The sequence below is a fragment of the Dromiciops gliroides genome, chromosome 1 (assembly GCF_019393635.1).
Source record: "Dromiciops gliroides isolate mDroGli1 chromosome 1, mDroGli1.pri, whole genome shotgun sequence".
NCBI classification, from domain to species: Eukaryota; Metazoa; Chordata; class Mammalia; order Microbiotheria; family Microbiotheriidae; genus Dromiciops; species Dromiciops gliroides.
In genome coordinates, this window is record NC_057861.1 from 317,854,278 (window position 1) to 317,998,456 (window position 144,179).

A 144,179-nucleotide genomic window follows, 5' to 3' on the forward strand; every position below is an offset into this window, starting at 1 on the left:
AAGAAAACTTCAAAATGGGGTCGAGAAGAATCAGACATGTCTGAAATGACCCAACAAAAACAACAAGGCAAAAGAAAGAACAATACATACAATACAAACAAGCATAAATAATAACATTCATCACAATCCACACAGAAACCTTAGTCACACTTTCCCACTGCTACACTTAGCAGCTATGGGGGAGAATGGATGTATGTTGACAGAAACTTGCCAAGAAGACAGACACATGAGTGAAGAGAACCTGTGCGTTCCAGGCAACTTATAACTGTGGAATTATAAATGTTAGTGTCTTCTTTCTGTCTCAGAAGCTGATTATAAATTTCCTTGATGAATTTAGCTTCTCTAAATTAAACAGATGTTTCCACTGCTAAGCTGAATCGATCCATATTGTGCTTGACTCACATCTCTCTAGGTATGAGATCACCAAACTTGTTGATTTGCTAGGTGAGTTCTCTGATTCCCTGCTTTCAACCTGTTACTCTGTCCAGCTAGACTTCCTACTAAACATCAACTATAGTATGAATCACTTCCAGTTTCAAATTTAGCTGGTGCACTTCTGAAATTTGTCCTTTCCTTTTCCTCTCTCTCTCTCTCTCTCTCTCTCTCTCTCTCTCTCTCTCTCTCTCTCTCTCTCTCTCTCTCTCTCTCTCTCTCTCCTCTCTCCCCTCTCTCTCCTCTCTCCTCTCCTCTCTCTCCCCTCTCTCCTCTCCTCTCTCTCCCCTCTCTCCTCTCCTCTCTCTCCCCTCTCTCCTCTCCTCTCTCCTCTCCTCTCTCTCCCTCTCTCTCTCTCTTTCTCTCTCTCCTCTCTCCCCTCTCTCTCCTCTCTCATCTCCTCTCTCTCCCCTTTCTCCTCTCCTCTCTTTCCCCTCTCTCCTCTCCTCTCCTCTCCTCTCCTCTCCTCTCCTCTCCTCTCCTCTCCTCTCCTCTCCTCTCCTCTCCTCTCCTCTCCTCTCCTCTCCTCTCCTCTCCTCTCCTCTCCTCTCCTCTCCTCTCCTCTCCTCTCCTCTCCTCTCCTCTCCTCTCCTCTCCTCTCCTCTCCTCTCCTCTCCTCTCCTCTCTCTCCCCTCTCTCCCCTCTCTCCTCTCTCTCTTTATCTTTCTGGGTTTAGATTCTGGATCCTCTCTGCAATTGACCCTACCTTAGCTTCTGTTTAGTAACAAAATCTTATCCTCTGTCTATAATTAGATAGATTACATTTGTTCCTGAATTATAAAACAGTTCTACTATTCGTGTCTCTCCAGTATACTATAGCTTGTCACTTGGAAGAAAATGAACAACTGTCTCAGAACTCTGAGTCAGAGTAGGTTTTTCTTTTGGAACTCTGAGCAAAGCAGACAACTTAGCAACAGACTGCTGAAAGGGCATTATTTCAAAGGACCCACATCTTACATATGGGCAGCTAGGTGGTGCAGTAGATAGAATGCAGGCTTGAATTCAGGAAGACTCATCGTTTTGAGTTCAAATCTAACCTCAGACACTTACTAGCTATATGAACCTGGGTAAGTCATCCAGCCTGTTGTCCTCAGTTTCCTCATCTGTAGAATCAACTGGGGAAGAAAATGACAAACCACTCCAGTATCTTTAGCAAGAAAACTTCAAATGCGGTCATGGAGAGTTGGACTTGACTAACTGACTAAAGAACAATAATAAAGAATCAGGCAGGAGACTAGAACCCAGATTTAAATTTAGTGGCCTTTAAACGATACAACAAATCTTACATATGATTTGTATTTACTTATCTGTGCACATGTTGTGTGTTTCCAGTAGAATGGAAGCTTCTGAGGGCAATCTGTATTATTTTTGCCATTATGTCTCCAATATTTATCGCAATGCTTTGTAAATGAAATTGATTCGAGGCATAGAAAACAAGCATGAGCAAAGGCATAATACTAGAGAGAAGATGTCTTATAGGTTTATAATCCATTACCTTAGATTTAGGTGTCATTTGCATTAAGTCAAAGTCATGAATGTGATGATCAGGGAGACAGTATAGAGAGAATGGAGGAGAAAGCCAAGAGCAAAACCTTGGGAAACACAGTTGGGAAGAGCAACAACCATTAAAGGAAAGGAACAAGAAATTGGTAGAGATCTCATCATTTCTGAAACCAAGGGAGGAAAGAGTTTCTAGAAGGAAGAAGGGGACATGGTATCAAAAATTATACAGAAGTTAAAGATGATGAAGACCAAAGAAAATGCCTTGACTTTGAAAACCAGGAACTTTTGAGAAGTCAGCCTTAGCAGATTTGTGTGGGCAGAAAGAAGCCAGACAGCAAAGGAGAAAGTAAATAGTTGAGTAAATGGAACCTGGGGAAGGGGAGGATGGGAAGATTATTTTTTTCCAAGAAGTTTTGCAGTAAGGGGAGGGTTGGATGGCAGCTAGATGGTGTAGAAGGGTCAAAGGTAGGCATATTTGTGTTTGGGCCAGAGCATGTTTGTAGACAAATTAGAAAGAACAAATGAAGAGAGTCAGTACCCAAGATAGAAGAGATAATTGCTTGATAGAGAGATAATTGCTTAAAGGGAGAAGAGGAAAGGAGGAGCCTATTTTTTAAAAAAACATGGACTGAAGGGGGCAGCTAGGTGGCTCAGTGGATAAAGCACCAGCCTTGGATTTAGTAGGACCTGAGTTCAAATCCAGCCTCAGACACTTAACACTTACTAGCTGTGTGACCCTGGGCAAGTCACTTAACCCTCATTGCCCTCCCCCCCAAAAATGGACTGGAGAGAATTTATTTTATTATTTAGTTCTTTCTTGAGAATTATAATTATTTAATTTTCTTGTGTTTCTCTTGTTTGGAGTTTTTGCAAGAAGAATGAACTATTTCCATCTCTTTGTTAAAGAATGTAGTTAATGTCTCTTGTCAAAGGTGCATCTTTTTTCATTGATCATCAGATTTAGCTTTACATGGTATATCATTTGAATGGATTCCTTCTCTTCTGCTTCTTGGAATCCCTAGTTTGATGTAAAGTTCAGTTCAAACACAATAGGAGGGCCTTTCCTAGTCTCTCCAGCTACTACTGCCTGCCCAGAAATGACTTTATATTTATTTTGTAAATTTTTTGTATATACTTACATGTGTAAGAATAGTCTCCTGAAATAAAATAAGCTCCTTGAGGAGCCTGTTTGATTTTTGCCTTTGTACCCACTACATCAGTGCAGTTCAGGGCACAGAACAGGCCCTTAAATCTGTTGGTTGATCATACCTTGAGTGCCTTTATTTTTGCAATTTCCTGCCACATTCTTTTCTCTCTCTCCTTCTTTTTATTTTTATTTATTTATTTATTTTTGCAGGGCAGTGACAGTTAAGTGACTTGCCCAGAGTCATACAGCTAGTGTCAAGTGTCTGAGACCGAATTTGAATTCAGGTCCTCCCAAATCCAGGGCTAGTGCTTTATCCACTGCACCACCTAACTGCCCCTACATTCTTTTTTCTGATTTCTTCTGGATTCTCAAAATCTGATATAGTCCTGGCTTATTAGAATTGAAGTTCTTCCATTGCTGAAGACCTTTTTCTTGGCTGTTTACTACATTTGTTGTTTCAAATTAGAGTTCTAAACTTGAGCCACTGTGTCCTTTGAAATTTCATTTGTTTTTCCTATGATGATCAGCGGATTCAATTATTCAGTGCTATGTCATCATTATTAAAAAACTCTGGACAATTTTTTAATATTATTTCTTATAGTATGGTTGATATTCAGGCTTTTAATTTGTCAATTGCTTTGGATAGTTTTAAATTCATGTGTTCTTTTAAAGACATTGTTTACTTCTCTTCTGCCAATTTTTTTTCTACTTCCATATTTTTTAATTCCAGAGCTGTCATTCTTTTTTTTTTTTCAGATTCTCTAGAACCTTGAATCTCAATCATGTATTCTAAGATGTATAATTTGGGCATTTGTTTTTGTTAATTCTTCTTTGAAAGCTATGCTAATTATATCCAATTTCCATCCTATTTTCTTCTTTTAAAAGTTTTATTTCTCCTTTGAGTCATTTTGGAGTTTTTTCCCCCTCATACCATGATCTCTAGAGAATATACAGAAGTTTTTTTTTTTTTTCCACTCGGATTTTGGATCATTTTATTTCATGGTAATAATACTTATTCAATGTTAAGAAGTTTACAAAATTTATTCATTTTTTCTTCTGTCTTTATGAGTTTCACTATTGATTTATCTGACTTGGAACTAGATTTAATTATACCCAGACCTTCCTCACATGCTTTTTGTCCCTTAGTCTTTTCTTTATTATTATTATTATTATTTTGTTTAAGCAGAAATTAGCTTTCTCATGTAATAGATTCTTCTTCCATGGTAGACCTAGAGAAAGAGAAGGTAATAGCCAGTGGTTCTGAGGAAGCTTCCAAGAGAAGTGTGTAATCCTGTGCATGTAAGGTGGGTAGGGGAGAATGTAGATGGAAGCTTGTGAATAGAAACTTTTATACAGTTACTTTGGGGAATGAGAGAGAGCTGATGGAAAGCCTGTGATTTTTTTTTCTTCCTTTCTCCCTTTCTGTGGCTTTTTCTCACCTTTCAGTGCTCTCCTACCCAGTCACCCACCCCTACAGGTATTCAAGGATGAGAAGGATCCTGCCTAGAGCATTAAGAGTGGTTCCTTTTCAGTTATGTGGCATATCAGCCTTCAGATAGACAAGACATAGTATGGGAGCCCCTGAGATAATTCTTGGGTTTTTTTCTTCAAATCAAAAGATCTGAGTTTGAATCTGGCTCTGCCACTTAGTATCTATGTGGCCTTGGGTAAGTCTTTTAATCTCTCTGGGCCTCAGTTTCTAGTTCCCAAAAGAGTGGGATTGGAGCCAAAACTCTCTAAGAAGCTTTTCAGCTCCAAATTTATGGTCTTGGAAATTACTGGTTAGATTTCTCTCTTTTTTTTTTTAACAGAAAAAAATTTATTGGAAATTTCTTGAGAATATATTTGAAAGTACAGCTCAATGTTTTCAAACCAGATAAGGGGTGAAGATGCTCTTCTCCAGGCTGAGCATCTGAATGGCTAGTCACCCGGCAGGTCGGCCCCGATAGGCTGACACCAGCTTGACTGACCTCAGGAAGACATACAGAGCCCAGGAACCAGTCCAGGGCCCAAATCCCCTGGCATTGAGCAAGGCTCATGGTCGAGGTTTGGAATATACTGCCCGCCACGGGCTTCGCTTGAAGCTAGTGCTCAACTCCAGTAGTAGAGGTCCGGCTACTCCCAGCTCCCTCCACCACTGGGGAGTCCAGAGCAAACTGGCAACGGAGAAGGGCGACTTATTGCCTGCAGAGGGCAGCACTTGGACTAACAGGGTTCCTGGCTAGGATAGATTTCTCTCTTGGTGGCCTTAGTCTTCACCAGAGCCCAGCTCATCAAGAAGCTAATGGTCTTTAGATAAGACCTATGATATCCAGGGAGCTGATTTCCTATGAAGGTGGAAAAGCAGGGGAAGTGGAATAATCTCTGTCAATAGGAATATATTAGAAATATTATATTATATTATATTATGTTATGTTATATTACGTTATATTATATTATATTATATTTTATAGAAATATATATAATTAGAAATGCCAGGGGGAAGAGACTTGAGATCCTGTAGTTTTTGTGAATGTTGTTGCCCCCCTGTAGAATGTAAGCTTTTTGAGGGCAGGAACAGTTTCATTTTTGTCATTTGTAAATTTTTTTTTTAAATGAATACTGAGTAATTTTGGAGGATGGGGACACTAACAACTGGGAGAAGTGGGAAAGACCTCTTGTAGGAGGTGGAACTACAGTAGAATCTGGAAAAGAACTTAAGATTCCAAGAGATAGAGGCAGAGAAGGAGGGAATCCCAGGTGCTGGGCACAGCCTGTGCAAAAGCCCTGAGAGGGAAGATGGTAAATAGTGTTCCAGGTACAATAATGTCCAGTGTTGCTGGAATGTGTGTGTGTATATGTGTGTGGGGGTGTGTGTGAAGGGGGATAATGAGAAATAAGTATGGAAAGATGTTAATGCCTAACTGTGAAGGGCTTTAATCGCCAGACTGAAGAGTTTGTGCTTTATCCTAGAGGCAATAAGGAATCACTGAAGTTTCTTGAGCAGGGAAGTGATGTGGTCACACTTGTGCTTTTGGCAGCTTTGGGGAGGATGGATTGGAGAAAGGAGAAACTGGAGTCAGGGAGACTAATCAAAAGGCTGTTTTCCAGTCTAGACAAGAGATGATAGGGAAATGAACTGGGGTGGTAGACATGAAAGTGAAGAGGAGATGAAGATGATAGAAGTAGTTGAGCCAGACCAACTGCTTCTCTGTCAAACTCACATAGTGAGTCTGACCTTTCACTGAAGACAAAGGGAGAATCCTAGATTTGAAAGCTCAGGACCTGAGAATTCTATAACCGACTGTGCCATTGGCTCATTTTCCTTGGGAATGAGCAGTGTTTCAGGGAGCCCAGGACCAAGGCTAGAGCTTAGACCTGGCTTCTCACCTCTATCACTTAATTACCAGTAGGACCATGTGCAAGTTTGCTTAATATCTCTGGGTTTGGACCATTAGGTCCCTTGCAGACCTTTCTCTATGATCTGTGGTGTGCACCATGCTTTCCTGATCCAGGAATCTATGGTCTTTTTTCATGCCCTCATCTTAGGAATAAAAAACCCAATGGGTTTCCTGGCCCTGTTCTTTTGACTCTGCATTCTTGTTTAACCACAGTGGCCTCTTTAACCCATTTTTTGATTTATAAACCAAAGGAATCCAGGCTACAGAGTTTCTCCCAACTGTTTCTTATTTCCCATTTTCTAACACTCAGCTTTTCCCACCCCTTAGAAAACACATTCCTTGGGGAGTATTCTCAAATTCCCTCCACACTAGCTCGCCAAAGAGCAAATCACCCTTTGTAGGGAGGGATAATTCTCTAAGAACACAGGGCTGTCTTCTACAATGGCTGGCTCCATACAAACCACTTCTGCTCCATTCAGAGGCATGGCAAGAGACCTGGGTACCTATAGTTTTGACTCTGACAATAATTCCCTTTGTCACCGGAAGCAAATCACTTCTCTCTAGAGTTTGGATTCTTCATTCATTCATTCAACCAACAAACATTTAGTAGGTGTGTTTATTAAGTGCAGAACACTATGCTTCCTTCGGAGCTATGGAAGCCTAATGGTCTTAAGGTTGAAGGCAGGAACCCAGTAGGCCCCCTATCTTCCCTCTTCTGATCTCTGGGCTTTTTGAGTTTGCTTATTGTTTTCTCTCTTGGCTTCATTCAAGGTACTGATATTTGGGATGCCCCATTAGTTTCAAGATTCTCAGTGGGATAGGACAATATTCAGAATCCCAAGCTTCACAGCTAATGGGGGAAAAGGTTCAGTTTACCATAATAAGGCCAAATGAGAAAATGTATGTAAAGTGTTTTTTAATCCTTAAAACAATAAACACGAATCTTGTCATAATATGCAAAATTACCTTCATGTATTTTTGTTGTTCCTGTTCTAGACCTGGGATTACCAAAGTGTGGGGAATTCCCCTTGTGCAATTCTCCCACCTCTACTGATGACAACCAATATATCATCTATAATTTAGTCTTAGAGAGAGGCCTATTGGGTCAGGGCTGGATTTGAACCCGCATCTTCCTCACTTGAAGGTGAGTTTCTCTATCCATTGTCCCACAATGCATCTCAATAAGTACAAAATGAGGTACAATGAAAGGTCTGCAGAATGAATGGGTTAGCCTCTGAAGGCACCTTTGAACTCTAATATTCTGTAGTTCTATACCCTGCCTCCAGCCCTACCCATCAATGCACTGTTGTCATAACAGTGGCTAAGAAATCAGGCCAGACCTAGACACTGTTGCAAAATAGGCAAAGTTTGTCTTTGATGCCTCCCACTCTGTCACAGAACCTCCCCAATGGGGCCACCACTCCCTCCTCCATATCAAAACTCCCTTTGTCACAGTGCCCAATCTCAGTCATCTGGGAGGAAATAATTCACACTAAAGTGTTAACCACTGATAACACTTTTAAGATTACCCCTCCCAGAGAAATTTGCATTTTGGTCCAGTAGCTTAGGGAGGCAAAGACTCTATTAATGGGTTTTCTAGCAGATGGAAGGAATTTTTTTGTATGTATGAAGGAATGAATGAATGTATGTATGTGTATATGTATATGTTTGTGTGTATGTATGCATGTAAGTGTGTATGTGTGATATATGTGTAAATTATATATATATGTATGTATATGTATGTATATGTAATTGGGCCCTTCAAATCAAGCTCCCTAGGTGATTTGCATGTTTGTAAAGCCATATGTACTAAATATATGAAAACTTTGTATTAAACATATTATATATAAATATAAAAATAAATCTACACAAAACATATAAATATATTAGCCATATTTACTAAATATATATGAATTCTATATGTACATGTGTATAAATATATATATATATAAAAGGGAAGGTAAAGGGAGAGAAAGCAATGTATAGTTTTGCAGATTGAGTTCAAGGCTGCTTACTACACTTCACCAGGCAACTCTGTAACAAGGGAGATTAGATCAGAGATTAGATTTTGGGAGACTGGCCAAGAACTAGATAGTAGATATGAAAGCGGTAGAGAGATAGTCTGACTTCCAAAGATGGCTTCAGGCTCTTTTCTTATATGCAAATAACTCCCGGAATATTTCTCCCTCCCTCCTAGTTCCCACCTTTGTCCCAAACAGCCTAGTCCTCTCAGGCTACAAGTGAGCAGCTCAACCCACCCCCCACCTCTGTCCCCTTCCAACCCCTTGGCTCTTTGAGTTTGCCTATCATTTTCTCCCTGGGCTTCATTCCAAACGATCTATGCTTTGGGTGTCACGCTGGCTTCTGGTTTCTGTATGGGACGGATTTGGGAGTGGGCTCTAGGAGAGTTGCCTACGTGGCATAGTAGATGCCCCTGCCCAGGACGCGTTCATAGCCGAAACGATCAGGATCTCCCAAAGCGTCGCAGTGTCTCCCAAAGGCCAGTCCAGCCTGCTCCCAGTCTTGAAGGAGGCGCTATAGCAGCCGCTGTTATCTTCAGAAACATTTCTCGAGCTCTTTTTTCACTCAGTGCCAGAGAGGTGCAGGGCAACCTCCAGGAATCTTCTGACTAAGCTCATTGTGCTGAAATCCTTCCCAAGCTCTCCCTGCTGTGTCAGCTAGTTTCTCTGTATCCTCCCTCACCCCCTCTTTTCTCTTCCTTCTCCTCCTCTCCATCCTTCCCCTCCTCCCTCATCTCCCCCACATCTGCTCCTCCTCCCTCCACCCAGTTCTCTTCCCACCCTCTTCCTCCCTTCCACACACTCCTCCCCCATCTGTCCCCTTCTCCTCCCTCTTCCTCCCCCTTCCTGCCTGTCTTCTCATCCCCTTGGTAAACTTTGCATTCTGATATTTTAAATCTCCACTCATTTCCTGGTTCAGCTGGGTCTCTGATTCCAATAATATCATCCTTTCCTTCACAAACGTATAATCCCAGCACCAGAAGGCCTCTGGCAGCTAAATGGGCCTTATATAATATAATCATTTCCTACTCTCCTCAGACTCACCCCGTTCCCTTTGGCCTGCAGTTCAATCAGAATGCTAGGCTGGAAGTTAGAGGGGTTTCCCTGAGAATTCCAGCCCTCCCCCCCATTCTCTCCTGAACTCTTGTTAGTTCTAATGGGCTGATAATTTTCCCTAAGGGCTAACTCAGCTAAAGGGCAAGGTGAGCAAGGCAAAACACCACGATCTTACCTTGGAACTATTTTTTCCTAGCATTTCCAATTTGAGGGTTTTAGCTTCTTCCCTAGACCTTTCTAGTAAGTGTCAAGTGTCTGAGGCTGGATTTGAACTCAGGTCCTCCTGACTTCAGGGCCGGTGCTTTATCCACTGAGCCACCTAACTGCACCCCCAATAAACATTTTTAACAGGCCTCCAAATCCCATAAAAAGAGGGCAACCTGATAACCTGCTACAGGAAAAGAGTTAAGAAACCTGGGTTCCAGTTCTGGTTCTTAAGTGTGTGACTGTGGACAAGTCCCATCACCTTTGTGAGTCTTTGTAAATTCAATTTAAAAAAATAATAAAACTAACTGCTTATTTGCAGAGCACTGTTCTAAGTACTAGGGGAAAATACAAAGTTTCAAGGTCCATCATGGACCTTAGTAAAGTAAAGCATTGTGTTAGATGATCCTAGGGAATCTTCTATCTCTATCATTCTGTGAGTCTGTAAGTCCATTCCTTTCAGTACTTTGATGGAGCTATGATAATACAAATCTTGTACTTTGAGGTTTCTAGGAAGACCCTCAAAACATCTCCTTCCTCTGGCTATCACATCGCCTGAAATTCCACCATTAGAATGCATTCCTTTGGTCAATTTCCCATACTATTGTAGCACTTTTTGGTTGATAAATAAATCACTTTGCTCACAATATTCTTATGGGGAAGGTAGTACAGGTATAATTCTTTCCCTTTTGATAATGAGAAAACCGAAGTTAGAAGTTCCATGACTTGTCTGTGTGGGATCCTGGACTCCACCCTCCAAAGCCAGTGCCTTTTCTGTCCTAAGCTGGGTTAAGCACTGCTACCTTCAGAGTCCTCTTTCTTAAACACAGTCACCCTGACTGATGGGAATCTAGTCATACATTGTGTCCCTAACACCTCAGTGTGAATGAGTTTATTTGAAATTTTTTCTGGGAAAAGGCAACTTGAAGGTACTAAAGTGGGGGCTGGGTGAGGAGGAGGGGAAGGGGGATAAAAAACAGGGACTGGGAATTCAGATGAGTGAAAGGAAGAGACAAGAAGAGTCCTGGGTTACTAAAGACAAATGCCCTTCTTTCACTGGTTTCCTGAGACTCCCAATTGCTGTGAGAGTGGAGGAAGAAAAAGAGAGAGAGCTTCATTCTTTTGTGTCTCCAAATTCTGAATTCCTTCTCTTCGTGAGCATGCCTGCTTGGACTCTCCATAAATCACTTCTCATTTTTCTTTTGGCCAATTGTTTAGGTCAGGTTTTTTTTTTCTTTATATTGGTGTTTCTGTCCCTTTGTTCCAAGGTACAAGATGATGAAAGCCCTTAGGGAATCCCATTTTCAAAGGGCCTTTTTGTCTTCAGTCAGATAATTTCAGAAATGGTAGAGACCTGGAGTGGTCATCTGATCCAATTCCCTCATTTTGCTGATGAGGAAACTGAGTCTCCGAGAGAGGGGAGTGACTGTCCAAGGTGAAGGACTAGCTACTTAGTGGAAGATCTCAGACTGAAAACTTTCCTTGTTCAGTGTTCTTCCCACCACAGTGCAATCTTTCTGTTCAGGTCTGTTCTCTCCCACATACAGTGAGGCAACGAGGCAAATCACTTCACTCTTGTGAGCCTCAGTTTCTTCATCTATAAAATGGGCATGATAATAATTTACTTCCTTGCCAGGGTTGTTGTAAGGATGTCCCTTTGGAAACCTCAGTCCATTATGAGCCATGATGATTGTTGTCATTCCAGTTCGAGAATAAATATAAAATCAGGTTTTCCCCCACTTAGGAGGAAAGAAGAGTCTGAAATGTTAGGGGAATAGGGAGAGGTTAGTGTTCCTTTGAGAAGAATTTTGATGATCTTTAGCCTTGAGGAGAGCTAGAGTTCCCCCGTGAGATGCACAGTTCTAGAGACGTTTATAAATTCATGTCCAGTCTTAAGCACTATTCCTAATTTTTTTTTTCCTTTTCCATAGAGGTCAGAACTTAATTATGTTAAGACAGCCTGGGTGTGTGCTCTGTGTTATATAATCACCACACCCTCTTGGTGGCTTAAAGGCCTTACCTGAGCTCTGGGCCCAAGGAGGCATTTCAGGTGTACTGCTGGTTTGCACAATGCATCCCCACCCTGTCTCATTGATTTCTGTGTAGCTTCCTATTTTATTGTTATTGCTGACTACCCAGGGAAACCTCTAGCATTTCATTTCCTAGTTAATGGAGAGTGCTCCGGATTGTGGAGCACTAGGGTTCCTAAGATCATGGGTCCAGAGCCATCAGGGACCTCAGAGGTCATTCAGTCTGATTTCTTTTAACAGCTGAGGAAACTGAGGCCCAGTGAAGGTGGCTTGTCCAAGGCCCACAAATAGTAAGTAGCAGAGGCTGGGTTTGAAACCAGAGCCAGTAATTACTCTTTCCTCTGTTCCTATTACATTTCTATTTATTAATCTATTAATTAATCAATCAATTAATTAATTTATCTATCTATCTGTTTATTTTTTGGGTAAGGCAATTGGGGTTAAGTGACTTGCCCAGGGTCACACAGCTAGTGTCAAGGGTCTGAGGTCAGATTTGAACTCAGGTCCTCCTGAATCCAGGGCCGATTCTTTTTTTTTTTTTTGTGAGGCAATTGGGGTTGAGTGACTTGCCCAGAGTCACACAGCTAGTAAGTGTTAAGTGTCTGAGGCCAGATTTGAACTCAGGTACTCCTGACTCCAGGGCTGGTGGTCTATCCACTGCACCACCTAGCTGCCCTGACGATTCTTTATCCACTGAGCCACCTAGCTGCCCCTCTATTACATTTTTAAAGACCTCCAGGGGACAGGATTCCAGCCATTCCAGTACATACACACTTCTTAATTCCAAGAAAGACGTCCAAAACAGAATTCATCTTTGCCCTTCCTCTAATATCCTTATTTCTGCTCCTGGTTCTACCATCCTCCCAGATTCCTTAGCTCTTTAATCAGAAATCTTCTTTGGTTCTTCCTTCTCCCTCAATCAAGAGACATTTATTAAGCACCTACCATGGGCCAGGTATAATATATGCTTGGCATTAGAGATAAAAAGACAGAAATTAAATAACCCTTGACCCCAAGGGAATAAAATACATTGTATTGGGAGATTCTATGTGCACGAATAGTATTTCAACCAATGGAAATGTGTAGCACATGCATTACAGGAAGAGAGGGGAAGGGAACAAACATTTATTAAGCACCTACTATATGTTCAGCACTGTGCTAAGAATTTTACAAATAACCTTAGTAAACACAAGAGATGGAAGAGAATAGGATGAGACTGTGGAACAGCTAATGGTCTAATTTACCTGGTACACAAAGTATATGAAAGTAGCATGAAAAGGCAACCTGAAAGGGGAGCAGCTAGATAGTACAGTGGTTAGAGCATTTGACCTGGAATCAGAAATACATGAGTTCAAATCCAGCCTCAGACACTTACAAGTTGTGTGATGCTGGGCAAGTCACATCACTTCTATTTGCCTCAATTTCCTCATCTGTAAAATGGGGGATAATAGTGCCTACTTCCCAGAGTTGTTGTGAGGATCAAGTAAGATAATAATTGTGTTAGCTCTTGTTAATAAGGTGAGGCTGGAGCTAGACTGCGGAGGGCCTTAAGTGGCACAGTAAAAAGTTTGCATTTTCTCGTATGGTCAATGGGAAACCAAGGAAGGTTTTTGAGTGCGCACATGACGTGATTGGGCATAGAAGATTATTTTGGGTGTTATATGAGTGGAGGAAGGAAGGAAGATAGAAGAGATACTGTGGAGGCAGATTAACAGATGTGGGCCCTCCCTCTTGACCTCTGCCTCATAGAATCTCTAGTTTCTTTCAAAGTTTGGCTCACGGCCACTACCCACAGGAGGCCTTTCCTGATTTCCCAATGCTCCCAATGCTATTACCATGTATTTATCATACATTTTATCTACCTATAGGTACACATATAGTGTCTCCCAGTAAAACTTACATTCTTCCTTTGAGGGTTAAGACTGTTTAATTTCTGTCTATAAGCTCAATGCCCAGAATCGAGCCTGGCCTGTGGTACAAGAAATGTTTAATACACGGTTGTTAATTGATTGAAGGAGTAGGAGAAACTGAAGGACTTAGGTTCCAACTTTTCATGCCATTCATCAGAACTTTGTCCTCTTTATTCTTTATAGTTGTGGATCCTGAAAGCAAGCACAAACTCAGTAGTCTTTGAGGATGACCTTGTACTTCCAAGCACCTTAGAGGAGTTTCCTCTCATCTGATTATTTCTTATCAGAACCCCCAGCATTATGAGGTTCTGTTTGGTTTTGCCCTGAACCTCTTATTTGGCCTAAACCTTGATGTAGAGCAAAGCTTCTTAAACTATGGGTAGTGCACATAACTGAAGGTGGGGGTCGAGAAAAATTTGGCAGTAAATATTTGATCTGTATATCTATTTTATATACCTATATACCTGGGGTCATGTAAAAATTTCTCAGGTGAAAAGAAGCCCTGGTGTAAAGAATTTTCAGCGAGGAAACTCCCTTTATCAATGCAAATCAATAGCCATTCTAGAATTTGTCGTCTTAGCTAGTATATTAAATGACTTTCGTGTTTGTGTAAATGTATGTGTGTGTGTCTCTGTGTGTATATGTCTGTATGTCTCTGTGTGTGTGTGTGTGTGTGTGTGTGTATATGTGTATATGTGTGAAGCAACACTTGAATTCAGGTCAGCCCCCTTTGGAGGTTGGTTTTCTATCCACTGTTGCACCATGCTGACTCCTACAAAGTAAGCTAAAATCATCCTAACGTGAACACAATCACTAATAAATTGACCACTTAAAAAATTAGTCCCCATTCAAACATTCTTCTTGTTCCACACTATTGTATATACCCACCCATCCTATCAGAATCTTTGTCAGTCTCTAATTGCTTGTCAGTAGGACCTCAGAAGAGAATGATTTGAATACCAATGGATTAAAAGAGGCCCTTGGGACAATTAATGAAGCCCTTGAATTTTTGCAATAAACCCTTTTTATGATCATAATCCAAAAGTTTGACATTAAATGAAGGGTGTCACATTGTGCCATCAACAACAAGGAAAGAAAATTATTCTCCTCCCAAATCAACATTCAATTCTTTCTTCATCCTAAGAATTAGTGAATAGTCACAATTATAGCCTAAACTGTGTTAAATGTAAGATGAAATAAATTTATTTTTGTAATTCTTGGTTTCATTTTTCAAGATAAAGTCCTAATCAAATGTTTTCTCACTACTTACTATGAAATGTTGGTCTTTTTGTTAAGTGAATTTGCTTTAATGGCCTTTTTCTGGTAACAATTATCCTCCGATATCCTGTATTCTAATGGATGCATCTTGATTTTGCACAAGTTTTTACAAATCTGGCACTACTTTACTGATTTGTGATGGATTTTGGACCTACTACTCTGACCCTAATCTCTTGTGCTATCCCTGCAGTTTTTAAAAACCAAGCCTTCTCCATGTGATCACTTCTTCAATATACTGATAAAACTTTGAGTTCTGATTCCATCTTATTTGAGATAATTCTCTCCATTAACTTTCCATGAACATAAGTGAGGTTTACCAAGTTATCATTTTGAGTGTCTTCCCTTATTTCCTTTTTAAAATGCATATTTTCATGTTTTCTATCTTTAGGCATTTCCTAGTTTTGTTTTGTTTTTGTGGAGCAATGAGAGTTAAGTGACTTGCCCAGGGTCACACAGTCTGTCAAGTGTCTGAGGCTGGATTTGAACTCAGGCCCTCCTGAATCCAGGGCCAGTGCTTTATCCACTGTACCACCTAGCTGCCCCCATTTCCTAGTTTTTAGTCAGACTCTTGAGGTTGGTAGCAAGTTCTGTCCAAGAACCATAACTAGTTCTATCAATATGCTCACCATATAGACCATGCAGGCTAAGAGAGTGGAATTAGGCTAGGGTTTTTGTTTTTTGTTTGTTTATTTGTTTGTTTTGTTGTTGGAATATCCAGGTGGATTGGTTTTAAACATTCCAGCATAATGAAGTCAGTAGAGTTAATTCAGTGTTGAACTGGGTTTTGAATCAACTAGAGATCTGGAATGATCAACTATCAAATGTGTACTGAGGTGTTCCTCTGAGTGGTACCCTGTGCTAAGCTCTATAGGAAATGTAAAAAAAAGGAAAGGAAATGTTCAATTTAATTCAACAAATGTTTATTAAGCATGTTTTATGTGCCCTAGGCACTGGAGCTACAAAAACAAAAAAGGAAACGGTTCCTGCCCTCAAGAAGATTATATGCTATTTATGTTCATTCATCCATCCATACCCACGTATATACACAGAAATGTAAGTAAACACAAAGTACACACAAATAATTCAAGTAATTTTTAAAAAGAGATTATGAATAATGGTTGGAGTAATCACAGGCTTTGTACAGGATGTGACATGAGCTACACATTGAAGCTAGTTAGGGATTCTGTGGAGGAAAGAAGGGAGAAAATTCTAGACATAAGAGACCATCCCCTAGATTCTTTGATTGGTCTTTGCATTCTGACCATTAATTCTAGGGTATTGTTTTGCTTTTCCTGTCCAGTCTGGGACGCCACTTGTATATCCCCTTCTCCCCTTCACCATCTATGTTCTTGACACCAACATTGTAGAGTTTAGTTTGCAAATCATAAAATGTGAAACATGAGCTATTATAATTTCAATACGTTGAAGTCAATTAATGAATATTTATTAAGTACTGGGTGTTAAGAATTATTTTATGCATTGGGAATGCCAACACAAAAATAAAAGAGTCCTGCCTGTCAAGGAATTTATATTCTAATTGTTCTGTCATTGGGGATACTCTGTCCATCAGACACACAGATCACAACTCCTTTGGGTCAGATGGGTCTTTGTGAGTTTCCAAGGTCAAAATATCCATGATCATTTGGCCAATCCGATGATGAATCTCTCTGGTCATCAGATGACAGCCATTGAGTCCATCCCAAGGCCTGTGTTGGAAGGCTGGTGCTTCCCATTTATCCTGCACATAGCTTCTTTGTACAGTTTTTTTGCATATCATTTTCCTCATTAAATTGTAAGCTCCTCAGGACAGGGACTGTCTTTTGCCTTTCTTAGAATTTCTAGCACTTATCATGGGATTTGTCACATAGTAGGCACTTTATAAATACTTGTTGGCTGACTATGCTTTATTGGCACAAGCTTTAGCATCCCAATGTAACCCCCACTTCATGAACATGAATTAGAACACTTGAGTTGGGGATATACAGTGTATAAAATAGTTAAACAACAACACAAAATGGGATATAATCCAGTACAAAATGGTCTGATACAGTCTATGAATGCCAGAGGAGCTAAGGGACGGCGGGGGGAGGGGGGGGGAGTAAGAACCACATGGGCTGCTACAACCATCAAGTCTTTACTTGAGATGCCTTGTCCTTGATGGATGCTAATAATAGTCACAGCTGGCTTTTATGTGAGGCTCTTTGCAGGGAGCTTTCATCAAAACTACCCTGGGTGGTAAGCAGTACAAGAGTAATGGTCAGATGGAGAAACTGAGGCTCCATCTAGTGATTTGTCCATGGTGTTGGATATGTTAAAACCAGAACTCAAAATGAGGTCTTTTGTTTCCTAGGCCAGTGTTCCTTCCACAATATTCAAAGTCTGAGTAGTATTTAGGAAATAATGGCAACAGCAGCAACAATGGTGATAATTCACATTTATATGGTATTTTATTTTTTAAGTGTTTTGTTTTTTCAATTACATGTAAAGACACATTTTAACACTCATTTTTAAGAATAATTTTGAAGAGAGAAAAAAACTTATTTGTAAAAATATTTCTAGCAGCTCTTTTTGTCATGGCTAAGAATTGGAAATCAAAGCAATGTCCATCAGTTGGGGAATGACTAAACAAGCTGTGGTATATGATGGTGATGGAATATTATTGTGCTTTAAGAAATGACAAGCAGGATGATTTTAGAAAGGCCTGGAAAGACTTATATGAACTGATGTATAGTGAAGTGAGCAGAACCAGGAGAACAATGTACACAGAGACAGCAATATTGTTTCATGAAGAACTGTGAATGACTTGACTATTCTCAACAATACCATGATCCAAGACAATCCCAATGGACAAATGATAAAGCATACTATTCACCTCCAGAGAAAGAACTGATGTTACTTGAACACAGACTAAAGCATGTATTTTTTAATTTCATTTTTTCTTTTATCCAAGTTTTCTAGTACAAAATGACAAATATGATAATAATGTTTCACATAATTGCATGTGTATAAGCTGTATCTGATTGCTTACTGCCTCAGGGAGCAGGGAGGGGGAGGGAGGGAAGGAGGGATAGAATTTGGAACTCAAAACTTTAAGTAAAAATGTTTATTATTTTTTTAAAAAGTATTTTGAGTTCCAAATTTTCTCCCTCCCTCCCTCGTCTTCCCCCTTCTTAAGACAGTAAGTAATTTGGTATAGGTTATATATATGCAATCATTATTCAGCATTTTAAAGTTTAAAAAATGTCTCTTCTCAAAGCAACCTTGTGAGGTTATACACTGGAAGTATTTTATTGTGCCCATTTTAAACATTAACATTATTATTATTATTATTATTATTATTATTATTATTATTTGCGGGGCAATGAGGATTAAGTGACTTGCCCAGGATCACACAGCTAGTAAGTGTCAAGTATCTAAGGATGGATTTGAACCCAGGTCCTCTTGAATCCAGGACTACTGTGCCACCTAGCTGCCCCACTTATTGTGCCCATTTCACAGATAAAGAAACCATGACTTTGAAAGGTTAAGGGAACTGTTGAAGGTTACATAGGAGGTAAATGGCAGGACTGAAATGAGAAGCCAGAACCTTCATGTCTCACCCCAGTGTTTTTTCTACTATACCATGTAGAGAGGAGAGAAGGGAGGCAAGTAGGCATGAATCTTTAAAGGCATGGAAGCTGCTAAATATTCCCAACAGAAATTCACAGCTAAGAAACCATAGCCAGAAAACTCAATGGACCATCATCATTCTGTTTGTCCCATGTTCCAGCTGACCCAATACCATCTGTCCCAGCAATCCCTCTGATTCCTCTGGCAGGAGCAAAAAAAAAAAAAAAGCCTTCGTGAGCCGTGGATTGACTATTCCCAAATACCTGCTATTTCTGTGATCTCAGGCAAGTCACTTGTCTTGGCTTCAGTTTTCTCATCTGTACAATAAGGGAAGTGGCCCATTTGACCTCTGAGATACCTGTTACTTCTATATTTACTACAGGATCCTATGAGCCTATGCCGAAGACACCTGTCTCTCATTTAGTATCCCATAGTTTATTTCAGTTCCTTATTTTCCAAAGGAAAGACTGCTCTTCCTTCCCCTTTCCCTTATCCCCCTGTCCCAGCTCCCTGGTGTACCACTTTGGGCTGGATTACTGAAACCGGTGACAAGAAATGCAGTCCCCTTATTAAAATAATGTAATGTCTAACTAAAATAGAAACCTGAGATAACAGTTTTTGATGTTTTAATGACTGGGCTCATTAGACAGACTTCCCACTTAAAGTGTCTGTCTAGCAATTAAGGCTAAAAAAAATCATAAATGATGACCACACCTTCTCCAGCTTAATGGTTACTCTGAAGGCTGGTCTTATTATCGCAGTGATACAGTCTGTGATAAAAAAGAATTTAAGATACTCTCCCAAGATTTATTTGCCCATTAGCAAGCTGGAGGAGGAAGGTTAAGAGTACTCTTAAGGTCAAAACTGGAAAGAGATCTTGTGAATAATAAGGCTCCTTGAATTTCCCTCCAGCTGAAATAGACACCTCCTGGCCTGATGTTGAGATCTCTTCCTTCTCCAGAGGGGCTTTCGTTTCCTCCTGTCACACGCAAGGGCTGTGAATTGTTACTCTGAGTGAACCCCAGACATTTTTTTTAGTTAATTGTCAAGCTCCCAGAGCAAATGGTACAACCACTGAATTCTGGGTCTATTATTTCCAGCTCAAATCTGCTGACTTGGAGAAGGATGTAAGGGGAGACAGGGAAAGGAAAATTGGAGCCAACTCCCAAGCAGGCTGGACCGGGGTGAAGTCAGTGTTCCTTAGAGGAGGGGGTGTATGGGGAGAAGGAAAAGTGTGCAAAGACAAATAAAGGGGAATCCACCCCAAATTAAGAAAGGAGACTGGCCTAGGCTTTCTAATAAGCCCATGTAACTGTTACAGCTGAGCAGGTTAGAAAAGATACCGATAATTTAAAAGGGAATTGTTTCAAAAGCAGAGGGGGATGGGGAGGGTACTTTCACCCTTTTATCACCCTTGTCTTGAGTGATGAATGATATTTGTACAGCATCGAGGTTGTTAACTGAGCTATTATATCCATCCCAGGGATAGGGCAAGGTTTTTCTGCTGGGGGGTGATGTGTGTTCTGATACCAGCACTTCTTATCACCTGGGCAGCCAGGGAACCATCCACAGTCCTGCCTTTGTGGCCCCCCAAGGCTGGGACCTGGGGCATAGGAATGGACTTCCTTTGGCTTCCCAGATCTAAGACTGCATTTTTCAAAGATCAAATACTCAAATATGAGAACTCAACTAATACCTTAGCTGCATCTTTCACCTTACAAACCCTCTCCCAAATCCAGTCCTAGGCCCAAAAGCCATCTCTAAGCTTCTAATGTGTTTGGTGAATTAGGAGCACCAGAAATTTGGGACTCGGGGTGGTTGTTAGAAAGGCAGGAGAATTGCAAAGTTTAAGAATGCTTTGCCACCCTCCCTCCCCACCGCAAAAAAAAGAATTTTTTGCTCCCCTCACATCTGCCTCCTGATTTCCTTGGCTTTCTTCAAAACTCAGCTCAAATTTTTCCTTCTGCAAGAGGCCTTTCCTGATCGTCCAGTTGCCTAGTGCCTTTCTCTTTCAGATTTTCTTCCATTTCTTGGTATATATCTTATATGTACCTAGTTAGGTGGTGAGCTCTTGAGGACAGAGATTGTACATTTATTTGTCTCTTCCATGCTTAGTGCCATCAGGCAAGCACTTCTTACATGCCTTTTTACTGACTGAGCAAAGGCCAAAGTGGATGTCAACCTCAGGGGGCTGTCTGTGCATGACTGTGGTACCCAGTGCTGAGGAGAGAACTTGATGAGGCCCGTGGTCTCCCTAGGCTTGTCCTGGAGGTGGGGGGGACAAGTGGAACATAGGAGTGATTTCCTTCCTTCCTTCAGGAGCCCTGCTGTGGAGACTTGCCAAGGCCACCCACAGTAAGTTATTATTTAACACTAATGAGCTCTTTGTAATTAGGGAAGTATTTTACAGTCACTATTAGTTATTCCTGGCAAAGACCCTAAGAATAGGCAAGTATGGTTATCACAGTTTTTCGGTAGCACAGAGAGACTAAATATCTCACCACCTTCCCTGTCCCCTTCGAATTTGTGAAGGATAAGGGTCTGGAGCCTCTATGAAAATGTATGGGGGTACCATTGTTCTGCTTGGACCCAGAGAGCAGAGCTAGGACTAGGTACTGAAAAAAGGAAGATTTCTCTGGTTATAAAGAAAAAACCCTTCTTAACAATTGAAGCTATCCCAAAGGGTAACTGGTTACCTCAGAGGGAAGTGAATTCTCCATGGCTTGGGGGAGGGGGTGACTTCAAGAAGACGCTGAATGACCCCGTGTTGGGAATGTCATTGGTGGGACTTATGCTTTGGGTAAAGGTTGGAATACATGGCCTTCAGGGTCTCCTCCAACACTAAGATTCTGTGATCTACCCTCTGAGTCACTCCAGCCACCCCCAGCTTCCCTCTTTCTGCTAATGCCAATGGAAAAGGGCCCATTCCAATATATTTCACAACACCCCACCCTGTCCTCTCCTCTTCTTTCCCCTTACCCACCCCACCCCCCATTACCTAAGAATGGCCAATTCTTCCTTAAGTAAAGGAAGAATTCAGTGAGAGTTCTTGCACTGAGCCCAGCCAGGCAACCGTCCTCATCCCACCCCTGGCCCCCTTTAACTGCTTAAAGCACAGCCAGGCAGATACCCCAGCTCATGGCCCTGTGGCAGAATTTCACTAACCTGGCCTGCTGCCCCTGCCCCCTCCCCTGCCATCTCATGCTCAGTTGCTGGCCAGTCCTGAGGGTGTGTGTGTGTGTGTGTGTGTGTGTGTGTGTGTGTGTGTAAGGATAAAATGCTGGAGCAGGAAGCAATTTGGTGGCTGCCCTGATTTCATCAAGTGTGCCATTTCCTTTCCTTCTAAGTACCCTGCCCATAAAATGCATTTGCAGGCAGAGAATCCTGTGTGATTCCTGTTTCAGAACGTTCAATATCAAACCTCTTTGGATGCTTGACCGGCATCCCTGCCACTGACCCTTCTTCAAGGAATTAGGCTCATTGTAAGAGTTTGATTCCGCTTCTGCTTTTTCTCCCTTTCTTAGAAGATAAAATACGTCTCTTTTCTTTCTTCTCCCCTTTAGCAGAGGAAAGATACATCTTCACAATTATTATTTTCTTCTCTTTGTTTCAATTTTGATTTTTTTATGGCTTTCCCTAAAAAGGTCATGAGAATATTTACCTACCAGAACCAAAACATACTTCCTTAGATGAGAATGGTTTTAAGGTGACCAGATGCCTATGTGTGCTTGCTAAAGGTCAGTGGGTAGGATAGTGAAAGAACAGACACATTTTATAAGGATAGACTTTGACATGTCAAAGTCATTGTTATAAGCCAGATTGTGTCTATTTTGACCAGTCTTCCTGTTTGAAATATGGCTTTCTGTACCTGTGAACCAGAACAAAAGAGCTTACTGTCTTCAGGTTGAAATCTGTTGGATTTTCCTCATCTAGATATCAGGATGTGATTGAAAAAGACCCTCACTGATTTACATCTGGCAAAAGGTATTTAGGACCCCTCCCTCCAAATCTCTCTCACATCTGTGTAATATGTCAAAGGCAGCCCTCTAGGGTCACCTTAGACCCACCCAGCTTCTAACTTGTAGCCAGAGTTGAACTAAAAGGGGGCTTGCCTATTCCCTATCTGTAAAATGGAAACACCAGAGGTAACCTCTACCTTAAAGGTGTCAGAGAACATCAATACATCTCAATTGTCACTCTGGGACTGAACACGAATCTGCAGTGATACCTGGGTTTTTTTTTTTTGGGGGGGGATGCTTGTCATTTGGGGAGATTTCATGGTGATATGATACACTGTTTTAATAGTAGCTATAACCAAATTATTTAATTCCTAAAGTCTCCCTCAATGGAGGTGTAGACACTCCCAGGTTTATGGGCATTTTTATAGCAAATTTAATCATCTTTCCTGGGAGAGGAATAACCCAGTAAAGCTTAGCGAGGTAGCAGAGTGCTATGAAGGATGGCAATACTGCTCAGTAGGGCTGCTAATATATAGGCATGGCTGGCTGCTGCTTTTCATCCCCCTGCCTGCTGCTTCCCTAGACAGACCTCTATCTAGGAGAAGCCATTCTGCTCAGTCTGCTTCTTTTTATTTCAAACTCTTCGATTCTAATGGAACTGATATGAGGTCAGAGAACAGAAGTCACTCAAGAAATAGTGGCTAATAATTGTGTAGCTCATTGTAAAAATACAGTGAAATTGTGACAATTCATTAAACTTTTATTGAATACCTACTATTTATTGAGTACCACAGTGCCAGACATTGTGATAGCCAATGAAAGGTTTACAATGCCCTTGAGAAGCTTACAATAAGAATAGCTTGCATTTGTAACACTTCTTCTGTGTTAACCTCCCCAACTCAGAATTCACAGTTTTCAGGTTGGTTCCCCATAGCAGGGTGCAGAGACTACTTTTATAGGTTCCAATGGGATCTTGTGAGTCTGGACTCCTACTACTACCATAGCTCATGAGCCCCTACTGGTGAGCTTCTTTTTTCACTGTCAGTCAGTAGACACAATTAACTCAAAGCAGTAGCATTTATTAAAATGGCATGGGAGGGGACAGCTAAGTGGTGCAGTGGATAAAGCACTGGGCCTGGATTCAGGAGTACCTGAGTTCAAATCCAGCCTCAGACACTTGACACTAGTTGTGTGACCCTGGGCAAGTCACTTAACCCCCGTTGCCCTGCAAAAACAAACAAACAAACAAAAATGGCATGGGAGGAAGAGTAGCTACAAAAAATTTCCCAATAAGCTTCTTTCACAAATAAATACAATATCTATGGGAAGAATAGTCACAAATTTGGAGTGCAATGACAGTGAGGTTTACATGTAAGGACCACATGGCCAAGATAACTCATATCTCTGGTACTACAGCACCTTGAAGTCCTTTCTCAACTCATAGAGTCTTCTCAAGGGCCAGGGCTAGTTTTCCTTTATATCTATGGTTAGCTGCCTTCCCTGTTGCCAGAGATAGCATTCCTTGAGGTTGCTGCCTCTCTATGTTTATTTCTTTCTGAGGAGCATATGCCTTTGCTCCCTGTCGGATGCAGGGGAGGACAGAAAATCCTCCCCTTGCCCTGTCCACTACCCTCTGGTAGAGGTACAAGGGTCAATCCTCACAATGCAGCTGCTGGCCTGGACTGACTCCTTCTCAAACTGTTCTCCTGTCTTTTAAAGTCAACCTGGAGGGATAACCAATCATTACTTAGCTATTTGGTGTTGTTCCATCCAATTTAGTCAACTTCACACTTTGTTCATTCTTTGTGAAGAGATCACTGGGCATAACTGCCTCTTCATAATTTAATACCTTGTACTTCCTAGATTAGATCCTGGGCTAGGAACAAGGGCTGGTCAGAGATCAGTACCCCTACACATTTATATAACTCTTTATCATTTGTCACATATTATCTCATGGCATATTTCAGACAATCTTTTGAGTTAGGTTTCAATCAATCAACAAATATTTATTAGGTATCTACTCTATTCCAGGCATATGTATGCTAGGAGCTAGGAATACAAATATGATGACTGAAACAATCCCTATCCCAAGGAGTTTATATTCTAATGGAGAATACAACAAGGAGATATATAGGTATATGCAGAATAAATGGAAATAAATGCAATGTAGTCAGAGAGGGAGTGTATTCCTTGGGAGGGATCAAGAAAGGCTTCACTTTAAAAAAAAATGATACTTGACCTGCATCTTGAAGGAAGAGAGAGATTCTAGGAGGCAGAGGGGAGGAGAAAGTATATTCTAGGCATGGGACTCAGTCAGTGAAAAGGCAGGAAGGTAGGATATGAAAAGGTCCTACCAGTGTTGTTGCCATTTTACAGATGTGAAACTGAGACTGAGATAGGTCAAGTATTCAGTCACTTACCCAAGGCTACAGAGCTCATAATTAGGAGAAATGAGATTTAGATGTGATATCGATGATTCAAAGTATAATATACTATAACATGCTGTAGTCTTATGGGGGAAGGAGACGGAGTTTTGGGGGTAAAATATTTTCATGAAGAGGGACGAGACAAAGCCAGATATGACAAAGTACCCAGGATAGATATAAACAAAGTTGTTGGAGCTTAGGTTCTATGAAGGAGATAAGGCTATAATAGTAGTCTGGGACCAGATAAGAATAGACCTTGAATGTCTAGCTAAAGAGTTTGAGCTTCATATAAGAAATGAGGGTCCACAGATCATTTTTTTAACAGCAAGGTGATGGGAATAAATGGATCTCAGCTAACAAGAACCTTCACTGTACTGGAATTTATTTTCCTTCCCTTCCCTTTTAGGAGAAAAATGTGTTTGGATTTATTTTGTGTGGGGTTTTTTTCTTGGTTCAGACCTATGATGTCAACACTTCAAAGAATTCCTAGTGTGTAAATTTCTCCCAATGGTGTGGATCAATTTAAAGGATTAGAGACCTAGAGACAGTAGGAATGTCAAATCTGATACAATCTCCCCATTTTATAAATGAAGAAACCGTATTCCCCCAAAGCTTAAGCACCTCTCCAAAGTCACAGGAGTAGTAAGTGTCAGAGACAGTATTTACACCTACATTCTCAAACTCCAAAGCTAGGGTTCTTTCAAGTGTAGCACATATCCAAGAGTTTTCTGGGATGTTTGGTACTTAAATGACTTTGTGTCAAAGGCAGAACTTGAATTCGGATCTCCCTAACTCGAAGGCAGTCTTCTGTCTGTTATGCTATTTATTTACCTATCAGTTTTTCAAGGAGAGAACTATACGTCAGGAAAAAAAAACCTTAGTATTTATTTAAAATAACTATTTCTCTAGGCTTAGACTACATACAACAACCCAGTCTCTTTCTCTTTCTTCATCTACACTTACAGCATTTGTATAGTGCATTGTACAGTCATATAGTAAACACCAGTGGTCAGAACGATAATGCTGTTGTCAAAGGTGAGAGAATCTTTCTGTCCTGCTCCCTCCAACCCCACCTGGTAGAGATGGGAATCCTCCACAGGCTGAGATCTTAAAGAGCAAAGTACTGTGGGTTGGTGATGGGCTGGCAGATAAGGTCTGTAGTCTGAGTCTGAGAAGCCAGAATCAAGAAATAGGTCATTTACACAGTGAAGTTTGATGATATCTATATTGGGAAAGTTTGATTACTTGATGAACAAATATAGAGTCACAGAAAAGGGCAACAGGCAAGAGGCCTATCTGCAGAGTGGGTAACTGTAGGCAGTACCAGAGAATCAGTGGGATCCAGAGAAGGAGGCAAAGCTGAGAGCAATGTGAGGGGCAGCAACAATTGAGTATCAGGCCCATCAAAAGAAAAAGGTTTAGAGTCAGATTGCATGAGTTGAGTTTGCCCATGTTTTCAGGAGCTCACACTTAGTGTTTTACTGTTATTATCATTATTTACATTAGCAATTAGCAATTTCTGAATGTAAATTGTTTAGTTTCAAGAGTATGTAGTGATTGAAGCCTCAGAATTTGTATATGGCAACATTAATTGGATAATCTTAGCATTAACCCCCCCCAAAAAAATAAATAAAACCAACTTGAGTATAAACTGAAAGTGATAGAAAGAAAACAAATGTGTCAAACATTGACAAGATAATGTCAACTGTGAACAAACAACAGATATGAATAATGACCAGCTAACCGTGGAGCAACCAACCTCCTAGACAACTTTTAGTCAGTAGCCAAAGAAAGGGGCTGCTGTTGATAATAGCTATGGTTTAGACTTCCACTCTAATACAAAACTTCTTAAATTGTGGGTTGTGACCCCCTATGGGGTTATGTAACTGAATATGGGGGTTGAGAAATATTTGATGGTAAATATTTACCTATTTTATAGACATACATAGCTGGGGTTGAGTAAAAATTTCTCCAGTGAAAAGGGGTCATGAGTGGAAAACGTTTAAGAAGCCCTGCTCTAATATACCTATGAATGCATTTATATGCACCATGTATATGCATATCTGTATCTATATCTATATCTGATGTCAATGTCAGAATCCCATTTAAGCACTACAGACTCCAACATTGGAGACAGTAACACCTACATCATTATCTTTCTATGTCTAAGGGAGACGTTATTGTATGGATATGGATATGGATATAGATATAGATAGATATAGATAAATAGTATGTGCATGGAATATGATATAATAATAAAATAATTGAACAAAATATTCATATGCATTTTATGCTACTTTATATTTTTCGCATGAGTTCATACATTATATATTATGTGATCTTCACTACATATATCAACATATGTTAACAACCAACACATATACATATATTCACACGTGTGTGTATATATAATATATACACACACACACATATATATATATATATATAAAATGTATGCCTTGAAGATTTACAAAGCACTCTCCTACTAAAGTTTAAAACTGTACTGAGACTTTAGGGGGATACTTTATAGGGCAAAAATAATTACCATAGTTGGCTGAAGAGGAAATTGAGGTCTCTAGAGGTGAAATGACTTGCTTTAAGGTGTCTCAATGTGTTACTGGCTAAATGAGGTCTCTGGATTGGTATTCCTTCCACTGAAATGTGCTGGCATGGTGGGCGAAGGATGGAATTGCCAATTGAAGACCTGGGTTTGAGTCCTACTTTGCCTCTCACTAATTAGGTGACTTTTGGCATCACTTCACTTTTGTGGAATCACAATACTCATCTGTAAAATAAGGGCCTTGGACTGCCTGGTCTCTAACGTGACTTCCAGTTCTTATAGTCTATGATTCAGACCTACTTCCTGCTTGTTGAGTGTGATGTTTTATGATAAGAGCTTAATACCTGTTTATTGAATGAGTTGACTCATTGTATGCTGTGTCCAAATTGGCCATTTGTGTTCTGAGGTCAGGCTTCCAAGAGTGCTGACAGCCACATGGAGGAGTGAAGTTGGAGAGGGCTATAGCCCTTCTCTATCCCACACATTGCAATAAGAATGACAGTCATTATGCTCAAAGTTCAACCTTCCAGCTGGGTATATATGACAGAAAACTAGAGATATTTCTCCCCTCTGAAGTTTAAGAATGAACAACCTGGGAAGGAGATGAAGGGGAGGGCAGGGCACCTCCCACAGAGGCCTTCCGAGTGGTCAGCCACGAAGCTGACTTGGTATTCTTTCCTTCTCTCTGTTGCCAAGGCTCAGTCAAACAGTTGCCCCAGGAGGAGACCTTGGAGCATTAGCTCAAGACCATGGACTTGTGCTCTCTTGCCCCTGGAAGAAAGATAACCAGAATGGTAACAGTGTGTATATGAAGGCAACATTGCTGACCTTCTGCACCGTCAGGAGGGTGTAGGCTTTGGTCCTAGAAATCAGTTTGTACTTGGCCATTTAGAGACTGGGCAGTGAGTTATAGAGGAAAGAGAATGGCACCTGACCTCTGGTGCTAGTTTTGTTACTTTCTGGCCATGCCTCAGTTTCCTTAGCTGTCAAGTAGGGATAATAATATGTGACCTGCTTCTCTCTTAAGGTTCCGATGATGATCAGGTGAGTCACTGGAGATAAAGAGCACAGCTAGTACAAGGTATTGCTGTTAGCATGACCCATGGAAAACAGCCAGTGAAGGACAACTGGTTGATCTGAAATGTATAGTCCTTGGCCTTGGAATTGACTCAGAGAGATGTTGATTTCCTTATCACGGTGCTTTAACTGTGCTCAACAGAGGGGACTGGAAAGGCAGGTGGGCCCAGGGACAATATGGACAATGGAGAGAATTTTTTGTGTGTTTTTTAAGACCATTAGTGCCTGCCCACCTACCCTTCCCTTCATCCTTAATAAATTCTCTAATTGTTTATTCTTTCTGTTCCCAAGCAATTATTATTGACTATTTCCTAGTCTGTATTTCTGACATCTGTGGCATCTATCTTGTGTCTATCTAGCTTTGCTTATTAGGACTGAAAAGCATCCCAGTGACTATCTAGAGCAACCCACTGATTTTCTAGATGAGGAAACTGAGATCCATGGTGGAAAAAATGATTTTCCTGAGGTTAAACAGCGAGTAATGGCCAAACAAAACAAAACAAAACAAAAAATCAGGTCTCCTGACTATCAGTACACTGCCTTTACCATACCATGTCCAAAAGTTAACTACAGGTTTGTTTATTTTTTTATGGTCAGTTATAATAGCTACAGTAATATATTCTGTGTGCCAACAAGCTAAGAGACACTCATGAGAACAAGAAATCCGCAGATAGTAAATACTTGAGGCATCTACTGAAACCACCAGTTTATTTCCATTGTGAGAGTGGTTCCGGCACCAGTGTGAGGAAACAGGACTTTCCCCTGATATTTCCTCCTTTGAACCACATGGCTTGTGATTCAATTTATTATGTTGTGGTTTGTGGACTCCATGTTGTTCCTGCCTTCTCTGGTGTGGACACATAGCTTCAGAATCAAGACTTCTGGAAGAACTTGGGGCAAATCAGTTGGGATCAAATTTTGCATTTATAGGAAATATTAAATTTTAGGTTTGGATCAGTGAAATAATGGGGTTTTACTTCCTGATCTCTTTATCAATCCAAACTACCACTATCACTACATGAGCTACACAAAGATGAATAAGCCACAGTCTCTACCCTCATGAAGTTGGTAATCTGCTTGGGAGGATAAGGCAAATTCACAATTTAATAAAGCACCAAGCAAACTGTGAAAGTATGGAGAAATAAGAACAAAGCACTATGGGATTTCAAAGGTGGCAATGATCACTTCCACCTTGGGGTGGGGGTGGGGGGCTCAGGGAAGGCTCCATGGAGGAGATGGCATTTAAACTGGGCCTAGAAGGATAGGGTAAATTTTTTGTGTGTGTGAGGCAATTGGGGTTAAGTGACTTGCCCAGGGTCACACAGCTAGTAAGTGTTAAGTGTCTGAGGCTGGATTTGAACTCAGGTCCTTCTGACTCCAGGGCTGGTACTCTATCCACTGTGCCACCTAGCTGCCCCTAGGATAGGGTGAGTTTTAATCAGTGGAGGAAATGACATTCTATCCTGAGCAAAGGAAGCTGCAAAATTCATCCTCCTTCAAATCCTCTCCTCTCTCTCCATCATGCCCACCATCTTCCTCCACTACTTCAAAGCTCTGTCCAAGCTCACCTCCACCTTGGAGCCTTCCCCGATTTACTCCCACTTGATTCCAATCATGCCAGTCACTCTATGCCAGTGCCTGCCCGCCTATCTTCCTCTTCATTCTTCCTACCTTCTCTGATTACTTATCCCTTCTGTTGTTTATCCCCAAGCAGCTATTATTGATTTTGTTCAAGTCTATGTTTCTGACATCTGTGGTTTGAAGTAATGGTGCCTCTCTTGTCTTGACTACCAGATTGTAAACTGTCTCCGTATCCCCCAGATACAGTGTCCAATACACAGTGAACACTTGGGAAAGAAATGCTATCACATAACCTTCCATGACTACACTCTACTCTACAGGGATAAGCATCTCTTTTCATACTTATATGTGCTTCAGCTCCACCCCCAGCCTCTCGCAAGGTCACCCTTTCACAAGAGTAGAGGAGCTCATTTCCCATGAGATATGATTTGAAGGATTCCCAGAAAGGACCCTGAGAGATTGGGGGAGCCGGGGGGGGGGGGGGAATGAGTGATGAGTGGGAATTTTCTCCCACCAAATTTCTCTAATAACTTAAATTCTTGTATTAGAGATTCATTTCTTTGCAATTTTTAGTCTATGAGAACTCCTTGATTAATTGTAAATACCTCCTGGGAAGGGTCTATTTTCATTTATCTGTGGATTTAATTGTTAATCAATTTCGTTTGCATGGAAAGCAAGGCCCTGACAGAATGGGGTACTAGAAAGTTTCCTGGGATGAGAGCAGGGGGAGAGATGTGATGAGGAATAAAATATAGAAAGGAGAAGTGGGAAGACACCAAAGATGAAGTTTACTTCACAGTTTTTCTGAGGTTTGGACTCTGGAATAAAATTTAACCAGGATACCATTGCTAGAAAAGCATACTCAGGGGCAGCTAGGTGGCACGGTGGATAAAGCACTGGCCCTGGATTCAGGAGGACCTGAGTTCAAATCCGACCTCAGACACTTGACACTTACTAGCTGTGTGACCCTGGGCAAGTCATTTAACCCCAATTGTCTCACCAAAAAAAAAAAAAAGCATATTATGTTCAAGCTTAGTGATCTTTCCTTGAGTAGAATAACAGTGTGTGTATATATGTATATGTGCATGTGTATATATAAATGTTTATATGTATATATGTGTATACACACATATCTCTGTATACATAAATACATATATTAGTGAGTTTAATAGTGTATGAATATCTGAGTAGTATATATACTATTCATATATGCTAATATATGTATATATGTATATGCACACACAGATATATGTGTCTATGTATGTGTATTTAATAGTATGCTATTAGTGTGTATATTTAATGGTATGCTAATATTACATATACATATATGTACACACATGTAGCTTTAAGGTTTACAAAGTGCTATATACATAGTAATAACTGAAATTCATCTAAGGCTTTACATAAATAAAGTATCTCATTTAAGCTTCAATAACCTTGTACTAAATGTCTTATAGTTCACAGGACCATAGATTTAGAGGTAGAAGGGACTTTATAGGTTACTTAGTTAAACCTCCTCATTTATAGATGAAGAAACTGAGGCTCATAGTGGTTAAATGACCCATCCTCAATAATAGAGCTAGTAATTATCATAGGAGAGACTTAAACCCCGGTTCTCCCAATTGCAAGTTCATTTCTGTCTCTCTGAGGCCGTTTGGTCTGTCATTTGGGCCTTACATCCTGTAAAGAGGTGGTTAATACCAATCCATAAGCCCCTAAACTACTTTCTGGTGCCCTGCCTACCTCACAGGGCTGCCTAAGAGTTTCTGGTCCTTTGAAAACCTAGCCCCATCCCATCCTGTTTGGTCCCCTTGTGTCTATTTCCCCTAAGCTCTTAAGTTACCAAAACTTAACCCAAGACTTTAGAAACCTGCATAGGTTAAGAACACTGGCCAGTCATCAGATTTCTGATAAAAAGTTCAGATCTACAAGGAAAGAGATTATTTGTGGTTCAGGAACCACATAGTAACCTCTAAATCAGAGAATAAAAATAGTTAATGGATAGACAACTAATCATCAAGTATTTATTAAACACCTCCTCTGTGTTAGGCATTATGCTAATCACTGGGGAGGCAGGTACAAAGAACAGCGATGTCTGCCCTACTATGCGAAGGGTCCTTGGCTCCTCTCTACCAGGGGATACCAAGATGTGCACAGCTTATGTAGCAAATTCTATGCCCTTCCCCCACTTAAGATCTAGTGAGGAAAACAAAGCATATGAAAAGATAAGTAATGCTACAAGACAGAATGTCAGGCCAGAGTGTCCCAGAGTTGCCAAGTGGCTATGGATCATGTAATACCCCTCTCTCTGAAGAATCAAAAGTGCAGGTCACCCAAAGGGCAGTGAATAAATGCCTGGTGGGCAGAAACCGACTGCTGCAGATCAGCGTGTGAGACCCAGCGTTAAAGGCAGACTCCAAGACCCGTATCACCAGAGAAGCAGGTGGGCCGGGGCTGTAGTGTGAGTTAGCTTTGATAGACAGACACCCCCTTGGGCTGCAGTGGTGTCCCCCAGTGAAAAAGTAATGAGCTAGCATTTAAATGATGCTGTAAGGTTCATGAAGCTCTTTACAAATGCCTTGTTTTATCTTCTAGACAACCCTGGAAGGCTGGTGATCATTGTTATTAATTATTGTTAATGCCAATTATTAACAATATAATTTATAATATATTAACACACTTAATCATATAATAACAATTAGTAACAATAATAATATTGTTACTAAAAGACCCAGAAGATGGCTTTGAGTGTGTTAGGAGATTTGTGGGAGGACGTGGACAACAATTAGACAGGATGAAGGATTATGGGCAGGTTATGATATATGCTGTTTGTTAATAGGAGAATCTATGTGGATCAGATCAATAGTCTATTGAAGTAGTTGGTAAGTGATGGAGGAGATCAATGGAGGGAGAGATCATTGTGAGTTGGCATAGTTAGGGAAGGCTTTCTGGGAGAAGGTAAGACCTGAGCTGGGTCTTTAAGGTTAGGTAGGATTCAGATAAGCTAAGAGGAGGGAGATATTTTGAATAAAGTTCAGGAGCTAAGACTACACAGTACAGTAAGGAAGGTGCACAATCAGGGTATTAACCTGACTGGACTGAAGTATATACAAAGGGCAGCATGAAAAACCAAGGGGGAAAGGTAGGTGGAGACCAAAATGGGAAGGTCCATGAATTCTTTCTCTTTTCCATTCCCCACATACCTCTTTCTCCCCAGTTTCTTTCTCTATTTCTCTTTCCCTCCTCTCTTTTCCCATTCCCTACTTCTTCTTCCTCTCTTTTTCTCTTTTCCTTTTCTCCCCCTAACTCTTCTCACGGTGGGACCTCCAAGGGGTAGAGAGGTAACTAAACCCTGCTCCCTCGGTGCTGACCCCTGTGTTCCATTCGGCATCACTAGGAGGGGTTCTATGGGGGGAAAAAAGCACTCAGTCTGAGCATAGGAAACTATAGTCATTCAATAAAATGGCCTTGAAACTGCATGTGTTATTGAAGGGGGGAAAAAAAGCTTTTAACCCTCCAGGTAGATGTCTTCTTTGAAATAATTTCAAATACCACTATTAAGAATGATACCCCAAAAGCCAAAGAGAAAGCCACCCTCTGGTTTCCAGCAAGCCAGAGAAATATGTGGTATGAAAACACATTTAATCTTCTCTACCTATTGCATGAATGGTACATACTTGTGCACACAGAGCCCCTGAATTCAGACTCCTCACAATGTTAGAATTCCTGAGCACAGAAATGGTCTAAATGTTCTCATACACAGGGCACAGTAAGTCGCTTTCTCTACTTCCCTCTTTTTAATGATCTAAGAAAAACCGGGGGCTTATAGGAAAAATTGCCTGCTGTCTGAATGTGGGTGTTTTCCAGTCATTTTCCATGCTTGGTTCCCACCCAAGGGAAGAAAAATCACGGAGAAGAAATCCTAGTAATTGGTTACATAGCCCAGTGTGAACCTTTCTAAGCATCCGCTCCACTGTGGAGGCAGAGGAGGAGAGATCTCATGGGTTCCTGAATTTTTTACCATGGGGGAATAACTCACAAGGGTTTCTTGTTGCTTTTGGATTGAGGGGGCTGTCCCTAATGTTCCCAGAAAAAGATAACAATCCCTTATGTATATTTAGTTCTTTATTCTTTTCAAGGCATTTTTCTACTCATTATAGGATTTTGATAGTCACAGCACTCCCATTAGGTAAGTAGGGCAGATAATATTATTCCCATTTCATAGAGGAAGAAATCAAGGACTAGAGAGTTTAAGTATACACCACTGCCATCAATGTCCACGCAGTATCATTTTCATAATATTCCTACTTCAAAAACTACAGTGATCCCTATACTTTCAGGATAAGGTCCAAACTACCCATACTGGCATTCAATGCCTACTACTCCAGCCACAACCTTCACTATCACCTGTTTATCATTCCCCTAAGCCAGCTTCTACATTCTAATCTTCCTAACTTTATTCATGTGATTTCCCCTGTCTAAAATGGCTTCCATTGCTCCTCTTTGCTCAGACCTACCCCTCCTTCAAGGTCCATGAGTCCCATTTCCTTTAGTTAGCCTTCTGGACCAACCCAGCCTGCCATGATCTCTTCACTCCACTTTGAAGACCTTTAGAACTTAATTGTGCATTAATCATATAATGTTTTGTGACATCTACTGTGATGCCATGCAAAACAATAACAGAAGGGCCACATTGGCGGATCTTTTGACATTCCCCACAGCACATAACAGTTCTATACATTTAACTGATGCTTTTATTTATAAAAAATATAACAACTTACATTCATATAGCCCTTTAAAATGTACAAAGTGGGGTTTTTTCTGGACAACTTTGTTGAATTCAATAATTATTTGTCTTTTAAAAAATATATTAATTGGAACCTATTTTTTATATCACTTCATTTCCCAATATATCTCCCCTCTCCAGCCCAGAAAGCTATGGCTTTTAAAAAAAATTATTATTTTCCAGTTGACATGTAGAGATAGTTTTCAACATTTGTTTATATAAGATTTCCAATTTCAAATTTTCATCCCTCCCTCCTAGACAGCAGGTAATCTGATATAGGTTATACATGCACACACACACACATATATAATAACATTAAACATATTTCTGCATTAGTCATGCTACAAGAGAAGAATCAAAGCAAAAAGGAAAAATCTCAAAAAAAAAAAACAGCACCCAAAACAAAAGAAATAGTATGGTCCAATCAGCATCCATATTCCACAGTTCCTTTTTTTTTTTCTTTCTGGATTTGGAGAGCTTTTTCCATAAAGCTATGGCTTTTAACACAGGATAAGAAGGAAAGAGAAAAAGTAAAAACACATAGCAAAACCAACCGACCCCATCAAACAAATTAGATAGAATATGCAGTATATATATATATACACATACACACATATATACATACTTACATATATACATATACATACATACATACATATATCATTTACACACATATTATCTATCTATCTATATCTATGTATCCATAGTCCTTCACTTCTACAAAGAAGGGAAGTGAGATGCAGCCTCACAACTCTTCTTTGCATCCAAGCTCGGTTATTATAGTCACATAGGCTTCAGTTTAATTTTCTTCTTCTTTTGGTCCTTTCAATTACATTGCTATAACTTGTATATATTGTTTTCTTGTTTCTGCTTACTTTACTTTGCATCAGTTCATATAAGTATTTCTGTAGTCGTTATATTAATCATTTCCTTCAGGACAGGAATACTCAATTATATTCATACATTACCATTTGTTTAGCTATTTCCCAGTTGAAGGTTAATGTTGCCACAATGTTTTTTCTAAAGAACAGTTCTGACCATGCCACTATACCCTCCCACTTAATAAACTCTGGTGGTTCCCCTATTACCAGTGGCTTCCTATTACCTTTAGGAAAAGAAAGAATGGAAAGAAATAAAGGAAGGAGGAAAAAGAGAGGGAGGAAGGAAAGAAGGAAGGAGGAAAGAGAGGGAGGGAAGAAGGGAGGAAGGAAAAGAAATAGAATAAGACCCCTGTTTATCATGCAAAGATCTTCACAACAAGTTTTTCCATTCTTCTTCTACATTGCTTCCCTCCATACACAGCAGCACTGGCATACTTGTTATTCTGAATATAAGGTGCTCTGCCTCCCGGCTCTGTATTTGTTCAATGAATTAATTAATTAATTTGATTTTGAAGAATACCACAGACACCTAAGCTGAAATTTTCTTGACACAGACTCTTTCTGATAACATGTAGGTAAGATATGGTAAAGACAGATTCTAGTCAGTTCATGTCATGAAGTCCTAAGCAATAAAAAGACTGGGAGTCCAGGGGAAATCCGAGGTTGAATCCCCCTTCAATGCTAACTAATTATGTGGCCATGAATAATTTACTTCCCCTCTTAGCTTTCATTTCCCTATCTATTGATAAAAGTCTTAATATCTACCTCATAGGTTGTTGTGTGGATCAGATGAGATCATTTATGTAAAACACCTTGCAAATCTTAAAGTATCGTCTAAATATCAGCTCTTATCCATAACATAATAATTAGGATAATAATAATATCCATAACATAATAAAATAATTTTAAAAACCCGGATGCTCACTTTTGTGCTGCTACTAGGCAGCCAGTTATAGTGGGAGGATCCTGGGGCTCATGGGACCTGAGTTCCAATCAGAGAAATCACAGAATGTCAGAACTGGAAGAGACCTCATAAATCATCTAGTATGGCTGGAGCATGTTCACACCAGCTCACTAGAGCCTATGACCAAATGTTTAATGGAAGCATTTCTATCTCAGAAACCAGCAAATGCTACAAATCAGGGTTTGATTGATTGTTTTGTTGATGGTCTGGACTTAAGACAGTAACAGAGACAATGTTAATAATGCAGATTAAACTTAAAAGTGTGTTCTGAACCTGTGTGTGTGTAGACGTACACGTGGTTGTTGTTCAGACATCTCTCTAGTCCAACTCTTTTGATTTTCTTGGCAAAGACCCTGGAGCAGTTTGCCATTTCCTTCTCTGGTGGATTAAGGCAAACAGAGGTTAAGTGACTTGCCCAGGTTCACACGGCAAGTAAGTGTCTAAGGCAGCATTTGAATTCAAGTCTTCCTGACTCCAAACCCAGCAGCCACATAGGCTGCCTCTACACATGTAGTTGGAAGATAGTAAAAACAAAGATTCTAGTCAGTCTATACTGTGAAACACTTAATGGACATCTATTCATACATATACATATGTGTATATGCACACATATATGTCTTTGGGGAGGAGATATACACATGTATAATCACGCATGTGATTATATATTGTAGTTTATAACAACACACATACATATATACACATGTATACATGCATGTCTATACATATACATATACATATGCGTATGTGTATGCATATATGTCTATGTGTATGCATATATATCCTCCCCTCTCACCCAAGTCCTAGCTACTAGGCCTTTCTTAATTTAAACTAAAATTGGATTAGCTTCCTTGGATGTCAAATCATGCTGTTGATTCATAGTAAGCTTTCAGTCTACCAAAACACACACACTCTCTCTCTCTCTCTCTCTCTCTCCATATATATATAGATATAGATATATACACACACAAATATAGTGTATACATACATACATATAAGTACACACAGAGAGAGATTGTTAAATATTTTTACCAGTACAGCACTGTACCATACTGTTAAGGGACTATTAACCTCTGTCTCCCTCAGTTTCCTCAATTTTAAAATGAGGAAAATAAAGGCACCTACCTCTTAGTGTTGTGAGATGATAATGAGATAATATTTATAAAGTGTTTAGCACAATGCAAATGCTTATTCCCTTCCCTCATCTCCACATCCTCTTCATTTTCTAGATGAGGAGAATAAGATTCAGAGAGAGAAATGACTTGTCCAAATCATGTAGGAAATTAGTGGCAGAATCAATACCAAAACCTAAATCTCCTGATTCCCATTTCACCGTTCTTTCCTCTTGCCCACAACACCTCATTATCACATTGGTTAATTAGGAACTTCTAAGCAGGGTCTCTCATTGAAGCATTATCATTTCATTAATTAGCTAAGACCTTGTGCCTTACTGACAGGATCAGTAGGTGACAAATGTCAATTGAAGCTAGATCTTTGCTCTGAAATGCACAAAAATTCTAAACCTTGCTTCTGGAAACAATTGGCCCTTGGGCTGAACACTCTCTAGTTTACTCTGGTCTTTCCTAAAACCCAGATCTGAACATATTACTACAGGTCAAGTATGACTAGCACAATGAAGAGAAACTATAAAGCCCCCTCTGTCCCCCCCTATCTTGGCTACCAGGCCTTTCTTAATTTAGTCCAGAATTGAATTCACTTCCTTGGATGTGAATGCATGCTATTGATTTATAGTGAGCTTTCAGTCTACCAAAATCTTCAGATCTTCCCCCCCCCCTCCAAACTGATATCTGGTTACCCTTCTACCCCTATCATGTATTTTTTTAAATTCTCTTTTTTATTTAATTTTCCCCAGGGCCAGTTGAATTCACAAGTGAATTCTACCAAACACTTAAAGAACAATTAATTCCAGCATTATATAAACTATTTGGGAAAGTAGGCAAAGAAAGAGTCCTACCAAATTCCTTTTATGACACAAATATGGTGCTTTTACCTAAACCAGTCAGTCAAAATAAAAAAAAGAAAACTATAGACCAATCCCTAATGAATATTGATGCAAAAATTTTAAATAAAATACTAACAGGGAAATTACAGCAATATATCATCAGGATCATATACTATGACCAGGTAGGATTTAATATTAGGTGCATTGTCTCATACTTGTTTAGTCTCTCCAATGACATGGTTGGTGGGGAAAGGGAAGAACAGAAAGAGAAACATTTTCCCCATTCCCAAGAAAAACTCTTTCTCACATGGTTGCCCTCAACTATTGAACTAGAATTCTCTAAACTGGAATTCTTTCACATTAGTTCACAATTTGATTCATTGCTGGATTGACCACTGTGGTGTTTTGTTTTGTTTTGGGATTGTATTTCCTTATATTGCCCAGGCTGAAAGTGCAGAGGTAATTCTCAACCCAGATCCCACTACTTATCATCATGGGACCTTGGACCTCCTCTGTTTCTCGCTAGTTTGCCCCTCCTCAGGCTTCCCATATCTGATTGGCTTGGCCCCCTGAAGCTCAAAACTCCTGATTTCAAGTGATCTCCCAGCCTCAGTCTCCCCCAGAAACAAAAACTATAGGCATATGTACCACCATGCCTGACTTTTTATGCGTGGATCCAGATGTGCATCTGAGTCTTTGAACCAATCATAAAATGTCTCCTGTGTCACATCACCTGCTTTGGTCTAATGGTCAAAACATTATAATCCTTTCAAATTGATTAAAGACTTGATCAACATAGTGATTCAGTGAGGTGCCTAGGCCTTCTGTGATTATATTAATTGGGGTAGGGTTGGAGCCCCACTCTTAGAAAAGAATGAAATTATCATTAAGGCAAGGCAGGAAATTATTAGCTTCTATATTAAGAGACAGAGCAAGAGAGTGAGAGCAAGAGTGAGAGAGCGAGAGTGAAAGCGACGAGAGAGAGAGAGAGAGAGAGAGAGAGAGAGAGAGAGAGAGAGAGAGAGGGAGGGAGGGATGGAGGGAGGGAGGGAGGGAGAGGGAAGAAGGAGGGAGGGAGAGAGAGAGAAATACAGACAGAGACAGAGAGACAGAGAGTGCTCCAGAAGATGCCATTTGAATTGAAATCTCCTGACGCTACCATATCATGTCTCCATACCAGGCTTGTGATCTGTTTCCCAAGCTTCCCATCTATTTTCCCTTTTGGTGATGGTCTATAGTATACACTGAAGACATTAATGCATAAAAGTGGTGATGTCATCTCTTATTCTCATAGAAGGTATAGAGAGATGTGTACATATATATACATATATGTGTAATATTTTCACGTTCTTTCTCAATATTTATTACTGAGTACCTACTATGCTACTATGAATTAGGTACTAATCAATAAGATAGAACTTTAAGTCCATAGAACTTTAATCCATAATACATAGAACTTTGTTTAGTAAAAGAAAAAGTCACATGTACAAATAACTAGGATATAAGGTAAAATGTGAAATGTCACAAGAGAGATATATAGCACTATAGTAGTCCAGAGGAAAAATAAATTACTTCTTGTTGAAGGTATTAGAAAAGATTTGATGGAGATGGGAGCATTTGGTTTAACCCTTTAAGGGGGGTAGGTGTATGCAGGCAGGAAATTGGACAGATGGAGCTAGTGAAGGGTATGGTAGGGTGGCATTTCAGGTGGAATCAGTGTGAGGACAGGTAGAGGTGGGAAACTATGGGGTGTGTTTAGGGACTAGATCATTGTGGGAATATTATTGGGTAACAAATAAAGTCTCTCCAAGTGTTAACAACTGTATATACAATGGTTCAATCAGTTTTTAGAGCAGATATTTTCCCCTCTGACACCAGGGGAACTGAGGGGTTCTGCCATGGAATATTGTGATTCTGGGTCTAATCAGCCTGCCCAGCTGCATGGTAGGAAAATAAGTCTGGACAGAGGAAGAGGCTCAATACTATTTAGGGAAGGCAGTGAGGGGAAGGATTTCGACATAGCCTTACTCTATTTTTTTTTCCTATCCTAGAGCTAGCATGAACTCTCCAGTGCTTTTATATGGGCACTCACTTTCAAACGTGGCAATATTGTGCTTTCAGAGTCTGAGATAAGAAATTGATACACCTTGCTTTATGTAATAGATATGTTCATGAAACATTGAATATAAATTATGAAAACTTGTTATTTGAAAAAACCCTATAATAGAAACTTCCAACATCTTAGCCTATAATGCATCGCTAGAACACTGGGTCCTGAATTCTCAAGTCTGAATCGTTTCTTGAATAATAATGATACCTGTCTTTCAGAGAAAAAGTTCTCTAAAGTCACCTGTTACAATAGAAAACATGTTGTTCTAGAGTTCAGATTCTGGCCCTTTGCCATTCGTGTGGTCTTAAATCACTTCACCATTTTGTGCCTCAGTTTTCTCATCTGTAAAATAAATGGGTTGGGCTAGATGACCTCTGAAAAATGAAGGGATGGGCTGGATCAGTGCTTCTTAAAATATAACCCCAGGGCAGCTAGGTGGTGCAGTGGATAGAGCACCGGCCCTGGAGTCAAGAGGACCTGAGTTCAAATCCGGCCTCAGACACTTGATACTTACTAGCTGTGTGACCCTGGGCAAGTCACTTAACCCTCATTGCCCCACAAAAAAAAATAAAAATAAAAAAACTAAAAATATAATCCCTCAAGACCCTTTCAGGGGTCTAAAAGGCCAAAACTATTTTCATAATATTACTAAAAAACATTTTAATTTCTAATGTGATAAATATTGATAGATATAACCCACATATACCAAAGCTCTTGGGGGGGGGTTCTCAATAATTTTTAAGAGAACAAAAAGTTTGACAACTGTTCATCTAAATCATCTCTGAAGTCCGTTTTAGCTCTAACTCCTCTGATGCCCTCTATGATCTTATAAATAGCATGAACTGAGTCTACTTTTAGGCAGAGTCCAGTGCTAGACACCATAGGGTATGAAGAGACCTAGGTGTGGCAGGGTGTTATTTGGGATGAGGGTGGGAAGGGGAAAGGGACAAAAAAAAGAAGGGAAGAGTAGAGTCCACTGAGTGCCAGTTAAACACAGTCCAGTGAATGAAGACTACATGGACCTACTTGTACAATCAGTCAATCAGACTAACCAACCAGCTTACCATCACTATGCTGGGAGCTTCAGAAGTCTGGGAATACATAACTTTGGAATTTCAGAGAAACTGGGAGTTAGGAGGAAACAGAAGGATAACAGGATTGTTTTTTTAATGGTCAGGAAAGAAAGCTCAAGGTCTACTTATTCTGTGGCTTGAAGTCAGAGAAGAATGATTGGGTTGATCAATGCTTCTTGGCTTTCTCATAGAGAAGGCAGTTAATAGAGGGACAGCTGGGGCAGCTAGGTGGTGCAGTGGATAGAGCACTGGCCCTGGATTCAGGAGGACCTGAGTTCAAATCCGACCTCAGACACTTGATACTTACTAGCTGTGTGACCCTGGGCAAGTCACTTTACCCCAAGTGCCTCACACACATACAAAAAAAAAATAGAGGGACAGCTAGGACCACTCTGAGGCCACTCAGTTTAATGAGATCACATCTACGTTCAAGCATTTGACTTTCAGAGAGGAACAAAACTACTCCAGGGAAATACCAAAGGAAATTTATCCACATGGGGACACACTAAGTCAGTCACTTAACAGCACTGGGAGGGAAATATCTCCTTCTCTTTGGGGGAAGTAAGCCCCGGGATTCTCATCCTGTCTTTGGTAACCTAGAAGAGCCAGACAAAATTTAGAATTTGCCATTGAGTCTCACCCCAACCCACAGAGGAAGCCAAAGTTTGGAGCTTGGCACTGTAAAATCCCATCCGATTCTTTCTTGCAGTCTGAGGACTTGGTGACCACTGCTTTTCTCTTTCTCTGCTTCTAACAATCCCTTCCTCTCTTCTCTGAGTAGCTCTCTGCCTCACCTTAATTTCTTTGTAAGGCTAATTATATTTTCTGAGTTCTCTCTTTGTCTGAGGGGCACTTTGTGAGAAGCCTATCATTAAATCACTTACACCCTAAGACAAAAATGTGAAGAGGTGTAGCTAAGATGGAAGGACATTTCTCTTTCTCCGGTGCTGTAAAATTGGGTGAGAATTTGGAAGGGGAGGAGTGGGAAAGATCTAAAAATTATGGTTTTCCACTTTCCAGTGTGGCATCTGACAGGCTACATGAAATTCGAAGCAGTTATTATGATATATGTGTATATATAAATGCATAAGTATGTGTGCATATATTCATATATACACATATTTACATATAAACACACATATTTATGCATGTGTATGGATGTTGGTACAGTTAAGAAGATCTCCAGAGCCCCTTTCAGTTCTAAAAATCCAGAGAGTCTATGATTTTGCCAATCCTTAACATTTGGCTGGTAGAGAGGGTCATTGACAGTATTATTTAATACTTTATTTTTCTTTGGGGGAAAATGGCAGCGCAAGGGTGGGCTAGATGACCTCTGAGGGCCCTTCCAGTTCTAGATCTATGATTAGAGGATGCTATATGACTGGGAATCTGATGAAATGACTGCAGGGACTGTATTGGGTCATTAGCTGAACTGAGAGTGAAGTTAACAAGCTGTCTTTTCTATATTTGGACTACATTGCTGATTCACCATCGATAGGGCTTTAACTTTAACATGTATGCCAACCTCCCCCCTTCCCTACCCCTCCCCCCACCCCAGAAGGGAGATTGGTTCTCTTTGACTCAGCCCCTCATTCACACTCTACCCCTTCCTTATGACCAAAATTACATAAATATTTGCCTTATGTGACTAGGCATTATTTTTTTCTTTTTCTTTTTTTTTTTTAGGGCAATGGGGGTTAAGTGACTTGCCCATGGTCACACAGCTAGTGTCAAGTGTCTGAGGTCAGATTTGAACTCAGGTCCTCCTGAATCCAGGGCCGGTGCTCTATCCAAGGCATTATAAGTATCTATGCTTAGGGAAGGAAAGAAGTTAATTGACCAATTGTACCTTAAACTTACTTTGTCCAGTGTGAAAGCATCCCCCCCCCACCTCAAGCAGACTCCCTTTCCTAACTGCTCCCAGAATGGTCAAAGTGCCAGGGGGTTGGTTCTCTGAGAGTAGAAATTAGAAGGCTTTGTTTAGGACTGGCCTTAACAAGAAAGCTGAACAGGCAACTGTCTAGATATATGGTATAATAATAGCTAGCATTTATATAGTACCTACTATGTGCCAGGCACTGTGCTAAGCGTTTTTCAAATAATATCTCATTTAATCTTGACAACATCCCTGGGCGGTAGATGTTATTATTATTATTATTATTATTTTATAGTTGAGAAAATTGAGGCAAATAGAGGTTAACACAGCTAGTAAGTGTCTGAAGCTGGATTTGAACTGAGGACTTCTTAAGTCCATGGGCAATTAGGTGGCACCGAGGATATACTGCAGGGCTTGGAATCAGGAAGACTCATCTTTCCAAGTTCAAATCTGGCTTCATACACTTACTAGATGTCTAATCCTAGACAAGTCACTTAACCCTGTTTGTCTCAGCTTCTTCATCTGTAAAATGAGATTGGAGAAAGAAATGACAAACCACTGCAGTATTTTTGCCAAAAACAAACAAAAAATGGGATCACAGAGAGTCAGACACAACTGAAAAGACTGAACAACAACAACTTCCTGAGTCTGGGCCCAGTTCTCTAAGCACCCTACCACCTAGCTGGTACAATTTCAGATATTCTGAATAACTTTTTTTTTTCAGGCAATGAGGGTTAAGTGACTTGCCCAGGGTCACACAGCTAGTAAGTGTCAAGTGTCTGAGGCCAAATTTGAACTCAGGTACTCCTGAATCCAGGGCTGGTGTTTTAACCACCATGCCATCTAGCTGCCCAATTTCAGATATTCTGGAAAGGTCCTCCTGATACCCAAAAGATCTGCCCCTCCCCTTACTGATTAGCTGATGCCTGACATTTCATCACTCCAGAGTTATTGCTTTCATTTAAGAATTTGTCATCTGCTATGAAAATATCATTACTCTTGAGAGTATGAACAAATTTAGATGTTATTTCTTACACTGGATAGAGAGCTGGCCTCAGGGAAATCTAAACTCAATCAATAAATATTTACTAAGCACCTACTATGTGCCAGATATTTTGCTAAGCACTGAGGATACAAAAAAAAAAAAGTAAAAGACAGTTCCTGCACTTGTTTTTTTCCTCTGATATATACAGGCTGTATTACTGTTGGCAAGTATCTGGGCAGCTTTTTAACACTGGTTTCTAAGACTATAGTTGCTGAGGTGACAACCTAAATTGATAGAGGAAAATCCCTCATCTGACAGTTCCCTATATCAATGTAACCACTGATCCACTATTGGTCCAATTATTATAATGGTCCACCCTGTTGTCCCTCACATAACATTTTGTTTTGCACTTCTAAAAAAATTATTCACGTATTTTGTTTTTATGCCTCTGATACTTCTCAATAACACACCCTCAATAACCCTTCCTTGTAACAAAGAAAAGCAGTTAAAACAGTCAAGGCCACTGTATCTGAGAGTGTGTGCAGCCTTTTTTATGGGGAGGCTGCTCCCTACCTGCTGAGGAGAAGGAAGCACAGAGAATCAATCACTTCTGTAGTCATGATTGAGTGCGGAATTCTAACATACTTATCATGTAACATTGTATGTTATAAATTATATATGTTGGGATTTTATGCCCCCACGGAACTATAAGCTTTACAAGGGCAAGAGCAAAGTCTCATCTAAACAGTGTATCCTCTGGCACCTGACATTGTAGTCCTATAAAATGTATCTGTTGCTTAAAATGAATTAATTCAAGGAATGAATGAAACGAGGCCAATGATGTCAGTAAATCAATCCACAGATACTTATCAACAGGCCCAGTTAGGAGAAAGAGAAGATAGGGCCCTTACCTTCATGGAACTCATTGTCTTGTTAGGAAGACTCATGAATCAACTTAAGATATTAAGGAGAGAGTGTTTTCTCCCCTAGGGAATTAGGAATGGGAGAAATGATTTATTTTGTCATTGGGGTTGTTCAGTTGTGTCTGACTCTTAGTGACCCCATTTGGAGTTTTCTTGGCAAGAACATTGGAGTGGTTTGCCATTTTTTTTTCTCCAGTTCATTTTACAGATATGAAATTGAGGCCAACAGGGTTAAGTGACTTGCCCAGGGTCACACAGCTAGTAATTATCTGACGTCATACTTGAATTCAGGATGATGAATCTTCCTGCTGATTAAATAAAGTAGGACCTTACCACCGGAGACTCCCTTTATACACACAAGGCATTGCCATTGTTATGCTAATGTTGTATAGGCTAGTGGTCAAGTTTCCCAGTTTTAAGGCCAAAGAGATAGTCACCTTAAGGAAAGCAGGCACGGCAGCTGATGCTGGTCATCATTTCCCTGTTTAGACCCCAGTTTCTTCATCTATAAAATGAAGGATATAGGATCACAGTTTTAGTGTTGGAAGCGAACTTAGGACATGGAGTCCTGATTTTACAGATGAGACTAAGTGATTCACTAGAGTGAACATGTCTGTGGCAAAATTTGAACCCAGGATTTCCTGAGCCCAAGCACGGCTCACAAGCTTCCTTTTAATTTTCAATCCTATGATCCTAAAAGTCAGTCAATGTCTCTCTCCCTCCCACCCTCCCTCCCTCTCTCCCTCTCAGTCTGTCTCTGTCTCTCTCTGTCTCTCCCTGTAAATGAGAGACAGAGACAGAGAGACAGACAAAGACCGTGGGGAGGGATATAGGGAAAGGGCAGAAAAGCTGGATGAGTAGAGATGCTGAAGAGCTTGTTTCACAGTCTGGGAAGGAGGCTTCTCCATTGTTTGGCGAGGGAGGACAAAGGAGGACAAGGCCGAAGACAAGGATGAGGACTCGGGAGAACTGGCGAATGGCGTGATCCAATAAATCCTGGAGCTAGCTCTTTTACTACTTTTGCTCAGAAAAGCTTCCCAGAGCCTGTCCGTACCTGCGCGGGCGCAGCAAACTTTGCTGTTTGCATTGTTCCTCCGCCCCACCCTGTCCCACCCCCAAGCCCAGGAATCAAGATCCTCCTCTCCCTCCCCCCCTACCCCTGTGGGTGTCCCCCTCCCCAGGGTGACTCAGTAGAGTAGCGGCTGGCTGTGTTGCAGCGGCTTAGCTGGCTTGCCACTTGGGCTCCTGAATTGACACACTGAAGCGCTAGTCCTTTTTGTCTCTGAGACCTAATTTAGGGTGTTGATTTTTTTCCTTAGTTAAAAAAAAATTCTTTCCCCGCCCCATGCCCTGTGGTGTGCAGATTAGTATAGGTGTCCCTTGCTTGGCCAAGGCCAGGAAGTAGGGGACCCCCGGCGTGCCCGCCCGGCATCTGCTCGGCTGTCCACAGGGGCCAGGGCGCAGCCAAACCAGCTTTCTGTGGTCACACTGGGCCCACTCGCCACAATGTTTCCGGCCAGGAAGTAACCCCACCCAGTGTGTGCTGTTAAATGGGATCTTTTCATTTCTTTTCCTCTTATAAACTTCCCTTTCAAATTGTTTTGAGGAGTGAGCAAGGGTTGTTTGCTGGGGATGGAAAAGATGAAAGAGAAGTCCCCGCTTTAAAGAGAAGGAGCTATCCAGAAAGGACTCAGGGGAAAGTGGGAATTGGGCCTGAGGAACTGGGTGCACCTGGAAACCCAGCATCGGCACCAGCTGGATGAAGCAAGTTACTATTTCCTTTCTGTGATCTCAACATATTTGGCTTGTAAAATGGGGCTAACATGCCTTTCCCCTCTCTCTGTCACTAACTAGAATAATATAAAACAGGGCCAGCTTTATGTATAGGTGGAATGGACAGTTTCCTATGGGAGGTAATTATGGGCAAAAAGGAGAAATCTGTCTCCCCAGACCACTGTCCAATCATGAAATGGGGTGCTTCATGAAATAGTGACTGCCCTGTCAGTTGAGGAGTTCAAGCAAAGCCTTGATGATCACTTGAAAGGGCCACTATAGAGGGGATTCAGAGGATTTGACTAGACCATCTGTTGTTGTTAAGTAATTTTACTCTTGTCTAGCTCTTCCTGACCCCATTTGGGGTTTTCTTGGCAAAGATATGGGAGTGGTTTGCCATTTCTTTCTCCAACTTATTTTACAGATGAGGAAACTTAGACCAAAAAGGTTAAGTGACTTAACCTCAGTGAGCCTCAGGCAGCTCTATACCATTTAGGGGCTAATCTGTAGACAAGAACTTCTCACTGACAGAATAACAAGTCCTTTATGATATGTGTATTTATGTCTATGTGTGTGTATGTATATGTATGTATATATGTATGTGTATGTATACACATTTGTACCCATATATGTACATATATATATGTATATCCATCCATCTGTCTGTCTGTCCAAATATTAGATTAACCAGACCATGCATAACTCCAATTATTCTTCATAATGGGACTTATATTGGAATCCATTTGGAACAGCCACATTGAACTTTCACCAGAGGAGAAAACTAGGAACCTGGGGTGGAAAAAAGCAGAGAGCCCACAGGGAATTGGAACAAGATGGGAAGGTGTGTTCTGTATATGCTGTTTATTGATTAAAAGGCATTTATTAAGCATGTGCTGTGTAGGCACTAGGAACAGAAAGACAAAAAAATTTAACTGTCCCACTGCTCTATTAGAGGAGTCAGCATATGCACATATAGGTATATACAAAATATAGGGGGAGCTGGGTGGCAGTGGTTCAGTAGATAGAGCCCCAGACTTAGGAAGACCTGAGTTCAAATCCAGCCTCAGGACAAGTTTAGTAGCTGTTCGACCTTAGGCAAATCACTTATCTTCTGTCTCAGTTTCCTCAGTTGTAAAATGGGGACCATGATAGCAATTATTTATTTCCCAGGATGTTGTTGTGAGGATCAAATGAGATCATATTTATAAAGTCCTTTACAAATTTTAAAGAGCCATATGCTTGCTAGCTAGGAACATATACAAGGTAATTTGGGCAGGAAGGCACTAACAGCTGTGGTGGCAGTGGGAGAGGTTTCAAGTAGGAACTAGAATTTGAATTGAGATCTGAAGGAAACTAGGGGTTCTCTGAGACAGAGGTGAGGGGGGAGTGTATTCCAAGCATGGGAGATGGCCTGTGAGAAAGCACAGTAAGGGGATGTGAGATGTTGTTGGATGAAGTACACCAGGCCAATTTGGCTGGAACTCGGAGTGCAGGGAGGGAATAATGTGCAGTAAGCCTGGAAAGGTATATTGCAGTCAGATTGTGAGAGGTTTTAAGTGCTGTGCAGAGGAGTTGTCTTTGATCCTAGAGGCAGTAGGGAGTCATTGGAGTTTATTAAGCAGGGGACGGATATGGTCAGGTCTCTGCTTTAGAAAAATCACTTTGGCAGCTATATGGAAGGTGGATTGAACAGGGGAGAGAAGTGAGGCAGGGAGACCAGTTAGGAGGCAATTGCAATAGTCCTGGCAGAACTGATTTGGGTTTGAAGGAGCAGGAGGCAGGGTTGTCTGTGTACAGAAAAGGCAAGGAATGTGAGAGATGCTATGGAGAGAGAAGCAAGAAGAATGGGCAACTGATTGGATTCATGCAATGAGTGACAGTGAGGAATTGAGGATGACTCCAATGGAAGGAAGTGGTGTTTTTGACAAAAATGGAGCCATGGAATAGGGAAAAGAGAAAGTCAGAAACGTGAATGTGCTCCCCCCCCCCCCCCCGGGACTTTCTCTTCGGGTCCAGGAACTTTCAATCCACCCTTTCCCTCCAACCCAGGAGGAAGATTTCCAGCTAGAATAAATGCGCACAGGAGATATCAATAACTAGAATGGTGAACTTTAACAACTCTTCCCCCTACCTCCAAGAGTTTGTAGGGAGAGAATAGGGAATTTCCCTGTTCCTCTGGAACAGTGAGAGGGAGAAAGACATACTCCGGAAGGATGAGGCCCCTTCCCACCCTTGTGTAAAGTTACCCTTATGTTGGACTCCCTTGGGACAATGCACATGGCTTAGACTCGTTGAGATGTCTTGAGGATAGAGGACCTTCTGGCTTGGCTGCTACTGGGATTGGTTTTCATTGGGGATCATCATGTTATTAATAATCTGGTAACTCCAAATTATAGAGGGGTAAAATAGTCAGGCCTTCCCACCCCCAGCCCTCAAAGACTTTCACAGATGAGAGCTGTCTGCTCCTATCAGGGCATTTCATGATGTGATTTCCAGCTGCTGCCTTCTTCTTAGGGTCAATGAGCACATACTACATTGAAGGGTGGGGGAAGAGGAGGGAATGTGCTGAAGAGGATGGGTGGGCCTGATTGTATCTGGCAGGGCCAGCCTTGTGCTCAAGCCAAGTAGAAGTAGCTTAGGTGGTATCATTTGAAGGACTTTGGGAAGGCCCCACCCTTCAAAAATACCAGGGGATCATAGGTTTAGGACTGGAAAGGAATTTAAAAGTCATCTATTCCAACCCCCTCATTTTAAAGATGAGGAAACTACCCCCCTCTCTCCACTTATGCCAGAAATTCCACATTCTAGAGATTCATTCTTTTGGACTGAATAGCAACTTCTCTTTAAAATGCAAATAGCCCTGAGAGGAATGAGGCAGTCCCTAATTTAGGAAGAGAACTTTTGCACCACGTATGCTTGTTGGTAAATCAGCTGTTTAGAACTTGGAATCTATTTCCCCATAGGACCAGTGGCCAAGGAAGTCCTAATAAAGAGCTTTAGGAAGGGAATGTTGGAGATGCTGACATCTGGCTATTTCACTGGTTCCATGAGGCTGACCCTAAACCCAAGGGCTTATGGGTTTCTCTCCTTATATCTTCTTCAGCCCAAGGCAAAATTGCCAAGTAGGCAAAATTTCAACTTCCAGGTTCTTCTATTCTCCATACTGCTTTCTCCCTTTCCACCCATCCCCCTACCTTGCCACAAACTTGGCCTGATATCATGTTTAGTGTGACCTTGTGGCACTGAAACTTCCCTGAAGTCCTTTTGGTTAACTTCTCTCTGATCTTCTGTTATTTCACAGCTTCTTTGTGATCCCTATTCCCTACCCCACAATTCACATCTCCTGGGTCTGCATAAGTTTATTCCTTCTCAGGCAAGCCAAACTCTTCATTAGTAAGGAGTCAAATTAAAGCTTGTCAAAAGGAAAAACTTCCTAATAATTGTAATTGTATTGAAGAATAAAGTGAGATAGTGTTTATTAAGTGCTTTGTAAACCTTAAAGCACCATAGCAATGTTAGCTATTGTTATTATTAAGGAAGAAGGTACTCAAAAAAAAATTTTTTTAAAAGGAAGAATGTGCTCCTAGGGCCTTTTTACTCCTGGTAGTCAGAGCATATCAAGGAATTGGATAGAGGGGAGTCTCTCTAATCACATGAGTATGGCTCATGTTTCCCCCCTCCCATGAAAGTGTCTTTTTCTGGGAATATATGAACCCTTGGACATAAACCACATCTATCACCAAACAAGGAAGGACCCCTAAGTCCTAGTGAGCAAAATCTCTATCTTTTTTTTTCCTACCAGTAGGGTCAATACCCAAACCAGTATAAATAAACCCAAAGCACTAATAGAAGTACTAGTATTATGAGTGGAGAAAGGACTCAGGAGGCATCAGCTGCAGCATGTCTTCTGCCTGTTCCTGCAGTTTGCCTCCTACTTCAGCACAGCATGGCTCCCATGTTCCACATATATGAAATACTCTGGCAATGGTTTAATGGCTGCTGCCCTGCCTACTGTGGATGCCACGATCTAGATCAGCACCATGACTCCCTGTCCCCACTATCCTCATGCACTTTCTCTCTTGCCTTATCACTCTCGGTGTAACTGACAGAAATGTTATTTCTCTCGTCCAATCAGCACTTTTGTGTTTGTGCATGGCATTATGGGAAAGTAAGAACTTCCTTACTGGCATGTCTGTTACAAAAAAGAATATACATTACCAAGCCTAGGTGGGAAATAACTGTATACAGTTTATTGCTCTTTCTTTAGAGTGTGGGGGTGGGAAAGGCTATAAATTGACCTAAGTAGAAGGGGGGGTTGGTTAAGTCTTTCAGTGGTTATAGACACCCTAGACTTATATCCAGACTGAAGCAGTATTTAAAATTTTGTGGTTACCTTCATGTGTGCTTGGGTTCACATACTTAATGCTATCATCTTCAGGCCTAGTCATCCTTCTCTTTCTCAGTCTATTGCATGTGGTTCATGAAACAGAATTTTGCTTTGAATCCAAGTCCATATCCTGCTCAGTTATTGTGACATATCATGCATGTAGTATTTTTTGCTCCCAAGATCCTTTGCCACATTTATATAATTATTTGAAAACCATCTAAAATAAGCATGCATAATTGCTACAACACTACAACCCCTGAAAAACTAGATGTGGGCAGTAGGGGGTTGTAGAATCAAAACCATAAACCAGGACTGGAAGAGCTGCTAGGGAGACTGAAACTAGAACCAAAGAAGTTGAGACCATGGGCCAGACCTAGAAAACAGAAGGAAGCTACAGGCTGGAGTGGAACAGCAAGGAGTTAGGAGGCCAGATGGAGTAGGGCAGTGGAAAGAAAATTACATCTGGAGTTAGAGGAGACAAGGGTTTGAATCTCAGATCTGCTCCCAGTATGATCTTGGGTAAGTCACTTAATTATTCTGTGTACCTCAGGTAAAATTAGGGAACTAGGGCTAAGACCTTCAGTTATGATGACCTCAGAAGGGTTCCAAAGCTTTCTGAGGTCCTGTATTAGGGCCATCACCTTCTGGAATGTTACCCAAAAGAATGCCATGGGGGCAGCTAGGTGGCCCAGTGGATAGAGCACTGGCCCTGAAGTCAGGAGGACTTGAGTGCAAAGCCAGCTTCAAACACTAGTTGTGTGGCCCTGGGCAAATCACTTAACCCATGTTGTCTCCCAGAACAAAATAAATTTTAAAAGAATGACATAGAAGAATTAAGAATCATGTTGGGTCATAATTGGAAGGGACCTCCTAGAGATGTAGAATAGTTGCTGTTCAGTTACACCCTTTTAAAGTAATAAGGCTTCATGTAGGACCTGGTGAGAGTGGACTGCCTTAGCATGGACCAAAGGGAACTCTCCAAACTATAATTATGGGAGGAATTTCCCTATCAAGAGGTTCCAGTTAGTGACTGAATTTACAACATAATCTATGATTCCATGGTTCCATTCACAAGCAGTTCTGACCTCCAATAGCGCCAGAAACAGACTAGGTGCTCAATCAACAGCTATTTATTGACGCCTTTGAGCCCACCTGGGAATGTCTGTTGCCTTTCTTTGTATGCCCAGAACTTAGCACAGTGCCTGGCACATTGAAGGTGGCTGGTCAAATGACAGCACAATTGACTGGAAGACAGTGTAATGTAATGGAAAGAGCATTGGATCTGGGAGCAAAGGCACTGAGTTCAAATCTCAGCCCAACTACTTACTACCTTGAGTAAATCATTTCATTTCTTTGGCCCCAGTTTCTCCCTCTGTAAAATGATAGCATTTTGCCTACATGACCTCTAAGTCCCCCTTAAGCACTAAATCTCACAATTCCATGATTGACTAAGGCAAAGTAGGCTGAGTTTCTCTATGTCATCTCCTTTCCCTGAGAGCATCCCTCCTGTCCCCATTGGGTCATTCATTATAGACTCCAAATCATCTGGACTTTCTGGGCTCTGCTCAACCTATTTCCTTTAAGCTGTGCATCAGCCACTCGGGTTTTAAATCTGTATTACTCCCACCTGTGTCCTTGCTCTCCCCTTGCAGCTCCCCCATAGAAGGAAGCACAGGATTTAGAGAGGCGAGAGACCTTAGAAATCATTTAGCAGAGCCCCTTCGTTGTATAGATTGGAACAGCACGGGGTGTGTGGGGGGAGTCACTTCCCCAAGGTCACACAAGCAATAAGTAGCAAAGCCTGCATTTGAGGTAGGTCTTTTGTCTCTAAATCTAGGGCTTTTTCTGCTATCTGACTCTTGCTTCCCTATCTTGTATCTCATCTCCTCAGGCAGAATCACTGGGTCTTTTTATAAGGAGGGAAAAGCAGCATCTGTAGTGGAACTAGCCCTTGGTTTACAGTCAGAAGACTGAGCTCCACTTCCTGGCCATGGGACCTTGGACAGATCTCTTTACCTTTCTCAGACTTAGTTTCTTGAACTGTAAAAGGGGGATGATGATGATAATAATGATAAACATTTCTTCCCCCATAAAGTTTACCAAGTTAAGTACTAGAGAAATGGAAGTGACCACGATTTTATAGTGACAGCTAGCTAATCTGATACCCTAATATTCTGACAGCCTTGCTGATTACTGAAGAAGAGAGGGCTAATGGAGGCCCACAGAGTCATCTCACCTTTCCCAGGAATAACATCCACACATTTTAATAATAGCTTTGTGGAGGCAGTAAGCCCCAAATTTGTTGTCTAGCTCAACAAAATTCAGGGGGTAGTGGATAGAGTCACTGAACTTGAAATTAGGAATGCCTGACATTGAATCCTGCCTCCGTTTCTTACTAGTTGTGAGTCCTAGGGTAAAGCACTTAACCTCTCTCCATGCCTCAATTTCCTCATCTGTAAAATGAAGACAATAATATCATCTACCTCACAAATTTATGTGGGGGAACAAAAGAGATAATATATGCAGGGTGTTTTGCAAACCTTAATAGGCTATATAAAAATAAATGTTTGCTATCAGAAGTTTTTGATAGTAGAAATTTCAGGCCAGGCAGAAAGAGAAGGCACTTATGTCTAGGAGGGAGGGGGAGTACTTTGGAGCAGACAATCAAAGCATTGTGGAGACCCTCAAGTCACATCACCAAGGCAGCTGTTTTGTGGTCCTGACATAAAATGAACTATCATCTAATGAATAAGGACAATGTAAGTGATCATCTCTTTTAATTGGGGCCAGATTGGGTATCCAGATTGCTAATTCTCATCCAGACAATGGTTTAACCCTTTTGTTGGGTTTGTTTTCCCCTGCTTTCACATACCTACTTATATTTGTTTTTAAGGACCAAAGATCAGCAGCAGCAGCAAACATTTATTGAACACTTAACTGTGTTCCTATCTCTGTGCTAAGCCCTGTGAAGGGTATACAGGGGTGGAGATATAGGTCCTTTCATCAAAGGGCCATCCTCTAAAACTGGCAACCATGAGCTGTAGTATTTCTTACTTTTCCCACCTTACCTTTTCTCTTTCTCTCTCTATGTCTTTCTTCTCTCTTCCTTTCTTCCATCTTTTCCCCTTTTCTTCATTTCTTACTCTCCTTCCCTTCTCATCCTCCCCATCCCTTCTTTTGTTCTATTTCTCTTCTCTTTCTCTCCTCTCCTCTCACCTACAATCTATGGGAAGTAAATGAGGCAATGAACAAGTGTAGCCTCACTGACAGTCATCCAGCCTTTTTAAAAATGCCACAAGTGACAGAGTTCAGTGCTTCCCAAGGCAATCCATTCTATTGTTGGACAGCTTGGATTATTGTAAAGTTCTTTCATATGCTGGGCTAAAATTCTCCCCCTTGTGACTTCTACCCACTGGTACTAGCTGTCCCTTTTAGAATTTAACAGTGGATTCCTTTGCCTCCATGACAGTCCTTCAGATATTTGCAGATACTGATCATGCTTCCCACTAAGTTGTGTAATTTCCAGATTTCTCACCATCCTGGTCACCTTCTTCTGGACATGCTTTAATTTGCTACTGTTCTCTAAAATGTTGTGTCCAGAATTGCACATGATACCCCAGATGTGGACTCACCAACGGAATGCTGTTGTTTAGCCTTGGTGAGAGAATGTATTTTGGAGATGAATGAAAGGGAAGTACTCAAGATGATGCCAAATGAGCCAGCTCTAGGCAGGAATGGAGGAGGGGATTAAAAAAAAAAAAAAGATGGTTTTCTACAGAAACAGTTCTGCCTTTCTTTAGTAATCTCTTCTCTTCCTGGTCGCCATTTCCACATTATGCTGCTAGCATTCTGGCTACAATCTTTATCTCTACCCTTTACACAAACACTCTTGGACATCTACCCCCTTGGAACACCAGGCTCTGATAGATAAAATATCGTTTTACCTTCCCTGGAACCCAGGTCTCTATGTCAATTCAAGGCCACCATTTCTAGACCATACCTTTCCCCATTCCCCCATGTGAATAGCTATCATCTTAGAGAAGAAGTAAATGGAGAATGTATAAGAATTGTTCTCTCTCTCTCTAGCTCTAAACTAGGTTCAAGCTATTCTATTTATTATCATACATTTATAGGTATGATCTGGTCATAAGTTTAGAGCTAGTAGGGACCTTATTATCATTGGTTTTTTTTGAGGCAGTTGGGGTTAAGTGACTTGCCCAGGGTCACACAGCTAGTAAGTGTTAAGTGTCTGAGGCTGGATTTGAACTCAGGTACTCCTGACTCCAGGGCCAGTGCTTTAACCACTGCGCCACCTAGCTGCCCCACCTTATTGTCATTTAATGAATTTTTTTTAAATCATTTTTTCTAGAATTCTCTAGAGCAAAGCTTCGTAAACTGTGGATTGCAACCTCATATGGGACTGTGGAACTGAATGTGGGGGTCGATATAAATTTGGCAACAGTAAAAAGTTATGTATACCTGGTTTATATACCTAAATGCCTGGAGTCACATACAGATTTCTCTAGCGAAAAAGAAGCCCTGCTCTGGAGGACCAGAGCAGTTAAGTGATTCCAACTAAGCCTACACAAGTAGTAAGTGACAGAGGTGGGCTTTGAACCCAGGCCCTCTTTATCTCAAATTCATTGTTTTTCCCATTATGCTTGCTGAAAGAACTGGCTCATCAAGACATCAGGCCTTTCCCCCAGTTGCCCAGATGACTGGATACTTATGAACAAAACACAATGTAGAATCTACTTTTGTTGTTGTCCAGTCATGTCCAATTCTTTGTGACTCCATTTGGAGTTTTCTTGGTAAAGATACTGGAATGGTTTGCGATTTCCTTCTCCAGCTCATTTTACAGATGAAGAGACTGAGGTGAACAGGATGAAGTGACTCACCCAACTTGAAAGCTCTCTAGTCCAATCCCTTCATTTAAGATAACTGAGGCCCTTAGAGCTGAAGAGACTTTCCCAAGGTCACCAAGACATTTGAAACCTCTGACTCTAAGCCTAGGGCTCCTTCCTCTCCTCCAAATGATCATATAGCCCTCAGCATTGTGCCCAGCACATAGTAGGAGCTTCCTCCCTTATCTCACCTTCTCCACCTGCCCCCCTACACAGGTTCTTTGATCTGTATTTCTGACATGAGTAGCACTGGTATTAGAGTCCTGTCAGGCCGAAGGATTCCTTAGGAAAGCCCTTTTATCCTAATTTATCACTTGTTTGACCAGATGAAAGGAGACTTTCGATTTTTCCTTAGGAGATTTAATGCCAGTCTGCTTTATCGTTTCCCATCTCTCCCCCTTTGCCTTCTGTGTAAGAGCATCCAGGCCCGTCTGCCTGGTGTGACACTGGCTGTCATTATCATCCGAGCAAAGTATTGAAATAAGCACTTCATTTTTACCAAGGGCTTCATTACCCTTTAATAGTTATGCTCACTGTTGTAAAACATTATTTCCTCCTCATGAAAATTGAGGTGACATAGCAGCAAGTGAAGGTAAAAGTGCCCCAAAGCCAGGTCAATCAGTCCATCAAATGATAATTACACAGAATTACTCTGAGGAAGGCCCTGGGTTAGGTGCTGTGCAGAATACAAAGAAGTACCAGACCTCACAAGTCCCTGCCCTCAAGGGGTGTACAATCTAGTTGTTAAATACTGTGTCCCAAAAGTCTTAGTTCAGTTTTTTTTTTGTTTTTTGTTTTTAGTGAGGCAATTGGGATTAAGTAACTTGCCCAGGGTCACACAGCTAGTAAGTGTTAAGTGTCTGAGGCTGGATTTGAACTCAGGTACTCCTGAATCCAGGGCCAGTGCTCTATCCACTGTGCCACCTAGCTGCCCCTTAGTTCAGTTTTAAGATTTATTTATTAAAGCTTTTTTTTTCTTCTCTTCCTCTTCTTTCTTCCTCTTCTTTCTTTCTTTTCCTTCCTTCCTTTCTTCCATAGCTCATTAAAGCATAAAAACTGCTTTTGGGACTTTTGGGACATGCTGTATAGTGTATAAATACTACACTTATGTATATACACATATGTCATATACATTACAACACACATATACACAGAGAAAGACACACAAATAAAAAGATAAGCAACTTTTAGAAAGTAGCATTTGGTAAATGCCAGATGAGGGATATTGACAGTAAGTGAATTCAGAGAAGGGAGCATGTATTTTGGGCTAGGCTTGTCAAGGAAGTCTTCCCCAGAGACTTATAACTTGAGCTGGTCTGGGGGCAGAAGAGGCTCTCTAGACAGGAGGAAGGCAAAAAGTAACAGTGGGAATTTATAAGGTATGCTGAAGGGATAGTGAGTAAATCAAGCTAAAGAAAGAGGGTTAATTTGTGCTTTCTTTTCAAAATGTGCTTTATTATTTTCTTTTTCAAAATTATCAAGCATAAATTTTTCTCCCTCTTATCTCCCTCTATCTACTAGAAAGGAAGGAAGAAAGGAAAAGACAGAAAAGGAAGGGAGGGAGAAAGGAAAGAAGGAAAGAAGGAAAAGAGGGAGGAAGGAAGGAAGGAAGGGAAGAGAAGAAAAGAAGGGACAGTGGGAGGAAGAAAATACTACCTAACCTTACTACCTCCTTCCTTTGCCTCCCATTTAAAACTTACATACTATGAAAGGGAGCATGCTATACTGGGAAGAACCTTTCATCTATATGTAGTCGGAGGATCTGTATTAAAATTTTGGCTTGGTTCCTTACAACCTATGTGACTTTGGGCAAATCATGTGCCCTCTCTGTAATTCAGTTTCTTAATCTATAAATCTATAAAATACAATCCTATGACAGGGCTATACCAGATGGTATCAGAAGAACCATCCAGCTCTAGTTCCTGTGATATTAACTTGTTCTTCAACACATCTCTAACCCTACTTCACTTCAAACTAGATTGCTCACTCCCTGTATCTAGAATGCAAACTGATCTCCTAGTCCCCTCATGGTGTTCACGTGGGTGGACTGGCAAACCTAGTTCACTGGACCCTTCACTCTTTCAGGGAGGACTCCCACATAGAGGATGGGGGTCAGGAAATCAACAGCAAGCACAGTCTGTCCAAGAAAGGGAAGATCATAAAGAGAGTTCCAGTTTCCAGGAAGGCTCAGAGTTGGGGGTGGAGGGAGCTAAGTAAATGAGTATGGAATGTCTGGATCTGGTGTTCAGTGGTGATGTGATTTGAAGTTATAATGGGAAAAGTCCAGTCTTTGTTTTATAGTGCTGCTACTGTTAGACTGTAGGTTCTCTGAACATCATTTTCCTGAGCAATAAAACAAGAATGATCTGTATAATACCTGCCCTCAGGATGCTTGTTAGAAAAGTACTTTGTTACTATCACTGAAGAGCCTCTCTAAGGCAACAGAGAAGGTATATTGGCCCTACTTTGAACATATCTCCCCATAGTCTCTTTTTTAAAAGAGTCTCTGGGTCAAAGGGTATGGACACTATAGTTACTTTGCATATTTTCAAATTACTTTCCCAAGGAGACAACTATGTGGCACAGTGGATAAAGCACCAACCCTGGATTCAGGAGGAACTGAGTTCAAATGCAGCCCCAGACACTTGACACTTATTAGCTGTGTGATCCTGGGCAAGTCACTTAATCCTCATTGCCCTGCTAAAGCCAACCAACCAACCAAGCAAAACCAAAACAAACCAAAAAACCAAACAAACAAACAAAAAATTACTTTCCCAAGTGGTTGTACTAATTTACTGCTCCACCAACAGTGCCAGTGCACCTATCTTCTAACAACTTCTTTAACATTGACTGTTCCCATCTCTTGTCATCTTTTTCAATTTGTTAGATGTTAGGTGAACCCTCAGGGTTGTTTTGCTTTGTATTTCTCCTGTTATTAGTGATTTGGAATATTTTTTCACAGTCATTGATAGTTGCAATTCTTTTTTTGTTTGTTTGTTTTTGTGGGGCAATGGGGGTTAAGTGACTTGCCTAGGGTCACACAGCTAGTAAGTGTCAAGTGTCTGAAGCCAGATTTGAACTCAGGTACTCCTGAATCCAGAGCCAGCGCTTTATCCACTGTGCCACCTAGATGCCCCCCGCCTTTTTTTTGAGAACTGTTTGTTCATGTCCTTTGACCATCTACCTATTACCTTATGTCTCTCTCTCTTTTTTTTTTTATTTGGGTTCCAATTTTTAATCTCTCCTTCCCTACCTCCCCAACTCCTCCCTGAGGCAGTAAACAATCAGATATGGGTTATACATATGTGATTATTACCATATTAGTAATTTTGTATAAGAAAATTTGAATAGAAAAAAAAAATTAAAGAAACTGAAAAATAGCATGCACCAGTCGATATTTAATCAACATCATACCTTATCTCTTAATTCATAACTATTTCCATTGAAATCCTATCTATTCTTTTTTTTAATTTTTTTCTTTTTTTCCTTTTTGTGGGGCAATGAGGGTTAAATGATTTGCCCAGGGTCACACAACTAGTGTCAAGTGTCTGAGGTGGGATTTGAACTCAGGTCCTCCTGAATCCAGGGCCGGTGCTTCATTCACTGCGCCACCTAGCTGCCCCCTATCTATTCATTATGGTCAAACTCACCTGCCACTTCCTCTATGAAGTCTTCTCTGATTGTACCAGCAAAAGTGATCCCTCCCTCTCTTGACACATCTTTCTTTCCCCCTGATTTTCATTATGGTTATTTATGTGTGTGTTTCATTTTCCCCATTGGACTATAAGTTCCTTATATACAGAAATTATCTTCTTTACGTTTGATCTTCCCTTCCCACTGGCCCTACTACATAGTTCACAGTAGTAGGAGCTCAGTTCAGTATAATTGTTTATAAGGGGGCCAGAGCCAAGATGTGGAGGAAAGACATTAAACGCACAGAGCTCCTGACACAATTACCCTTAAAATAGTCATAAAACAACCCTTGGAGCAGCAAAACACACAAAAAGATGGGCTGAGATTATTTTCCATCCAAAGACAGCTTAGATGGGGCCGCACTGGGCTTCAAGTAGAGTCCAAACCCACAATAGTGCCGACACAGACCCCAGACAGTCTGTAACAGAGAAACTTACCCTCAAGCCTCTGAATCAATATAATTGTTTATAGAATTTGAATTTAATTGAAATATACTGACTTGCCCAGTACAACCTCAGCATTTACCCTCAATTCATTTCTAAGAGCCCTAAATTCATTTTCTTCATGGGACCCTTCCATCTATCATTTGTTCCTTTTGTATCTACCTCAAGCCTGGCCCTACTTATTTAAAAAAAAATTTAATTTAGTCAATTAGTTTTTATAAGCATTTATTGTCTTCCCCTCCCACTATCCCCTCCTAAATGAACAATTAAATAAAACCCTCATAACAAACATGCATAGCCCAGCAAAACAAGTTCCCACATTAGCCATGTCCAAGAATGTATGTCTCATTCTGCATTTTAAATCCATCACCTCTCCGGCAGGAGGTGGGTGGGGTGTTTCACCTTCAGTCCTCTGGTTTATCATTAGATCGATCAGTTTTAAAATCTGTCAAAGTTGTCTTTCTCTATAATGCTGTTGTCATTGTATAAATTGTCCTGGTTCTGCCCACTTTGCTTTGCATTAGTTCATAAGGGTCTTTCTAGTTTCCCCTAAAACTGTCCATTTCATCATATCTTATGGCACAATGCTATTCCATTACAGTCATCTATCATCATTTGGTTAGCCCTGCCCCAGTAGGAGGGCACTCCCTTAGTTTCCAGTGTTTTCTAGCCCCACTTCTTGCAGCAGCACAACTCTACACTCAATCACTCTTGTTGACTGACAAGCTGATTAAGTAGCTAAAGGACAAGTTCTCAGGCAGTGCTAGCCCACAAAATAGCTCGAGTGCCTTCTGCTATAAAACTCTATCCTCTTTTTAAAACTCCCATTCTCTTCTTCCTTCCACTTTCCCATAGGTGCTTGGTGCCTTATTGCTATGGACTTGTCATTGTCCTCTATACCTAGAAGTTCCCCTGGCCCATACCATTCACTTTCTTTGAATCTTTTTTTTTTTTTTGCATGGGGCAATGAGGGTTAAGTGACTTGCCCAGGGTTGCACAGCTAGTAAGTGTCAAGTGTCTGAGGCCAGATTTGAACTCAAGTCCTCCTGAATCCAGGACTGGTGCTTTATCCACTGCGTCACCTAGCTGCCCTACCTTCTTTGAATCTTTATCTTCATTCAAGACTCAGCTTAAATCTTGAGAAAACTTGCCTGATTCCCTGTTTTCCCTCCTCAAATAACCTTGTGTTTACTTATCCATGTACCTATTGTAGAATTGTAAACTCTTCAAGGGAAGAGATTGTTTCCTTTCTGGATTTCTACTCCCCAGTCAAATGCTTATGTTGTGACCATCCACATAATATACATTTAAAAAGTGATTATTGAATTAAAATCCCTTGTTGTAGCCTCCCCCTTTCATTTTATTCTGAGGCTTTACAATAATTACCTTTGACACCTCCACCTCCATTTCCACTCTATCAAAAAATATAAATTCCTACATAGATGATGTCATTGGTCCTCTTCAGAGACTAAGGACCAAAAACAACAATCAAAAAATCTTCTCTCTGAATACCAGCTAAACTCAGCTGTATAGTATCTCTCTTCCAGAAGAGTCTATGCCATCTTATTTTGAGTAGAGGCAGCATTGAACTCCAAGGAATCAGGAAAATTGTGTTCCAGTCTAGACCTAACCATAAATTAGCTTTGTGACCTTGGGCAAGTCACTTCCCCTTTATAGGTTTAGGTAGATTTCCACATCAGTGAAATGAAGGGGATTAGATTAGAATCAGGGGGTTTTGACCCCTGTTCATGACCTTTTAAAAATATATTTTGATGACTGGACTTCCGTATAATTGATTTCCTTTGCAATGCTATGAACTTTATTTTATGCATTTAAAAAACATTCTGAAAAAGGTTCTTAGGCTTCACCAAACTGCCAAAAGGGTCCATGACACAAATTAGGTTAACCCCCTGGAATAGCTGATCTCTAAGGTGTCTTCGGGCTCTTCAGATTTTTTAATTCTTCAATTTTCTTAAATTCATTCACATTAAGGTGTGAATGAATAGCTGCTTAATTTGTTAACCAATGAATCTCTATTAATGGAGTTTCTCACAGTATAACAAAGTAAAACAGAAGAATTTCAGACAGAATAAGGAAAAGGAGTTGGTGGAGAGGGGTAGAGGAACTGAAGTGTGAGTTACTGGGAGATCAATGTCCCTAAATCTAGTTGAGGAAGGGGAAGCTAGGTGGTGCAGTGGATAAAGCACAGATCCTGGATTCAGGAGGACCTGAGTTCAAATCCAGCCTCAGACACTTGACACTTACTAGCTGTGTGACCCTGGACAAGTTACTTAACCCTCATTGGCCCACAAATAAATAAAACAAACAAACGAATGAATGAATGAATGAAAAATAAATAAAAAAACAAAACAAAAAATTTAGTTGAGGAAACAAAACATAAGCACAAAAGATAAGAGCTAACAACAAAAGGCTTCCCTCTGCTTGCTGTACTTGCAATAGGTACCTGCTCATTAAATAGTTGTTGATTAATTTAGAATCATGGATCAGGATTCAAAAGAAGTAAAATGGTGGGAATTTCCTGTCCTTGCTCACTTGACTTTTTCCCTTTTCTTCCCTTGACCCTATTTCTCATTTGTTTATCTTCTGTCTCCTTGCCCTTCCTCCCTCGAAGGAAGAACCTCCCAAGAAAAACGAAAAAAATCATCTTGTTTGACCTAAATCAGTGGGTGGGTGAGCTGGGATTTTATTACATACTGGGTAAAACAAGTCTCGTGGGAGAGGATGGGATATATTATTACTGTAGCTTTAGTCTCCTCCCCCCTGCCCTGTAGGAAAGCCAGAGGCCTTCCCTCTACCCTAGTGCCATATTCCAAGTGGGTCCCCTCCCATTTCCCTCCCCCTCCTTTGCCCTTCAGTTTTATTTTATGAATCTTGAAAAATGTGCCTGGAAAAAAAAGATAGGGAGAAGGGGGCAGGGGCTGTGGAGAGGAAGGGAAGTCAACATCTTCTTTCACTTATTTCTTCCTATCCTCTTTAAAGAAAAACAGGAGGTTTTCACTGACCTATTACCTAAGAACAAGATAGGAAAATTATTGTAGAAATTTGACTCCATGATTTTGGGGGCTTTTTAATAATCAAACAATTAAAATAAGAAAACAACAAATTTTAGAGTCTTTTTCTTTCTGAACTTAATCTTTTATAATATTCTTTGATATTAAGTGTATCCTGCGTGTATTATAGAGCCACAGAGAAGTTGAAATGGATACTGTCCTTTTCCTTAGGAAGAAACTGTCTTTGGAAGGAGTGGGGGGGGGAGCAAATAATGACTAGAAGTAAGTGAAGTATGTGAGAATCAACACCTCCTTTCTCTCTCATTCTCCTCATTCCTGCTTCTTTCCATCATGCCAAAGAAACTCTGAAAATTACCAGCAAATAAGCCAAGCTGATGTGATTGGCAAGGCTTGTGTTCATATGCTGAGCAATTGGGTCTTTGCACTGTGCCTCTGGGAAGAAGGGAGTGGGGGAGTGAACGGAGGTCCCTCCTTAAATTCTGAAGGCTTGAGCTGATGGACACTCCCCCGGCTAGACTCAGAACTTGGAAAAACTGGGTACAAGTTGCACAAAGGCAAATTTAGGTCACAGAGGTAAGGAGAAACTTCCTAACAGTTAGATCTATAAGAAAGTGAAATGGACTTCCAGAGAAGGGGTGTGGGCTCCCTCTCCATGGTGAATCTTCAAATAGAGGCTGGCTGGCTCTGTTGTAGATAAGATGCCTTTGAGGTCTGACTTGGACTGGATAGCCTTGGAAGTTGCTTCTAATTTTGAAATTCTGTGAGTCTGAGCTCCAGTTCTGATACCTCGTAACTGTGTGATCCTGGGTAGGTCATTTAACTGCCATGTGCCTTCATTTCCTCACCTGTAAAATGGAGACAATGAGGTCTGTGCTATCTATATCACAGGCTTGTGCAGAAAGTGCTTTGTCAGCCTCACAACCCTGTATAAATGAGATAGTTACTTGTATATACAATACTCTATAGTCTATGTTGTTTGGCATTCCTGTTATGTATGTCTTACCTTTCTTCTTCTCCCATGACTTAGCATAGTTCTTGGAACACGGTGGTGTTATTGTTTGGTTGTTCGGTCGTGTTTTGACTCTGTCTGACCCCATGGTCTGTGGGGTTTCCTTGGCAAAGATACTGGAATAGTTTGCCATTTCCTTTTCCAGTGCATCCCCATTTTTAAAATGTGGAACTGAGGGAAATAGAAGTTAACTGACTTGCCCAGAGTGACACAGCTAAGTGTCTGAGGTCAGATTTGAACTCAGATCTTCCTGACTCCAGGCCCTGTGCTCTATCCACTGTACCACCTAGCTACCCCTAATAGGCACATAATAAATATTTATTTACTGACTGACTCTTTTGTTTGGGCAGGCTGTGTGTTTCATTAGGCATATCCCCCATATTAGTACCAGGGAGCAGTACAACAGCTATCAGTATATGATGACACAAGCCAGTGTCTGCACAAAGGAATCAGGGTGCACCTGGGGTGGGGCAGACAGTGCTTGTGCTGGATGCCCAGTGCCCTCACTGAATGCCAGCAGCTCTGTGAATGATTCTGTGACTGTTCTTGGATGATGTAGAGAAACCCATTCCCGGCCCCTAATTCTGGTAGAGCCCAAGGATGGATGGGGTGCACTGGGAAAAAGGGATGGCTATCTCACATAAAGACATTGCAGACAGTCAAATTCAGGAATGCATTGCTAAGGACCCTGGGGCTAGATCTTTACTAGGAGATCTTTAAGAACTGAGTAAGTATCCGCCTATCTGGAATGGATCAGAGCATGATAGAGAACCTTAAAGGGCAAACTTGGGCAGGCGCCTATTTGTTTTTCATTGTCTCAAAGTGCTTTGAGCTTCAAGATGAAATGTGGTCTCTAGTGATCTCTAAGTCCCCCCAAAGTGGATTCTCTTTGGGCATTAACCAAGCTCTTTACTAAAGTCCTTCTGCAATGCCTCATCATGATATAGAGGTGACCCAGGATCTTGGGGGTCATGCCAATGAAGCTCAAGCTCTGGCAGCTCCTGCCAGGCTGGAAGAACCTTGGGGTAAGTGGTGGAGCTGCCCACTGAAAACTAGCTAGTTCTGGTGAAGTTAGCATCAAATGATGAATTATGTCAGCCATGGCATCTCACAAAACCATCCATGACAGCAATGTGAAAGAGCTGCATGTCTGAGTCAGGAGGGAACCAACCAGCTCAAGAAAATCATAGATCCTTTGAGGGGGCATCCAAGGAACCAATCCATCAACACAGACTTGTGGAGCTTCCCCCTCTGTATCAGGTACTTTGATGCAAAACCATGAGAACAAGTCCCTGTTCTATAGCTCTTACAGCCTGGATGACAAGGCATTATAATTATCTAGTGATGAAAGGGACTTTAGAAAGTATCTACTCCAGAGATTCCTTATTTTTAGTGTCATGGACATCCTTGGGCAGTCTGGCAAATCCTATAGGACCTCTTCTCAGAATAATGTTTTTAAATGCACAAAATAAGATACCTTGGATTATAAAGGAAACCAAATATCAGATGTTGCCAAAGTCTTATTGTACTTTTAATTTACTAATGCTCAAAACTATACTAAGGGGGCAGCTAGGTGGCACAGTGGATAGAGCACTGGCTCTGAATTCAGGAGGACCTGAGTTCAAATCCAGCCTCAGACGCTTGACACTTACTAGCTGTGTGACCCTGGGCAAGTCACTTAACCCTCATTGCCCTGGAAAAAAAAAACCTATACTAAGGCTTCTGGAACATTGCATATTGAAAGTTACCTGTCTGTCTACCTACTTATCTATAGACAGGTAGGTAGACAGATGGATGGAGAGATAAATAATAGATAGTTGGGAGGATAGATAGATAGATAGATAGATAGATGGGTGGGTGGGTGGGTAGGCAGGCAGGCAGGCAGACAGAGGTAGCTAGGTAGGTAGCTAGGTGGATTGATGGATGAATGAATGGATGGAGAGGTAAGTAGGTAGATAGACAGACAGGCAGGAAGGCAGATAGGCAGGCATACAGGCAAACAGACAGACAGAAAGACAGGTAGCTAGGTAGCTAGGTAGGTAGGTAGATAGATAGATAGATAGATAGATAGATAGATAGATAGATAGATAGATGGACAAATTACTGGACCTCAGGTTAAGAATCCTTGTTCTGGTGGGGGGGGGGTGCAGCGCAGCTAGGTGGCGTAGTGGATAAAGCACTGGCCCTGGATTCAGAAGGGCCTGAGTCCAAATCAGACCTCAGACACTTGACACTTACTCGCTGCGTGACCCTGGGCAAGTCACTAACCCTCATTGCCCCTCGCCAACCCCCAGAAAAGATTCTTTGTTTGAGCTCACCCTTTTCATAATTGAGGAACTTGAGACCCAGAGGGAGATAGTGAATTCCTAAAGGTCACCCAAGGCTTAGAGTTTTGACTAGAATCTGGGCATTTTGACTCACAGTCCAGTGCCTCTTTCCTCTAGAGTACTCTGCCTCCATCATACAAGAATCAGAGAATGATTCAAGGCTTCACAATCCAAAGCCAAGTGGTGCATTACTGACCATTCAGAGGTGTTCAGATTAGGGAGGAGTCACCACAGATCAGAGGAGTAGGGTAAGGCTTTGGGGAAGAAGTGGTTTTCACGCTGAGCCAGGATGGATAGGTAAGGCTTGGATTGTCGGGGTCGATTGGCTGTGGAAGAGAAAGTGTTCCAAGGCAAGGCAACAGCCAGGTCAAATGTGTGTTTGGGAAAAGATAAAAAGACTAGTTCTGTGGAGGTAATATATCAAGAACCTGTCGTTTCATCAGTGTGGGATCCTTTCTACTAAGGCAGATTACCACCTGGCTGTAATTTATAGTCTTAGAGGTCCTAAAGCCCAAAGTGGTGGTGATTTGTCTGTGGTGCCATTGTTAATAAGTATATGAGTCAAGATTTGAACCCAGGGCTTTCTGACTTCCCATCTAGCATTCTGTCTGTGACACCCCATTGCCTCTCCCGTATTGGGAAATAGTAGGAAATAAACCTGCATGGATAGGGTGGAGGGCTTTGGAAGTCAGAGGGATGAAGTTGGCTGCTGTTTTTCCTGCCACATGGGGCTATACAGCATCACTGTGAAGCAAGTAGGGCAGGTATTGTTATACGTATTTTATAGATGGGGAAATCTGGGGACACAGATGTGGTCACACATGTCAGCGGTAGAGCTGAGATTCAGATACAAATCTCCTGATTCCCAGGCCAGTGATATTTCCACTGAAATCCAATGAACAACTGGTTCTCTTGGAATTCACCTTATCAGAACACATCAGGGACTAAAAAGCAAAACAATGATTATACTCGCGACTTTTCTTTCTGCCAGCCAGACATGATCAAGGAAAATAAAACATGCAACACAACAAACTCAGGACAAAGTATTGAGAAAATGGGATAAACAGGTAGTATTTGATTAGGAATTCCTAATTCAATTCATTTCAACAAATGCTCCTTTACCCAGCACTGCACTAGTAGGCACCAGGGACAGACACAAAGACAAAAATGAGACAGTCCTGCTTCTATTCTTCTTGGAAAACACAACATGTATAACATATGCAAAGTAATTTAGAGGGAATGCTAATAATTGGGGAGATTAAGAAAGGCCTTGTGCAGAAGGGAATGCCTGAGTTGTGGTTTTAAGAAAGTTAGGCATTCTAAAGAAGGAGGTGAGAAGGGATACTTGAAAGTGGGAAAGAGCATGTCTGGAATAGAGTGTTTACGAAGGAAAATCATAGGAAATAAAACCTGCAAGGTAGGTGAGAGGGAGACTGGGAAGGACTTTAAATGCAAGGCTGTTTTATCTTGGGAGGTAGTAGGGAGCCACTGAAGCTTTATGAAGGTTAGGGAAGGGGACATGACATGATTAAATCATAAGAAAGTTACAGATGGGAATTGGGGGTGAGTCAAGTTGGAGGTGAAAGAGAGTTGAATTCATCCCACAGTTCTTATTTTAAGATTTTGGGGCAATAGTGACCAAAACTCAGTGAGGGTGGTGGCAGCTATAGAAGCCTGTAGCTTCCATCCTAACTAATCAAGGTACAGAGCCAACTTCCCCTGTAAAAATTATTGGTACCTTTAGAACATTTCCACTTAAATTTATGGTGAGCCTGAGGGAAAACCTCACAGCAAGGTTAGGTTGGGAAACATAGGTTTTTTTTTTTTTTATTTTATTTTTATTTTTTTTTTAAGTGAGACAATTGGGGTTAAGTGACTTGCCCAGGGTCACACAGCTGGTAAGTGTTAAGTGTCTGAGGCCGGATTTGAACTCAGGTCCTCCTGACTCCAGGGCTGGTGCCCCAACATAGGGGGTTTTTGTTCTGTTTTCTTTTGTTTTTAATGTGACTCTAAAGTTGTGTCCTCCCTTTGATGTAGTGAGAGATGTTAGGCTAGGAAATAGCAATGTAAGACAAATGTTGTAGAGAGGGAAGGCACATGGCCTTGTGGGTCTGTCATTCAGACAGATTCCATCCAAGGACAATGGGGCAGTATTGCATAGGAGATGGGGTACTGGGCTTGGAGTCAGGAAGATCAAGGTTCAAATCCTGCCTAAAACATTTACTAGCTTTGTGATTTAAACCCCTCCAGTTTCCTTATCTGCAAAATGAAAAGCTTGGACTTAACCTTTCAAGGTCTCTTGCAGCTCTAAATCCATGGTCCTTTGACATTTTTCCATTGGCTAGTAGGAGTACCTGTACTTTGTGCTTTTTTCCAGGTGATAGGAAGATGAGGTGGAGGCCAAAGGGAGAAAAAGTCCCCTGATCCATAGAAACTGTAACTGGGGACCTGGCACCTTGGGTTAGGACCCTGACATTTTTTTTTTCTTGGTGAGGCAATTAGGGTTAAGTAACTTGCCCAGGGTCACACAGCTAGCAAGTGTCAAGTGTCTGAGGCCAAATTTGAACTCAGGTCCTCTTGAATCCAGGGTCGGTTCTATATCCACTGCGCCAACTAGCTGCCCCCATTTTTTTTTATATTGTCCATCCCTGACTACAAACGAGTATACTTATTTGTTTTTGTTTTTGACTATAACAGGATAATTTCTTGGCTTTTCTTTTTCTTTTTTTGAACAACTTTTACTAATGCCTCTTGTTTTTACATTACATTTTTTTCGAGGCAAAATTGACCACAATAATTGCACAATGTTGGGCTTTGTTTTAATGTTCTTTTCATGTATATTGTTGTAGCTAATGTATATATTGTTTTTCCTGGTCCTGCTTACTTCATTCCACATCAGTTAATATAAGACCCCCTATGTTTCTCTAAATTCCTTGTATTTATAATTTTCACCTCATTTCATTTATATACCAAAGTTGTTTCACAATCAATGACACCAATAGTTTGCTGCTGCTACTGCAGCTGCTGCTACTACTACTACTACTACTACCACCACCACCATTTGTATAGCTCTTACTATGTGCCAGGAACTGTGATAAATGCTTTTCTTCTCTTTTTCTTCTTCGTCCTCTTCCTCTTCCTTCTCCTATCACTACTACTACTATAGAAATACTACTATGAATGTTTTGGTATGGAGGACCTTTCTTTCTGACATTCTTGGGATACATGCCCAGTATGAGAAATCTTTGCATCAAAGGTCATAAAAAACAGTTAAGTGTTCAGTGTGTACAAGTAGGTCATCCCCCATATATTTAATGTATTTTGTATTTATTTTGAATGGAATATTTCTATCATATAACCCTGGTTATTGTTATTGTTACATAGAAATGCTGACAGTTTTTGTGGATTTATTTATTATGTTATTATACTAAAAATTAATCTCTTTTCTGACTCTGGGGTTTTCTATGTAAACTATCATGTCTTCTTCCAGTAAGGATAATGTAATCTTATTTTTGCTGATTTAAAACCCCTTATTTCCCATATCTATTGCTATCATGTCTAGAACTGTGTCAAATAATCATGAGAGAGAACATCCTTGTTTTGCCTTTAAATTTATTATGAAATCTTCTAGTATTTCTGTTGAGAAAATGGTAGCTTTAGGTTTTAGATAGATGTTGTTGTTGTCCAGTTGTTTTTTTAGTCATGCCCTATTCTTTGTGACCTCATTTTGGGTTTTCTTGGCAGAGATATTAGAGTGATTCACCATTTCCTTCTCTAGTTCATTTTACAGAGGAAGAAACTGAGGCAAACAGGGTTAAGTGACTTGTCTAGAGGCACATAGCTAGTGTCTGAGGCTGGATTTGAACTCTGGTCCAGGCCTGGTCCTTTATCTACTGCATCACATAGTAAATAATTTTTACAATATTGAAAAAAAGGGCCTTCCCATGTCTTTTAAGATGTAGGAATATTTTGCACAAATTAGTACTATACTATGTCAGCAGCTTTTTTTGCATGAATTGATAAAATTTAGATTTCTTTGGTGTTGTAGTTTTTAATATGACCAATTCTAGTAATTGTGTCACGAATGTTGAATCATCCATAGAGAGCTGTTATAACTCTAAACCTGGGTGTGATAAATAATTTTTGTATATATTGTTATAAGACTAGGGTGTTTTTGAGTATTATACCCAAAATACTATTGGTTTGCTTCTACTTCTCCAGACTCTTTCAGCATTTACAATCTACAACACTCATTTTAGCTCTTAATTATACATTGTCTGGTGTATTATTCCAGTTGTTTCACGTCTTTTAGATTGGTTTACCAAATGAGACCATAAGCTGCTCAAAAGTAGGGAATGATTTTTCCTTATCTTGTATCTCTTCCTCAGTCCCCATTATTTCCATCAGTGCAGCACACAGGACTTGGCACAGAATGAATGCTCAATACAGGCATGACTGATCAATAGATACTCCCAGAGCGGAAAAACTTAGAACAGATTTGTTGCTGCCTTGTATCCTAATTGCCCTCCTTCTAGAAAAACAGCACTCCCGGAAGCAGACAGCTGCAACTTCTGCAGTGGGCAAAGGGGAAAATTATAGCAAGATGAGAGACCCAAACGTATAAATAGGAAAAGGAAATGCTTGGGCATTTTTGGTGCAATAAAAGTCTGTATCATAATCTAACATGTCAGTATGCAATTATGCCTGAAAATTGCAAGCTTCCAGTTTGCTTACCCAGCCAAAGGTCAGGTGGTTCGGTAAGTGGGATGGAGTTTGCTTAAAAGTAGAGTGTAAGTGCTGAGGCAGGTTTGATGTTTCACTTCCTTTCAAAAACACAGTCAGGGTTTGAGATTCACCAAACCATCCTGCCGCGCCCAAGCCCATCTCCAAATTGAGGAGGACAACTGCAGGAAGTTGAGACTGTTTTTCATGGGCTGGGGCCTAACTAGGATATCTCATGCATGAGACCAGTCCTCAGGAGAGTATTCTTCCTCCCTTTTCCCTCAGCTACCAGCCCTGACTCATCTCCCCAACCTGAGGACTAGGGAATTTTATTTGGAAGGGGTGGGGGAGGGTTAGGGCCTATGGAGAATGGTTGGGAGCACTGTTAAGTGTTCTGGCAGGTCAGAAGTCCTCACTCCCAAACTGCCTTGCTCACTACTTGTTATACTATTGTCAGTTATTGTTTTCTTCATTTAAGTGACTCTAGACTGTCACCCAGAGACATTTTTTACCAGCCAGTCCCTGTGGCTTGGCACTATCTAGTTAGTCAAATACATAATAAACATCTCGGATTTTTAAAAACATCCTTTTTCCTTTTTTATCCATATTCATTCATTTATTAAGCACCTACTATATTCCAAGAAGTGTGCTAAGTGCTGGGATACAAAAAGAGGCAAAAGACAATCCCTGTCCTCCAAGAGCTTACAATCTAATGGAGTAGACAACATGCAAACAAATAAATACAAAACAAAATAAATACAGAATAAATAGAAAATAATTAAAAGAGGGAAAGCACTGGAATTAAGAAGGGTTGGGGAGAGCAGCTAGGTGGCACAGTGGATAAAGCATCTGCCCTGGATTCAGGAGGACCTGAGTTCAAATCTGACCTCAGACACTTGATACTTACTAGCTGTGTGACCCTGGGCAAGTCACTTAACCCTCATTGCCCCACCATAAAAGAAAAAGTTGGGGAGGGCTTCCTGTAGAAGGTAGGATTTTAACTGGGACTTAAAGGAAGCCAGGAAGGTCAGTAGTTGAAGTGGAGGAGGGAGAGAATTCCCGGCATGGAGGACAGCCAGAGAAAACATCCAGAGTCAGGAGATGGGGTATCTTGTTCACAGAACAGCCAGAAAGCCAAAGTCATTAAATTGCAGAGCACACATAAAGCCTGCAAAGGGGGCTAGCTTATGAAGGGCTTTGAATGCCAAACAAAGTGTTTTGTTCTTGATCTTGGAGACAATAGGAAGCCATTGGAGTTTATTGAGTTGGGGGGCAGGGGTGATGTGATTGGACCTGCATTTGAGGGAAATCACTTGAGCAGCTGAATGGAGAATGGATTGGAATGGGGAGAGACTTGAGGCCAGCAGAACCAGCAGCAGCCTATTGCAATAGCCTAGGTTTGAGGTACTAAGGGCCTGCACTAGACTGGCTGTAGGGTCAGAGAAGAGAAGGGGGCATATTGGAGAGATGTTGCAAATTATCCCTCCAAAGTTGGGAGGGACAGAGATCATTGGCTTTTGAGGAACAAAGACATGAAATGACTTTTGTTCACAGGATGTCAAGCTTGTTAGGGGCCTTATTTTACAATTGGGAAACTGAAGCCCAGTAACTCAGCCAAGGTCAAAAAATACTTAGTGGGACAGCTAGGTGGCGCAGTGGATAGAGCACCGGTCCTGGATTCAGGAGGACCTGAGTTCAAATTCGGCCTCAGACACTTAACACTTACTAGCTATGTGACCCTGGGCAAGTCACTTAACCCCAATTGACTCACTAAAAAAAAAAAATGCTTAGTTATGAGCAGAGCCAGAATTAAGACCTCTTGAAGTGCCATCACCTAGGCCATGATACCAACATGGAATTTTTCCAAGTTCCATTTTGCCCAGTGAACCCTGCAGGCTACATATTAACTACAAAAATCACAGATTAGCATTATGTATGTTGTATTATATTTTATTTATTTTGTTAAACATTTCCCAATTATATATATATATATATATATATATATATATATATATATATATATATTGGAGGCAATGAGGGTTAAGTGACTTGCCCAGGATCACATAACTAGTAAGTGTCAAGTGTCTGAGGCCAGCTTTGAACTCAGGTCCTCCTGAATCCAGGACTGGTGCTTTATCCACTTCACCACCTAACTGCCCCTCCCCACCCCACCATAATATTTTAATCTAGTTCAGCCACTCTAGGGAGTTTTGAGGGCTGGCTATAAGTTTGACACCTCTGCCCTAGAAGTTCCTTCATTGGTTGATTGCTGCATTCATTCATTTATTCATTCATTCATTCATTCAACAAGGATTTATTTGACACCGTCCCTGTGTCTAGTTCTGTGTTGGACAGGGAAAGCCATGGCCCTTCATGTAGGTTCTGGCCCAGAGCTATCAAAATACAATTCAAGACAAGAGGTGTGTTGCTTGCCTTCTCAATGGGTGGGGGAAGGACTGGAAAGGAGAGAATTTGGAACTGAAAATATTTGCTTAAAAAGTATGAAAAAGAAATAAGGATTTAAAAAAATACGAGGTGATAAATAGCTTCTGAATAGTGGAGGCTGATAGTGTTTTAGGAACTGAAGCTTCCTATAACACCATCCCTTCCCCACATTCAACGACTTTTCTAGGTCACACCTATTTCCTCACCAGGGACCTATTGCAAGTCCCAAATCAGGGCCTTTGGATTTTCTGGAAGCAAAAAGAATATTCTTCCCACCAAAAAGGGTAGCTCTGCCTTGCAAGAACCCTCCTTTTAATAAAAGGCAAATGACAGAAGGGGAAGTAGGGCTAAGTCTAAGTGGAGTTATGCCAAATCCTAGACACAAGTCAACTCTCCTAAGTCATGATACTTAGAGAACTTAGAGCAGACACCTAGAAATGGGACCAGGATGTGATTTGGGGCAGTGGGCTGGGGAGAGAAGATACACAAACGTGTCACAAATGAGTCAAGAAATAATGGGAGGCCCCATAAGATCCACCCCCAAAAAACATTTCCATAGTGACAAAGTTGGTCATTGAGCCCATTTCTACCTACACACACACACATCCCTTTGTATTGCTTGCTTACCTCTGGGGAGTTACCCTTGACTTTTCAATACTAGGAAAGTAGATTATAAATCAGTTCATACCAAGATAGGGGAGGTTTCAAGGTGTAGGGGAAAAAGCACAGGCTTAATCACCAACTCTGTAGGGGAAAGATTACTGGGGAAGAACACTAGGCTTGAGTTCAAAGCACCCAAGTTTGAATTCCACTTCTATCTTTGGGACTATAAACAAGTCACATAATTTCTTTGAGGAGGCTGAACTAATTAAGTTTTTAACCTGAAGTCTATGACCTTTTTTTTTTTTTTTCAGGGCAATGGGGGTTAAGTGACTTGCCCAGGGTCACACAGCTAGTAAGTGTCTGAGGCTGGGTTTGAACTCAGGTCCTCCTGAATCCAAGGCTGGTGCCTTATCCACTGCGCCACCTAGCTGCCCCCAGTCTATGACCTTTTAAAAAAATTACATTTTGATTTACTGCATTTAAACATTTAAATATTTAAACATTGGTTTCCTTTGAAATACATATTTCATTTTATACATTTAAAAACATTATTCTGAGGAGAGGTCTGTAGTTTTCACCAGATAGCCAAAGGGGTCCATGATATAAAACCTTAAAAATCCCTGGACCAGATGGCTTCTGAGGATCTTTTCACTTTAAATCCTATGTGTCTGGATAGAGCACCGGCCCTGGAATCAGGAGTACCTGAGTTCAAATCCAGCCTCAGACACTTAACACTTACTAGCTGTGTGACCCTGGGCAAGTCACTTAACCCCAATTGCCCCACTAAAAAAAAAAAAATCCTATGTGTCTATGAACTGGGTTTGAGTTCTGATTCTGTCACTAGCTCTGTGACCTTTGCTTCCTTCTCTGAATTTCATTTTCCTCATCTGTAAAATGAGATTGAATTAACTGATCTCCCTACCAGTTCTAAATATTTCAGACACTGAGGACTTCATGTATGACTTTCCAAAATTGTGTCTACGGCTTAGGTGAGAAGGCAGTTTTGTTTAACTCAAAGCAACTGCTCTAATGTGAGACTTCAGACAACACTGCAGGTCACTGAGGAAGATGCAGATGGGAGTGGAGAGAATCTTGCAGGCGCCTGCATGCCACACCTCTTAAGCAACTCTCTATTCTCTACGTGTAAAGAATACATGGAGGCTGAGTCTCTAACAGTCTCTCCGAGGATCTCGAAGAGCTCTCTTCTCACAGCTGTTCTCTCCCATAGCCAGCTCCCTAACAGGGTAAAAGTGGGGAGTGGAGGGGTGGGGGGAAGAAAGAGAGGGCACCAGCTGCAATTACTAGGTCTCTTCCCAATAAAAAAAACCAACACCCTTTTCTTTCTTTGTTTCTTTCTTCCTTCCTATCTTTTTTCTTCTTTTCTTTTTATCTCTTCTCTCCTCTCTCCCTTCCTTTCTTTTCCTTCCTTCCTTCCTTCCTTCCTTCCTTCCTTCCTTCCTTCCTTCCTTCCTTCCTTCCTTCCTTCCTTCCTTCCTTCCTTCCTTCCTTCCTTCCTTCCTCCCTCCTGTCTTCCCTCTTTCCTTCCTTCTTTTGTCTCCTCCTCTCCTCCTCTTCCTTCTTCTTTGTTGTCATGATGATCATCATCGTCTTCCTCCTCCTCCACCTCTTTCTTTCCCTTCTCTTTTGAAGAAGCAACACCTAACTGTCAGAGCCGTTGAACCTGAAGCTCACACAACTTCAATCCAACCAACATTTCTCAAGCTCCTGATGAAGGCAGTGTAGAATACAATGTTAGGTGCTGAGAAGACAAAGTCTGACTAAGACAAAGTCTTGCACGGTCAAGGTTAGATTCTAGCAGGGGGAAAAGAATAGTGTCATTGTCACAAGATCATCAGTTTAAATACAGAAGAGACCTTTTTGTGTAGCAATAATTCACCTTTATGAAGTGCTTTAAGGCCACACAAAGCACTTTTCTTTACCACACTCTTATAAGAGGGGTTGCCTAAATACTATTATCTTTGCTTTAAAGTTGAGGAAATGGGTTCCATGAGATGAAGGGACTTACCTAAGGTCACACAGCTAGCGGAATCAAGATCAAACCCATCATAGGCTAGTAAATAGGAGAGCAAGGACTTGCTCCCAGAGCTTCTGATACCAGTTCTGTTGTTCATCTTATTTTTTACTATGCCTCTTAATACAGATGGAATACAGATGGGTGTTCAGGAAAGAGTTCTAGTTCAGTAGTCAGGAGCTGTTGCTGTTCAGTTGTTTTTAGCTATGTTTGACTCTTCATGCCCCCATTTGGGGTTTTCTTGACAAAGATACTAGAGTGGTTTGCCATTTCTTTCTCCAGCTCATTTTACAGATGAGGAAACTGAGGCAAACAAGATAAAGGGACTTCCCCAGGGTCTCACAGCTAGTAAGTGTCTGAGGCCAGATTTGAACTCAGGTGTTCATGACTCCCGGCCTGTCGTTCTATCCACTGCACCACCTAACTGCCCAGTGTCAGGAATCCTGAATTCAAATCCCTGTTCTGCCACTGAACACTTAACATCTCTGGATTTAGGTTTCCTCATCTGGAAAATGGGAATGACCAAATCTATTCCCTGAGGATTTAGTGAGAAAACAGATGGGAAGGTGCTTGCTTTACAAAGTGCGAAAGTTGCCTAAATAGAAAGCATTAATATACACAAGGCTCTTCACACACAGATAGAGAGTGCAGGAGCCACAATCTTAGATTCAATGGATGGTCAGATGACCACAGGGGAGAAAGTCCATGCCAGGCCTGGGATTGTGACCCAGCAGTTCCTGGCTCCCAGCTTCTCCACTTTGGATTTCGAGGCCATGCTTCTTAACCTCCTGGGAAGAAGGGTAGAGGTCTAGTGAGGGGGGAAGAAGGGAGGAGGAGTATAATTAAGTTGGGGCTGTGAGGTTTGTTTGTTTTTGTTTTAAAGGGAAAACATCTAAGGCTGTTTTCATTCCCCTCCTAGGGTAGTGGGAAGCTTTGGGATATCTTTTATAAAAACTAAACCCCCAACTCTTGGGTTTCCCAAAGGCCTTGGAAAAGGGGCTTTGGTGGAGGTTGGGGCTGGGGCCTGGATTTGGCTGAGTTTTGGGGAATGCAGGCCCCAGGGTGTGGTGGGGCAGGTTGACAATCGCAGGCGGGGTTGGGGCTAGGCCTGGGCTAGGCCCGCTGACAGCTCACACAATAGGGAGCCTTCACCCCCACAGCTGACGAGTTGATCTAGCTGGGCGGTGCTGGGGACCAGGTGGTGCAATGGAGTGGGGAAGCTGAGATTTGCCCTGTTTCAACCTTGGCTGAGGCCCAGGGCCTGGCTAGCCCCAGCTATTCTGGAGCCTGGGACGCCCTGTCAGCATCCAGCCCTGAGGGCATTTGTGGGCCAAGGGGTGTGCCCTCCTAGGTCTGTGGGCCCCTGGTGGCAAGGCCAGAGTGAGGGGGATGGAGGAGCAAGGGTGGGGTGGGGGAACGCCCGTCCAGAGATCTGAGCTTAGCCTGCTTACTATTCTGCTGTTGGCTTGCATCCTTGGACTTCCCCCCCTCCTTCCCCCACTCCCCACCTCCTCCCAGTGGGATGTCAGAGCCAAGGCAGACCACACTGAACAAGGACACATCCTTCCCCCACTGTTGGAAAGGCACAGGTAGGCTCCACCCAGCTGAATTCCCAGATCTGAAAATAAAATCTTCCCTCCTTCCTCCTCCCTCCTCCCCTCTCCCCAGCCCAGGCTTTTACCACAGACAATAATTCAGCCAGGTGGTTTAGGAGCCAGAGGCTGGGACATAGGAACTGGGGACAGGGTGGGGCCAAGTCCCAAAAGATAGTCAGATATTTGCTCCAGGGAACCGAGCCATCTGTGGGTACTGCAAATAGAACTGATGGCCCTGGGCCCCAAACCTTTTGGGGAGGCATACTCTGACACTGTTGCTGTTCAAAGAGGAAGGTAGGACCCATGAACTACCACACACACACACACACACACACACACACACACACACTCTCCCACCATAGCAAAGTGCAGTGCTTGGAATTAGGGAGGCTTGAATTTAAGGAGACTCGGCCACTAACTCTCTGTGTGACCTTGGGCAAGTCACTTCTTTGGGCTCAGAAAAGTATCAGTGTGCCAAATGAAGGGGTTGGGCTAGTTCATTTCTTAAATTTCTCTTTGGCCTGAATATCCTGTAGCTCTATGATTCTCTAAGAAGATTGGGCTGCTCCTCTCCCACTTTCCGATTCTTTTTCTGATTCAGTGCTTCTTTTACTGTTGCATTAAATTGCAATCTGATTCAACAAACAGTTATTGGCCTCCTGCTAAGTGTATGGTGGTGTGCTGGACTGCTGAGAAGACAGACTGTCCTCAGGGGGGCTTCACATCTAGTATAGGAGATGACATGTGCATAAGTAACTCTAATGTAAGATAAAATGGGTTAAAGTGCCTTTGGAAAGGTCCAGAGGACTATGGAGGTTCAAAGGAACATTTGATATCTGGGAAGATTTCATGGTGGAGCTGCCCTTTGATTTGGAATGGATAAGGTTTTGACAGGCAATTATGCACGGAAGTAGGGCAGCTTGACCAGAGGTACAAAAGTGTGAAATCTGGGGATATGTCCAGAGAAAAAGGAAAGGGGTATAGCTGGGCTTGGGACACAGAGTGAGTCCTTAAATCAAGTAGTGAGAGATAAGACTGGAGGGACAGGTTAGGGCCAGATCAAGCAAGAAGTTTAGACTTTATTGCATAGAGACTAGGGAGCCATAAAGGGTTTGGAGCAAGGGAGCTGTATGATCATACTTATGTGTGAACAAGAAGAATCTGGCCACAGTGGAAAGGGTGAACAGGAGCAAAGATACTAAAGGGAGACACACCAGTTAAGAGTCTACTGCAATAATACAGAGGTGAGATAATTAGGGCTGGAATTAGGGTGTTGTCAGTAGGAAGAAATTGTGAGGGAAAGAGGTGAAAGACATGGTGCTGTAAGAGCTTGGTTACTAATTGTATTGGGGAGGTAAGAGAGAGACAACATAATGACGGGGAAGCAGCCCTGGATTTGCAGGGGTCAGCCCAGGGTTCAAATCTTAGCTCTCTCTCACTTACACCTGTGTGACATGGGGCAAATCATTTAATTGCTCTAGTCCTCAATTTTTGTCTTCTGTAAAATGAGGAAGCTGGCTTAGTTAATGGTCCATTTGGTTGATGCAGCCTGTGACCCTCTGGTGTGGTCACTTCATGGGGTATTTGTATTTTCATAGGGGGCTCTAGAAGACTGAAAAGCCTTTAAAGACTCAAAAGAATGAATCTCTAATGAGGAATTACAGGTTAGTGGGGTAGGTTTTTAGGTAGATGAAGAACTCAACTTAAGCTAAAGAGGCAACCATCTGCTCCACTTCCTCACAAGTGTGACCTTGTCCTGTGACTTTCTTGGAGGGAGGAGAGATCACTTGATCAATCCCTCTAAAGCCACATTTACTTCCTGAGGAGTGAGAGGGACTGACTAGGATAATCCTATCTCAGTTTCTGTTGGGTAACTGAGAAGGGATAGAAACATTTGGGGAAGGGTGTGTGGGGAAACAGCAACCTTGTAGTAAAGCCCTCAGAAAAAACAATTGGCATTAAGTGAGGATCTCATGCAATGCCCAGGTGCCAATTGTTTACCCAGGGCAGGGGGATGAAAGGTGTGGCCAGATCGAGCTAAAATCAACAGCCCCCCACCACACCCATACCCCTCCCTCAGATTGAAAGTGCTGGCCTGGGCTGTCGGGAGATATTGACTTAGCTGTCCCCACCCTAACCCCAGTTCCCACATAGGCCGTGCTTTGTGCTGACTGTACCTGACCCAGCCAGGCCCAGGCTGGGCACAATAAGAGATGAGGAGGGTTGGGTGTAGTGGTGGATGGTTAGAGAATGGGAGAAGAGAATGGTTCAACTGAGAACAATGGAATAAATGCCCCAAATCCCTGCCTGGCCACCCCCCCACCAAAGCTGCTCCCTGAGAGTTTATCAGACTAAGAATTCTGAGGCCATAATGAATTGGGGCATGGATTTCCATAGGATTATGGGGTCATAAATTTTGAACTTTAAGGGATCTCAAGACCCTAGGTTCTTCTAGACTTATCTAGTCCAACTCACTCTGGGCAAACTGAGTCCCAGAGAGGGTAAGTGACTTCCAGGGTCACTTAGGTAGTAAACATTGGAGAAAGAAATTGCACTTACTTGCTTTGACTCCATAGATTTGTGGCTCTTACCCTGGGGATCATAAGATCATAGATTTAGAAATGGAAAGGGTTTTCATATTAATCTAGACTCATTGCTTCCTTTTGCCTTTTCTTATAGCATTTTCTCAGCCTAATACACTTTCTTTCTCTTTTTTTTTTTATCCTACCGATCCCTTCAAGGCTCAGACATGGTGGCCCTACTGTTCTCCATGAAATTCTCTCTGAACCACACCTTCCTTTCTCTCTCTCCTGGTTCCCTCTAGAACTTGTGGTCCAGCCCTCATCCCATGCTGCTTTGTGTTATTAGATGTCTTTTCATGGATATTCATTCATCTCATCACCCCTTCCCCCCAAGACTCCTTCAGAACACAAAAAGTGCCTTAGCTTTCTTTTCTCTCCCCATGCAATGCCCAACATAGCACCATAGTAGTTTTTCTAGAAACACTTGGTAGACTGATTGATTTGATCAACAGGCCTGGAAAGAAACATCTTCATCTACATCCCCAACAGGTTGATCACAGTTGCTCCTTGGATTACAAAGCCTTGCCCAGTCTTCATGAACCAGTGACTGCCTCCATAATTACCCTCCCATGTCCCATTGGTTGAAATGCCATCAAGGATGGGGAGGGATGAGGAATAAATGAGTCATAGCAAAGCTTGGAGACTACTCACCCTCCCTATCTCCTTGTTGATTGTGAAGCTTCTGGTAAGGTGCCCAGTAGCCACTTGCCATGAAAAAGTCAAAGACTTGGATTAGATGTTTCAGAAAGATCTTCTACTAAAGCAGATCCAGGGTGGACCATGTGAAGAATAATTTATCTCCTCAGACATTACCTTAGCCTAGCCCTTCTCAATACTCCTTTCCTTCTCTGGACCATAGCCAGAGCAGATATCATAGGGACAATAACCAGCCCTGTGGTCGCTTCTGGTGAAGTGGGAGAGGAGGAAGAGGTGGACCAGTCAATGGTGAGTGCCATATTTGTTGTAGCTTTGGTATGGCCATGCTATTCTTATCACAAATACTGGAAGGCAATTATAGACAGAAGCATAGCACCACATTATGTTAAAGCGGGAATAATTCATCGAGGTCATCTAGTCTAGCCTTCTCATTTTATAGACAAGGAAACTGAAGTCCAGAGAGAAATAACAGCATGGTACTATAGGAAAAACACTAACTTAGTAGATTCAGAAGACCTGGGTTCCAATATTGCTTCTGACATTTACCACCTGTATGATCATGGGCAGCTCACTTAACATCCTTGGGCTTTAGTAACTTCATCTAAAAAATAAGGGGGGGCAGACTGGGTGGCCTTTGAAGTCCCTTCCAACTCTGGATCTAGGATCCAATGAGTTAAATATGCATTATAGCTCATGTGCTAGTTAATGACTGAGCTCAGGACTGCTACAGCCTACTCTGTGCTCTCAAACTCTCCCCCCCACACACCACCCATAGTTCTGCTTTCCTGAGTGGAAATAGGGTAGAAGAGGGGCAGCTAGGTGGCTCAGTGGATAAACATAGGCCCTGGATTCAGGAGTACCTGAGTTCAAATCCGGCCTCAGACACTTGACACTTACTAGCTGTGTGACCCTGGGCAAGTCACTTAATCCCCACTGCCCCACAAAAAAAAAAAAAAAAAAGGAAACAGGGTAGAAGAAAGTGGTTGCACACCCTGCTTGTCAATATTCACACAGATTTAGAATGATCTGCCATTCTTTCCCTGTAGTCTATTTGTTTCTAATTTCTTTCCCTCCTTTCCTTTTTTTCCCCTTGGATCTATTTGCTCCCCTTCTTTCTAAAGGAAAGCTAGGATTTTGCATAGAGAACCTACTGACTTTTTTTTTTAGTATATTATTCTTAGAGACCAACCAGCTTTTGGTTGAAGTGATAGGAAAAGGAAAAGAAAGAAAAGTGAAAAGAAAGCATCTGTAGAAAGGAGAGAGGAGGTTGATGAAGAATATTAGATTTTGAATTGTTCTTGGTTGTGTTGGCTTCTCCAAGGATATGGGAATCTGGGTCACTCAAGAAGCTCAGCTAAAGGTGGTTGATGACAGGGACCATATGAATTTATCTTTTTTTTTTTTTTTTAGTGAGGCAATTGGGGTTAAGTGACTTGCCCAGGGTCACACAGCTAGTATGTGTTAAGTGTCTGAGGCCGGATTTGAACTCAGGTACTCCTGACTCCAGGGCCAGTGCTTTATCCACTGAGCCACCTAGCTGCCCCCTGAATTTATCTTTAATGTGCAATGGCTACAGGAAGCTAATTGGTCTCTTCTCCTCACCTCCAGGGTCAGCCACTAATATTGAGAAAACAAGTTTCTCTCCACCCTTGTGAAATCACCTTTAATGACAGAAAAATGTGCCCTCTGTCCCCACTTCTACCAGGTTATCTTATCTAACCCCTATTCCTATGTAATTGGTCAATCAGCATTTATTATCTACTATGTTCAAGGCACTGTGTTATGCACTGGGGATAAAAAAAAAAAGGCAAAAGATAGTTCGTGCCCTCAAGGAGTTTATGATCTATACTGCATCCAGTACTTCCTGCACATACTTGTGAAGGAATTTCTTAGGGCCTTCTTTGGGAGCCAATTATATTAAAATGTTGAGAGGCTGAGTACAGAGCTTCATCCGGTCTTCCCTGGGACCCTGGATAATAGCCCATTGTGGAAAGCTGAGTTTAGCTCCCTTTTCTTTCATCTTCAGAAGGCAAGATTTCTGTGAGCCCTTGGCAGAGCCAGAAATAACCATGGGACCTTGGTAAGCAAATTAAATTCTTTGTACATTGGTTTCCCCTCGTAGAATGCAAGCTTTGGGGGGAAGAGTTCTATCATTTTTTAATTCTTAGCTAGCTCTAACAACCACACCATTCTTGTCTTATTCAACAAGAATCAGAAGCTGAGTGATGCTCACCTGAACAGTCATGGCCCTCCAACCTGATGAGCTGAGGAAGTGTCAGGCTTTCCCCTGTTCTCAGAGAGTAGACAACCTTCCATTCCCAAACCCTGCCTCTTTCCAGGCACTCAAACCTAGACATCATGGACTTAACCAATCAGCATCAGATTCAACCTCCTGGCAAAACCCTGCCTCTTCCCTCGTCTTGTGATATTTTATGGAGCCTTAGCCATGTGTCTTTGACATAACAGTGCCATCCCCCTACAGAAAGAGACAAAACATGCTTAGCTATAGACACGACTATGCTCTTGATCTAGAATCAATCAGCAAAATGTCATAAAACATGCTCACAGCCTCTCTTAAACCCAGACAACCCCCAAAGAGACAGAGAATGCTCCAGATCTAGGAATTTTAGAAAATGCATGGTTCCTTTTGGTTAGCCCACTTATCCTGCCTTGCCAGCCACTTTTTCTGGGAACAGGCAAGCATGTAGACAGTGCAAAACACTTTGCAGCTGATGTTGGCTTCACCCATCCAGTAATGCCAGTTTTTAAATGAAGACTCAAGAATTTGGGGGCCCAGATCTTAACTACTCCTCCAGCATAGAGATATGGACTTCGGATCCGGTGCAGACTGAACCTCCTATGTCAGATAATATTTAGCTCACCATCCTGTCAATGTCAGTGATCGCTGATTATATCTTGCTGTGACTAACTCTGCTTATAGGCAGGGATATAAACAAAGGAGGCCAGACACATCAAGAAGCTCTCTGTCTTGCTATTTCTTTTCCCTCTGCTATCTCCCTATATCTAATCCTGGCCTCCTGTAGGTTAAATTTTCAGACCCAAGAAATGTGTTCCGGCCATTCTGACCATTCCATTAAATTGTAAACTCCTTGAGGGCAAGGACTGTCTTTTACTTCTTTTTGTCTTCCTGGAGCTTAGTACAGTGCCTAGGACATAGTAGGCACTTAATAAATGTGATTGATTGATTGATTGATTCTGATCTTTCCAATTAGCATCTGGATTTGGCTGTTCCCTCTTCCTTCCCCCCAGCCCCAAGGTTATCAGAGCAGGGGGAAGAATTAAGTCACTTCCCCCTCATGTCTTCCTCCCTAGCAACTAATATGAGTCTTGGTCACATATCAATGTTTTCTGAATTGAATCTGTAAAATGGAAATAATAGTCCCTACCCTCTCTAGCTCAAGTTGTTGTGATGATCCCATGAGATAAGTGATGTGAAAGCTCTTAAAAAAATATAAAGCAGCATCTGCATTTGACATATTATCATTAGAAGCTCCCTAGAGGCAGTGGCTACTTCATTCTTGCCCCTAGGACCCAGCACAGAGTCTGATAAATGGTGGCACTCAGCGCATTATTGCTGAATGGAATCAAATTGAATTGGTGTGTATCTCCAATGTTTAGCATTAGTGTCTGAAATATAGTAGTCACTTAATGAGTGTTTTTTCGATTGAATTGAACTGAATTACTACTGTTAAGTCAGCACTTAACTTGCTATCCCTAGTATAATAACACTTCACCAAATAAGAACTCCAGTATCCATCACATTCACTGGGCAGCTATGTGGTACCATAGTATATACAGCACAGGGCCTGGAGTCAGAAAGACATCTCCCTGAGTTCAAATCTGACCCTAGATACTTACTAGCTGCATGATCCTGGGCAAGTCACTTCACCCTGTGTGTCTCAGTTTCCTCATCTGTAAAATGAACTGGAAAAGGAAATAGGAAACCACTCCAGTATTTCTGCCAAGAAAACTCCAGATGGGTCACAAAGAGTTGGACATGGCTGAAAAACGACTGAATAACAACATCCATCAAGCTCACCTCTCCTAGAGTCACTAATGATGAAAGAAACAAAATAGGCCTATGTAAATGATACATAAGTGTCTCATATATACATATGTATACATATATAATGTGCCTGTCCTAAATACAGATGATATATACATTTATTTCATGTTCTCTTCCTCATCGTCATTTTTTTGCAACTTGTCATAGGCTGTCTCTTACCTAATTACACCTAATTAGCTGTGGTCTATGAAATACTCTCCATTGGTAATCCCATTCATGTCCATATCTTAAATTATTAGCATCCAACTCCCAAATATAGATTCTTAACTTTTGACATTACCTGGGCAGGAGACCGGCACATCCAACTATCCGGTGGACATCACCTAGATAGAGGAACCACCAGCTCCTAAATACTCAGCTGTATCAGTGGATTTGTGATGTCCTCAATGTGGGTACTGCAATTAGATCAGTCAGGGAAGATTGTGACACACACACGTCTTCTCACCTTTATAATTCCTGCCTGTTATTCCAAGAACCACACAGGATAAAAAAGGCATTGAGGCCAGTAGACCTTCAACTCAACATGTACAAAAGAGGCACGTCATGTCTCTTCCAAAGTCTGCTCCTCCACCTGACTTCACAGTTTCTGTCAATAGCATCAGCACTCACCCAGTCTCTCAAGTTCAAAATCTCAGTTATTATCTCTGACTCTTTCCCCTCCCTCTCTTCACAAATCCAATGAGTTAGCAAGTCCTGTCAATATGACTTTGGAAATATCTCTTCCATCTATCCCTTATTCTTTCTTCCCACTGCCACCACCCTATTACAAGCTCTCATTACCACCCACCTAGACTATTACAGTAGCCTCTCAACAAGTCCTCCTGACTCTGCCCCTTCCCTTTTCAGCCACCCTTCACACCTTCCAGACAAATGCTCCTTATGCATAGAGGTTGTTATGTCATTCTAATTATAACCCTTCAGGAAGCCCCCTTTTTTGCTTACCAAATTAAATTCAGATGCCTTGGCCTGGTACCCAAGGCCCTCCAAATGCTCTTTTGCCACATACATTTGTAGCCTTATCTCATTCTACATCCCTCCATGTACATTATGTATAAGCCAAATTGATCTACTTCTGGTCCCCATACATGCCCTGCATTCTCCTACCTCCATGTATTTGGTTTCACTGTTCCCTATGCCAGGTATACCTTCTCTGACAATCAAATTCTTACCTAGCCTTAAAGGCCCAACTCTTCCAAGGAGCTTTTCCTGATCCCTCCATTTGGGAATGACTTTCTCCCCTTTGGACTTCATATAAGACTTTGTTATGACTGTCCGGTCTTTTCAGTCATCTGACCCTTCATAACCCCATCTGGAGTTTGCTTGGCAAAGATATTAGAGTTGTGCCATTTCCTTCTCCAGCTCATTTTGCAGATGAGGAAACTGAAGCAAACAGGGTTAAGTGACTTACCCAGGATCCCATAGTAAGTGTTTGAGGCTGGATTTGAACTCAAGTCTTCCTGACTCCAGGCCTAGCCCTCTATCCATTGTGTTCCCAGGATGCTCTTAAGACTTCCTATACACTTCTCTTAAGGACATAAAGTACAGGGAAGAGTGCCTTCTGTAAACATTGTATAACCCCTATGACTTAGTACAGTGGTCTCCCTATAGAAGATGCTCAGTAAAAGTTTATTGAACTGAAAATGTTAATGATGATGAGCTAGAATCATGATCTTAAAAAGGTTAAGTTTGGTCCCCCATCCTCTGATTAAGGAGGAGAGAGTGTGTGTAATGCATTTTTTTGGGGGGTGAGGCAATTGGGGCTAAGTGACTTGCCCAGGGTCACATAGCTAGTAAATGTTATGTGTCTGAAGCTGTATTTGAACTCAGGTCCTCCTGAAGCTAGGGCCGGTGCTTTATCCACTGCGCCACCTAGGTGCCCCTTGGAATCACAATTTTAAGAAGGTTAAGTTTGGTTCCCCATCCTCTGATTAAGGAGGAGAGAGTGTATGTGTAATGTATTTTAGAAAAATTTCATGTTTAAAAAGTTGGGATAGGTACTTAAGCTCACTGAAAAACTAAGCTACTCCAAAGGATCCATTCAGAGGATTCTGAATAGCTGACCTATGCTGAAGTATAATGACTAGGGCTTTTGTCCAGGGTGCTAAAATTTAGAAAATACTGCACCAATCCACACTGGCTTTCTCCCTTCTAGAAGCCATACCCCAAGCATGTTTTCCACCACCATCACCTCTATAACTCTTCTGGGCTATTACTATCCTTGAGCCACTATCCACTCTCAATTAAATACTTAGAAGAAGGCATTCTTTAAATACCTCAACTTACTAGCTGTGTGACCTTGGGCAAGTCACAATCTCATTTGCCTTAACCATCTGGGGCCATCTCCAGTAATCCTGATGGTTCTGGAGGAGAGACTGAGGCAGGTGACCTTGCACAGCCCTGCCTCACTTAAATCCAATTCACTACAAGTCATGACATCACCCGATGTCATGGTCCTCTTCAGGAAGGAAGGACAAACAACAACCTCAACTATTCCATGCACATATTTTATGATCACCTTGGCCGAACCCTCCACATGGCCTAGATACTTCGTAGCCTGTGAAAGAACTAGAAAAATTGTTAAAATAATGAATATCTATATTCGGTGATCTTAGTCTCCCTTTTCCCTCATCTAGCACCTCGCCTCTCTACCATGTTATGCAGAGTCCTGCTACTTCTATTATCAGAAAAGACTCTGATATCTCTCATTTATACTTTAGTGTGAACATAAGTTTCTATGTAACCTCTCCTGGGAGTTTGTGGTAGGGACCAGAGGGGAGTTTGGCCATGAGATAGAACTTTTGAGCTAAAAGGGACCTTACTGGGGCAGCTAGGTGGCGCAATGGATAGAGCACTGGCCCTGGAATCAGGAGTACCTGGGTTCAAATCCAGCCTCAGACACTTAACACTTACTAGCTGTGTGACCCTGGGCAAATCACTTAACCCCAATTGCCTCACTAAAAACCAACCAAACAAAAACAAAACAATAAAAGGGATCTTACTTTAGTCCAATTCCCTTATTTTACAGATATAGGAGACTGGGAAAAAAAGATATAGGAAACCAAGGCTCAATGAAGGTAAGAGGGTAAAAGATTCACTGTGGCCTACACAGCTAGTGATAGAAGTAACCCTAGAATCCAAGACTTCGGGTCTTGTCTGCCATGCATCTCATCTCACTTTTCAGCATTTCTTCTCTCAGTTGACCATCTACTGCTCCAATGGCTGCCCAGCATCCTCCCATTACCCACTGAATGTCCAAACTTCCCCATCTTCTACCTCAACCCCCTTCATCGTGTTCTATTTCAGCCTCTCTTCCCCAATAGCATCCGATACTGTGGAACTCACCTTTCCCTATTCTCATTCTTCCCTGTCCTTCAAATCTTATCTGGTTTATGCTCTCTCTCTTCCTTTGGGGGTATATATGCCTCATTTTCCTCATTTATGGTGGGGCATGGGGGAAGAGGATGTCAGAAAACCTTATTTCTAGGCAATATGACAGAGAGGGAAGAGAACTAGATTTGGTGATCAGGAATGGGGCTTAATAGTCCAACTCTGCCATTGACTCCCTATGTGAGCAAGTCCCTTCCCTCTACGGGCCTATCTTACTAGTAAAATGATGGGGGTTGGACTCACAAGCCTACAAAGGCCCTTTTCTCTGGAATTTGGGGATCCTGTGGCAGGCAGTTCAGCATCTGCTCCAGATGGAGTCTAGGCCCCAGGTGGGGCCGTGTGAAGGGAGTTGTGTCTCCTAAGCTAAAGGTCCTCAAATAGTGTCAGGAAGGCATCAGCCTGGTAAAACTCCATCAAAAGCAGCCTTCTCTCATGCACAGTGACCTGTGACTGGTGGTCCTGAAATAGCTGTTTCCCAAGGCCCCACTGCTCTGTACTGCCTCTCACTCCCATTCTCCTTGCTGGGGAAATCAGACATTGCCCGGAGTGGAGCAGGAAGAGTGGAAAAAAGGAGGAGGGAGAGACATCAAGGCTCTCCTGGTATCAGAGATGACATTCAGAGCACAATCATTTTCCTCTGGGTCTGCTGTTCTGCCTTCTGTGCTGCCCCACCCCTCCACTGGCACAGAAAATGAGCAGTGACTCAGAGAGCAGCCACTGGGGAGGCAGCCTTGCCAACTGGCTCTAAAATCCAACCCCTATACATATAACAGTCCATATCATAAGCAAAATCACCCCTCATCCATCAAGCAAGAGGCCTGCCCCGCATCCTCAGGCATCTTATGGCTTCTTTTTCCTTTCAAGGTTACCACTGATACTTATTTTAACCTTCTCTTGCCTGGGTAAACCTATGCAAGAAGGAGATAGAATATGGTTGGTCCTGGTCCCTTGGCCCTACTGAGGAGAGGGGAGGAACTCTGGTGACCTTCCTCCACATCTCATTCCAAAACCAGTCATTTTTCAGTTTTCCAGATTCTAGGATCCAAAGGGACCATCCCTGAACCTATCCTGTACAACCAGGCCAGGCTGGCATGGGGGATTCTAGTCCTCAACAAGGAGAAGTCCATCTCAGAAGACAAAGAATGATTGATGATCAGCCAATCACATTCTGAAGCAGCCTTTAACTTGATTTATTATTTGGGATTTTAAAGGATTTTTTTTAGGAGCAGGCAAGACTGGTCCAGTGGATGGGCTCTGAAGGCAATTGGTCAACAGACTCAGTTTTAGATACTCAACAAATTCTCAACTGCCTCAGTTGCCTCTCTTCTCTGAAGGGTGGAACAATAAACTCCTCCCAAGCCTTCCTTTATAGAGAGCTCAGAACTTTCCAAGTAACTCTCCACTTTTCCATGAACGACTCTGCTTGGTTTGGCTCCACAAAAATCATCTTCCCCCTTCCCCCTCCCTCCTTTATATCTACTTTTGTCTATTTTCCCAATTAGATTATAAGCTTCTTGAGGGAAAGAATGTTTTTAATCTTATTTGTATCCCTGTTTGGGCATATAAGAGGTCCTTAATAAATGTTTATTGAATGGAATTGAATTAGGCCTGGGTTCAAGTCTCACCTCTGATATTTAATACCTGTATGACCTTTGGCAAATCATTCAGCATCAGTTTCTTTTTCTGTAAAGTGAAGGGGTTGTATTTGATGATCTCTAAGGTTCCTTTCAGCTCTAGTTTTATGATTCTAGCTTTAACTGTTGAATTAATGCAGTGAAATTGAATTTCATTCAGAGAAAGGAGGCCAGCAGGAGTGGAGTTATTGGTAAATGTCTGGTCTTTGAAGCAAATTTAGAAGAGGAATACTTTGTGTGATATTTTCAGTTGGAGAAATAAGCAAGTGGGGTCATTTCCAAGCTGTCCAAGAGTAGGCTGGAGAGAAGAGAGCCAGATCATGCTGCAGTTGCTGAACTCCATCATTGTTTATCTCATTTACTTGCAAAGGTCACACAGACCTTTGCAAGTCATTTTCATGCCCTGTACCTCAGGTGTCATCTCTGTAAAATGAAAGGGTTGAATTAAATGATGACAACTAGGTGGCACAGTGGATAGAGTGTTGGGCCTGGAGTCAAGAAGACCTGAGTTTAAATGCAGCCTTAGATGCTTACTATGCGTATGACCCTGGGCAAGTCACTTAACCTTTGTTTGCCTCGGTTTCCTTGGGAGTAAAAAAAAGGATAATAATAGCACCTCCCTCCCAGGGTTGTTGAGAAGATCAAATGAGATAATAATTGTAAGATGCTTAGCACAGTACCTGGCACATAGTATGCACTATAGAAATGGTAGTTATTACTTTCCAGTTCTAAACATTAAGATCCTTTGAAGACTGGGGTCAGAAAGTGAGGGGAGGGTAGGAGAACATACATACTTGGTCTCCCTACCACTCCCTACCTGGAGTAAGTCTGAGCCCTGCCAGGAAGTTCTGTTTTGTTTTGTTTTGTTTTGTTTTGTTTTAGTGAGGCAATTGTGTGCCCAGGGTCACACAGCTAGTAAGTTTTAAGTGTCTGAGGCCAGATTTGAACTCAGATACTCCTGACTCCAGGGCCAGTGCTCTATCCACTGCTCCACCTCGCTGCCCCCCTGACAGGAAGTTCTAAAGGAAGTCATCTAAGTAAAGCATATGTTGGATGGGTATGGCTAGAGAGTGACTTGACCTTTTGAGGTGGTAGTGGTGGTGGTGGTGGTGGTAGTGGCAGTCACAGTAGTAGTAGTCATAGTAGTATAAATAACAGTAGTAGTTTACAAAGCATTTTACATGTGTTAGCTAATTCAGTGAGGAACAGCTGATACCCAACACCTGAAAACTCTGCCAAGCAGCCTAGAATTGTGGTTTAGCACACAGAATCCAGGAAGACCTGGATTCAAATCCTGCCTCAGCTCCTTACTAGCTATGTGACTCTGGACAAGTTGCTTAGACTCAGTTTCCTCATCTGTAAAATGAGGGAGTTGAACTCAATGGCCTTTTAAAGTCTATCCCAGCTCTAAATCTATGATTCTATGAATGCCCTAGGGAGGATGTCACAGACTCTGGGAGGCCAGGAGTGGGGAGTTGACCAGGAAGAAAAAGAAGTTTGGAGCCCTTGAAAACCCTTCACCTCACCAGAGCAGCAGCCAAAGGCCCAGCTCCCAGGGTACATATCAAAGACCTGGCACTTCTCATCTACACACTTTGAGGGAGGAAATGTCTCAGAGATAAATGTGTGGGAATCTCCCAACGGTGCCCTTCCCTTTGGGGCGTGGTCTCTTCTGGCTTTGTTTTCTTTTCATTTTCTCACAAGAATGGTTGTAGCTCCGTTAGGGCTGGGTCCTCTGCCAGGGTCGATGAATGGGATGCACGCAGAAGCACGGCGTGGTTAGGAGGGACAGAGAGGCACTGGCATGAACACTGAGGGTGATTTATATCCAGTGTGTGCAAACACTTGAGGTAACTCTGCTGTAATGGAAAGAGCCTTGAATTTGGACTTGGAATCAATCAATTCAACAAGCATTTGTGAAGTACCAGGCTCTGAGAGCAAAGCTCGGAAAGTCCCTGCCTTCAAGTAGCTTACATTAGGGTTAGAGGGTACTAACAACAGAGAAAATAAGGAAAGGTCTCTTGAAAACAGTGGCACATCAGCTGAACCTTGAAGGGAAATAAAAGTCCCAAGTACTCGAGGAGAGGAGGGAGGGCATTCTGGGTACATGAGACAGGCTTGTGAGACACTGATTATGGAGTGCAGCATGCACTAGTGAGGCCATAGGCAGCTACTGAAGTTTCTTGAGCTGAAGAGTGATATGGTTAGAACTATACCTCTAAATATCAATTTGGCAGATATATGGAGGATATTTTAAGAGGAAAGAGGAAACTAATTAGGAGCCTATTGCAATAGTCCAGTAGAGGAGAGCCTGGCCTAAGATGGCAGTGGAAGAAGTTTAGAGAAGGAAACTAGTACAAACATGTTGAGGAAGCAGAATGAACAATCTTTAACTGGACTTTTCTTTTTATAGAATCATTTTCCAGTTTAAAATGCAGCAGCTGCTGCCTGGAGAGTGATCATGTCTTGATTTCCCGCCTCTGTTCTGCATAAATCTATCTTACCTCTCCACTGTCCTTGGCCCACTTCCCATAAATCACAGAATTTCAGAGTTGGGAGGGATAATGGAGCCCATCTAGTCCGATCCCTACCTGACCCAGAATCCTCTCCACAACACAGCCCCAGAGTGTCCATTTAGCCTTGGACCCCCAGGAACGTGGAATCCACTCTCCCCCAAGGCTAATTGTTAGGAGAGTTTTCATATCTCCAGATGAAATCAGCGTTTCTGCTGCTTCCCCCTTGCTCCTCAAAATGGCTACAATCCTAATCCTTCTTCCAGGTGAAAACTCTGAAAATACTGTTATGCAAGCCTTCTCAACTCCAGGCTAAACATCCCTACTTCCTTTATTGGATTCCTTTATGTCCTGACACCCTCACCCTAGTCACTTACTTTAGTTTGTCAATATGCCTTGTAAAATATGGTACCTGGAACTGGACACCATCCCTGGATGTGATCCGACCAGGACTGAGTGCTGCAGGTGACTCCATGTCTAGTCAGTCAATAAATATTTATTAAGTGTCTATTATGGAATAGGCATTGTGTTAAGCACTGTGGATACAAAGGAAAGCAAAAGACAGGCCCTGCTCTCAAGGAGCTCACAATTTGATGAGGGAGACCACACAAAAGTAACTATGTACAAAAAAGCTATACAGGAAATTCTATATTACATATAGAATATTACAGAGTGCAATCATTACAAAGGAAGGCACTTGAATTAAACAGGGTTGGGAAGGGCTTTTTGTAGAAGGTGGGATTTTAGATAGGTCTTACTTAAAGAAAACCAGGGGATAAAGATGAGGAGGGAGAGCCAGTAAAAACAGCTGGACAACAAGGAGGCCAGTGTCACTGGATCCCGGTGTGTAATGAATCATTCAAAGCTTGAGAGTTATGATGGGCAATTTCTCTGATAAAAACATATCCAGTAGCCCCCCAGGTAAAAGTAATTCATGAGGATCTCAAACTATCCTCCACCAGGATCCAAGAGCTGCCTTTATGTATCTCTTGCCCAAAGGGCCCACAGCTGTGTCCCAAGTCTGGGCACCTGGCGGCAGAATTGACTCAAACTGGCCCAGGTCCACTCCAAAGAATCTTCATGCACAATAGTCTCAGTTAGGGATTGGAGAAGGGAGTTGAGAAGATTAACTCAAGCCACCCACCTCAGCTCCAGTTCCCCTAGCATCTCGGCACACAACAGCAAGACTATCACCTCTTTTCTTCTGGACATTATACCTGACAATTCAGACAAATATTACAAAAGCATTTTTTTTTACTCTCTCATATCCCAGAGTTGACTTATATTAAGCTAGTAGTCCATTTAGACCTTTATCCATGTCATCGATAAAAAGTGTTTATAGCCCAGGGGCCAGGCACAGATTTCTGGGGCGCTCCAACAAATACCTCCTTCCAAGCTGATGCTAAACTGTTATTGAGTATACTTTGTGTGATCTTTCAAACAGTTCTAAATCTACCTCATTGTACCATAATCTAGCTGACATCTTACCCTCATTTCCACATGCACGGGGGGAGATTATTTGACAACTACCATGCTAAGATTTAGCTAATCTATATTTACAGCTTTCCCCTGGTGAATGGATGAATAAATGAATGAAAAAATGAACAAAGCATTTATTAAGTTTACTATATATACCAACCACTATGTTAAGTACTGGGGTTGCAAACAGAAAAAGCAAGATGACTCTTGTTGTCAAGGACTTTACAGTATAATAGAACACAAGCTACATAGAGAAGTTGTAGCCTGGGAATGGTGTTTTGGGAAGGGGAATCACAGGATTGGGGGAATGGAATCATAGGGCAACTGATTGACAATTTCTTTCCAGGCATGGTGATCTTGATATGATTACTGTTTCCACAGGTAGAGATGGAAAGGAAGGGTGTGACAACAGGACGTGAAGTTGCCCAGGGAAAAGCAGTATGGTTGGGCTAATTATGGTGAATGTTCACCAATCAGAAGTCTGAGACCCGGGCAGAACTAGAGTTCAAGATGGAGAGGCAGGCCAGAGCATAGAATCATGGCACAAAGCTCTACTAGTCTAGTAACTAGCACCACCCCCAAAAAAAGGAAAAGAAAAAGAAAGGAAAAAGAAGAAAAAAGGAGGAAATTAGTTTAATCTATTATAACCCATTCTTTGAAACTATGCTGGCTCTCTGTGATCACCATATCCTTTTTGACAGGTTCAATTACCATCCCTATAATAATGTTCTTTAAAAGTTTGCCAGTGGGGCAGCTAGTGGCACAGTGGATAGTAGCACTGGCCCTGGAATCAGGAGTACCTGAATTCAAATCCGGCCTCAGACACTTAACACTTACTAGCTGCGTGACCCTGGGCAAGTCACTTAACCCTAATTGCCTCACTAAAAAAAAAAAAAAAAAAGTTTGCCAGGAGCAACCATATTAGGCAATAAACAAGTGTTTATTAAGTGTCAATATTTGCTTTGCCCTGCTCTAGGCTCTGGGGGTACAAAAATATAGGACATAGATCTTCCTCTCTTAGCATTTATGGTCTAGTTGAGTAGGCAAGATGTATACCAATGAAGAGATAGATGTCAATATAAGGTAGCATATGGTAAATGTCCAGTGAGCACAGATAGTCAGCCCCACAGGAGTTCAGAGGATGGAGGAATCACTGTTGTGGAATGGGCTAGTGAGTCATTATGGAGAAGGGGGGATGGGCTACTTCTTGAGGGCTGGGTGGGATTTGGATAAACTAATGGGTGAATCAAGAGTGTTCACACTTGGGGCAGCTAGGTGGCGCAGTGGATGGAGCATGAGCCCTGGATTCAGGAGGACCTGAGTTCAAATCCAGCCTCAGACACTTGACACTTACTAGCTGTGTGACCCTGGGCAAATCACTTAATCCCAATTGCCTCACCAAAAAAAAAAAAAAAAAAGAGTGTTCACATTACATGAAGGCTTCTCGCTATACTCTGTCAGGAATAACCTCAAACCTCATGTAATATTTTATTTTGTAACTCTGGCACATTTGTCATGGAATATTGTGTATTCTGGGTAGCAGTATTAATGGGTTATGTGTATAAGAAACTGTAATCTCCTTGACAGCAGGGACTATCTTTTCTAAGTGTTTTATCTCACTCAGCATCTAATGTTAGTACTCTGTACACAGTAAACACCCAATATTTGTTGAATTGCATTAAATGAAACTTAGCTGAATTGAATTGATGAGAAAGAACAACGTGAATAAGATTAGAGAAGCAAAAATGAGCTTATTATCATGACTTATCTATCAAATAGAAACAGTCTCCAAACCATTCATAAGTATCCTTGTGGGATACCTATTGACTTAGAAAACCACACAGTAGCATCATTTATGTCCTACTGTATTTTTATTTATTTTGTTAAATATTTCCCAATTACATTTTAATCTGGTGCTGCTTGGGAGTTTTGTGTTATGGGCCACACATTTCACACCTCTGGACTAGGTGACAATGAGTGGACCAGTCTGACCAGAGTACCCTTAATCCCAGATCTTGTGGGTTGTTTTTTGTTTTTTGTTTTCATTTTGGACACCTGTTTCCTCATCCCTGACTTCTGCCTTGTGTCCCTCCAGGGCTCTGGATGAGAACATGGCCAATGGCATTGACGAACTGATCGGCATTCCCTTCCCCAACCACAGCAGTGAGGTCCTGTGTAGCCTGAATGAACAGCGGCATGACGGCCTGCTCTGTGATGTCCTGCTGGTGGTCCAGGAGCAGGAGTACCGGACCCACCGGTCAGTCCTAGCTGCCTGTAGCAAGTACTTCAAGAAGCTCTTCACCGCAGGTACTTTAGCTGACCAGCCTTATGTCTATGAGATTGACTTCGTCCAGCCAGAGGCGCTGGCCGCCATCCTGGAGTTTGCCTACACGTCCACCCTCACGATCACAGCCTCCAACGTCAAACACATCTTGAATGCTGCTAAAATGCTGGAGATCCAGTGCATCGTCAATGTGTGCCTGGAGATCATGGAGCCTGGAGGGGACGGGGAAGAGGAGGACGACAAGGAGGATGATGACGACGAGGACGAGGAGGATGAGGAGGAGGATGAGGAGGAGGAAGATGAAGACGACGAAGATGAGGATGATGAGACAGAGGACTTTGCCGACCAGGAAAACCTGCCTGATGCCCAGGATATCAGCTGCCACCAAAGCCCTTCCAGGACAGACCACCTCACAGAGAAGGCCTTTGCAGACACTCCCAGGGACTTCTCCAACCCTTTCCAAGCTAACGGCAGCCCTGGTCATCTAGGGGTCATCCGTGATTTTTCCATTGAGTCTTTACTGAGAGAAAACCTCTACCCGAAAGCCAACATCCCTGACAGAAGGCCCGCCTTATCCCCCTTTTCCCCGGGCTTCTTTCCACACCTCTGGCCTGGAGATTTTGGTGCCTTTGCCCAGCTGCCTGAACAGCCCATGGACAATGGACCCCTGGATCTGGTCATCAAAAAACGGAAGATCAAGGAGGAGGAGAAGGAGGAGCTCCCGCCACCACCGCCGCCACCCTTCCCTGGTGACTTCTTCAAGGATGTGTTTGCCGACCTTCCTGGAGGACCCCTGGGACCCATAAAGGCCGAGACCGACTATGGCGCCTATCTCAACTTCCTGAGTGCCACGCACCTAGGCAGCATCTTTCCCCCATGGCCACTGGCGGAGGAACGGAAACTAAAGCCCAAGGCGTCCCAGCAGTGCCCCATCTGCCATAAGATCATCATGGGAGCCGGGAAGCTGCCACGGCACATGAGGACACACACAGGGGAGAAGCCGTACATGTGTAACATCTGTGAGGTTCGATTCACCAGGTGTGCTCCCAGAGGCCAGGGAAGGTTGGGGTGGTGGTGGAGGAGAGAAAGGCAGGGGACTGATGAGGACTTGGGGGGTGGAGAGAGAAGGATGGGCCTAGGGAGTTTGGATTGAACCCAGCCAGTCTGGAACCTGGGAGGGTCAGTCAGTCAACCAGCACTTAATAAACACGGATGGACCAGACACTGTATTAAGCCTTCAGGATACAAAGAAAGGCAAAAACCAGTCACTTAAGGAGCCATGGTCCACTGGGTCAGAATGTTAGTATTTGCAGGGACTTTGGCCCAAAGAGAAGAAGGGGCTTGCCCAAGGTTGTACTGCTTGTCACCGGGACTCAGTCACTTACCAGGGTCCTGAGAAGAGAACCTAATCTTGTGAACCAGCTACTGAGAAGGCAGTAGGAGCTGTGGAGAAGGTAGCTTTTACCATTTCCAGGGCAAACCTCAGGAGCTGGACCCCCTTTTTAAAAAATGTTTTTAATTTTTTTTTTATTTTATTGTTTTTGCAGAGCAATGAGGGTTAAGTGACTTGCCCAGGGTCACACCGCTACTAAGTGTCAAGTGTCTGAGGCCAGAATTGAACTCAGGTCCTCCTGAATCCACTGCACCACCTAGCTGCCCCTAGACCCCCTTTTTATTTCTGTTTTATTATCAGACCTATGATTTCATCAGTGCAGGGAGAAATACCCACTTCCATGCAGATTAGTGTCTTTTCTTCAATTTATAGCCTTAGAGTATTACCAAGAGCAATGAAAGATTAAATGACTTCACCAGAGTCCCACAACCTCTATGTGTAAAAGGCAGGACTTGAACCTGGTTCTTTGGGATTCCAAGACCCAATTTCTATCTCATATAATCATGTTGTCTCTCCTGTTCTTCATGCTAGAAGAGAAAAAAAAAAGACAAACTATTTTTTTTCCTTTTTTTTTTTTTAAGCGAGGCAATTGGGGTTAAATGATTTGCTTGTTAAGTGTCTGAGGTCGGATTTGAACTCAGGTACTCCTGACTCCAGGGCCGGTGCTCTATCCACGGTGCCACCTAGCTGCCCCCAAACTATTTTTTTTTTAAATGTTAAGTACAATAGGAGGGGCAGCTAGGTGGCGCCGTGGAGAGAACACCAGCCCTAGAGTCAAGAGAAGCTGAGTTCAAATGTGGTCATAGACACTTATTAGCTATGTGACCCTGGGCAGGTCATTTAACCCAAATTGCCTCCAAAACAAACAAATAAAAACAAAAACAACAACCTCCCCCCCCCCCAAAAAAAAACCTCAGGAACCTTTTGTCTCACAAAATATTTCAATAATATTTGTGCCATTTAGATAATGAAGCATATTGGTTTTTAGCACTCCTTATAATAAGATCTGTAAGACAATTTCAGGTCAGATTTGCCCAGAACATATTTTGAATCAACTTCATTTTTGAGACTGCTATTCACCAGAACAGTCAGCAAACATGAATGTACTACCAATTTCCAATGTTTTTTATGTTAAGAAGGTTATGTGGATAGTACAGTTGACTGCCCCTGTGAACACACCATTTGTTGCATTGACACTGGAGTTAGAGAGCTTGGGTTCGAAATCCAACTCTGATGCTTACCACCTGTGTAATCTTGGACAAGTCCCTTTTTTCCCCCCTGATCCTCAGTTTCCTCCCCTGTAAAGTGAGGAAGGAGGCAACTAGGTAGCAAAGTAGATAGAGTTCCAGGTCTCAAGTCAGGAAGACCTGAGTTCAAATCTGGCCTTAGAGATAGTACCTATGTGACCTGGGCAAGTCACTTAACCCTGTTGGCCTCAGTTTCCTCATCTGTAAAATGAGTTGGAGGATGAAATGGCAAACCACTCCAGTGGTTCTACCAAGAAAACTCCAAATGGGGTCATGGAGAATTGAATAAGACTGGAGAGGATTGAAACGACTGAACAACAAACAACAAAGTGAGAAGGTTGGATTAGACAACCTCTGAGGTTCCTTCCAACTCTAGATCTATGATCCTAAGGAATTCGGGATCAATGAGTAATCATTATCTACCACATGTCTGGAAGCAGACCAGAGCTTACATAAGAAAATGGTTTATCTCCTTCAAGTAGAGAATCATAGAATCCCAAAGTTGCAGAATTCAAAGGGAGAGTAGAGGCCATCTGGGCCAAACCTTCTCTGAAGCAAGAATCATTAAAAGAAAGCACTTTGCAAACCTTGATGCATTTCATAATTAATATTATCCCTGAGAAATGTTCCTCAGTCATCTCCAGTGACAGGGAACTTAAAACCCTCTGAGGTTTCCCCCTTCCACTGCTGGGCAGCTCTGGTTGGTAAGAATCTCTTCTTTCTATTAAGCTAAAATTGGGCTCCCCAAAGGTGCCACACACTGACCCTTGGCCTCTGGAGCCAAATAAGATGTCTGACCCTAGTACCACATGTCAGCCCTTCAGATGTTTGAACACTACCCTAATATTCCCTCCAAGGCTTCTAGAGATTCACTACACTAAAACCCTCCAATTCTTTATTTTGGTTAGCTACACTGACCAAATGCCAACACTATGGTCTTTGCTGGAAACAAATTGCTGGGGACAGAACAGCCATCTATGATAGCAAATTTTCCTTTTAAGGATGGATTTTATTTGGAGTAATGGCCAGTTGGAATTCGGAGCCACGGCTGATAAATGAGGGTCAAACAGGAGTTCCTATTTTGGGTTGAATATAAAATGTGCCTTTAAAAAATATCAATGGAGAGTCAGTAGCCCAACAGGTAGAGAGTTGGCCTTGGAATGAAAAGACCTGAGTTCAAATCATGTATGACCCCTGGCAAGGAGATTAGCCTCTTGGTGCTCTTAGGCAACTATTCTCTAAGAATAGAAATTAGAGATAAATTGCCAGTCTGTTGGTGGATGGAGTTTCCACACTGGGTGCTCCTTCTACTGATGACATCACAGGTATGTAGCAAAAATAAAATAACAAACCAACAAAGCTGATTTTCTTCTCTGGCTTGTAATCTGGATCTGAAGGCAGTTCCCAAAGGGGAGCTCTAAACATGTGATGAGTAATGGCAATATCTCTGAAATAAGTCTATAGCCTCCCAAGGGGACTACTTTGAAGGGTGCAGTACTCATTTGGATGTGTGAGTTCTAGTCCATGGACTAAGAAGCTTTTTTTTTTTCACCTCATGTTCATACCTCATAGGGACTGAGTTGTTTTATGTACAAAATTTTACAGCTAATCTTTTTCCTGTAATGCTCTGCCCGATGCTTTCTTCCTATAGTTGGCAACTCGACCCAGCAGCTTTATGGCAGGCAACAGGGAATTCATCCCTGTTGGAAGTGATACATTGCCATCCTTGCTTCACTGATGGATCTGCTCTGAGTTTCAGCTAAATCCTTGAGCTGCTCTTATCAAATCCCTCCCCTGTCATCTTCCCATTGACCTAATCCAGGTCCTGAATCATCCCTAAGATTCGCATCAAGGTTGAGCCTTGCTATTCTTGGCCCAAACTGTATTTTTCAGTGTCCTCAGGCCCCTTCAACCCCTGCCAGTCCACAGCAGGCACGCAAGCTAGTAATGCTTGGCACAACCTGGGAACCTTGTCCATACCACCAGCCAGGTTTACCATGCCCTCTGGCTCCTAGTTTCCTTGGGTAAGTGTGGATCAAACAGAAAAAAAAAAATTAGAAAATGTTTCTAAAAGATGAAAATACCCTATCAGTTTGGACCTGAAAATCAAGTGAATATGGTAGCAAAAAAACCCAAAAAAAACAAACGATACTATGTTCAAGGCACTGTGCTAAGCACTTTACAAATATTATCTCATTTGAGCCTCACAATAACCCTGAGAGGTAGGCGCTATTATTATCCTTGTTTTATAGTTGAGAAAACTGAGGTAAACAGGTCAGGTGACACAATCAGAATTGCAAAGCTAGTAAGTATACGAGGCTAAATTTGAATTTGGGTCTTCCTGACTGTATCCACAGAGCCACCTATCTGCCTAGAACACTGGATTTAGAGTCAAAAGACTTGGGTTTGAATTCTGGTTCTGCTACTTTCTACTTGTGTGACCTTAGCCAAGTCACAGTCCCCCTCCAGGCTTTGGGCTTCAGGCTATGATCCTATGAATGAACCCCTTTTCTCCAGCATCCCTTATATTTAGGGATTAGTTGCTGAACATCAGTTCAACAACTTAGTATAAGAAACACTTGTTGGGTATGTGCTATGTGTGCTAGACACTTGGAATACAACTATTCCATCATTCTTTTTTTTTTTTTTTTTTTTGCAGAGCAATGGGGGTTAAGTGACTTGCCCAGGGTCACACAGCTAGTAAGTGTCAAGTGTCTGAGGATGGATTTGAACTCAGGTCTTCCTGAATCCAGGGCCGGTGCTTTATCCACTGTGCCACCTAGCTGCCCCTACGATTCCATCATTCTTGAGTGTTTACAGTCAATTGGGAAGATATAATGAATGGATGAGTAAGCACAATGCAAGAAAGAATGTAATAGGACAAAGGAAAGAGATAAAGTACACTAGAAAAATATGAGAAGAAAACACTCGTTTAGAGGAGAGTCAGAGAAGGCACTTAATTTGAGGTGTGAAGGTAAAAAAAGGGGGGGGTTTAATAGGCAGAGATGGGGAATCAGTGCATTCCCAGAATGTGAAATGACCTTTACCAATGGCCAGAGGTTGTGGATGGCAGAACAAGATTAGGGAATAGTTAATAGTCCAGTTTAGCTCAAATACAGAGTTCATGAAAGGTGGCAACATGGAGTAAGTCATGAAAGATAAATTGAAGCCAGATTGTTGCAGGCCTTAAATGTCATACAAAGTTTGTTTTTTATCTTAGGTGGTTCAATAGATAGAGCACCAGGCCTGGAGTCAGGAGGACCTGAGTTCAAGTTTGGCCTCAAACCCTTACTAGTTGTGTGACTCTGGGCAAGTCACTTAATTCTGTTTACCTCAGATTCTTCAACTGCAAAATGGGGATAATAATAGTACCTACTTCCTAGAATTGTTGTGAGGATCAAATGAAATAATATATTTTTAAAAATCAAAGTTAGGTTAATTTTTTATCATAAAAGTATTTTATTATTTTCCAGTTACATGTAAAGGTAGTTTTCAACGTTTGTTTTCATAGGATTTTTAGTTCCAAATTTTTCTCCCACCCTCCTTTCCCTCCTCCCTCCCCAAGATGGAAAGCAATCCGATATAGGTTATATATGAACAATCACATTAAACATATTTCTGCATTAGTCATATTGTGAAAGAAGAGTCAGAACACAAGGGGAAAACCTAAAAAAGGGAAAAAAATCAGCCAAAAAATAGATGAAATAATATTTGTAAAGCACTTATACATCGTTCCTGGAACATAGTAGGTGCTATATAAAACATTATGATGATGATGATGATGGCAGCAGGGAGCCCCTTACTAAAGGTTTAGGGTCAGGAGAGTGACATGATCAGACCTAGGCCGTAGCAAGATTATTTTAGCAGCTGCGTGGAGTGGGGAAAGATTGGAATCAGGGAAAATAATGAGGCCATAGCACTAATCCAGGCCAGAGATAACAGCCATTTCATAACAGTCTTCTGCTGAAAGACCTGGAGACTCTCATGGCTAATAGGCAGAGAGAAGGAGAAGGAAGACATTGTGTCAGGGACCTACCCTTTCGTGCACAATCCTGAGCTCTAAACCTCCTTTTAAAAGTACATCCTTGTGTAAGGGGATGCTAGATTCCTGGCTCTGTACCTTGCTGGGTAAAATTCATTCAGAACAAGCAAAATTTACACTGTCAAAGCTTTCTGACAAGCCCAGAATACTTTTTGCCCTTAGCAACAAGAGAATCCCAACAGGTATTAGACAGAGAATTGTTTGAAAATAATTTTAATAGTCTGCAAACCATAGGGCTTAACAATAGGCCTCTTGGTGAGTTTACTCAGGAATTCATCCCAGATTCTCTTCTATTGTCCTTGGCAGACATTTGGAAAGGAGGAAAGATAAAGAGGCACTAACCAGGAGAAAAATCATTCCTGGTGCTAATTTTTACCTACCAAAAGGATAGGTAACCCCATGCCACAGGGCAGTCTTTACTACCAACAAAATCTCATGATGGGAGATTCAGTGAAGTGTAAGTCACAGTTACTGTCCTTAAGACATTTAAGGTCTAACTGGGGAGATAGGGTATACACACTGGCACTTGGAATTCCAATGTGAACAATGAAATGTTCCTACCCTCAAGGTATTTACAGTCAATTGGGAGTATACACTGCCTAAATAAAAGTAGGTGCAATGCAAGAAAAAATGTAATAGGAAAAAGGAAAGGAACAAAGTGCACTAGAAAAATCCAAGAAGAGAACACTTTAATTTAAGGGGGAGTCAGGGAAGGCACCTGATTTGAGATATGAAGAAAGAAAGGACTTTAATAGGCAGGGGTGGGGAGTCTGTGCATTCCAGTCCTGCAGGATGGCCTTTACAAATGAGCAGAGGCTGAGGATGGCAGGAAACAACATCAAATAACCCAAGACTAGCAGCTAGCTAGCAGTTATGTACAGACCACTAGAGGAGTCAGGGAAGGATACGTGGAGGTGGTGGGACCTGAGGTGGGCCTTAGAGGAGAGATGGGATTTCAGACAGGTGGAGGGGAATTCTCTAAGGGTTCTGCTCCGTGTGAGGGATATAGAACCAACCAAAGTGTTCTATCTGAGTTGTCCCTTGAATCATAGGCTATGGGTGCCCAACACTGTGTACTGGGGACAAGAGGAGATAATAAGAGAAGTACAGAATGGAAGTGTTATGGGGGAAATAGATGGGGGTTTGGGGTAGGGGTCTTTAGGAATTCTTCTTTAAAGAATTACACCCTCTTGCACACAAATCCAATTAGAATAAAACAATATTTTACTTAAGCGCTAGGGAAAGGAAACCGAGAGAGAAATCCTTGGACTTCTTCTCATGAGGAGAAGGCATGGCACAGAGGCGTGGCTCTGAGATACCTTTCTCCTGGAGCAGGAGACAGGCAGATACTTTTATAGAGGACAGATGGTGGTCTGATGGGGTGATCATCTGACTGTGGAAAGTTCCCTTATTGGGGGAAGGACCATCTCTCACTGGTGGTGGCTGGGGGAAGTTGGGTGAGGGGCAGCTCCAGATCTCTCAAGCCATCTCTCTCCCCCTCATGCCACAAAGACAGCAGCCACACCTAATCTTATCTCCCCAAGGGATGGGGGAGCCTGGAATTAAGGGCAGTGGTCCTGGAGCTAACTCAGTCCTGATCTGGTGCCACTTATCTCTTTAGGTGTTTCTGTCCTTTGGTTTAGTTTCTTGTGTGTGTGTGTGTGTGTGTGTGTGTGTGTGTGTGTGGCAGTTGGGGTTAAGTGACTTGCCCAGGGTCACACAGCTAGTAAGTGTTAAATGTCTGAGGCTGGATTTGAACTCAGGTACTCCTGACTCCAGGGCCGGTGCTCTATCCACTGCGCCACCTAGCCGCCCCTGGTTTAGTTTCTGAAGGAGAAGGTTCTTTGATTCACCCCAGAAAACTTCTGATGTACCCTGGGCCCCTAACAGAAGGATCTTATAGTATGGTTTAGTGAGACAACATGAATGTACATGAAATGACAGTGAATGACACTTATTGTAAGAGTCAGATTTCTGTTTCTCCTCAGTTGGATCATAGTTTTAGAGCTGGAAGGGACCTTAGATGGCATCAAATCCAACCTCCTCATTTCGTAGATGGGGAAACTGAGACACAGAAAAATTAAGTGACTTGTCCCAGGTCACACAACAAGTGTCTAAAGCAAGATTTGAGCCCAGTCTTCCTGACTGTAAGTCTAGTGCTCTGTCTACTACCATGCTGCATGTTCACCTCTAGACCCTTGGGAAGGAGTATTTCAAACTGCAATACTAGTAAGGGCCAAACTAGATGTTTCTTTCATCCCTTCCATTGTGTTGAAATGAGACAGAATGGCTGAAGTCAGGTTAGGAAGACACTTATGAGCTCTGTGACACAAACAAGTCACAGCCTCTTAGACCCTTGGTTTTCATATCTGTAAAATGGGAAGAGAATCTGGAACAGCTACTTTGTAAGCCTCAAACGAGTCCATGAACAGAAGGAAATTTGAAAACCTTAAAGGTCTCTATAAACATCAGTTAATATTATTTTTTATGTTCCTGTGACTTACCCAGATATCAGGAAAACAGACTACTTTTAGACCCAAATCCCCTACTTCAGGTACAAGCCCATACTAAGCACCACTCCTCCCCCAATCCCCCGGGAATGTGGTTGTCTTCTTCCAGAGCAATGTTGAGAGCTGGGTTTTTGGTTTGGGATTCAGTTCTTCTGCTAGGATATTTTTTTTTAATTCCCTAACTTCTGGCAGATCTTAGAACTGTATTATGATAATGTAATATCATTAACAGCAGCAGGAGGAAGGGAGTTTGTTTCATACCATCAGGTTGCCGAGAAGGTCTATCTAGGTCTGTGGTGCTGGGAAAGCATTATTCTGATTGGGATCTTTATGGAGGGCAGCTCAATGTTAGGCCAGAGGTGTCTTGGCTCTTTCTATTAACTCTGGGTAGGGATGAGCTCATGGGCATCTTCTTGCTTGGCTTGGCCTGGCCTTCTTTGCAGAAGGTGAATTCTTTTAGCTGGCAGACAGGAAGGCAGCAGACTGGGACTCAGGGGGGCGGGTAAACAGCAGGAGATAGCAGGAAGGAAGGGGGGAGGGTTTTGTGTGACAAGTGGAGTAAGTATGACTTGTATAGATGAGAAAACTACCGACCTACTAAGAGAAAGTAACTTGCTATCTTCTATGTTTTACCAAACGCTTTGCTATTTTATTTAATCCTCACAAGAATCTCAGGTTGTTGTTTAGTTGTGCCTGACTCTGTGACCCCATTTGGGTTTTTGGTTTTGTGGGGTTTTTTTTTTGGCAAAGATACTGGAGTGCTTTGCCATTTCCTTCTCTGGCTCATTATATACATGTGGAAACTGAGGTAAACAGGGTGAAGTGACTTGTCCAGGGTCACACAGCTAGTAAGTGACTACAGCAGGATTCAAATTCAGGTCTTCCTAACTCCATAGGAGTCAGAGTGGTATACAGAAAAGATCTTTGAGCTGCAAGCCAGAAGGTCTATATTCTAAGGCTGGCTCTGTGACCCTGAGCACATCACCTAAGCTCTAGAGGCCTTAGTTCCTTCATCTGTGAAATGCAGGAAGTCAGAGGTGCTTTCTGAGTCTCCTTCCAGCTTCCACATTCCACCATTCTCTCTTGTTCACACAGCCAAATGCACACACATTCGCGGGTGTCCTTTGAGCTGGTAGAGTGCAGGACATGGGACATTGGCAGAAAGCCTTAAAAAACAATGAGGATTTTATATCAATGGCCCAGCTAGTGCCTGGGGGGAGAGCTATAAAAATAGGATAACCTCTTGATCTGTCTGGGCCACTTGGGGCGGGTGTGCTGTGTTCTGAAGGCAGAGGAACACACCAGGTGCTCTCTCAAGGATCCTTCTGCCCCTGAAAACTTGGTGATTTTTTTTTTTTGAGAATGAGATTGAATTAGGGCCAGGGTCCTTCAAATAATGGTCCAGGAAATCCCAAGGGACACAGAGGCCCCAATCCTTCTCCCATGGCAGCTGTGTTTAATTTCATGTCTGCTCAATCCCTTCGTAATCCCTTCCCTTCCCCCCCTTCAATGCCCTGGGGCTGAAGGAGGAGAATTTGAACAGGGGCTCCCCAGCATCAGAACAACTTGTAAATGAAGACCTCCCTTAGGTGACCCCTTGGTTGCAGTTGTTACGGCATCCCGTCTGTAAAATAGTCAGAGAGTTGGAAGGGACCTGAAAGATCATCTCATCCAACTCCTTTATTTTACAGAAGGGGAAACTAAGGCCCAAAAAGGAACTCTGAAACTCAAGTACCAGTCAAGGATGTCGTGGTTCCTCATTTTAATCCTTGGCGTTGCCTTTTTGTAGATTTGTATAGTGATGCGAGCTATTATTATTATTTTGCTTGTACATGCCTATTTTCCTGGATTTTTTTTGGTGAGGCAATTGGGGTTAAGTGACTTGCCCAGGGTCACACAGCTAGTAAGTGTTAAGTGTCTGAGGACAGATTTGAACTCAGGTCCTCCTGACTCCAGGGCTGGTGCTCTATCCACTGCACCACCTAGAGGCCCCGGCATTTCCTTTTAATAATACAAATAATGCACACTAACTGTGTGACCCTAAATAAGTCGCTTACCTATTCTGGACCTTGGTTTCCCGTTTTTTAGGATGAGGGGGTCAGACACTAATTAGAAGATCTCTAAGGTTATTCCAGGTCTAAGAATTCCCTGAAACCCTGTAGCTACAATCTGGTTACAAAGCTCAAGAATGCAGCCTCCTTCAAGGGGAAAAGAAAGGGAGATGTCACAAAAGAGAAGAGAGCTCCCTCCTCCCCCCACCAGCGTCCGAGTGCTCATTGGTTGGATGTAGATGAGCCTCAGGTCTTTTTGAGCACCAGCTGGCTGAGCTACTTCCCTCCACCCCCATCCTTCCTGTCTCCCTGAGTCACTCCAGCTGCTTGATTCCCACAGGGACAGCAGCAGTGACATCGGAAGGGATCCTGAAGGGCAGGGGACATCCCTGTGCCCTAGGACTGGAAGGCTGGCTCCATTACCCTACCCACAAGCCCCAACAACAGTCAGGCCAGGAGCTCAGCCAACAGGGAAGGATGGAAGGGGGTGAAGCAGTTCCCCCAGGGGATGTTCACACAACACCCCGCCCCTTTTCTCCATCCCCCAAGAACATCTTTTGGTCAGGCTTTGGAGACAACCTGGCCCTGAGAGCCAGTGGGACATCTAGTGGTCAGTGTCGATCAGGAAGGGGAAAGGAAAGTGTGTCTTAGTCCCAGGGTCCTGGAAGGGGCAGCCCCAGACTCACCAACGTTGAAAGGTTTTAATTTGATCAAATTAAGTTCTAGCCAGTAATTTCAGTGTGGAATTCAGTTTCTAAATTGGTACCAACCGGAAACCAGAGTCCCAACATGAAGTCAGAAGCTTCACTCCACAAACAGGACTTGCAGTGGGGGTCTGGGGGACTCTAGGAAGGGCAGCTATGTTGCACACCTACAGATGTGAGTACAACTATTTATAGGATGCCGACTGTATGCAGGGCCCTGTGTCAGGACTGAGAGAGATGTCAAGTTTAGACAACACATAGGCCCTGCCCTGACTGCTGAAGCCTCTTCCAAACCTAGGATGCTAGGATATGGGGAAACAATGAGGTGTAGTGGAAAGTGTTAGAAAGATCTTGGTTCCAATTAAATCACTGATGTTTATTAGCTGTGTGATCTTGGTGTAGTCATGTATTCTCTCTTAGCCTCAGTTTCCACATCTGTAAAATAAGATCTTTCCAGCTCTAGCCCCATGATCTAAAAAAGAGATAATGAAACCTGCAATAAACCTCATAGGGTTTTGGGGAGAGTCAGATGAGACAATGCCTGTATGTAAAGTCCTTTGCAAACTTTAAATTGTTCTGTTTAGCCATTTTAATTGGGTCTAATTCTTCATGACCCCACTTGGGATTTTCTTGGCAAAGATACTGGAGTGGTTTGACATTTCCTTCCCCAGCTCATTTTACAGATGAGGAACTGTGGCCGAGGTTAAGTGACTTGCCCAGGGTCACACAATTAGTAAGAGTCTGAGGCCAGATTTGAACTCAGGTCTTCCTGACTTGGGCCCAGCACTCTATCCACTGCACCACCTAGGTGCCCACAGATCTTAAAGCAACATGTCAGTGTTGGCTATTACCCTATGATGCCTCATAGAGCTTACAGTTTAGAAGGATGATAAGAGACCAAGGCTTAAGTAAGTGTTACTTAAGTACCTTGGAGAGTGATCAAGAAACAAAGTCCTGTTGTTTTGGGGAAGAGAAGGTCATGACTGATCTGATAGAATGAGGAAAAGACTTCAGGAAGGAGCTAGAGACTTGACCCACCTGGGAACAGGAGACTTACAAGTTGGGTGCATCTGAGGGAGCCACTAACCTCTCTGAATATTGTTTCTTCACTTGTTAAATAGGGGCACAAATATTTGAACAACCATTATGAGGAAAATATTCACTCTCACTGCCCGCCTCACTGGGCTGTTGTGACAAAGGCATTCTGTAAACCTTAAAGATCTGGAGAAGGGAGAGTTCCCATTATGCATCACAGGAGTGAAGAGGTTTCCAGAAGCTTCCTTTGTGCATGCTTTCTGATACAGATGAAATCTAAAAAAAAGACTATGAAGTTTAAAGAGACAGTCTCTGAGTCACATAAATTTTGGGGGGGAGGGTTGTATCTTATTTAACTCTACAAGCATTATTTTTTTTAGTGAGGCAATTGGGGTTAAGTGACTTGCCCACAGTCACACAGCTAGTAAGTGTTAAGTGTCTGAGGCCAGATTTGAACTCAGGTACTCCTGACTCCAGGGCCAGTACTTTATCTACTGTGTCACCTAGCCACCCCTTCTACAAGCATTATTAAACACTCACTGTGTACATGGCTCTGTGATGGGCTGGAGTTTCAATGATGGATGAGTCCCTTTCCTTAGTGCCCTAAGTAGCCTTAGCTCTTTTTCCAGGGGTACCAAAATTGAGAAGGTGTTTGTAGTTCTTTAGCTGCTAGAAATGACTGAGCCTAGTAACTAGCTAACAAGGATGAGTTAAAATAGGAAGTTACCAGATCTCCTCTCCTTTCCCCCTTCCTCTGCCAATAGCTGTATCTCATACAGAGGTGATGGGGGGGTCCCCAGGTTTTCTGTCTTTCTGCTGTGGGTCAGTGTCTCTCCCTACCATGGAACTTTGTATTTTTTTTGGGGGGGGCAGGGCATTGAGGGTTAAGTGACTCACCCAGGGTCATAATAGCTAGTAAGTGTCAAGTGTCTGAGGCTAGATTTGAACTCAGGTCCTCTTAAATCCAGGGCCAGGGCTTTATCCACTGTCCCACTTAGCTGCCCCTGGTAGAAGTATTTTCACTTCTAGCCTGGAGAGTAAAGATTGATGATCTGTAATCACTGGAAAAAGATGCCCTGGGTGAGAGCCACGTTTAGAATAAGACCCTGAGGCCTAGCAAGCTCTCTGCCCAGAGAAGTGGCTTGCCCAAGGACTCCCCACTCATGAGAGCTAGATAAGAGGAAAAGATGAGAGTAGAATCATGGCCTCCAGACCACAGAGGCTTTTTTTTTTTTTTTTTGCCATGCTGTTCTTAGGTTCAGAATACCAGTAACTTAAACCTTGAAAAACATTCCTGTTGATTAGGGAGTATTCCTTTTGCACCTGGCACTTTTATAAGTAAAATTACCTGCAGACAAAGAACAGAGCCCAGGGCTTAGGAAGGGAACCGCCACATGAGATGCTTGGATGAGGTGTGCCCAGCCTTCTATAGTCACCTGGATTAACTTGCTCTCAGGATGAACAGACCTCAACAGGCCCTGGGGTTTGGGCTGGGATAAGGGGCTTTGAGCTGAAGCTCTAGGATGGGAACAGCAGAAGTTAAAATGATTCCCACCGCATCAGAGGCAGGGAAGGGAGGTTGCAAAGCAGAAGATGCCATTCCCCTGGTAAGGGGGCTGAAGGGGAGTGGACGGTTCACCCAGTGGCCACAGGGCTAGCTCCCCTGGATGCTGTCCCATTGTGCCTCAGGTGGGACCCTAATGGGCAAGCCTTATTAACTCTAGTTTATAAAAGTGTGGAAATGCTTGCAAATAAGGGAGACTTGGAGGAAAGGGGGCATTCTGGAATACTGCTGTACCTTCTCCACTAACACACTATGGGTGATTGACCACCCTTGGTTGGAGAGTTGACTGGAAAGGGAGCAGAAGCAATTGAAAGCAGCTCCTGGCTGGGGTGTTGTGACAGCAGGGAGCACTAACAGCAGGCCTCAGAACTGGGGGAGGGCAGGAACAGAAGGAATGAAGCTTCTGTGTTCTAATCCCTGGTTTGTCTCCCAGGCAGGACAAGCTGAAAATTCACATGAGGAAGCACACAGGTGAGCGGCCTTACCTGTGCATCCACTGCAATGCCAAGTTTGTGCACAACTATGACCTCAAAAACCATATGCGCATTCACACAGGGGTCCGGCCTTACCAGTGTGAGTTCTGCTACAAGAGTTTCACCCGCTCAGACCACCTTCACCGCCACATCAAGCGCCAGAGCTGCCGGATATCCCGGCCCCGCAGAGGCCGCAAGCCCGCTGCGTGGAGGGCTGCCAGTCTTCTCTTTGGCCCTACTCCCCCAACGGAGGAAAAGGCCTTCATGATGCCGCCGGCCCTGGGGGAAATCGGTGGCCATCTAGGTGGGGCAGCCATGTGCCTGCCGGGCCCCAGCCCCCCCAAGCACTATCTGGGGGCCCCCAAGGGGACCCTCAGCCTGCAGGAGCTGGAACGACAGTTTGAAGAGACACAGATGAAGCTGTTTGGGAGGGCACAGCTGGAGGCAGAGAGGAATGCGGGGGGCCTCTTTGCCTTTGCCTTGGCAGAGAACATGGCTGCCCGACCCTACTTCCCCCTCCCAGACCCATGGAGTGCCGGGCTTGCCGGGCTCACAGGGCTGGCGGGACTCAACCACATGACCTCTATGTCCGAAGCAAACAACTAGCCCTAACTTTTATCATGCCCAGTTGTCTCCTGCCCTTCTTCCATACCAAGACTCCCTTTTGCCCTCTCCCTCCCCTTCTACTCCCTCGCCCCAAGCGGGTTTTGTAAGTTCTCTACATTTTATTTTTTAAAAAGAGAAGAAAAAAAAGAATAGCAGCAAAGCCACACAACCCAGGCCTCCTTGGGCAGCAGCTACCAATTTTCTCACTCCAAAGAAGAGAAATAACCTTCTAAGGGAAACAGCTATTCACAACTGGACACGAAAACCTAAGTGGACCTGGGTCCTAGCTTCTTTCATCTTTTTCCTCCACATGAGAGCTGGGGAGCAAACATTCTCTCAGTACAGAGTTGTAGCAGTAGCTATATGGAGGCCAGGAGGTGGGGAGCGGGGAGGAGCATTCAGGGCCTGCAGCAGCAGCAGGGACCTTTGCTGGCTAGACCCCTTTAGTTCTTTGATCCTATGCTTCAGGCAGAGGTTATACATGTCAGTACCAATGCAGATTCCACAGTCCCAAATGGGTCCCTAAGAACTCCCCCTTAACCTTACATGAAGGGAAATGTCCCTTCCTATTTTGGAAGGATAACGGCATCCAAAGGAAGAGAACTCTGGGAGAGAAAGGCCTGCGGGATTCTGCTCCTCCACTGACTGGCTATATGAACTTGGGCAGGTTATTTCTCCTCTCTGTGCCTCAGTTTCTGCCATCTGCATAAGGGCCCTCCCCATACTTACCTCTCAGAGGAAGTTGAGAGGATTATTTAGGGACCCTCTGGGAGGTGCTCTGAACTCCTAACAGCCAGGAGAAACTCGGGCTTATTGTTTTTTTGTGTTCCTTTATAAATTCCCAGCCCTGGTGGGAGCAGAATGAGGTCCACATCAGGAGAAGACCATGCAAGAGGGAAACCACACTGCTCCTCTTCCGATGGATGCCTCAGACCTGAGAGTGACTTTTAGGGCCTCGGGAGACTTTTCTTTCCGTCATTTGTAGACCTTTGAAAACAATCCAGTAAACCATTTCTCATTAGTGACTTTCCAAGGCCTGGAACCTATTTCTTCTGTAGATGGTTTAAATTCACCACCCCACCAGGTCTTGGGGAGCCACCGGTACTCCCCTGGAAGGTGGTGTGCTGGACGGCTGTTCATTTTACAACCCAACACTGCCCCTCTTCTACTACTCCCCCCCCCTTCCCCCAAGGTTCTTGACAACTATATTCACGTGACTCCTGCTGATCCAGGGGTTGATTTTATCATTTTGTTGTCCGAGTGTGGAGCTTCTTTTCCCTTCATCCCTGGCTGCCTAACCTTTGTTCATTTCTGTTCATTTGAGCACCTCAGCAAAAGATTGGATGGGGAAAAAAATCAGAGAATTGAAAGCCCAAACCGCTGTGTCTTGCTCCTTGTAGGAAGCTCTGGCATCAAGCATGGCGGGGAGCAGGTTATAGTGATTAGCTTCAAGATGTGTGTTTGGGCTTCTCAGTGCATTTTGATTGGCTACAGCACTCAGACTGCTCCCTGGGGACTCAGGATATTGGGAGCTGGCTTCACAGCCCTTGGCCATTGAAACCTGAACCTAAGGAGATGTTGAAAATGAAGAAGGCTCCACCAGTTCTGCTGTTCTGCCTTCCCTGAGAACTGATTGGTTCTTATAAACATGCTATAGAAGCAATCCACTGGGAGAGGTTCTTGGGAGCAAGGGTAGGTCTGGACCCACAGACAGAGACTAAGAAGATGTCGTTAGAGTTCCCTTCCCCCAGGCCCACTGAGTGGTACCACTGAGAGGAACTCCTCACCCTGCACTCCCACTCACCAACACACACACACACTTTTTAGTTTTCCCTTGGGAGCTGATATTAAATGGCCCTCAGGAGACCACAGACTCCATCACACTCAAAACTCACCTCTTGGACTCTGCTGGGCCATCTTCCAGTACTATGGGGGTCCCGGCATTTACCTAATCTTATCCCACTTTGCCTTCCACTAATCATACCACACAAGTGACTGTATGGCTTTCCCCCATTTCCTCCAAGTTTGGAGGTCACCTGCCTGGGAAGATGTCTTCTTGGCCCCCTACCACCATTTCAGACACTAACTTCCTGGAATCCACTAGCCAGACCTTCCCCCAACCCTCGGGGCAGCCAAGGGATGGAGGGCAAACCAAACTATTTTTTTTAAAGAAAAAAAAAAGACTATAAAACAGAATCTAAAGACATTGGGGCTTTTTTTGTTTTGTTTTGTCTTTTTGTAGATGTGTGATGACTTCTTATAAACTCAATTTTTTCAGATGACTAGTTACTTCAGGTGTTTTTTGTCTACGATTTGGAATTATTGTAAAGTATCCAAAGATGTTGAGTACTGTACATCAACAGGAACTTGAAGCAAATGGGCGGGGGTGGTTTGGTTTTGTTTGTTTATTTGTTCTACTTTTGTTTATAAATTTGTTTCATTTTTCATTTCCATTTCCCTGTCTGTCTGTGGGAGAAGCTTTGGAATTTTTCTATTTATAACTCTTTTTTATGTGATTGCTTTCTGTACATTGACACTCAAACAACGTTTGCCTTAGTGATTAAAGGGACAATCTTCCATAATTTTGGTGGCACGCGGCGTCCTGCCGAGACAAACTCTCAGCTAACTCTCTGGCCTATTTATTAAACAGTATTAATTGACTTGACTCAATGGCATTCAGACTCAGTCTTCTGTCAGTTGTGATCCCTGGAGTGTAACATGACAACAACATGTAGACCTTCCACGATTAGGGCTTTGTCTACTGGGTACCCTCCATCTATGTGGAGGAGATTATCTTGATCAACTCCCAGGAAATGTCCTAGTTCCCTCTTTGGGCAAGTAGCCCATATCCTTCCCAGGGAGAGACTCAGAAAGATCTGAGCAAAGGCTCATCTCTCTGTAAACTCACCAAGATGATCAAAGAATTCAAAGCTACCTCCCAAAAGCAAAGAAAGACTAGGTGCTCATTCAAGTGAATATATGTGGTTTGGGTCCAATGAGAGCCAGGTTTCCTTCATTCTTTAGTTAAAACATATTTTTTCTGGAAAAGCCCATGGATATATAAAAACGATATGTCTTTGTGGCTATTCATATCTTATCTTTGTATGGACTTTTACATACAGGTTTAGAAAGCTGTGTGTGTGTGTGTGTGTGTGTGTGTGTGTGTGTGAATGTAGAAGTGTTCATAGAAGAGAGAAGCCATGAAGCCCTTTAAATACATCTCACCAGCTCTTCAGACTGTCCCTGAAGAGCTGCCCCCCTCTCTGCTCTGCCTTCCCTTATCCACTCTCACTCTCTGGTGGAACCAAGGTGTGTCATCCTAAGCCTTCTGTGCCCTTCACAACCATAGAGAGGACCAGGAAGGAAAGGAATCAATTAGAGGATGGATGTTAATATTCAAACCTTGAATCTCTTTCACCTGCAGTGCTCAGAGAATGAAATATTCAGCAAACTGAATTCTAAAAATGTGTTGCTTAAGGCTCAACACAAAGCTTCCCCCCATCCTTTCCTACCACACACAAACTTTTGGGTGTCAAACCTTATAGCTACAAATCTTTCTAAATGTCCAAGTTCACTTTCCTGCCTTAGCAAGGAGAGTATAGTTAACATAATAGAAGCATTCATAGCATAGTGGAATGAGCATTGGAATGAGAGTCAGAACATCTGTGTTCTGGCCCCAACACCAAAGCCAAGGAACTATGACCTTGGAAAAGTCACTTCCTTTCTCTGTACTTCAATTTCCTCACCTTTAAAATCAAAGAATTGGCCAAAAGAGTCACTAAAGCACCTTCCAACTCTTAATAGTGTTTACTAATTGGGGTTTTTGCAGGGCCTTGAGGTCAACATTTCCAATATCAGGGGCAATTACCAAAGGCTATAATTGAATATGGAGAAGATGTGGGAGAATGGACTGAAAGTAGATGGCCCAAGGGAGGTTTTTGGTTTGGTTTGAATAATTCCCTAACATAAGCCTCTTTTCTTGTCATGTCCCCAAATGTGGAGAATAACGAAAATAATACTGACCAATTTACAGATCTAGTTAGTTGTGTTTGAGTCACTTGAGGTTGCGTGTGTGTGTGTGTGTGTGTGTGTGTTTTACTGTACCATATAAACTCCTGATCTCTCTCTGTCTCAGTCTCTATTTGCCTCTGTCTCTGTCTTTCTCTGTGTGTGTTTCTATCTCTTTTTCTCTGTTTCTTTGTCTCTTCTCTTTCTCTCTGCCAACTTCCTTTCTTTACCTCCCATCAAACCCTACTCTCAGAAAAGGCTCCAAATAACCATATGTACCTCTCAGTGTGAGTGTACGTTGCTGTGTTTCCTCTCCCAAGGGGCCTCGTATTTTAGGTCCTGTCTCTGACTGTGGAAAGAAAAGATGCAACTGTTGGTAAGTGAAATAAAGGAATCAGTGGCAGAAAAGGGAGGCATTTGGGAAAGAATGGGGAGTTTCTGTCACCCTTGAAATAATACACCAGTAAGTAGTTAAGTAATTGGTATGTGTGTGTGTGTGAGAGAGAGAGAGAGAGTCAGAGACAGAGACAGACAGACAGACAGAGACAGAGACAGAGAGACAGAGAAACAGAGAAAAAGAGAGAGGAGAGAGAGAAAGAGACAGAGACAGAGAAACAGAGAAAGAGCAAGAAAGAGAGAGAGACAAAGTGACAGAAACATACAGACAGGGAGTATGTAAGAACAGAAGCCCTTTGGGAATCAGCCCAAATTATGAGGTCTGTCTCTCTCTCTCTCATTACCTGGAGAGTATAGAAGGTTATGAGGACACTAACAGAAAAATGCTTTTTAGGGTGAAACCCCTGAGGATTATGTTAAGGCCTGCTTTCAGGAATAAAGGGCATGTAAAACATGTCATACGAGAATCTGTTGATAAAACTGGGGAGCACATATTATCTGTCTTCAAATACTGAAAGGTCTGACATGTAAAAGAGGGATTAGATTTGATCTGAATGCTTTTACATGACAGACCTAGCACCAGTGGGCAGAAATGAGAGGAAAGCAGATTTTGCCTCAATAGAATAGCTAGCATGTATAGCTATTGTATTAGATAATAAAATATTAAATATTAATAATATTTTAGGATTTTCAAAGCTATTTACAAATATTAGATCATTTTATCCTCACAACAAACCTGAGTGTTAAGTGCTATTATTATTTCCATTTTACAAATGAGGAAACTGAGGCAGACAGAAGTTTAATGACTTTCCCAAGGTCACACAACTAGTAAGTGTCTGAAAGCCAGATTTGACCTCGTCTTCCTAACTCTGGCTAGGTTCTTTCCATTGGGCCACCTAGCTGCCTCTTAATATGACTATTATGCAGTCATTTCAGTTGTGTCCAACTCTTCATGACAACATTTGGGGTTTTCTTGGCAAAGATATGGGAGTGGTTTTCCATTTCCTTCTGCAGCTCATTTTACAGATGAGGAAACTGAGGCAAACAAGGTCAAGTGACTTGCCCAAAGTCACACAACTAGTAAATGTCTAAGGCCAGATTTGAACTCAGGAAAGTGAGTCTTCCTGACTCTGGGCCTCTGGCAGTCTATCCACTGTGCTACCTAACTGCCCCCTCTTAATATTAGGAAGTACTTTATAACAACTTGAGTTGTCTAATATTTGAATGGGCTTCCCTGTGGAGTAGCAAGCTCCTTGTTACTATAACAATTAATAATTCACATTTCTATAGTGCCTTAAGTTTTAAAAATCACTCTTCTTATAAAAACTCTGTGAAGTAGATAGTGCAGGTAGTTTCATCCCTATAGATAAGGAAACTGAAGTTCAGCTTGGTCAAGTACCTTGCTGTATATCACATAGCTAGTAAGCATCAGGGCTATGATTCAAGTCTAATACTCTTTCCACCATGCCAAACAACCACTAGTTCAAGTATTCAAGTACAGGCCTGATGACCCCCTCTTGGGGATGCTGAAGGAGGGGTGGCTGAGGTGGGTGGAAGGTCTCTGACTTCCACAGAACCCCATGGAAAGGTTGATGCCAAGTCTCCAAGTGGTATTTATGGGAATGATAGAAATAGTTCTTTTTTTTCCTTTAAAGCATCATATGTCCCATTGTATGTGTTCTTAGCATAGCATGAAAAGAGGTTAGTAAGTTGGAAGATGGTTCATCTTCAAACCACATTTCCTTTTCTAGAATTCAGAGCCCTTGTAGTCTCTTTCTTGTTCTTTCTGGCTCTGACTCTGGCTCTCTCTGTTTTTCTATATCTGTGTATCTGTATCTGTATCTGTCTCTCTGTTTCTCTATGTGTCCACCTGCCTGACTCTATGTCTGTCTCTCTTTCTCTCCTCTTTCTTTCCCATCCCCCTCTCTTTACCTCCCATCAAACCCTACTCTCAGGAAAGGCTCCAAATAACCACATATACCTCTCAGTGTGAGTGTACATTTCTGTGTTTCCTCTCCCAAGGGGTCTTGTATTTTGGGCCTTGTCTCAGACAGTGGAAGGAAAAGATGCATCTGTTGGTAAGTGAAATGAAGTAATAAAGTGGCAGGAAGGGAATGCATTTGGGGGAAGAGTAGGGCTTTGGAGCACCCTTGAAGTAATCAGTATACCAATAATCAACTGACACGCCAGCAGGGAATCATAGACACCCACTGCTCTCCTACTCCTTCAAGAACTAAGGACAAGGGGCAACTAGGTGGCGCAGTGGATAAAGCACCGGTCCTGGATTCAGGAGGACCTGAGTTCAAATCCAGTCTCAGACACATGACACTTACTAGCTGTGTGACCCAGGATGTATTTACTAAGATATCTTGCTCAAGATTTTACAAGTTAGGGGAGACCTGGGGCTCAACTATGGGTCACTTTTTCTATTACACCATAACTACCTCCTGATCACTCCTGGATGGAAGGGGACAAGCATAACTGGACACAGAAGACATCAAGCTTGATGCTCCAACCTGTTCCTCCCTTTAGACCAGGGCTCCTTAAACTTTTGCTACTTGTGACCCCTTTTCACCAGAGAAATTTTTATTTGACCCCGTGACAACATGCATAGTGCAAAGTGCATGTGTTGTATGTTCAGAACCAAGGCTGTATCTACCCCCACATTCAGTTATGTGACCCCATATGGGGTTTCTACCCATAGTTTAAGGTGCTTAGCTTTAGACAAAGATCATACTATCACAGATATGGAAACTAAAGGGTAATGAGATTAAGAGACTCATCCAAGGTCATATCAACTGTTAGAGTTGAGATTTGAACTTTGGGCCTCTAACTCCAACACCAATGTTCTTTCTACTGTACTACACTGCCTCCTACGAGAGTTTCCTCAAAACACTCGTAAAGCATTAATTCACAGTTTCCCCCAAGACAATACTGTGAAAAATAACTATTTGTTCACCAAAATCATCTCCAGTCCCCTTTGTCCTCTTAATTTCCACCCCCTCCCCCACCCTACACATCATTAGAAGTTTTCATGGAAAGGCTGGACGACCATTTGCAATGTATATCATAGAGAGGATTCTTATTCAATTATAGGTTAGACTAGATGACCTCTGAGATTCAATCTATCCCTAAGGTTCTATGGTTGTTATCACTTTAGTATGTAAGTGGCAGATTTACCTACTGCCAGAGCCATAACTACAGCAGTGAAGTTAGGGCTTCATCCTCAAGTGTCAACATTGAGAGGATGCTGACAGGAGTTACACTCCTTCAGCAATATAAGAACAACCAATCTTAGCATCTAGTTAGTAAGAATAATTGACTAAAAATAGGAATCTACCACATGACATGGTGCCAACTACTTGCCAGGAGATCTCTTCTTCAACTGTTGCCCCCTGCCCAACATACACTATGGTTCCTCTGACAATATTTCAGAGCATTGTTTCCTAAGCTTTTTCTGGGAGCATTTGGTGTTCCAGGGATGTAAAATTGCTACCATGGCACTGTCTATACCAATGTTTTTCATTCCATTATAAAGAAGTAGCAGGGACAGCTAGGTGGTGCAGTGGATAAAGCATCAACCCTGGATTCAGGGGGACCTGAGTTCAAATCTGACCTCAGACACTTGACACTAGCTGTGTGACCCTGGGCAAGTCACTTAACCCTCATTGCCCTGTCAAAAACAAAACAAAACAAAACAAACAAAAAAACCTAGCTTAGTACAGCAGAAATGGTTCTAGTGAAGTCTTAGTTTGGAATCTGGTCTTTTCATTTCATTAAGTTTCATGTGTAAAATAGGAATAATAATGCTCCTTATATCTACATCCATCCAGTTATTGTGAGGATCAAACACATTATGTAAAACATTTTGCCAACCTTAAAGCTAGGGGTATGCTAGTGAATGTTTAACAACCGGCTCTGGGGGTGGGGGGAGGAGAGTGATGTATGTACGACACACTTTTAAGTTTAATCTGCATTAGCAACATTTTCATTATTTTCTTAAGTCTATAAATCAACACAATAATAAATCAAACCCCGATTTGTAACATTTGCAAGCTTCTGAGGTATGGTCCACTCTTTTTTGGGGGGGGGGGGAGGGGACAGAACAATGAGGGTTAAGTGACTTGCCCAGGGTCACACAGCTAGTAAGTGTCAAGTGTCCGAGGTCAAATTTGAACTCAGGTCCTCTTGACTCCAGGGCCAGTGCTGTATCCCTTGCGCCACCTAGCTGCTGAGGTATAAATGATGACAATGAAATTTTAATGACCAGCTCTTAGGAGGTTGTATAAGCCAGCTCTAGCACACAGCTCTATAAATGTCAGGTGTTATTATCTGTTTACCCAGGATTACAATGAACAGCATTTCTCAGACTCGTTTGGGGTCTTAAATTCAGATTTTGGGAAAACAAATTAAGTTTTCTCACCTTATAAACAGGGCAGAGCTTGGTTGTAATGGTGAGGATGGGGAGTTATCTAGCTAGTTTGTGAAGTGCTATACAAAAAAGGACATTTGATCCTCATGACAACCCTGGGAAGTGGATGCTATTACTACATTTTACAGATGAGGGAACCCAGGTAGACAGAGGTTAAGTGATTTGCACAGGGTCCTGAATCCAGATCTTCCCAATTGCAGGTCCAGTGTAGTATCCACTATACACCCTAGCTGCTTTTTAAGAAGTGCAGTTACTGATTAAAGAGACTGAATAATAAAAAAACAAAAACAAAAACATTTGGGGCAGCTAGGTGGCACAGTGGATAGAGCATTGGTCCTGGAGTCAGGAGGACCCGAGTTCAAATTTGGCCTCAGACACTTAAAACTTACTAGCTGTGTGACCCTGGGCAAGTCACTTAACCCCAATTGCCTCACAAAAAAAAACCCAAAACAAAAACAAAACAATAACAAAAAACATTTAAAGAGAGAGAGAGAGGGAGGGAGGGAGAGGGAAAGAGAGAGAGACTGAATAACATAGTGGACAAATAGATGGTCTCAACATTCATTTTAAAAAATATATCTATTTATTCATTCATTTATTTGTTCATTTATTTATTCATTCATTCACTCATTTATTTATTTATTTGTTTATTTTTTGGTGAGGCAATTGGGGTTAAGTGACTTGCCCAGGGTCACACAGCTAGTAAGTGTCAAGTGTCTGAGGCTGGATTTGAACTCAGATTCTCCTGACTCCAGAGCCAGTACTCTATCCACTGTGCCACCTAGCTGCCCAAGAGATGGTCTCAAAGTCAGCAAGACCTGAGTTCAAGTCTTACCTCTGACTCAAACTCAGTGTGGAACCTAGGCCAAGTTACTTAATCTCTCAATACCTCCAGGCAACTCTCTGTTGGTTGCAAAGAAGGTGCCTCATTGCAGGGGTAGAAGTCAAGTAAAGTCAACAAACAAAGTGTCGAGGATACAAAGAAAAGTACCTTTCCTCAGAGAGCTCACAGTCTGAAAGGACATTCAAACAACTCTGTACATACCAAACAGATGTAGGGTAACACACAGCAGAAAGTCTCAGAGGTTAAATGAAGAAGTTTCTCACCTCAGGCTCTCTACACTGATGAAACCACAACATCAAGCTTAGTAGAGTACTGGGTCTGGAGTCAGGAAGACTTGAATCCAAATCCAGTATCAGACACTCACTACCAGTTGTGTGACTCTGGGCAAGTCACTTACCCTCTGCCTCAGTTTCCCCATCTAAAAATGGGGATAATTACAGCACCTACTTCCCGGAGTTGGGAAGATCAAATGAGATAATAATTGTGAATGCTAGCACAGTACCTGGCACATGTTGCTGTTCAGTCATCCAGTCACAGCCAACTCTTTGTGGCCCTGTGAACCATACCCACCGTGGGGTTTTCTTGGCAAAGTTACTGGAGTGGTTTGCCCTTTCCTCCTCCAGGGGATGCCTATCTCACTGAATGGTTATATAGAATCCTATTCTAGGATTCTATGAATAGCCCACTTACCTCCAGGAGTCCCCTTGAAGCCTGAAAGCATTCCTGCAGCCTCTCCTGGGGTCCCCTTTTCAAATAGAATAGTTTCAGGCCTTGTAGAATCTGACTCAGCTGACCACAAAGGACCTCGGACAGTTCCTTCCTTCTTAAGGTAGTTGGCATTGCTTCATTTGAAATGGACTTGGGAGGAAAGAAGGAAGGGACACAAAGTCACACAAGTTTACAAAACTATCTATGGATCATTGACTGTCTTTTGGCTTGCTCCTTTTCCCTTTTCCAATCCATCTTGCTCTCTCTTTTTAAAAGAGAATCTAGATGCATGATCTATTCTAGAGATTATTAGTGTTGTCATTTTGGATAATCCAATGATGATGGTGATAATTAATAGATTACCATTTCCAAATGGGGCACTGAGGGAAGTAAACAAGTAGGAAAGCTCCTTAACCTCTTTTGAAATTTGAATTGAGGGTTGATTACTTTCCAAAGGTTGGCAGGGTGAATAAAGTTGTTTGAAGACACCCTGGGAGACCCCATTCAGATATAATGAGGTTTGATTGCACGTAGTGGGTTTTTGGCTGGGACTCTTCTTTGATGAATGCCTCCTGATTGCAAGATAAAAGACCTATTCTGTATCCCATCTCTCTATTCAGGTACCACTCTGCAGCTGATTACTACCTGGCAAGCTTGTCTCTCCTTCTTCATAGCCCAAGATTTTTAATGTGGAGAGAGTGGTCACACATGTGCAAAGGCAGAATAGAGTGGCCATGCAGAAGCTATGTGCTCAGAACCAGAGGCTGGGATGATGCTATGCCTCAGAGTTAGTTAGCATCATTGCATTTAGAGCTGGGAAGAATCTTAGAGGTGATCTGGTCAAGCCCTGTTATTAGAAATAAGGGAAAAGAGGCCCAGATAGGGAAATGACTTGTCCGAGGTCACACAGGTAAACAGGTAGACCAGCCTGGTCTAGTGCAAAACAGCACTGGATTTGAAGTCAGAGGATCCAGATTCAAAATCTGCCTCTGCTCCTGACAACCTGTAATTCCTAGAGCAGGTCACATGCCTTCAAAGGGCTTCAGTTTCCTCATCTGAAAAAGGAGAGGGTGATTTTTTTTAACAAAGGCCTCAGTTTCCTCTTTTGTAAAAGGAGAGGGAAACCTCTGCAGAGATCTCAGAGACACATGACTTGCCCCAGAGCACACATGTAGCAAGAGAGGTGACTCTTTCTCTAATCTACATTGGCTATGTGACTCTGGGCAAGTCACCACCTCTTCATGCTGCAGGCAACTCTCCAAAGCCATAAATACATTTAAAGAAATTTATGGTCTCCAAATTTATAGTCTGCAGGGCTATGAATAAATAAATAAATAAATAAAGTGTGGAACAGATGTGGCACTGCATTATAAAGGAAGCTTCCTTTTTAGTCATTTTCCATACCAACCAAACCATACATCCAGTCTTGGGACTCTTCACCCATCTCCCTTTGCCACTACATTTGTAGCTATAACAATCCCTTTGCAGTTTACATCTGGAACATTTTCAATACATATACACAAACATCATCTTTACCTCTATTGTCTCATTGTGAACCTCACAACAACTCTTAGAGTTAGCCAGGGCAGATATTCTAGTGCCCACTTTACAGACAAGGAAACTGAAGCTTGAAGAGATGGACTGACTTGCCTAAGGTCACGTAATGAACTAGTAAGCAAGAGTCATGCCCAGGCAGGTCCTACCAAGCTAGAAGAACTGTAAGTGCTTCTGATGCCAAATCTAATACCCCTTCTACTATATAACAAGAGGAAATTTTGACTTGGAAAAGCATGAATATGCTAAAACACTGGCCAGTGAAGAGATCACTTAGTCATAGATAATGAATTTGGAAGTATAAAGGGTCATAAGAGGTCAGGTAAGCCCACACCCTCCTTTTTTTTTTCTTTTTTTTTTCAGCGAGGCAATTGGGGTTAAGTGACTTGCCCAGGGTCACACAGCTAGTAAGTGTTAAGTGTCTGAGGCCGGATTTAAACTCAGGTCCTCCTGACTCCAGGGCCGGTGCTCTATCCACTGCGCCATCCAACTGCCCCCACACCCTCCTGAGGCACAATTAAGCCATGCCCTGTAGTTCTTAAAGGGACACAGTTAGTCCAAGAGGCACAAACTGAGGAGAAGGAAATATCAAGAGCTAAGCAGCAGCAGCAATAGAAGGATGGCCTTCCCAACCCCACTTCATACTTCATAAGTTGAGCTGGAAAGAAAGAGCAGCACAAGAGCAACAGGGAAAAGGTAGAAGATGAAAAGAGAGATTGACAGGAGAAAGTTCCCCTACTCCAGGCATTTTAGAGAAGAAGGCTCAGGCTGAAGCTATCAGTTGTACCCACCACTTCAAGGTCTGAGGGAAATTCCCAAGACAAGGTCGATCTTCCCTTGACTCCCTGCCCCCTGTGGCTGTCCAGTAATAAACACTCCATCTAGTAGTAAATGGGGAGTTGGGTGGTGCAATGGATATCATGCCAGGCCCAGAATCAGGAAGATTCATCTGGCCTCAGACACTTACTAGCTGTGTGACCCTGGGCAAGTCATTTAATCCTGTTTACCTCACTTTCCTCATCTGTCAAATGAACTGGAGAAGGAAGTGGCAAACCACTCCACTATCTTTGCCAAGAAAATCCCAAAGGGGTCATACAGAATCAGAAACAACTTAACAATATTACAACAGTCATCTTCCATGGCCACCCTGGAACTCATGAATATGTTTCCCAAAATATGACACCTAGAACAGAAACTAAAGTCCAGATGTTGAGGTGTGGCCAGGGCAAATTATGATACAACTATCACTTCCCATTTTTAGATGCTGTGCCTCTCTAAATGTAGCCTAATTATCACCTTCTTTGTTTTTGTTCATTTGTTTTTGTCTGCAATATCACATGCTTGATGGATGCTGAGCTTGTGGTCCATTAAAAATGACCAGATCCTTTTTCACATGAATTATTTGTTTAGACCTACCTAACCGATCTGTTACCTGTGATTTTTTTTTTTTTTAGTGAGGCAATTGGGGTTAAGTGACTTGCCCAGGGTCACACAGCTAGTAAGTGTTAAGTGTCTGAGGCTGGATTTGAACTCAGGTACTCCTGACTCCAGGGCCGGTGCTCTATCCACTGCGCCACCTAGTTGCCCCATGCGAATTTTTTTTAAAATCCTAAATATAGGACTTTCCAATATCTCTATTCAATTTCCACTTGTTAAATTAATTATGAAATTAAATAATATCATTCTAATATGTGAAAAATATTTTAGATTCTGTCAATGCCATCCTCTATGTTAGCTATATCTCCCATCTTCGTTCCATTCATAAATTTTATTATTATGTCGATTGCTCCTTTAACCAAGACATTTATAAAGGTGTTACATGGTCAAGCATTGATTATTATGGATATATTCCTTACCTCTCTCCAAGCTAACATTGATCCATTAGTGAGTTCTCTTTGAGTCCGGTTTTCAACAGTCCTAGCATCTAATCTATATTTCTCCATCTTTCTTTCAAGGAAAGGAAAGGGAAGGGAAGGGAAGGGAAGGGAAGGGAAGGGAAGGGAAGGGAAGGGAAGGGAAGGGAAGGGAAGGGAAGGGAAGGGAAGGGAAGGGAAGGGAAGGGAAGGGAAGGGAAGGGAAGGGAAGGGAAGGGAAGGGAAGGGAAGGGAAGGGAAGGGAAGGGAAGGGAAGGGAAGGGAAGGGAAGGGAAGGGAAGGGAAGGGAAGGGAAGGGAAGGGAAGGGAAGGGAAGGGAAGGGAGGGAAGGGAAGGGAAGGGAAGGGAAGGGAAGGGAAGGGAAGGGAAGGGAAGGGAAGGGAAGGGAAGGGAAGGGAAGGGAAGGGAAGGGAAGGGAAGGGAAGGGAAGGGAAGGGAAGGGAAGGGAAGGGAAGGGAAGGGAAGGGAAGGGAAGGGAAGGGAAGGGAAGGGAAGGGAAGGGAAGGGAAGGGAAGGGAAGGGAAGGGAAGGGAAGGGAGGAAAGAACAAAGTTCTTTTAAGGATCAAATAGACTATATCAAGTGCTTTATAAAACATAAAATACTATATAAAATCAATTATCACCATCACTATATGCATTTTGGAAGATTTTAATCATAAAAGGCAGTAGTCTCTGTAGTGCATTCAGATTTTTTTTAGTAACCCCCTGAACTTAAGCACCATGCCTGGCACATGGTAAGTGCTTAATAAATGCTTGTTGTCTTGACTTGATGAGGATGAAAGAAAGGAAAGAAGGGAAGGAAGAAAAGAAGAAGGGAGGCAGTAAAGGAAGAAAGATGGGAGGGAGAGAGGAAGAAAGGAAGGAAAGAAGGAAGGAGGGAAAGAGGGAAAGAAAGAAGGGAGAAGGAAGGAAGGAAGGTGGGAGGGAGGGAGGGAAAGGGAAAGAAAGGAGGGATAGAGGGAGGAAAAAAGGAAGGGAGGGAGGGAGGAAGGAAAAAGAAAGAAAGGAAGGAAGGAAGGAAGGAAGGAAGGAAGGAAGGAAGGAAGGAAGGAAGGAAGGAAGGAAGGAAGGAAGGAAGGAAGGAAGGAAGGAAGGAAGGAAGGAAAGATCTGTTCCCTTTTCTTTTGGCCTGCCACTTCCCCAGTACTTGCTTCCCATGCACAAACCCCTTCTAAGAGGCACGCATCTTTGCTTGGCTTGCTTTATTCTTTCTATTCTTCATTGAATTCCTCTGGTGCTTATTGTGGTATGAAGGTGATCCTGTATTCTCAAAGACTTTATCAGCAAAATGCAAGCTATGACAGGTCCTATCAAGCTGAAAAAGTGTCTAGTATGAACCTAGTGACAGACTTCATGACTGTGATGTGAGGACAACCTAGCTAAGTTCAGAAAGGTTTACCAACTGCTTGGCCACAAGGCAATGAAATTTTCACCCAAAGCAACTCAAAAAGACCATCTACTAAGTTACTAAGAGGCAGCAACCTGTATCCATGGGAGAAGTGAGGGGAGGGATAGTAGGCTACCAAGGAAATCCACCATGGAAATTACACACAGATCCTTGAAGTATTTATCTGAATATCCTCTATATAAACTGAACATTAGTTTTGCCCCTTGGTGTTAAATAAACATTTTCCAAGGCTTGACCTGATTGCTATAGACATAGTATGTATTACCATGCCATATTTTGTTTTGCTCTTGTTTTTGCATTGCTTTTCATTGCTCATTTGGTATCAAGGGACAAAATAAGAGATGACACAGAATGACCTATGTCCAGAGAACCAAAACATCTATAGTCTAATTTCCCTCACCCCTGTTTCATATAGTACCCATCTCTATCCTCACTATTTTGGAAGCAATAATTAGGACACAGAGCAGTCCAATCAGTAGCACTACGTGCACAGGTAATCTTTACTTAAGATAAATGAAAATTTCCCAATGAAAGTCATTGTCATCCCTTGATTTATGCCTAGGTATCTGGCTTCCTATAAAACCCAAAGACAGATGCCAAGAGCTGGAGCTGAAAGGATGAAGCAGTAGATTCTGGAAGAATTGGATTGGATTGGATTGGAAAAAACAGTAGATTCTGCTAGAAGCTGTGTGGAAGATCTTGGGAATACAGAGCTATCCCTAGCTATAGATAGCACAGTGGATAGGGAGCTGAATTTCTTTCTTTCTTTCTTTCTTTCTTTCTTTCTTTCTTTCTTTCTTTCTTTCTTTCTTTCTTTCTTTCTTTCTTTCTTTCTTTCGTGGGGCAATGAGGGTTAAGTGACTTGCCCAGGGTCACACAGCTAGTAAGTGCCAAGTGTCTGAGGTCAAATTTGAACTCAGGTCCTCCTGAATCCAAGGATAGTGCTTTATCCACTGCACCACCTAGCTGCCCCCAGGGAGCTGAATTTCAAGAGATGAAGACCTGAGTTCAAATCCTGCCTCAGACACTTACTACCTATATAACATTGGACAAATAACCTCTTCCAGCTTCAGTTTCCTCATCTGTAAAATGGTGACAATAATGGTACCTATCTCCCAGGGTTGCTGTGAGGACCAAATGAAATAACACACAGAAAGTGCTTTGAAAAGCAGTGTTATACCGATACTTCTTCTTCTTGTCGTTGTTATTCAGCAGGAATTCCTCCTTGGCTGCCTCACTGCTGCTCTGTGCACAGGGCTGCATTTGTATTCAGGACTCCCAGGGACTAAAAAAAGCTGCACCCAAACAAACCCGAGCTCTTTTCATTGATAAAAAAATCTCTGGCATACAAACTCTGTGTGGTTACATGCAGCAATGAACAAGATTTCTATGTTATAACAAATTCGAAATCGATGCTCTATAAGTAATCCCTGTGGTTATCATTTCTCAACTCAGCCAGCATCTCACAGATGATAGCAGCTGAACAGTTACAGATTCTGCATCTGCAGCCTCTGAGGACAGAAGCCTAAGTCCCAGACCCTAGCCCCAGATCCCACAGGGATCTGCCTCTCCTATCTATGTACAGTACTGAGGACCGGGAAGGAATCATCTAATTTCAGTATTTTGAGAATTGAGGGAAAAAGACGAGAGGGAATTGAGGAGCAGAAATGGAAGAAAGTTGAACTCAGCCAGTCAAAGGAATATATCAGCCAACCAATTTGGGTGGGGTAGGGAAAGGATTATATCTCTACTACATCTAAGCAACCAGTTGAAAAGTTGAAAGCACATACAACAGGCAACTGTTTAGTCTACATATTCCCTAAGGATATATTGGGCAGTTTTCTGTGGAATTTTGTGTTAGGTTTGGCTTTGTATACCCATAGCCTCAGGCTTGTTTTAGTTCTTTTTTATAAGAGGTTGGTAAGCTTTGGACCTGCTCAACTTTGAAAGTTGACATAGGTTCCCCGGACCACAAAGACTTGGCATGATGACCTGTTGGATATAATTCCATTATATAGCTACAAACCTGGAGGAACGACTATGGCCAGTTTTACTTGCTCCTAAAGTCAATACAACTAGATTTTATTGAGCACTTTCTCTGCACCCATTGCTGTGTTTAAGAACATGGGAAACAGAAGAAAGGAAAGACACAGTCACTAAACCTTGAAGAGTTTGTAGTTTAGTTGGAGGAGATGGCAGTTCAAGATCCTTGAAAAGAACAAGAGAAGTAAATAGAGAGAGGGCATCATGAAACCAAACAATACAAGACAAAAATGGAATTAAATACCAGATGAGTAATGGAGCAATGCTAAAGAGATTTTCTAAAAGGTATCACCTGTGCCCCAGGAAGAACAACTTTCCTTAAAAGGATCCTTCTTTGGACTCTCATAGATCAATCTTAGGAGCAGCTAGGTAGTGCAGTGGATAAAGCACCAGACCTAGAGCCAGGAAGATTTGTCTTTCTAAGTTCACATCTGGTCTTATACTTACTAGCTGTGTGACCCTGGGCAAGTCACTTTACCCTCATTGCCCCACCCCAAAAAAAGGGAAATGTCAAACCATTCCAGTATCTTTGCGAAGAAAACCCCAAATGGACTCACCAAGAGTCAGACACAACTGAAGTGACTGAACAATAGACCAGTCTTAGGGGCAAGCTGACCCAAAAGAGAAGGGGTATATGGTTTTCTCACACTCTGCCTCATTTTGTTCTCACTCCCAGAATGGCTGAGGAAAGTTGAAATTCAACTTAATTATGGTTTGTGTCTAAAACCTCCCCCCAGACAGATTAACAGAGTGCTTTCTAGAAAAGTTACTCAATGTATAAAGAACAATGTACAATATATTAGCTAAAAGACAGCTATTTATTTCCTCCAACACAAAAGAAAGATTAAATCCACAAGGGGCAGCTAGGTGGCACAGTGGATAGAGCACCAGCCCTGGATTCAGGAGTAGCTGAGTTCAAATCCAGACTCAGACACTTGACACTTACTAGCTGTGTGACCCTGAGCAAGTCACTTAACCCCAATTGCCTCGCCAAAAAAAAAAAAAAAAAATCCACAAGAGACTCATGAGCACACATTTTATAGGAATTGAGATTGTTCCTGTGGTTTCTTTGAAATAGGGAACTCCCATGTGAGGAAATTCTCCTCACCAAGGCAGATTAGCACCTTCTCTAATTTATAGTCAGTTGCCTAGATCTTTGATAGATTCATTAACTTGTTCACACAGTGAATGTGTGTGAGAGGACTTGAATCTAGATCATCCTGGCTTTGAGGTCAACTGTCTACTTACCTTGCCACACTGGCATATTCTTTTTTTTTCTTTTCTTTTGGCAGGGCAATGAGGGTTGAGTGACTTGCCCAGGGTCACACAGCTAGTAAGTGTCAAGTGTCTGAGGCCGGATTTGAACTCAGGTCCTCCTGAATCCAGGGCCAGTGCTTTATCCACTGTACCACCTAGCTGCCCCCACATTGACATATTCTTAAAACAAGTAACTATAACTCATTTCTCCTATTATGCCCCCCTGAGAAATAAGAAAAATTCCCAGAAGACTTGTAGGAATGCTGAATAGATTTATTTAACTCTCATTCTGCACTGTTGTTATTGTTGAGGTGAGTCCAACTCTTTGTGACCACATTTGGAATTTTCTTGGCAGAAATACTGAAGTGACTTGTCATTTCCTTCTCCAGCTAATTTTACAGATGGGGAAACTGAGACCAATAGGGTCGAGTGACCTGCCCCAGTTCACACAGCTAGTAAGTGTCTGGGGCTGGATTTGAACTTGGAAAGATGAGACATCCTGACTCCAGGCCCAGCCCTTTATCTACCATGCCAGCTAGCTGCCCCATTCTGCACTATTTGAGCAATAATTCTAGATCCAGATCCTCTAGTCAGCCACAGCATGGCTTATTTTCCTGTTTGTGGTCATCTTCACTTATAAGAAAGACATCATTGAAGAAGGAACCTCTCAGTGGAAACCTAGCACCTGATTTCAAGAACTCCAGATTTCTGGAGCTCACAAGGCTGTCACTAACACTAGAAACAGGTATCTCCAGATCACTGTCAGATCATCTGTGCTCAGGAAAAGAAAGATAAATCATTAGAGGCAGATAGAACTTGAGAGCCACTCACCTTGGGGTCTCCTAGTCAAGCATGTGTACTTATTGACACATCTGTGTAGTTACCATAGCAGTTTCTGGGAGAGAACGGGAGAATGTATTTGCCTCAAGTCTTGCAAATATAATCAAAAGACCTTTAAATTGTGAAGGAATGGAAAGAGAGAAAACTACATACATATACACACACACATGCATGTATATATGTGTATTTGTAGGTATACTTGTACATACAAATGTGCAAGTATGCATCCATAAATATTCACTAAGCTAAATACCACTGGGAGTAGTTGGGTTGTAGTAGAATAGAAGAATAGCAATGGGGGCAGCTAGATGGTACAGTGGATAAAGCACAGGCCCTGGATTCAGGAGGTCCTGAGTTCAAATCCAGCCTCAGACACTTGACACTTACTAGCTGTGTGACCTTGGGCAAGTCATTTAACCCTCACTGCCCTGCAAAAAAAACCAAAAAACAAAAAACAAAGAAGAATAGCAATAGAGATACCCTGGAATTTATAAGACATCAAGCCTAAGGAAGGTACTTACAATAAAACTCATGATTCCAGATGTCTATATACAGATGTACAAAGCATATGAAAGGTGAACTAGGAGTTCTAATGTAAGGGGGAGAATTTGACTTCATAGGTATTTTTTTTTAATTGTGTGTGTGTGTGTATTTGTGTTAGGCAATTAATTGGGCCTAAGTGACTTGCACTGCGTCACACAGCTAGTAAGTGTCAAGTGTCTGAGGCCGGATTTGAACTCCAGCCCTGCTGCTTCCAGGACCAGTGCTCTGTCCACTGGGTCACCTAGCTAACCTTAACCTCATAGGTATTACTGAGACTTGTTGAAATAAAAGTCACAATTGGAATATGGCTCTGAAGGATATACTTTAAAAATAACAGAATAGATAAAAACATACATGGAAGAGGTCACTGGCATTTTACTAAGAAGATCTGTTCATGTAAGAAAATCCAAGAACCAGATGGGGAATAATATTGGACTAAAGGTAAATTAAGGGTTCTTTTTCCTGGTGTGATTAGAGGTTGAAAATCCCCCTTCTATCCTAACATGGGTGCCCTGAAGTAATCCTGGAGGAAGGGGCTGTGGGAAATCTCTTGCCTATCCCTTCTCTCCTTTTAGACTACCCTCCCCCACTGTGGTGTGTCTGGGGTGTCATGTTGTGAGTCTTGTCCTGTTTCCCTTCATCCTTCTTCAGTTTCAGGTGCCAGTGGCCATCTCTACCTTACCTGAGCTTGGAGTCTTGGGGACCTTTGAGCCAGGACTGCAGGTGAGATATTGGAGCCAGCCAATCAGGCAGGGGAAGCCCTAAGAAGCCAGGGTGCCCTGGCACTTGAGGCCCGAACAGGTTTTGAATCTGGAACTAGGACTGATATCTCTATAGGAACCAAACTAAGATGCTTGCCTACCTGTTGTATCCCTTAGAAGTCAAGGTTTCTTTGTGTAAGCTATTCCCATTTTAAGTTATTAAATGTATCCGGGGTTCAGGAGAGCCCTACCCCTATGCTTGAGGGAATAATACTACAGGTCAATTGCACTAGTGGAAATTAGCAAATCTGGCATATATGGATATTTTGACTGTTTGAGGAAGGATACTTTTTATAACACGTGATTCTGTATAGAAATATTACTACACTGATGGGTTCTGTATTACTACGTGCTGTATAAGTATTGACAGGACTTTAATAAGAAACCTGCTGTCCGTAGATTGCTAATATTCAGTAGAATTGTTCATACTGCTTTTTTGGCCTCCAAAGTGACCTGTATTTTTCTTGCCTACAACTTGTTAGAGTGCAAAATCTGTGCCTCAAATCCCCAAGTAGCTGAGGTTCTTGGCTACTTTTCTAATTAATCCTACTACTCTTGTCGTGGTGGGTGGATTTCCAATTCCATTTGTTTTGCCCAGGAAGTAGCAGAGATCTGGGGTGGGGTGGGGGAGCTATTTCTGGTGCCATTTAGAATAAGGACCCAGAGAACATTGGCTGGACCTATGTGGAGGAATCTCTTATTGTACAGGGGGACCTCTAGAGCATCAGGGTGTGCCCTGTGGAGGAAGGGACACTTTGTGTCCAGACTCCAATTGGATGGCCTTGTGCCTTGAGAAATCATGGAAGAGTTTTTTCTGGGCATATAATCTTGTCTCCTACTTCACTGGAGATAGAAACTATTTTATTTCAGTTCATATCTTTAATTCCTCTATTCTGTAAAATCTCACCATGTTTTCATCTCTTTTCTCCGTCCCTCCTGTCTCGGAGGATGAGTTATTGTTACTCCTTGTCAAAGCTGGCTCTTCCACCCAGGCTCTGGAACCCATCCCCTCTTTTGTCTCCTCTGGGGCCTTGTTCCTTGCTCCTACTTCTTTTCTTCTTCCCTCTTCAATCTCTTCTCAATTGTCTACCCCTCAGCCTATCAAAATGATATAATGGAAGGTGCACTGGCTTGGGGGTCAGAAAAACTGGTTTTAAATCCCATCTCCAACACTTACTAATTATGCCACAGTAGGAAAGTCACTTAACCTCTCTGGCATTCACTTATCTCATCTGTAAAACAAAGCTATTCACTGTCCTTAAAGTACCTATTTCCGTTAAGTGGTTTGCCTGCTCCCTTTCACAACCCAAACTTCAAGAAAAAAACAATCTACACTCACCACCTACACTCACCTCCCTCCTCAACCCTGGGAAGTCTGATTTCTATCCTCACTAACTGCTCTTTTCCAAGACACTCAGCACCTTCCTTCTTGCAAACTACAAATGGACCTTTTCAGTCTTCTTCCTTTAGACTTCTCTGCTATTGTTGATATTATTGAACATTCTCTCTGTGTTCTTTGACTTTAAAGTTGTGACTTTGCTCTCTTAGTTGCCTTCCTACCTTCCCAATCACTCTTTTTCTGTTCCCTTCTTCCTCTCACGCCCTAAATGTAGGTGATCCCCAAAGGACCTATCCTGCACCAATGACTTGTATATATATAGTAGACATTTAATAAATGCAAGATATCCCATAGGTCTTTATTAAAGCTTAAAACTAAACTAAGACTTTTAGAATTGCATTTTTAAAAAATTTAATTGAATTGCCTTAAGGTCAAGATTGAAGATAAAAGTCATATGATTTGAGCTAACAATGGAAGCCATTAGAATGGAAAAGATCCTCAAGGGCTAGCTAGAGTGTAAAATGAGGAGGAGGAGGAGGAGGAGGAGGATAGGACCTTGGGGAGAGGAACCAGCAGGAACAGGGGAGAAAAGGGAAGATTTTGCAGAGCATGTGAGCCAAACCTAGCTTTGGAAGGAAGACACAGATATAATAGTTTCTGCCTTCAAGGAACTTGGAGTATATAGGGGGAGATATGTACACATCTGAGTATATATAAATCTGTTCAAAATCAATGCAAGGAAATAGCCACGGGAAGAGGAACTAGCAGGAACTGGGGAGAAGAGGAAAGACTTTGCAGAGTATGTGAGCCAAGCCTAACTTTGGAAGGGAGACAAAGATTTTGATAGGCAAAATTGAAAGGGGAATGTATTTCAAGAATGAGATCTGGCTTATGTGAATTCACAGAGGTGGAAAAATGGAGTATTATATCTGAGGAATAGCAAGGTCAGTTTGCTTGAATCCAAGTTCGAGAAGTGGAGTAATGCATAATTGGGCTGATAAGATAGCTTTAAGGGGGCAGCTAGGTGGCACAGTGGACAAATCACCAGCCCTGGATTCAGGAAGACCTGAGTTCAAATCCATCCTCAGACACTTGACACTTACTAGCTGTGTGACCCTGGGCATGTCACTTAACCCTCATTGCCCTGAAAAAAAAAGTTGTTGTTGCTTGTCCTTTATTGAGAGGAGCAGGACATTGGGGTGATGTCATGACTTGCATTGAATTGGATTCAAGTGAGGGAGGGCTGTGCAAGGTCACCAACCTCACTCTCTCCTCCAGAGCCATCTGAGTCCAGTGGCAAGATAGACATCAAGATGACAGGAAATGGCCTTGGATGTCTAAGGTTAAGTGACTTGCCCTGGATCACAAAGCTAGTAAGTGTCTGAGATGAGATTTGAACTCAGGTCTTCCTAACTTCAGGGCCAGTGCTGTATCCACTGCCCTACCTATAGCAATAGAGGAGTGGGCTCAGAGGATGAGATAATTAATTGTGTTTTGGAAAAGTTGAGTTTGATGCGTCTGTGGGATTTCCAGTTTGAAATGAACAATAGGCAGTTGTATAGGACAGAGAGAGAGAGAGACATAGAGAGACACAAAGAGAGACAAAAAACAAAGAGAGGGACAGACAGAGAGAGAGAAAAAGAGCAAAGAGAGAAAAAGGGGAGAGAGAGAGAGAGAGAGAGAGAGAGAGAGAGAGAGAGAGAGAGAGAGAGAGAGAGAGAACTGGATTCATAGCTGTGGGTGCTATGATAATTGAACCCACAAGTGCTAATGAGGTCACTGAGACAGTGTAAAGAAAGAAGGGGGACCAGGACAGAGCTTTGGGTTACACACAGTCCTGTTGTGCAAATGAAGAACCGCAAAGGAGACTGCAAAGGTGTCAGAAAATGAGGGAAATCAAGAGAGAGTAGTGTTTCAAAAACAGAGAGGAGTAAGTATGCAAGAGGAAAGGATGGGCAACAATGTTAAATGTTTCAGTGAGGTCAAAAAGGATAATGATAATTACCATAATGATGAGGATGATAAATAATTAGCATTTATATAACACTTTCTGGTTTGCAAGGGGCTTTACAAAAATGATCTCATTTTATCCTCATAACAACTTTGAAAGTGTTATGGGCCCAGAGCACCCCAGAAGTTCTCTAGGGTACATCAAAGAACCTTCTCCTTGAGAAATTAAACAAAAGGACAGATACACCTAGAGAGATAAGTGGAACCAGATCTCGACAGAGCTAGCTTCGGGACCACCACCCTTCATTCCAGTCTCCCTCACCCCTGGGGAGATAAGATTAGGTGTAGCTGCTGCCTTTGTGCTGGGAGGAGGAGAGAGATGGCTTGAGAGATCTGCAGCCACCCCTCACCCAATTCCCCCAGCCACCACCAGTGGGGGATGGTCCTCCTTCAATAGGGGAAGTTTCCACAGTCCAACAATCACTTCATCGGACCTCTAAAAAAGTATCTACCAGTCTCCTGCTTGAGGAGATTGGTATCTCAGAGTCATGCTCTGTGCCATGCCTTTCTCAGCCATGAGAAGAAGTCCTAGGATTTTTCTCTTGGTTTCCCTTCCCCAGCCCCTAAATAAACTTTTATTTTATTCTATTCGATTTGTGTGCAAGAGGGTGTAATTCTTTAAAGAGGAAATCCTAAGAACCCCAAACCCCTATCCCTATCCCAAACCCCCTACCATATTTCCCCACAACAAAAGATAGAAGTATTATCCCAATTTTACAGATAAGGAAACTGAGGCAGATGGCAATTAAGTGACTTGCCCAGGGTCACACAGATATTAAGTGTCTCAGGCTAAATTTTAACTCAAATCTTCTTGACTCCAGGTCCAACATGGTGTGATTTAGTTGCCTCATGAGGCTTGAGAAAGTCATTTGAAATTGATAATGAAAAGATCACTGATAACTTTAGAGAAAGCAGAGACATGGACTCCTAGCTAGTAGCATATCAAATTCAACATGTCCCAAAGTGAAGTTGTCATCTTATCCCCAAACCTAACCCTTCCTTCAACTTTCCTATTTTTATTGTTGGTACCACCATTCTCATAATTGCTCAAACTCAAACTTAAAATGAAGGCTTTCTACAATCAGGCTCCAGCCTACCTTGCTAGCCTAAGGAGCTAGGAGGTAGCTTTAGTTAAAATCCAGGCTCTGGACCTTTCTAGTTGTGTAACCCTGGGCAAGTCACTTAACCTCTCTTGGCCTCTGTTTCTTCACCTATGAAAAAGAACTAATAACAGTTCTTACTTCCCAGGGCTGTTGTGAGGCTCAAATGAGCCTACGTAGTAAAGTGCTTTGTGAAAGAGAGCCCTACATACAGTCTGGCTATTATTACCATTAGCCTTCTTCCCTACTTCTCCCACTCTACATTCTGACCAAAGGAGACAACATGCTTTTCTTAGTCTATCTCATCCTGCCTTTTCCACTTCTGGGTCTTTGTGCATGCCGTCTTACATGCCTGGAATGGTCACTCCCACCTCTCCCCTTCCTGGAATCTTCCTTTTCCTTTGACGCCCACCTCAGATGTCATCTCCTCCCTGGAGGCACCCCAGCTGTAAGTGATCTCTCCTACTTTATTTCTCTCATACCAGTCTGTCTGGACCTCTCCTCTGCAATGAGTCCCAATTCCTTATATTTTGATTGTAATTATATACACATATATGCATATATATATATATATATATATATATATATATACACATATAGTGAACAAATCTTATTGATGATCTTAATAAGTTATATTATAGCAATTTCCTTATTTTTTTCTTATTTCCCTATCAGATTGTCTGGGGACAAGAGCTATGCCTTTTTGTTTTTAAACCATCTCTGCGGGCAGCTAGGTGGCACAGTGGATAGAGCACTGGCCCTGGAGTCAGGCAGACCTGAGTTCAAATCCGACCTCAGACACTTAACACTTACTAGCTGTGTGACCCTGGGCAAGTCTCTGTCCTCTTCCCTTATTCTCATGCCCTTTAACCCCAATTCCCTCACCAAAGAAACAAAAAACAAAAACCATCTCTGCATCTTCAGCACTAGCAGAGTCTTATGCAGAGTGAGAACTTAAGAGATGTTTACTGTTCTTTGTGTAGGGAAACATTGTCTGTGAATGTTTGTCAAGTTTATCATGATAAAAAGGGTGTTGGTGGTGGTGTTGTTTTAAAAGATATTTACTGAACTGAATCGGGATGGGATTTGAGCCAGGCTTTGAAGGATGGGGAGGATTTGGACAGTGTGATCTTTGTCTGATTCTCAGATGAAGTCTTTCAAAAACATCCAAACTGTTTCTCAAATCCTTTAAATAAGCCACGTTGGACAGAAGGTTAGAAGAAATCCTTCAGCTATTTCTATGGGCCCTGCTCACATTGCACAGTGACCTCCACTCCCTGGCATTTTGCTCCCTTTCCCTTCTCCACATTTTCCTTACCCAGAAAAATCACACCCACTGCCAGATGGAATGAAAACCCACTGAAGGGAACAGAAAAGGGAGCCTGTGGTCCTTCTCATTGCGTCTGCTGCCTGGTTTCCATTATGGTCAGGCTGCCTTTTTTTCCCAGGTCCTCCGTTATTTGATGCCTCTGCTCATATTTATAGCTAGATTAAACCTGGATATTAATGGATCTGTGAGAATTAAGCCCCCGCCCACTTGTTGGAGGTCAGGCTGGAAAAGTACTGTGCTGTCTCCCTGAGGGTGATGTCCTGAGGAAGATCATAGAGGAATTGAGGGTGGAGGAGGATAAAATGGAGAAGGAGAATTGTGGAGGGAGAGATGGGAACCTGGACATTGGCAAAAAACAGGTAACACACTTGGAATCTCTGTCCTCTTCCCTTATTCTCATGCCCTTTGTCTGCCAGCTCAGGCAGGCAATGTTGCCATCAGCCACACATGGTGTGATGCTGACCCTAAGTGAAACTGAATCTTTCCAGCCTCCAAAACCCAGTTCTAGCTGCAACCTAACACCACTGAAGCCAAGAATATCCCCATCATCATGAGACAAGACAGAAAGTGCTGAAACATTTTTGGTTTTGTTTTTGTTTTGTGGGGCAATGAGGGTTAAGTGATGTGATGGGGGAAATGGGGTACAGATTTGGGTTAGGGGTTGGGGTTCTTAGGAATTCCTCTTTAAAGAATTTCATCTTCTTGCACACAAAAGCAGTTAGAATAAGATGGTAGTTTATTTAGGGGCAAGGGAAGGAAAGCGGGGAGGGAAGGGAAACCATGAAAGAAATCCTTGGACTTCTCATGGGGAGATAGGTATGGAACAAATTACATGGCTCTGAGGTACCAATCTCCTCAAGCAGGAGACTGGCAGGTACTTTTATAGGGGACTGATGGTTTGATTGTGGAAAGTTTCTTTAGTGAGGGAGGACCATCCCCCACTGGTGGTGGCTAGAGGAATTGGGTGAGGAATGGAGGACCATTCCCGACTGGTAGTGACTAGAGGAATTGGGTGAGGGGTGGCTACAGATCTCTCAAGCCATCTCTCTTTTCAGGGCACAAAGGCTGCAGCCACACCCAAACTTATCTCCTCGGGGTAAGGGAGATCAGAATGAAGGGTGGAGGACTGGTTCCACTTATCTCTCTAGGCATATCTGTCCTCTGGTTTAGTTTCTCAAGGACAAGATTCCTTGATGTGCCCCAGAGAACTTCTGGGGTACTTTGGGCCCACAACAGTGACTTGCCCAGGGTCACACAGCTAGTAAGTGTCAAGTGTCTGAGGTCGGATTTGAACTCAGGTCCTTCTGACTTCAGAGTCAGTGCTCTATCCACTGCACCACCTACCTGTCCCCTTGCCATATACTCTTTTTTTTTAGCATATATTCTTTAATTGTTAATTTTTTTGCATGTGTGAGGCAATTGAGGTTAAATGACTTGTCCAGGGTCACACAGCTAGTAAGTGTCAAGTGTCTGAGGCTAAATTTGAACTCAGGTACTCCTGACTCCAGGTATGATGCTCTATTTACTGCACTACCTAGCTGCCCCCCCTCCACCATATACTCTTAATGGTACCCCCAAGACTATCAACCATGGTTGCCCTGCTTCACTTATTCATTGAACAAATTTGCATTAAGCACCTAAGGCATTCAGATTAGTGTACTTAATGCAGGAGGAATGTAAGTTTAGATTTGACCTGGTTCCTGCCCTCAAGAAGCTTATAGTTTATTGGAGGATAAGTCATAAGCATAAGACATTATAACACACAATAGTACTTGGTAAGTACAGAAAAGAGGTGCAAAATAAAGTTAAAAAAATGTTAGTTGGAAGGACTTGCATGAACTGATGATGAGTGAGATGAGCAGAACCAGAAGAACATTATACACAGTATTATCAACATTATGTGTTGATCAACTGTGATAGACTAGATTCTTCTCACCAATACAATGGTACAAGAAAGCTCCAAAGGACTCATGATGGAAAAGGCTCTCCAAATCCAGGGGAAAAAATGGAACTGTGGAATATGGATGCCGATTGGACCATACTATTTCTTTTGTTTTTGGTGCTGTTGTTTTTCCTTTTTGCTCTGATTCTTCTCTTCTGACATGACTAATGCAGAAATATGCTTAATGTTTTATATATATGATATATATATATATCATATATAAGCATATATATGTGCTTAATGTTATATATATATATGTATATATATATGTACACACACACACATGCATACATATATAACCTATATCAGATTACCTGCTCTCTAGGGGAGGGGGGGAGGAAGGGGAAGGAGGGAGAAAAATTTGAAACTGGAAATCTTATATAAACAAATGTTGAAAACTATCTCTAGGTGTAACTGGAAAATAATAAAATACTTTTATTTAAAAAAAAAAAGAATGTTAGGTCTGCAAAGAATAATCCATGAAGGGATGTATGCAGGCTTCATGGAAAAGATGTCATTGGAGTTGGATGGATAGGAATCAATACTCTCTGGACCTCACATCTTTACCAGCAGGCTTATCCCATAGTGATGCCTCTGTCCTGGGTCCTGATTGATGAGTCCCTTGCTGGAACCTTTGTGGCGTGAGGAGCTATGGCCATACTCATTTCACTCCCTGGACTTCCCTACCTCCTCACCCACAAGTTTGCCTCTCTTCCTGCACTCCCCATACCCATCTGCCTCCCAGCTTACTTTTAGGTTTTGTCTTCTATTAAAACATAAGTTCTGGGAGCAGCTGGGTTGGGCAATGGATAGAGCACAGCCCTGGAGTCAGGAGGATCTGAGTTCAAATCCAACCTCAGACACTTGACACTTATGAGCTGTGTGACCTTGGGCAAGCTGCCTAGCCCCAATTACTTCACCCCCCAATTAAAAAAAAATATAAGTTCCTTGAAGGTAAGATTTGTCTCTCTCACTTGTATTTCTATTTCCAGCACATAGCATAGTACCTGGTATATAGTGAGCACTTAATAAGCACTTTATCTATCCATGAGGCAGCTGTGGCATAAAGAATGAAAAGCAGCCTTGGAGTTAGGGTCTGAGTCCTGTCTCTGACATCTAGTAGCCATGTAACATTGAGAAAGGCACTCAACCTCCCACAAACCTCTTGGTTTGGATGTGACCTAAGACTAGGAATTGCAGAGCAGATACATTGATTGGGGGGGGGGAGGTCTTTCCTGAGAGTTCCCCAGAACCACTGAAGTCACAGGCATATGACAAAAAGTCCAAAGGAATTCAGGGGTGATGAGAGAGAGGGAAGATACTCCAAGCTTAGGGAGTAGCATGAACAAAGGTGCCAGCACCAGAGATTATATAGGAACACAGGTTATATATACAGGGAAGAGAACTATGTAGCTGGGGTGAAATGTGGAGTATTTGGAGGGAACTAATATGAGATAAATATGGAAAGGTCAGATGGTGCCAGAGTATAATAGGCCTTGAATTCTGGGCAAAGGAGTTTAAACTTTATTTGGCAGGAAACAGGGATTTACTAAAGATTTTTTCCCCCCACTTAAGAGTATTTTATTTTTCCCAGTTACATGTAAAGATTGGTTTTGATGTTAATTTTTGTAAGATTCTTGAGTTCCAATTTTTTTTTCCAGGGATCCTAGAGAAGTTTGGCTCATGAATGTTGAGAAGGGATTAGGTTCAAGAGTAGAAGTGAAGCAGGGGTTATAGGGTTCTAACCACAGAATGGTGGGGGAGGGGAAGGGAGCAAATGGCAGGAAGGTTGGGGGAAAGGACTTCCTGTAGCACCTGCTCCACTGGGCTCTCCAGTGACCTCTGGGATCATTCAACTGTTTATCTCTAAGAGTTTTTTCTCATTAACAAAAGAACATGACACCCCCCCCCCACAATTATAGAGCAATTTGTGGCAAAGTTATCTGGAATCTAAATTTTTGACAGGTTTCCTTTGTCCTGTAGCAATTTTTTTTGTGTGAGGCAATTGGGGTTAAGTGACTTGCCCAGGGTCACACAGCTAGTAAGTGTTAAGTGTCTGAGGCCGGATTTGAACTCAGGTACTCCTGACTCCAGGGCCGGTGCTCTATCCACTGCGCCACCTAGCTGTCCCCTGTAGCAATTAAAAAAAAAGAATTTAAAAGCTTGAACACAAAATTAAAACTTGAGACAGGAAAGTATCCAAAAGTGGAATAAGCAGCTTCAGATAGCAGCAAGTTCTGTATCACTGAAGGTCTTCAAACAGAGGCTGGATGACCACTCTTGAGAGTTTCTTGTAGAGGGATCATTAGCTCATAGATTTTGAAGAAGAATGATGCTCTAGACTACCTCTAACTCACACTCAGTTTACAGATGAGGACTCTGAAGCAAAGAGAGGTTAAGTGATTTACCTAAGGTCACACAGAAAATTGAAACAGGCAAATGATGGCAAACTCAAATCAAACCTGGGGCCACTAAACCATACATAAAGATCCCTAGAGCTGCATATTGGCATAGAAAACCACATATTAACATTATCTGTGTTGTATTGTATTTTTCTTTATCTTGTTAAATATTTCCTTGATTACATTTAAATCTGGTTTGGGCAGCATTCTCTTCCAAAGCCCCATATTTGACACCTCTGAAGGGATGACCTCTAAGGTCTTTTCCTTTATGGTTCTGTGAGGTTAAGTGATTTATGAAGAGGCAAGTATGGAACAGCAGATACAGAGATGACCTTGAAATCAGGAATGCCTGGTTTCAAGTCCCATCTCTGATACATCCTGGTTGTGTGACCTTGGGTAAGTCACAACCTCCCAGGACCCCAGGCAAGTCTCTAAGGCTATAA

At 42.3% G+C, this 144,179-nt stretch overlaps 1 protein-coding gene across 1 annotated transcript; it reads left to right on the forward strand.

Annotated features, from left to right (window-relative positions):
- Positions 1 to 15,919: 15,919 nt before the first annotated feature.
- On the forward strand, positions 15,920 to 115,226 carry ZBTB7C (zinc finger and BTB domain containing 7C). The gene is made up of 3 exons (XM_043979681.1): positions 15,920 to 16,014; positions 97,131 to 98,357; positions 112,299 to 115,226. Coding segments are annotated over exons 1-3 (1,875 nt in total). The 5' UTR covers positions 15,920 to 16,012; the 3' UTR covers positions 112,945 to 115,226.
- The last annotated feature ends 28,953 nt before the right edge of the window (positions 115,227 to 144,179 follow it).

What these genes read in the sequence shown, in the direction of transcription:
- ZBTB7C (XM_043979681.1), top strand. An exon ending in TGTGAGGTTCGATTCACCAG is followed by an intron (nt 98,358 to 112,298) that starts GTGTGCTCCCAG and finishes TTTGTCTCCCAG; the next exon opens with GCAGGACAAGCTGAAAATTC.